The sequence below is a fragment of the Brachionichthys hirsutus genome, chromosome 2 (assembly GCF_040956055.1).
Source record: "Brachionichthys hirsutus isolate HB-005 chromosome 2, CSIRO-AGI_Bhir_v1, whole genome shotgun sequence".
NCBI classification, from domain to species: Eukaryota; Metazoa; Chordata; class Actinopteri; order Lophiiformes; family Brachionichthyidae; genus Brachionichthys; species Brachionichthys hirsutus.
The window spans coordinates 10933750-11077928 of record NC_090898.1 but is presented as its reverse complement, the minus strand read 5'-3'; the positions used below and the strand labels follow the sequence as shown (position 1 = coordinate 11077928).

Below are 144179 nucleotides of genomic sequence, written 5' to 3'. Positions count from 1 at the left end.
AGTGAAGCAGCCAGTCACTCACTACCCCCCCACGCCGATAAACAACCAGCTGTGCTAATAAAAGTGTAGCCATGGCTCCAACCTGTGCATGCTGACCTGCTTGAGCTCAGTGTGACATGGGCCAAACTCAAAGTTAAATCAAACAAGAAACGTTACACTGGGTTAATTTGGCTTACAGCAGAGTGCCGGTTTGAGTTAGGCTAAAATGTTGGTGATGACGGTGATCGGTATCAATATTTGGAAGCAGGATTCTTTGCCATTGCAGGACAGATGAAATTACTTCATGGGTAATAAGACATGGATCTAGAAGAGAAGAATACTTTATCTTGGTGCAGACAGTCCAATGGTTGAATACAGCCTGCTATGCACAGGTTTATCGTTTCATCACAGGAAGGTCAGCCATTCCTGTCATAGTAACCGATGATGAATTGGTGCTCAACAAAGATAAGTTTTGTTGCCCTTATATCTGAATCCATGTCGCTGTTGCCCTGAAACACGGCACAACAATGAGACACACCCCTCACCCTGATACAGAGGCCGGCCAGATGTTTGACCAATATTTTTCTAACAACCTTGCCAATTTACTCTCACCCTCCTCTGCGACACAAGATTGATTGTGTTATTGCACTCTGTGAGACCTCTGCTGCGCTACTCTACACCGAAGACTCTTCACTTACTCACAAGCACAGCTTCACTCGTTCTCTCTCTGCTCTTTCTAATGGCACCGAGAGATCTTGGGAATACCTGCCCAGATAATTGCAAATTCTACTTGGCAAAAGGCCACACGGAGGCAGGAACACTAGATCACTGTTTCATCTCGTCTGCGACCCTGTCTTGATGGATCATCTTAAGCCTGTGTTGACCCAGGTGGTCACTGTTACACCATGGCCGCTGAGGAAGCTGTGCATGGAGATCACAATCGATTAGTAGCACTCAAGTCTTTGCTAATGATGTTATTACAACGCGGGCGAAATGCAGTGTGAAGATGATTTAACGTTGCAAATGAATAGAAAATGTCTTTTTGGACTCAGGATTAAGACATAATTTGAGAACAGATGAGAGAAAAAGGCAGTGGGGTCAAAGGTCAAATTAACAACAGCAACAATGGTGGTCCAAAATACAGATCTGGTGTCTAAAGAGGTCAAGAGGGGGGGGGGAATAAGCTGTTTCGATTAGCATTGGTGAATGATTAGAAAAATTAACTTCACATCTTTATGCTTGCATTGATGAAGAGAGAAGCGACGGGGGGGGGGGGCTGCTTGGGTCATGAGTTGTTTGTGAGGCAGTGAACTGTGTGACAGTGAGTCTAGCAGCTCCTCAGCAGGACAGGTCTCCACCTGTGACTTTGATATTAGACCAGTGCTGAACAGGACCGGTTCAAAGACATTTCTGACCTGTACTGCACAGAAGGAAGGGCATTAAGAAAACAACCAAGTGGAGATATTTCTTGGTGAGAATGGGAACCAATATGAAATTCTGGAATTCCAGGATTCCTCGGCTTCCCGCAGCGGCTTCCGAGCTGCAGGAATCAGATTGTATTCGAGCAGCAGGATGGTGTAGAGTTGGCTTCCTGAGAGGATGTGCATCAACGAAAAGGGGGGTGGGGGGTGGGGGGGGGACATGATTTGTCTCGTATGTCTGAGCTGCTTTCCTCTCACAGTTAATCCTCACTGGCCACATCAGATTCAGCCTGAAACCTGAATTCTCCTTACCTTTTATATATACTAAAACAAATAATGGGACATTGACTCAGTGGGTTGGGAACCGGAGAGTCACTGGTTCAAGTTCTGGCCCAGATGTAATATTGAGTGCGCTGGTGGCTGGAGAGGGGCCATTCTGCCTCCAGAGCACTGCTGAGGTACCCTTGAGCAAGGCACCCACCCCCCCAAATCGCTCCAGTTGTGCCAATCATGGTGGCGCCTTCTCCCTATGCCCTCTCTGCATGCTATCGGGCCCCTATGAAGATATGCATGTGTGTGATTGTTTTGAGGAGCCCTTTGTACGGTATAAATCAAATCGTGTTGATCTGATTGTTGTGTCCAACATTCAATAAAAATAAAGCTTTACCTTCATGTTTTCAGAATTTCTTTTTCCATACATACATTTTCTTGACTGCCTAATCTGTCATCGAGCATCCTACCCCAGCTTTCTACGGGCGAGAAGCAGGGTAAACCCTGGGACAAGCCGCCTGTTCATCACCGGGCCGCACACAGACAGACAATCACTCACACACACGGACAATTTAGTGTAATCAATTCACCTAAACTGCATATTTTTGGTGGTGGGAGGAAGCTGGAGAACCAGGAGAGAGCCCACATCAACACAGGGATAACTCCCCACAGAAAGGTCCCAAGTTGGAATTGAACCTGCGACTTTCTTGCTGTGAGGGATCAACGTTAACACTGTGCCACAGTACTGCTCATGAAGAAGCCTCCTCAAAATAAAGAGTTTGCACCAAAAGCCACCCATTCCTGGACTCTCGTTGCTCAAAGAACCTCTAGCAGGGATGAATCTGATTGTTGCCAGTTTAACTCTGTTACGCCACTTAAATTTCTCAGTAATACTGATACTGTGTTGATTTGGCTTGTTATGCCACTTACGCATACAAGAACCCACTCTGATAGAACTATAAACATGTTAAAGGATTGAATTGCATTTATTATTTGGTGCCGTTTAAACTTGAAAACAGTGAGTCGTTGTGTTGGACAGCATTTTTCATGAATGATTTCTGATTATTTGCACAAGCATGGTGAAACAAAAATTCAAGGATAATTTAACACTTTAATGTGATAACCAGGGGAACTAGTAAACTGGAAGAGGAGCCGGAAGCACAGAGGAAGCAGCCTGGGAATCGTTCCAGAGCTACACGGGGTAACCCCGCAAAAAAAGGACACAGACACAACTATTTCCTGTCCTCTGGGAAAAAGGTGCTGGTGTGCTACACATTATAAGTATGTGCTCTCACGCAATAGAAAATATTAGGAAACTGCTATATCGGTAGTCTTGAACAAATTGCGTATTACAATTTGCACTTAAAATTACAATTTACAGTAGCCCGCAGTGCAAACAGAATGCAGTTGCTTCTTTATTTTAGCCCACGTTCAATTGCTCTGGGCAATTGTCAAACATATGGAAGCAGTATGTGCATAAAAGGGGCTTTTGAGATTGTTGGCCAGACATGAGAGACTCCACAGCGCAAGAAATAAAATCTAAAACACTAATCTAGCTGTAAATTCAGAATGCAGATCGTGGCTGTGCCTTTAGCCGCTGTATAGCATTTCACACTTGACTCTGGCATAAATGCCAGATTTGTGAAGATGTGTGGTATTTTTATACATCAGAATAAAAGTGATGCTGAGTTCACCTTTGTGTGTTTGCTTGGATCAAAAATCCTACTTAAGTAGGACAGCATGTACGTCAACAACCATTGTGCTTTGCTGCAGAAACCACTGATATCTGGCAGTGGTGGTGAATATTGTTCTCTTAAATTAACTTTTCTGCACACACCACAATTTCTGACTACTCGCAATCAAAGCCCATAAGGATTGTGTGCCGCCCATAAAAATTCCAGCTGATAGTTTCCTCTGATTTTCACAGTGGGACACAATGAGTCTCAAAAGGATCTCACTATGTCCAGAAACAGTAATCAGATTATAGCCACAGCTGGCATAATTTGAAATTACTCTAATGCTCATTGACCTGTCTTTCCAGATGACTAATACCATTTGGTGTCAAGCTGAGGCCTCAACTCGTGCAGGGGCCTAAAGGAAGGCAGATTTGGATTTTCATGGCAAAATGTCAGAGGGAAGATAATCAAGATGCTCGTTAGGGTGATTTTCTGACACATTTTACATTCTTTTAACTTCTTAAATGAAAGAGCCAACTGTAAAGGGATTACAAGATACAGGTATGTCTAAATATCCTCATCGACAATGTAGGCTCCAAGTGTTAGGCTGTGTTAGTACCAGTGTCCTTCCAATAATCATATCTGTCTCCTTGAATTAAGCTCTCACTCTGCTCCTGGCCTCAGGACAGTCCACATGTGGTCTAACATGGTAGGCAACCTAAGACACGCGTGTCGTGCCTGGAACGTGAGGGTATTCACGTTGACACACGGAGAAGCAGAAATATTGTGTTTTATTGCATTTACTGCCTCACAAGAAACGGAGCGCACGCGTGGAAGTCATCGTCCTTGTCTTTGCGTCACTGCGATTCAGCGTGTCACACGAGGCTCTGTCTCAGAGTGACTATCTAGCGGCGTGATTTTGTTAATAAAGTTTTTTTTAAAGACTATCTGGCAGCATTGTCACCATGGCAAATAAAAAAAAAAACAAGCAGGGCAGGTACACACGAACCAGAATCAGAATTCGTGCTGGAGAGGAGGAACAAGTCGCTGATAATCTGGAAGCGAGCAGGGGACTGAGCCGACTATAAATGCAGTGGGGCTGATGAGGAGATGAGCAGCAGGTGTCCAGAGCAGCACAGGTGATGTGATGAGCTGATGATGGGTGTGGCAGGCAGTGTAGTGAGAGTAGAGCAGGAGGGTGGAGCTACGTGGAGCAGGAAGCTCTGGATGGGTTCCTTCCTGACAAGTATCTTGTAAAGTGGGGACCGACCCAAGGGATCACTACCCAGGCTACCTCTGAGGCTGCATTAGAGAAGGGACGCTGGTTGTGCACCAAAAAGAGAGATAACATCAAAGCAGATCTACATCAAATGACAGAATGCCTAGAAATCAAAAGTCAGTAACATCAAAGTAGATCTGCTTCTGCTTTGATGTTATCAAATATATATATTCCCTTTGATAACATGGAATATTGCTTTTGTTCACAATTTCCATCTACATCTACATCTACTCTCAATGCTATTACTAAAATGGGACTTTTTGGAGATAAATTCAAACCCAAAAAAATTCCGCCAAGATTTGTATCTTGGAGTTTTTGTAGCGAGGCTAAAAGAATATTTAGGTCTATATTCTTCCAAAATCAGTTCAAACCAAAGAAGGTTCCACCTCGGACATTTGCCCCGCCCACCTGTTTGTCTGATCGCTCGGCCAGAGAAGTCGAGATGGCCCTTTGGTTTGACCGTCCGAATGTCAACAATGGTGGTCAAACCTTACCCACAAAAATCGAGCTAGGTCTTTGGTTTGACTGTCCGTATGTCAACCTTGGTGGTCAAACCTCAACCACAGAAATCAAGCAGGACCATGACAGGTTTAGCCCACCAAATTTAAACTTTGGTGATCATACCTCGATATTTGAAGGAGGACAGTGGGTCCATTACCACCAGAACGACAGCAAACCACACAAACGTCACGCGAAAGTAAAAAAAAAAAAAATGAAAGTAGAGTGAAAAAATGAGGGGGTGGGGGGGACATGATTTGTCTCGTATGTCTGAGCTGCTTTCCTCTCACAGTTAATCCCTCAATGGCCACGTCAGATTCAGCCTGAAACCTGAATCCTCCTTACCTTTCATATATTTATTCATTTTCTAACCGCTCATTCCAGGGTGGCTCGGTGGCGCAGTGGTAAGCACTGTTGCCTCACAGCAAGATGGTCGCAGGTTCGTCTCCGACTTGTGGCCGTTCTGTGAGGAGTTTGCATGTTCTCCCCGTGCCTGCGTGGGTTCTCTCCGGGTTCTCCGGCTTTCTCCCACCACCAAAGACATGCAGCCTAGGCTGATTGGTGACGCTAAATTGCCCGTAGGTGTAGGTGTGAGTGTGTGTGTGGCTGATTGTCTGTCTCTGTGTTGCCCTGCGATGAACTGGCGGCTTGTCCAGGGTGTCCCCCGCCTCTCGCCCATTGACTGCTGGGATTGGCTCCAGCTTGGCCCGTGACCCGATAACGGATTAAGCGGTTAGAAAATGAAAAAAAAAATGAACCGCTTATTCCGTGCAGTGGTAATCCCAGCAGTCAATGGGCGAGAGGCAGGGTACACCCTGGATAACAGAATGGCCCACAAGTCGGAGACGAACCTGCAACCATCTCGCTGTGAGGCAACGGTGCTTACCACTGCACCACCGGCCCGCCTCCCTTCATATATACTAAAACAAATAATGGGACATTGACTCAGTGGGTTGGGAACCGGAGAGTCACTGGTTCAAGTCTTGGCCCAGATGTAATAATATTGAGTGCAGACTGGCCCCTTTCCAGTCACCAGCGCACTCAATATTATTACATCTGGGCCAAGACTTGAACCAGTGACTCTCCGGTTCCCAACCCACTGAGTCAATGTCCCATTATTTGTTTTAGTATATATGTAGCTGGAGACGGGCCAGTCTGCCTCCAGAGCACTGCTGAGGTACCCTTGAGCAAGCCCCCCCAAATGGCTCCAGTTGTGCCAATCATGGTTGCGCCTTCTCCCTATGCCCTCTCCGCATGCTATGGGGCCCCTATGAAGATATGCATGTGTGTGATTGTTTTGAGGAGCCCTTTGTACGGTATAAATCAAATCGTGTTGATCTGATTGTTGTGTCCAACATTCAATAAAAATAAAGCTTTACCTTCATGTTTTCAGAATTTCTTTTTCCATACATACATTTTCTTGACTGCTTAATCTGTCATCGAGCATCCTTGTGTAATATGTACAGTATTGTTTCTGTTACGCTGAGAGTGCCCCCTGCAGGTTTGGAGCACTTCAGTGTGGTCAGTCAGTGTTTTTCATTTGCAGATTGTTTTTTGTTTTTTTTGCAACACTTTTTTTCATTTGCAATACATTCCTCTTTTTGTACCTCGTTTAGACTTGTGTTTGAGTTTTTTAATTTGTATCTTTTTTGTAATTGAAGCCATTTTCTTTATGAAATGCGTCTGTAATTGAAGTGGGGTGGAATAGAGCTGAGGGCAACTGCCAAACCTGATAGCTTTGGTGGTCGACGTCGATGTCAGACTGAAGTCTTTATCTTATAGCTCCAGCGTGTACTTTGTGTTTATTTGACTCCAGTGTCTTTCGAGATAACAACCCATCCATACATTCGAGAACACAGGTAAGGTACGCTTGTTCTGCTGGAAGGAACAATGCGAAAATAAACTTTTCTTAGTTCTTCTGCCCATCACACATGCAGCAGCATTTCTTTCATGTCTGAAATAGACTCTGCTAATACAGAACGCAAAGGAAATGGTGCTTTAAACCTTGCTCTCTTTGTGCATGGGAAAACATGCATTGCTGCCGCAGTGTCAGCAATGCAAAATGCTTCAGAGTCCTGTCACACTGACACTCCCTCCCATAAAAGGCATGCATTTGCTGCACAATCTGCAAGCATGCACTTACACAGGCAGTCAGCTCTCAGACAGCCTTTGTCCCAAGTGCTTTTGTCTGGAACAATTGTGGAACACACCTTTAAAGCAGGCCCAGGGTTTGATACCTAATATGTATTTCATTAAACGTTTTGACATGCAGTTTTTATTTATTTATTACAGCAGGTTTAAACCTACTGGCTAACAGAATCACAGTATTCAAGCTTTTTCCAAGATGGCGGTTGCTCATGTGCATGTACAGCATTAGTGTGTAGTGCATTAGGTAGGAGGGTCTACGTAGTGTCAAAACTAAAGTATCTGTGTATATTTTCTTTAGACTCATTTCACAAGCACTTAAATATGCTCAGAGATTTAGAGCCACACAAAAGAAGAAGTATAATGTGTTGGAGCTCAGTGTTTAGTAAACTTTGTCAATCCAGTAAATTTCAAGTGTTTTGCAACTGAAAAAGGAAAAGTCGTGAACCAACAACACAGCAATGGTTCAACCTTTATATCGAGCATTGCTTCGGAAAATGGACAAATCAGGTCGCTTACACAAGGTTTTTCACACGGCAAATTTGAAGTTTCCTTTGAGGTTTTCCGATCCGTTCTATTTTACAACAATGCATTCTCCATTCATTGAATCACATGTTTGGGCTTTGACAAGGTGCTGGAATTCACGTGCGTGACCATCGGCTCTCCCTGGGATTTCTTGTGGTATTTTAACTGCAGATATTCACATCGAGGCCCTTTGAAAACAGATGGTCCTTCCATTACGCCATTTTTCAAAATCAGCTTCAGGGACAAGCGATGGCAGCACGTGGCGCCGCGAAAGACATGTTGATGTAAAAGTAATGAGGAGGAATGCATTTCTGCTGCCTCCATGTCATATCTAAAACAGATTTGTTTATTGCCAGATTCTCAAACATTTAGAAAACTCTTTGGTGACTTTCAGACGCATGAATACAAGTAATTCACTTTTTCCATATTGTCATTGTACTTTTTTTCCCCAGTTCCACAGCAATAAAGGATGACTTCAAAAGTGGCATTTGTCACTTTAAGTCAAATTATTGGCATCTAATAACAATAAGCTAAACATGTTTCTATGTTATAACATCCGTGCCAATAATAGCACAAATGAAGAGGCACTTTGTCAGCTGCAATTAGCTTCCCAGTTGAGTGTTTCTTCACTCAAGCCAAACCAGCATAGCAGGCAAGACAAGCTTTCCTCCCACTGTAGAAAGCATAAGCCAAAATGTTCTTTACAAAAGCATCGCCACGTTGCAATGGTGCCATCATTCAGTCAGAGACTTGTGTTAATGCAGACGACAATCTTCACTGAGGGCAAACCCAAGTTGTATGTGATAACCTTACGACATGGCTGTGCATGAAAATATTAAAAGAATGCATCCTTGAACAGTGTTTGTAGTTTTCAACTCATTCCACTTGTGATACAATTCAGAATAAAAAATAGCGAAGACAAGACATAATTTCTGTTAGTGTTCTTTGCAGTGGTAAGACGAGGAAAACACGAAGGATCAGAGTAGTAGCTGTGATTCTGGTGCTGGATACATAGAAATCAGGATTTCTCAGCCACTGATTGAAAAGGTCACCAACTGTTATGGAAATGTCAGGTAGGTAAGAACCCAAAATGCCCGACACTAGAGTATTTATCTCTGCAAAAGTCAAGGTCAATCTGGTGGGAGGGTTGGGTATCAAATTTTGCAAACGTATTCATGATTTAAAATATCCTATTATAACAGTGAGCTAGAGTTTAATTTAATTTTTTTTATCTTTTCCACAGAGACCACTCGATTTCCAGTAAGACTTGTAGGAAGAGGGATGCATGAGCCGGAGAAGGAACAACTAAATGTTGGACACACTTTTTTATTTTTTTACCGATAGACTTCTTTAACACTGTAACACAACTGCAAAACCTTTAGATATGGTGTACACATCTCGGGCTTGCAGGTCCCTGGCAGAAATATACAGTTTGTGAGCCATGTTTCTGTGGCCCATCATTCATCGGGAGGGCTGGGAAGAAAAATATCAACAATTAACAGTTACACATCAAGTTAGACACTGTTCAGTCCATAGAGAGAAACACAAATGGCAAAAAAACATTAACCAAGAACTGATGGGTGGTAGTATGGAGAAGGCTGCTTTGTGATGTAGATTCCTAACATCATTTGTGGCCGCATGTGTGAAAGAGCTCTTTGTTTGCAGGCCAGGTTATTGGGTTCAGCTAATCAAATGGATTAGAAACGGCTTTGAATGTCAGCCCATCCACACAAAAACAAACACAGTGTCGTGGCTCCAGCCGTTCACGTTCACCACGGTGCCTGTTTGCGTTTGTGCATAAGGGGATGCATGCGCCAGCATACCAGCACACTGGACTGTTAGTGTTCCTGTCTGTGTGTGTGAGCTACAAGAGAGAATGCGTTTAAATGAAACAAGCATGTTCTCTGAGTACCATTTAGAAGCTGTATAATTCATTTTCACGCAGGAGGAGGATGGTGTGGATTTAATATTACATTATGCTGTTCCTCATTTCAAACTGACATAGCAGCGCTACAGTCCAATGTCTCGTCAGTATATGGCAATTTAATAAGACCCAGATCTCATTATTCTCCACCCCTTTCTATGCTTTCATTACGCAGCATCTGTTTGCATTGTGCCGTCAAACTTAATCAATAGTAATGATGCACAAGCAATTGATTGATTAAAATGTTTCAGGATGTTTTCCGAAAAGCTTTTGCTTTAACAATAAAACATTTGAGGCTTTCGGATCATCACCAAATGAGTCCGTCATTAAATGCCTTGTATCTAGCACAGGGTCATTCTCCCCTCAGCTATGCTTTGTGTTTGTAGGAAAGACTATTTTCCTTTTAAAAGCTGATCAAAAAGGATCATCGACGCTGTTTGTGATTCCAGAGGTCCGATCACGCCCTGAGAAGGGCTCAGTTTATTGGTGAGGACGCTGATTCCCAAAACTACTCTAGATCCTACAGCTTGATTACTCAACGCTTCCAAACTGGGAACACAATGACTTTCCACTAGATAGTCCATGTGCCTGATTATGTGTATTTGTATTTTCTTTCCACTGTGTTCATGAGTTTCCACTGAACGTTTGCTTAAGAGAGGAAAAGGTCAGGTTGTCCACGACTCAACTCACTCTTCTGCTTTAGACACGGAATCTCATGGAGTCTTCTCTTTTCTACAGCTGTTAACTTCTGCTGTATTTTTAAAAGCTGGGCACTGAAAAATGTGTACATGGATGAAGAAGGTTTCACACACAAACAACTATCAAGACACAGAACTCCCAGGTTATCAGCGAACTGGAAGGGATAACGTTGGGCAGCCCATCGAGACATCGGGAAGAGGAAGAACGAGCTTTTCCATAAGAGGACTGATATAGCGCACACAAAAGTGACTAGAAAAGCACTCTGAGAGCGCAGAGCTCCGCCGAGCAGCTCATTCCCCTCCTAATTGAATCTACACTATCCACATGGTGATCTGGATCATCATCAAAAGGTTCTGAATTGTTCTTGGTATCTTTATACACCAACCAAATACATGGAGCTAAACATGAAAGTCCATGTGATTTAGAATTTCCCTCTGGGATTAATAAAGTATTCCGATTCTGATTTAATAACCCAGACGTAAACTATTAGCTCCTTACCTTTGACACCAGTGAGTTTCAAAGTCCTGCCTTTGAGATGAATTGTTTTATTTTATTCCATGATGGGGTTGAATATTCTAATCTGATCTGCAGAGTATCAATTCAACTACCGATCACAAAACCTTCTTAGAAGTTCCACTGAAGCTGTTTGTTCCCAACTCTACATTGAATGTGCTGACAAGGCAACATAAGAAATTAATTGTATGAAAGCGATTCTGAACATCAACGCTGAGCAAGGCCCCTCAGTGACTCATTCTCGCCATAGCAACTGCGACACAGCTGCCCCCCCCCCCGCTACCTCTCTGAACCTACTGACACTTAGAACTATCACAAGGTGTTAGCTATGATGCTTGTTGCTCCAGGCTGCACACAGGCATAGCCTTTATGTGTTTATGGACATCTTGCTATTGATATGGGGACAATGAAACGGCCTGTCTTGTTGTTAAACAGACTGTCAAATCACATTTCCTCTCCACAGAAAGGGTCTTTTAAACAGGCTTGGGTCATAGGCTTCGGATGTTGCGAGCATAACGTTGTCTTTCTGGCTCAATGTTACGCCAAAAGGGTGTCAAGAGTGCAGTAGACATATTCATTGTTGCCAAGTAGGATAAGGTTCCTCCTATTCAGTGAATTAGTTGATTCTATTGCACAGGAACTTTATGGGATGGTAATATAATTACATCAGACTATTACTCATGCCTTCAGGTGTGACCAGAGAATGGATCATGAAGATTGTTCTATTTAGATTGCATAATGCATGTGTGTGTGTGTGTGTGTCTCCTCCTCAACTACATTGCACGGTTTTGGTTGTGGAAGTACCGAGATGTGTCCAGTTGGAACTCGCACATGTCCAGGTCCTCTTGACGTGAGACAAAAGGAAAGTAACATGAAAGTTTTACCTGATGAAAGTTATCTGACCACTGTGGCAGTCACTGATCAACTATTTATGTAGTATGTGGGCAAAAAAAACACATGTTCCACACTTGCTACGGCAAAAACAACAGCAGCAAGTTGCTTTAAACTAAATTAATCTAGGTCGCACTGTTAGCAGTCGCAACATCCTCAAAAAGTTAAGTTAAGTTAGCAATGCACTGGCTCCATAACAGGCTGCAGAGTGTGATTTCCGAGTGAGGCTTCCCACCCAGTCAGAGGTAGAAATTGTAGTGGTATATTCTATACTGTATTTTCAATTGGCTGAACAAATAAAAACTATTTCCTTCACTTTTGATTGGGTGGGAAAGAAGGAAAAATGAGTGTGCTGAGCCCAACCCTGGCCAAAGCTGCCAAATCCCTAACCTTATGGTAAGTGGCTACTCTGCTGCTGAGCCACAGCCACCGCCATAATGTTTGAATAAACCGACATACTGCCATTACTTCAGCTTTAGTGAGAGGGGACATACGTCACGTTTTGCCTTTGTCTCCGATGAATTAAAAACAACAAACACACAAATAAAAAACTGGTGCTGATCCTCCAGCCTTTTGAAGAGAAGCAGGATTTAGTTTTTTTGTTATGTATACCGTACTGCCTATTTAAGACAAAGAATTGTCATGGTGAAATTCTGCAGCCACCACAAGATTCAATTTTCATATGTTCTCACTTTCTTTCTTTCGATATAATAACATGTAAACACGTCACTGCCTTTCTTCCTGGTATTTGTTTCTGCGCTCACTTGAATATACAGTATCTCTGGTCTGCAGATGCCAGTATTTGTTTGTGGTAATTCATCTACACAGCTTTTTGATGTCTGTCTCTGTATGCACAGCGCTAAGGCAGGGCTAATCAGATTTAAAAAAAAAAAAGTATCTTGGCTTTATGTCTTCTTGTGATCATGACGACCGTTCATGTAAGCCCTCCGGATGCATACTGCAATGAATTATCATGGATTTTGTGTCAAGGGGAGCAGAAGGCTTGAAATATGATGATGAAATACGGAGATAACAAGTGAATATATCAGCCAAGGTACTCAAATTTGGAAAATATGTCTCCCTCCCTCCAGATGTTTGTAATTATGAATAAGCCAAATGTAAAAATAAGGACTTTGCCTCTGGGATCTCCTGAACCAGTTATTTTGTCTTTGCGGTGGTGTAATTGCTGATTAATGAAAATTATTTTCTTGGCTTTAATTGACAATAATATAGCATGGATAAAGAGAGCACCGGTACTACAATTATGGTAATAACTACATGTTTGGAAATGTATTCAGGCACATGTCAGCATTTTGAGGACAGAAAACAGTAGGCGAGCCGTGTCAAACAGCGAGACAACACTCATTATGTGTGCAAACCCTGACAGACGAGCGTATGGAAGAATTCACCTCCACCAATGTGGGAGTCGTGACTATCATGAAGCCGGTCACTCAGCAAGCATTCCCCTCGAGTTTCCATTGAGCTTCATATCCTTTTCTCATTCTTCTCACTCTGCATTGTCTCCCTTTGTTTTTCTTCCACATGAAAGCAGTGCCAGAGTCTTCACTTTCCACCGGATTTATCTCCAGTCGTCGCTATCTAATCCTGTGGATATTCTGAACTTTGCCTCTTCTGCTACCAATTATACCAGAATATCTGTTCCCAGTTCCTTTGGATTGTGTCCCTGCCGTCTCCCAGGGCCCAGGGCCTTGCTGCGTCCAGCTGGCACGGCTGAGGGAACTGGGACAGCTGGGATCTTTGACCACCCGGATTACAGCAACCTACTCCATCATCAACAGCCCATCAAGACGAGGAGTTTTCCACCTCAGACCCTGCGGAAATCTCTCCAAGTTCCCAGTCATCACTCCAACTGTTGTTTCATACTTGGACATAAAACAGAGCTTTTCTCAAAGCCACGACTTTATATAAACTCAACCACTTCCTCCAGTAAGTGAGTGTTTTGGATACATCAGTGATTTCATTGTTAAATCTCATACCTGGCCATTAAGAGTTGAGCGAGAAGTCCTCCTCAATATCCAGCATGAGGATGCGTTGGAATGAGAACAGATTTTGACATCCTCTGTGGATGTTTCCTCAAATGAGTGTGATCAGAACATTGATACAGAATATGTGAATCAAGAACAGGAAAAGGCTTTCAGCGGCAACACCCCGCTCCAAAATCTAGCTTCATTGATCTACTCGAGTTTTTGAAACGTAGTTTCTGTAAATGACAGGCTTGACATGGCTGTTACGGATGCAGCTGCATTGCTCATGCGTTCCCAGTGCTCTAATATGTTAAATAAAGCAATAGATTTGATATTTCAGGCAAATCACTGGTCATTATGAAAACAAGGGATACTCATAACCAGTGCATGTTCTTATTCATTTCATGATTACATCCATTCTATAGCATTTCCAATACATTTTCTCCACGTGAGTTGTGCTCAATAAGACTTTAAACCCTCTGTGATTCCTGTTGGCTCACATCTTGCATGGGTAAGCGGCTAAAGATTTAGTGGACTCGTGATTATATATACATTTTCTGAGCATTATTTCCTCTTGTGTCCCGCACGTTAACTGACAAAAATCATATTTGATCAACTAAAGGCGAGAGATTCATTTACTGGGTTTTCACGGTTTTGTTTCGTGCTGCTGTCTCACAAAGAGAAGGTCCTGGGTTCAGATCTTTTTGAGGAGTGGCTTTTATGTGTAGCCATTCTGTCCTGGTTTCTGTATGGGTTCTCTCCAAGATCTCTGGACTTCCTCCCCGCCACCAAAAACATGCAGTATAGGTGAATTAGTATAGGTGAACCCCAGACCCCTGTTTGGCATGGCGAGGGGCCTCTCGGTGCAGACTAGCAGACTCCTGCTTTTGTTGAGTACGGCCCCGTGAGGAAGCCTAACAGCCGGGGTCTGAATGTGGACCCCATGCGCTAATGGTAAACAGCAGCCAAATGCCAAACAAACAAAAGGAAAGCAAGTAAAGAGTTCCTGTCTGATCTCTGTAATGGGCACTTCTCTATCTTTGCCATTCTATCTTGTGTTCCCTGGAAAGCCTCAGCCGTTAGTGTGCTAAATTAACATTGGAACGCAAAGTGAGAGGCCAGCATCGGCGGCAGCCTGGAGTTCATTCAGATGTCTGATGGATATCCAACTCAACTTTGCTTACATATTCATTCCGGATCCTTTGTCTCCCAACCATTGGATGCTCTCGTCCATGTTGGGCTCTGTTCACCCTTTCATCTTCATTTACCATATTTCTGAGAGCCTTCGGAAGTGATTTTGTAACTGAACAAACACAACTTTACTTTTTGTCTGTTTATATACCCCTCCCATGCACATATTTACACACAAATTTGCAAGATACAATTTCGGGAAATTCACATGGTGATGATCAGGCGATTCCACAAGCGCCACTGCAATACTGAGACTCGTTCATGACTTTCGCTCTCGTGCACAGACACTAATCCAATGCCAGTGTCACAAAGCCAAATCCATGTTAGGAGGTAGTCTGTGGCAGGGATCCATTGGTTCTGGCCTAAACGGAGGCACTGTGTTCCAGCCTTGACCAAGCAGCACTGGTTCACTAACCTCTACCATTTAGCAGCCTTGTGGGTTTGCAGTGATCGACAAGCGCAACCACACTTTGCGTTCCAGCGTTTGCCCGTAATGGAGAACAATCCTGTAAAGCCCTATTAGATATTATCACTTCACTCTATAAACCACACATCATTTAATCAACCTTGCCGCTCATTTAGGGGTGTGTTTTAGGACCAGTATTACTCAGCTTCCCACATTTTCCTGGTGTTTTCAATTATAGAACAACCAAGTACAAAGAATATGTGTTGCTCTTCCGCTTGCTGCGTCCGTGTCTCTCCGGTTGTTGTTGTCCATTCAGAACTTTGGACTGTCTCTTCTTTTTTTTCCTTCCTCCCAGTGTTTTCCTTCAGATGACTACGCCTTCTGTTTTAGAGCTCTGCTTTTCATTGGCTTTATGAGACCAACTGTAAATTCCTGAGTGCGCTGTGTGTCACTGTGGGCTCGATCCAGTTTTTCCTTCACCCCACTATTCTGCCCCTTCAACTTAAACGTCTGCCAACCACTAACACTTGAGAACCTTTTTTTGCATTCTGTTTGGCACATGAACACGTGGATTGCTAATTATGGAGTGATAATTATTTATTACAGCTATTAAAGTGTGCACTGGTTGTGGTTTTAGAATCAGGGCTCTCCTCGTCATTATTTCCCCAACAATGAGCGCAATGGTCCATGAAAGACATATTTCAGAGATACGGCGGAAAGACAACAAGGAAACTTTTGTCATCTTTTTTGTCTTTTATTGCGATGCAGAAAATTGGTTATAGACAAAGTGATACACGAAGAAAGAAAGGTCCTGTGGGCTTGTGACAACATCAGTGTGTAATACGGCTTCATTATTGATGCTGCAATAAAGCATAGGTCACTTTATCACAAATAACAATGCATGAGAATGGGGTGCATGCCTGGGGATCGTGATGTGTTGGAGTGAAGTCCGAGCTCGGAGGCGAGCATGTGTGAGTTACTAAGATTCATGTTCTAGTCTAGAATGTTTGCATGTGGCCTGAGTGCATCAGTAAGTGAGTAGAGAGGATAGAATTGAGTAAATGCAAAGTAATGGAGCCAGACATGGCAACTGGAAAAATTGAATAATATGGTGAGGTAGCACAGTGTGGTATTTGTGATACGCCAGTCGAAGGAGGCTCCTTAGACATCTGTAAATCATTTTGAAAACACATGTGTTAGGGACAAAGTGGGGTGAATTTCAATTTCACAACAGAAGCTGCATTGTGCTTTGTCTAATTTAAGTGCATTATGTTCTATTTTGTGAGCCAGGACCGCCAAGTGTTGGCTCGCAAGTGTTCACTGAGTGGTTACCATCATGGTGAGTAGCATGCCAGTATACTAATTCCAGCATGCAAGGCAGTGTGCATCTGTGCATTACAATTGCACAGGCGCACACATGCAAACAAAAAGTAATATAGTAGTAATGCCATTAATGCCTCAGGTATGTCCGGTAGCCCTTTGAACAATCAGCCACAGCTTCTGTCTAATAGAAAAAGAACAAAGGTCAGCGCTGAAGTCTCTTAACAGGAGGATATGAGTTTTGAACTCAGAGCTTTGACCATGATATTTGCTGCAAACAAGAGACACATTTGATTTTTAAAAAGGTCTAAACCTTTGCTGAAAGTAGAGAGTAAAATAATCTATCAACGCTGCCCTTTTCTGAGTGCAGGAACGCTACTATACCCCGTCCTTAAACCAAGAAGAGGCTGATCCTGGTCCACTATCGGTCCTTATATACTCGTCCCCCCCACTCTTACTTTGTAAGTCAGAAGCACTTTCCCACTGGGAAGGTCAAAGCTCCAGTCAGAGCCCATTTTGTTGTGAGGATAGTGAGTGGAAGGGCAGTTTGGAAATTTTTTTCTGCACCCCCTTTGTCCACTACGTCAGACTATATTCTTAGTTTGGTTGTCACTGTCACTGGGCTAAAAAAGGACCCATCGGTTACAGCCTGTTGTCTCCTTGAGTTTGTGCCTCAGCTTGCATGAATAAAGTGTGTGCCAGTCAAAGGTTCGGACATGGGTCAAGGACTGCTGCGTATGTGCTGGCATGCACGTATAAGCACTGATGTTATGCCTTAATGTTTATTGGCACAGGTGCTTTCAGCAGCTTGGTGCACCACTTTGAAGATACCAGGAAGTCTTTAGGAAAAAAAGGGGGTTTGATGAAAGAAGTGGAGAACCAGTGAAAGGTGGTGTGTATTTTACTTACACCAGATGGACACTGCAGGTGTTTTTTGGTATCAATGGTTGATTCATATATCAGTCTTATTCTTGCAGTGACTATTTAGACATTGGTGTATCCCTGTAGATAGACGATCAGCATTTATGGAGAATAGTTCTTCTCCAGCTCTCAGTTCTGCAGGCCTGGCTCGTGTTCTGTTCTGTGCATAGCCATTAGTGTGTCTTATAGTGTTTCTGTTCAGATTGCAGCTTCGCTGTCCGACCCCCAAGCTGTGAAACCACCTAATTGTGATTCAATTGTGAAGGGAAACAGATGCAGGAATTAGACTCCGCTTGAGTGTAGGTATAGAGGGAGAGCAGGGGAGGCTTTGAAACCAGAGAGGGAATTTTTGTCCTGAACATTCAGGTCTTCTTAAATCTTAGTAGACCAAAAACTAAATTCTGGGTAGGTAATTGGATGTGACACATGAAGGCGTTTTCTAATTTCTTTTGGTTAGTATTAAACTGGGGGAAATACACCCATATCGAAGAGACACAGTCAGTAAATGATGTGTAGTGACTCCTCTTCATCAGTGTCAAAAAGGTATCGTGTTTTCCAAATGTCACCAGGATATCTCACACTTTTGCCAACTTTAAAAGTCTTTGATTTGGGGTGTCTGTGGTTTGCCTGCACCATTTGTGTGTACAGAGGTTTATATACAGTACACAGTATCTGTCTGTTTGAAGCGGAGCACTAAGGTTAATATTCCCAAATGATGAGTTTAGGTTTTTGATTGCACACATAAACAAGAATACTGTAATTTAAGCCATATTATTAACTGGAAAACAGTGATGTCATTTCCCAGACCCATTGGTTTGTAGTCATTTTTCACATTCTCTCAAACCTCACTAGAGTATCTGGCTCACGGCTTTGTGGTAAAGTTTAACATAGCAATGGCCGCTGGCAGGAGTCCGTGCGGCCGCTGTTGGGTTTCCTGGTTTTCTTTTATACCTAATAATTGCTCACCACATACTGTATGCGACAAATGACGCCAGATTCCACGGTGGAGAGAAATCAAGGCTTCTAGGATTTAATGGCCAAAAAAAAAAACTGTTGGCCTTATTTATAGAAGCCATTTTTATGAGACCTGGCCCAAAGGAGTGGAGAGTGACTGGACTCAGCACCAATACAGTCTGTGGCACGTGTGTTCCATTAATTATATTCAGTCGGGTCTGTGGAGCATCAGGTTGTGTCTTTGCGATTGTTTATTTGCATGAATGAAGAAGAAAATGATGAAGATGAAGAGAACAGACGACAAGATGAATAGACCCATTCATTTAAAAAGAAAATGTTATTTAAGGGTTCATTACGTTAACCCCTAATTGAAATTCCAACAAGAAATGGTTGCCCTCAGCTGTCTGTTAAATTAATGAAAAACAAAACCACATGTTGGAACATCCTATTCAAAATCCTTTGTTCAATGTGGACATGTTAAGTAGTTTATGTTTATGCTTTAAGATGAAAAAGTGCCTACCTGGAAAAATTGAATGGCATGGAATAAAAGGTAATTGATCTATCCCTTTTACTGGATGTATTTCAAAACTGATAATAATAATTATTATTATTAATTGAATGTGTCCCACCTTCCCGCTCAGTTTCATTGTAATCCATCAAATTGCATTTGGAGTGTGAGGAAAATGTTCCAGGAAGTCACAATAGTCAAAACAAAAGCCCCCAAAAACATTTTCCTGAATCTCTACATCCCAATCCAGATCAACAGCAACATGTAAAGGGTTCTTCCTCACTCTGTGCCGAACCAAACTACCAACATTTACCAAGAACATAATGGTGACATAGTTCCATCTCTCATTGTCAGAGAAAGGGCATGTGCACCAGAAGAAATCACATCACATTTCAGAACTAGATTCTGAAGAAAGCAGCTGTAAGGAAAATAATAGTAATACCAGGTCAATTTTTAAGCATAGGATTTTATTATCACGGAGTCGCATACTGAAGGCCAGGCTACTGTGGATTGTTGCTTTATGGTGCAATGACATAATGGGGAAACTGAATTGTGTTGGCAGATGTTTGCACTAGCTGAGTGTTGACTAGCTGGTCCGTGTGTCTGTTGATCTTCCTGTTTCACTCCTTCTTTTCAGCATTGAGGTGGACATATGCCTTTAGTTCACATAGACAACACAAGGCTGAGTGGTGAGGAGCCTTTGATGCTTCTCCCTTGTCTCCTCTATCCAGTCTCAGCTCCTCTCGGTATGCAGGCCAGGGGTTTCTTTTGGCATTTACAGCTGAAGAATGCAGCCCAGATGAGCCCTGCTTTACTATATGTTTGCCTTGCTCCACTCACAGGAAATTAGGGAGGATGAAAGCAGGGCTTAAACTGAGAGGCATGATTTGAACCATTTTAGTTTAAAGTTTACTGTATGTGAACTCTCTTCACAGGGTTTTTCCATGAATCAACAACGGACAGGTGAGGAAGGGTTGCAGTTTGAGCACTCGGTTTAAACTGAGCCGACTTGACGGAGACAATGACTTCTCTGCGTCACATTTGATCTGGGAATGCTTAGGAAGTCATTTAAGTGGCTGATAAATGTAATGAAGAGCAGGCTGCCGTATTTTCTGTCAAAAAAATGCCAGCATCTGTCTCCCAGGAGAGTTGTTTGGAGATGAAGGTCAAAAAGGAGAAGCAGATTGTATGGCAATTTCACCCGAATGATAAAAGTCGTCATCGCTGTTGCTCGTCCCTCTTGTCCTCCATCTGCTGCAAAATGCTCCTCTTTTCTTTCTCCTTCTCTGTGGTGTTTGTTATAATCACCACACAGGCAGAGGAGCATTTTCTATGCTTTGTGTCTGCATGGGGAGCACGTGCAGTTTTACAAAGTTTAGAAAGATTTAGTGAAAGTTAGGAGTTCAAATTCAATCTCGAATCAAACTTGCTGCTTTACACATTTTCTCACTCCTCCTAACTCTAGTTGAACATGCATTACAAATTGCAGTTATGTTGTCTTCCCGGTTTGCTACCTGTTGGTTCTTAAGTCACTTTAATTTGGCTTTGAATAATCGGTTCTAACTCATTTCCTCCTGATGCATCGGAACAGTGACTGAATCCCATCAGCCGCTTTTAAATGTTGTGTTTAACACGGCAAACTCACAATGTGGACTTAAAGCCATACCTGCTGAGCATCTATATGTTATTGTGAGTATATTATTATAAAATGTGTTCACATTTAGCCAAAGTGCAACCAATATGCCATTTCCTGAAGAAGACACAGCTCTGACTGACCTCTGTTCTGTTTAAGACTGAGAACTCTGTGGCTTCCCACATTTCTACTGCACAGATCCTGGATCTGAGTCTGGAAGAGCAGCTGTCCTCTTATATTTTGACTACTGCAACCCCCTCCTGGCTGGTGTTCCTGCTTGTGTTACCCAGCCAGCCAGGCCACTGCATTCACGATGCAGCAAGTTATCCTACAGTACTTCTCCACACTCTGTACTAGCTTCCAGTGACTGCACCAAATCAGGTTTGCCTCCCGCAATGTAAATATTTCAGGCTGATTCTACACCCAGCACATGGTCAAAACATACAACCTAGCCTGCATACAACACTCCTGCTGCTACCCATTAGTTTGCATGTTCCAGTCGGGGGGAGCTTCTGCTCAACAAAATCGTGATTGTTTGTTTTCTCGGAAATACAAGCAAGCTACCCATGGACATCCAAACGGCAGACATTACTAATTATTTGTTCCAGACTGCAAAGTAATTTCTTCGGAATGCAGACAGGCCCATAAGACATTAGAAGAGGCTGATGTTCTTTCAAGTTTTGGGCTGTCTTCACGTGGGTGAATGCGTGCATTTGTACCAAAGTAGTGAAACACAATTCGGTCTGCTTTAGTATCAGGTATTTCTGACTTGTTTCACTTTCTCCCACCATGACACGGTGTATCAAGTCCTGGCGCTCAGTTACATTGTAAAGGGTGAGTTTGGACAGTATCCGATTGTTTCTTGGGATGGTGACACTGAACCCAGTGCAGTTAACGCACTGTAGGCTATGGAATTAGATAGCTGCAGCTGGAGAGCTAAACCGGCTTGCCTCAAAAATTAAACTCCTCCGTTATGATGGAGTGATGGAGGGAAAGATGGGGGAGTAGGTAGGTATAACAGAATGGAATGCACCATTGGAGGAAGTGGGGTGGAGGTGGAGAAGCAAAGAAGGACGCACAACAAGTATTTCAAACAAATGAGTGATATTTGAGGATATGGGCAAGGAAAGGCAATGATGGCTTTACTATCGGGTGTTTATGACCCTTTAAAGAGCTGACCTCAAGTGAACCCTTAACAACACCACAGTATGCATGGGGAACACACACACACACACTCGCACTCGCACTCACTTAAACTCAAACAAATTGTCACAGCTTGAGGCGGGCCTGTGCTTTTCCCTTCTCCTGTCTTCCAAATCCTCCTCCTGCAATCAGCTCATTCCGGTCACCTGGGCGCCCAGGCTCACCTGCAGCTAATCCGTAATCAGCCCGGACACACACTCAGCTCAGACAACACACCCTTGCCAGATTGTCATGATACACTAATTTCCAGCACTGTAACCTGAACCTGATTCCTGTGTACCTGCCCTGCCTGTTTTTGATGTCGCCTGTTTGCCTGCCCCTTCCAATCTGTCTGCCTGCCTGTCTTGGTTACCCGGTTTTTTACCCTTACCTGATTTCTGGAACTCTCCTTTTGCTTGCCGCTCTTCTGATTTGTCTGCTGGTTTGGACTGACGACCCGGTTTTTGACAATAAAGCGCCGTTTCTGGATTTCCCCCTCTACTGTTGTGTATTTGGGTTCTCACCTGCTTTTGTCCGTGACACAAATGGAATTACCAACACCTTTACACACACTACAACTACACAAAGCTGTAAGAGCGAATGGCTTGTTGCTGTTGTTTTCACTACGAGTCACAGGAAGGAGCTGTTATTGTGTGCCTCAAACTCCACTGCAGATAACAGAAGAAAAGGGGAGCAACTAGAAACTAAAGCTTATTTAAGAAGAAAAATGTAATTAAAAATTCATACCATAGCATAAACTAGTGCAGTACACTACATCATATACCAAAGTATGAAAATATATATAAAAAAATGTGTGGCTAAAACATATTTCTCCTCTTCATCCAGCTAATCCACAGCAAAAATCTAGAATTTGCCAACCCTCAGTCGGCCAAATACTATGAAATTTTGTTTCAAGTCTCTCCAGGCAGCCGACAGAACTAATAATATTATCCTCACAAAATACTGATGCTCAAAGATTTACTTTTGTTGGATTAAATCTATGCGAATCAGAATACTTTTATTGATCACAGAGAGAAATCAATTAGCATTACTGAGGACATGAGCTTGGCAACCACTCAACAAAACTTAGAAATAAGAATAGAATGAATGCACCAGACTGACTTCATGGGAAGGCTTTGGTTATTTATCTGGGTTTATTGTTCTGCAGGATCGGTAAAGTAAGAGCATCATGCAGCAAACAGGGGACCTCTTGTGATCCAATAGCATAGCGTTTTACTTCCTCTCCACGTGTATTTAGGCCTCCCTCTGCATGCGTGTGCACGTGAGGCTGTTTTCGTGCTGGCCAGTGTGTCTGCATGTCCCTCTCTTTGCCTTCAGCTGGGCAAACCTGGAGGATTACGTCACAGTAAAGAGAAAAGTGCAGTCCTAGTCTTGAATTGCTTTGACCTGAGAGCCTGCTGCTGGGGTATGAGGGGCTCATTGTGAGTGCATGTTCATCTCAAGACACCTCATCATTTCTGCAGACCCCTGACCAGCTTTACAATAAAACACAAAGCAAGCAATTAACATGCTAAATGTTTGCAAGTACACCTGCATGCAGGCACTCTTAGCACGCGTGTCTGCTAATCTATTCCAAAACCATGTTAAGAGGCTGTACATTTAAGCACTGAGGATTAATGTGAAGTCACTTTGCTTACTGTGCTTCTGTTTTTCAGAATGAGCTGCGCATGATGAGTTAAAATGAGTGGGACTGTGTGTGTGTGTGTGTTTCTCATGATAAATCTGGGTTGGGTGATGGTGGTCTGGCTATAACGTAAACCAGATGTGGACTCAACTATTGTACCAACTGGAGGGAGAATGAAGCATGTGTGTGTGTGTACTGGTACATGCAGAGCCAACACTGATTACAAATCTAATGTAATTTTGCATTGCACCAACCACAGTTGGCACAGGGTGGATACTGAGCTGGTTGGAATGAGCTCATTGTTCATAGGACTGACCAATAAATCATATTGACTGCTTATAGCCAGTGTTGTCGCGGGGGCCAGCTTTTGGAGAGTATGGATATTGTTCTGGCGATTTAAAAGCCCAATTAGATAAAAAATATGCCAATATGTAATGAGTCTGTTTATCAATTATACCTAAAAGGTTTCATTCAGTACAATGGCTTTTATCAGGGAACCAGGCTTGAAATCTATTGATATATGCAATGCTGCATTTGTATCAGAAACCATCCAGATGCCAATCTCTTCAAGTTGTGGTATCCTGTCCTATCATATTTTCAGCAGCATCGTTGAGGGAGGAAGAATGGAAAGGCAGATGTTTTCCATCAAGAAGCAAGGATGGTATGAATGAATGGGGATAGTTGGGGAGTAAAGGAGAGGTCATTGCATTCACTCCTGTGAAATGTATTGAAACCGTCTGTATAGTATATAAATGTTTGGTGTCTATGCTGCAACCTCAGTCTCCACAGATCCAGGCTTCTCTGTGTGGGGGGGAAATGCAGTTGTTATGTGGCTGTTCTTCAACCAGGCTCCTCCAACCACTGTGGAAAATATCCTTAACAGAGAGTTTAGAGGGTTAAATTCAACAATCCCATATGCCAAACTAAGATGTAGCAAACTGTGCAGCATTTAATGCTTATCACACACAGAACGGAGCAGCCTCTTTTAAAATCTCAAGTGGCATGAATAACAAGCAGATACCCATCGGCGTGTAGATTTAGGTTTAAGTTTAGTGGTTTGTGCAGCTGTGTTGTTGTAACAGCAGCAACATGTGTGAAACAGGAACAATGGTAGTTTAGATTCAATCATTTAAAGCAATCTTAATTATCTGTAGGTGTGAATGGTTGTTTGCCCCACTTCCTACCCCAAGGTCAGCTGGGATAGGCTCCAACAGCCCACCCCATGACCCCATACAGAATAAGCAGTTCTGAAAATGCAGCTACATTTTCCATAAAAGATCATATTGCAAAATATGCAAAACAAAGTAAAATAAAATACATCCACATGCATAAATATTAACACTCATATTTCATCACTGTATGTTTGAGGGCACCTGTCAGGCAATAATGGGGAGAAAAATGACCCCAGCTACTACCAGGGGCACGTTAATGAAAAGTGCTTTAGACTTCTGGCTCAGCTCAGCATCTCAATCAACGTGATTTTATTTTTCCCCCTCTAACATTTTCACAATTTAGAAAAGGCACCTTTAAAATTGAAGCAAATCTGTGGGAGAGCAAAGGAGCAGCTTTACAACCTCATCTTGTATTCCTGATAAGAGATCTACTTCAAGTCACGAGTCGGCAGGAATCGTTTTCTCCATATTTGTGGTGAGGAATGAATGGCTTTGTTCGTCAACTCTCTCTCTCTCTCTCTCTCTCCTACTGTGTCAGTGAGCATGCTCTATTGGGGTAAAAGACAGGATGTTGTGAACCATAAATTAGGATAGAATTGTGCAAAGGAATATGCATCTTTCACAGTAACCTTATTGCATCAACGCCATTGCTAGTTGCCTGTTTTGTAACCAGACCTGCACTGTCTAATTCTGCCTCTAACGATCTAATACTGACATTCTGGTACTACAGTTGGCGCAAGAACTCGCCCAATAGTTCAGATGAACAAGAAGCATGCTGTCTTTCATTGCAGTGCATCTGCATCCTGTTGCAGATCACTACCCAGCGTCAGAAACTAAAACCCAAGTGTTAGAACAAAGAGGTACAATACTGGAGGAGAGCGATGAGCTTTGTCATCTCTCCGATGAAACGGCCAGGAGGCTTACAGGTCATCTCTCGCTCACACTCAGACCTCTGTTTCAGCAACAGTCGCCACATTATGGCAGCCATGGCTGCTGCTGCCACCACGGATCCACTGAGGTGCCTCTCTGTGTCAAACACACACGGTCCGTCTTCTGTTTCTGTAACCCGTTCCTTTCTCCGTTGGTTTCATTCTAGGATATGGTCAGACAATAAACGGTTGCATACCTGACGTGGAGTGGCATAGAGAAGGGCTTTGTTGCTTCATTTAAACACTGTAAGATGCCATTGCATTCTCACAGCTACACGTTTTATGTTCTCCTGGTTGTTACAGGAAAGGGCCCCTTTGACCCCTGTGAAATTCCTGTGTTTGCCCGTTTATGTTTATCCACAAAAGCTCCTCTTTGGCATATTGTTAAGAATAGAAAAAAAAAAAAACTGTCAAACGCTAGAAAACGCTTTTGGGAAAATAATCCAGTTCTAGTAAGAAAACGATCTAGTTTTTATTGTATCAGTCAGAATAAGTGAATAAGATGAACTCAAGCTTTGTGAAATCTCACCGTTGCCGAGCCAGTGCAGACCACTTACTCTGTCACTGGCTGGAACCCACCAGTGGGCCTTTAATGCATGCACAGCAGAAAGTGAGTAATTTATTACAACCCATTTCGTAGATGGAGGCCCAATTTTACTGCTGGTGTCACATGGTGCGAGTAGATTTTATTACGTAGGTGATAGAGGGTTAAACCACCTTGAAATGAACACACTTAGTGGCTCCACTGAATTTTACATTAATTTTGTAGGAGGTCCCCCCCCCCGAGTGGTTTTCAATTAAAAGTGCAAAAGAAATCATTGCTTTTCATTTTTGGCTAGTTTTGAGGCAAAGGCATGAGGAAAATATTTTTTTTATACCTTCCAGCTGTGTTTTAGCTCTGTAGCTTCAAAATATCTTTATTGACTGATTTTTATTATTATTTATTTATTAATTTGTAATTGTGCGCCCACTGAAAAAACAGCTATTCTCCCAGTATTCACGTCTTTATGAAGATTGGTTCAAATCCCAGGTCACCATTGTAAGAAAGGATCAAGTGTCCTTCTCACTGCGAGGTAGCTGATGTCACCAAATTGGAATCCATGCATATTTGTTTTTCCTCCTTCACTACATCCTGTAAAATCCTAAATTCACAAATCTTTCAGAAAGTTCCTATCAGGCGCAGGGGAGAAGGAAAAATTGGACACAGGTTGAATATAATAAAGTATTCTGATTCTGATATATCACTTTGAATAGGATAGGATATCCTGTGTCCAACAAGCGGATAAAGATTATGATATTTGTATAATATTTGATATTGCTTTCTATTGACTACAAAGGCCATATTATTATTGTGTATCAGCCAAACCCCACAGAGTTTTAAAATATTGCATAGATTTCATCTCAGATCTCCATTCAGAATGTATAAGTATGGAATCTGATGGGAGCAGATAAGGATACTTGAAACTACTTACAGATGTAGCCCAGACATTAAGTCCAGCATTGGCAGAATGACCAAGTATTCGACACACAAGACAAGAAAATGAGATAAAATAATAATGATGAACAAACACAGACTCACGACACTTAGAGCCAACATAAACCATTAAAATTCACTAATTACACCAATACTTCAAGCAGGGAATTAGATGTTTGGCTGACAGCAAATGTTCCCTTATAACTAAATGATGATTCTTTTCATTTGCTATTTAAATATGATGTATTATCTTTGGACTTTTATTTCATTCTCAAGGCCAGATATTTCATATGCTATATTTTTGTTAGATTGTTTGCTCTTTCAAGGCCAATATGATTCTACTTAGTGTTCTACGTTATTATAAACTCATAAGCTAACACTGAAGGTTTTAGAGATATTATTCCTCAACATCTGGACAGTGCTGTGGAGACATCTGCTTCAAACCGTCAGTCATTCCTGTGAAAAACAGCCTTCATTGCGGGACCGCCTGCCAGAATAGACATAGATTTTCCTTTTCACTGTCTCCTTGTTTGTGTGTGTGTGTGTGTGTGATATAGAGTGATTAAATTAATCTTAAACGGGAGGCTTAACACTGCAGCCGCATCACACACTGATTTAAAAAAGAAGCATTTCAGGTTTCAAACTTGGTTATTAATAGGTAAAAGCTATTATAGTGTTATTTTCTATTTTTTTTAGTAAACTACAACGCCCTTCATTGGATCGATCTCCGTGACTGTTTGAGTTGCGTGTCTTTTTCCACAGTGTGAAGCAGTGTGTTTTTCTTTCACACCACCCTGTAAATGAAGTGTAAATAAAGCCGAGTAAATGGCGCGTAGTCCACACGCAGGTGAGAAGGGCACCGTGAACCATCAGTCCAAACAAAGAGGCCATTTAACCCACAGGTCTCAAGTCCTCCCGCTCATGTTCGTCACTCTAATCAGCAAACTCTGATCAATTATGCTCGGCTTAGCCGTGCAGTCGTTGTCAGTTTACTGATGACTTTGGTACGAGAAACTTCTGATCCAGCCAGTGATTTATTTCAAGACTTACATTTTCAACTACAAATGTGTGAATAATGCCCTCAGAAACACTGTGAGCTGCGCAGACAAAGAAAAAATGGCACTTTGTTGATGTAGAATTTCAAACCATTCTGTGAGTTCTTTTCAGGCTTTCTTTACACCCATGTGGGAAGCTTTGAGACTAGCTATGTTGCCAGAACCTTAGTTACAAGAAAATAGAAAAATACCACCCAATTATAGCAAAGGGAGGCTCAATGTAGGGATAAGCAATATTTATTTAGACACTGAAATTTTCTTATTAAATAAACGTGATTAATTTGTGCAATTCCAAACACGAACCTTCTGAGTTCTGTGTTTGCATGCATGCAGTTCAGTTCTGCATGCATTGAGCTACATATATGTGCAACAAGGCATAATCAGGGGGGCTGAGGCGAGGAGGTTGTCCATTGTGTCCAGATCTGCAGCTGCAGCCACTATGGTGCAGCATGCTGGGGCAAAGGCTTTGATGTGCAGCTAATCCCAGAGCAGATGGCGTCAGAAAAGGAAAAAGCGACAGGAAATAAAACCATTAAGGGATTAAAGAGACGGAAATTAAGATAGGTGCCGGGAGATCATAGAGATGGCAATGAACGGAGCTAAATAAAATAATGATTGTTCTGTGGATCCGATATTAAATATGTGTGCTTTCTCTCTTTGGATGTGATGCAGGATTGAGGAAGAGGAAAAGAAAGTATGATAAGAGTGGCCAGATCACCCTTTTGCAGTGCAGTCAGCGTGGAGTTGGGGTGGGATATGCAAATATAGGCTGTCTCTGCCTGCCCCTCCGGAGGCAGCGGAGCAGCACGCTGCTTTGTGCACACACACACCCTCACTCATGCAGAGTGCAGGGGACTCGGAGGGTCGAGTCTAGTCTGCAGGTCTCACACGCAAATGCATGCATGTGTGTGCGGATCTGTAACTTTCCGAGAGACACGCGCACACAGTCCTCCCTCCTCTCCTCTGTCCTGCTCCCCTCTTTCTCCTTTCCCCTCCTTCAGCACACCTTTGTGTTGTTTTTTTCTCACTCCTCTTCCTCTCCCCTCCCTCTCCAGCCTCACTATTTTTCTTTCTGCTCTGTCCTTTGCGCTCAGACTGCCGGTGTGCAGACTGAAAGTGGACTGGACGAGATGCTGCTGCTGCTACAGCTGTTTGTGCTCCACGTCTCCTTCAGGGCCCACTGAGGAAGACGAGACTGCACGCGAGCCGGAGGACCTCAACACACCACTCCGAAAAAGCCTTCAACTAGTCTTCTTCATCAGCCAGCTGCACACTGGAATGAATTGAACATTTAGAGACTTCAAGCAAAATAGAACTAACAATGAGGAGCAAGTTGTGTCAACTGTTTGCACAGTTCTGGATCTTGGGAGTGTTGCTATCTGTGGTGAACAGCAAAGGAACTTTCTACGGAGGTCATGCCAATTCTTTCTATGGAAACAGATTTAACCTGTACAAGGCTGGACTCAACCCTCACCCTTCACCAAACAAGCCAATGACCCGCCACAAGTAAGTATATGGCATTTTGACAAGTCACAGGCTTCGATGCTCGTTTTATTTCCCTTCTCATGCCGGTAAATATCGACTTTTAAATTCATTCCTCACACTTCAAGTGCTCGCGAGCACGACCCGAGTCGCTCCGTGGTCCCCTGAGAATGAAATATCAACAGGAAGTTGCAAAAAATATGGTTTTACTTAGGACATGGGCTTGGTAAGAGACTCTTGAATTGACTCTCAGTTTCTCTCTTGCTCAGCATCATCCCCCTTTTTCTGTGGTTCACACCTAAAAGCATCGGCAGCTGGAGATAAACCATATATATATAGAACAACAACCTGATGTGAAAGCAAAGGCATCTTTATTATCGTAGCAAAGGAGTTGCAGAGCTGGTGAGCGGTCTTGATCCTTTGCAGCCACTGTGTTCGTTCATGTGTGCATGTGATGGGAGGGGCGCTACCAAACGGGAATGCTTCAACAACAGTCAGCACTAAGCCAACGCCACAGCCCGCTAAACCAGGTTCACACTGAAGTAGCTAATGAGAGTTGATTTCCTCTATCTGGAAGAAGATTTGGCTTTGCCTTTTTTTTCATCAGGGACGTGTGTAAATACTGGAATGACATCATCAGGACCTCAGAGAACTAGAGCACTCTGCATGCTGGTCATTTGAAAGCCACAACGCTTTGAGGTGGATGATACGGCCTCCCTTTGGGTTTTCCTTCCTTTCCCCATCTCATTTGCTTGGCTTCCTCTCAGAGTTATGTTTTTGGACACTTCCACAGCTGCCTGCTGCCTCGATTAAACTGCAACCCAACTCAGCTGATCGGACAGCCAGCCTCCTCCAACGTGCACCTCCGCCTCCAGGGAACGGGCTCCTTCACACACATTCAGTCTCCAGTTTTATCTCCTAAGAATATAAACGCCATCCATTCCTCTCCTGCATTCCAAATCAGCACTTTGCCACGTGGTTCCGTTCATTTATGGTGTGGTAATTACTGGAAGGCACAAACAATATGTGCGTTTATTAATGCCATACAGCGCAGCTCTCAAAGGTACCTTCAACAATTACTCACTCACATATTAACCACATGACTTATTTATCTATGCCCTTCATTTGCATACAACTCAGACGCCGGATTAGCCCAGACATTCCTTTGGATTATAAAGTGTTGATAAAAAAAAAGGTGAAAACAACTAGATACTGTCTGAATTTAGAGAAGACACCGAATGAATTGAGATCTTAATGCATTTCAACTTGGTCTTAATGACAGATGGCCATTAGTTATGTGTTGCTGGTAATATTCCCACACATGTCTGGTTCCAGCTACATTGTTAATGCCTGAACTGCTGACCCACCTTGGCCGCAGGGGGCCCAGGGGGTGTGTCTGTTTCGGACCACCGCCACAGATATATGAGCTGAGTTGTTGTCGGCCTGTCAGACCGCTCAGTGGAAATAGAGACTTGAAAATAACACACGTCTGTGTGTGTAGGTGTGTGTGTGTGTGTGTGTGTGAAGGATGTTTGTCATGTGCTTTCACTTTCATCTAAACGTCATCTCCAAGAGCAAATAATAGAAAAGTTGTATTATCTTTCTCACGTGCAACGTTTGAAACACAAAGCGGAAAAACAAAAAAAAACTAAAATAAGATTAGCACCCATCAAGCATCGCTAGCCGGGTGGGTTATTACATGCTGCTATGATGTAATAAATCAGACGGGAACACAGTAGCAGCCACGTGCCTCCAATGATCAGACTGGAAACGTATCAGATGATATGTGAGACAGGAATCAGAGGGTAAAGGTCGGTGTTTTTGGTATAGGTTAAAGGTTATGGGTTGCGTGTCCAGGAGGACAAGAGTGAAGCCCGTCTCCTGCAATGGGTCACAGATCCTGGTTAGTGAATTCCCGAGCACCCTAGGAACAGATATTAATCTCATTTACTGCACAACCAATGTGGACTGGTCATCTTTCATCCACAAAACAATGAGTTCTTATAGACAGTAGCTCCAAACATATAGGTGGCAGTACGACTGTCTATAGCTGGAGTTACAGACACTGTTTGTGAACATCTGGATTCTGATTTGGCAACTCACTGAAGGCAACCCGCCTCTGCTCAGCTGGGCCCAGTAGCAGCTGTCCAATATGTAAAGTGAAAAATAAACATTTTTGTCTCATGCAGGGTGGAGGTGGTACCTCTGGGTTTCAAGTCAGCCTTCTTTTGTGGAGTCTCAATGTTCTCCGCATGTCTGTGTCCGTTCCCTCTGCGGTTTCCTCCCACAACTCGAAAAAATAGACCATAGGGGTCAAACATCCGAATCCGACTTGTCTGTTGGGGTGAATGTCAGTGTGAATCCTGTTTTGTCTTCATATGCGTCGGCCCTATGATGAACTACGACCTGCCACAGGTCCCACCTCTCGCTTAATGCCAGCTGTGATAGGCCACAGCCTCTCTGTGACCTTACAAAGCATGAGGAAGTGACAATGGATGCATGCCGAATTTAACATGACCTAAATCAGACATCAGCTCTCACGTCATTGCAATTCAAGTTTTACGCTCAGGTCCTGCTGCTAGTTTATATAGTGAGACCGGGCTGATGTTGCATCATCAGAAATGGCTGAGCCAAAGTCTGTAGAGCTGAAGCAGAGTAAAAACTACAGGACTGTCTCCTTAAAAATGTGGATCATTTATTTTAATAGCATACAAGTAACCCTCAAACAAATTCTGAATACCAAAAGTGTTTCATTCATTCTTGAAGATACTCTATCGAGTGTCTTTAGCGTTTCTTCTTGGTGTTGGCGAGGTACCGTCTCCCAGAAATCATTGCTCTTAATTGCATTTTCAAGGGCAGACAGAATAGTAAGCCTAAGAAATCTAAAAAAATTCATTTTAAATTCCATTTTCATCCGAAGAAACAGAGAGTCGTTGTTACTGCAAGAAGATTAAGTGCTTTGGGAAATGCCTGACTCAAAGTGTTTTTTCCACTACTGTGTGTATAAACCTCTTACTGAGAGCATTACAGCAGAGCAAAACAACATAAAGAAGGTATGACCTATTGGCAGACGGAGCTGTCAGATTTTGAGAGTGCGAATGTAAAAGTTATGAACACTTCCCACATCTACATGGTTTTATTGCTGTAGTACAAATCACGGCACATGTGGTAAAGTAGCATGTGTAAAACTAATGTCCTGTCTTTGGGCTATGATAACTGAAGCTGGCGGTGAACGATGACAGTATTTCTATTTGGTCCTGGAGCTGGGAGCATCACAACTTTCCTTCAGCCCCAATCAGAAGCCACCAGAGTAGCATCAATCAGCCCCACACCAGTGGGCCTTCAAGACCTGCCAGTTGGATAGAAATAAGTTTCATTTCAAGTGTAAAGCAAAAAGCGATGGGCCCTGAAGGAGAGCTGGAAGCCCAAAGACAGTCGTTAAAGGCCCTATTAAGATTGCTGGGTTTTCTATCTGGCATGCACCAGTCGTAAATCTGTCAGAGGCTATATAGCAGTGGTCTGGGTTCAACAAGTCAGGAACTCTGCAGGTGAGAGAGTGGCCAGCAATGTGGAAGGGGAGCCCCTTTAATGCCACAGTGTCAAAACAACAGAGGCACTGGAAGGAAAAGTGGGTCGTTAGCAAGTCAGAGATGTCAGAGAGATGATGAGCCAACGCAGAGGGGCTGCAAGGAAAACCTAAATAGAGAGGGGAAAACTAAATCCGAACAGAGGCTGGAGCAGGGCTGGCATGCTTAGATAAGTAAGCAGAATTACTTACAGTTTGTAGGTTTTGCAGGGGGGAAAAGGGGGGGCAGGAACATTGTGAGAAAAAGGAGAATTGAAAGTTTAGTTGTTCTGGGCCCAGCAGAGGGTGGAGGCCTGGCAGCAATAATATTTGCCAAAAACGTTCCACAAGATAATCTGAGATGGGAAATCTGCTATCCCCCCTGGGAGGCTGTGAAGTGATTTAGGAATTGTAATACTATACTGGAAATATTTACAGTGGGACCAGACTAGAAGTCAAAAATGGTACCACGCAAGTGACAATATTTTGGACTTATAAGTATAGGATGAGTGTTAGGAGAGAGAAAGAGAAGAACAAATCTGGCACTTTGCAATCATAGTGAAAGGAGGAGAAGAATTGATATCATTTAGGGATGGAGAAATTGATTGGGTTGGGCAGTTCATTGCCGGGTCATATCAATTCTAAATTTTGCCGTTTTCTTGCTGTTTACAAAGTGATTTAACAGATTCCAATGCTAACGCAGTGCACATGGAAAATATACTTTCTACACATTTAATGTCATCATGAGAATGTTAGCATTATCTCTCACGACCTCGTCGAGCTAGCTAACGGAATAAAACACGGTTCGCTGGTAATTAACCCCCCCGTTGTCACATTCTCACATTTACGAATGGAGGTGAAGCAAAGTCAAACAGGAAATGCCCCTGATGGATCCTTGACGCTTGGGGTGGGGGGGGATAGTAATGATGAGCTGAGATCAGCAACAGATTTGTCAGTGATGAAGAGTAAACAGCTCTGACCGGATGAACTCCAGGTGTCATTTTCACGCTGAAACGACAGCTGGTGGAAGTAACGTAAAGTGAGTGAGTTCTGTTTGATGTGTCCTAATGCTATCTTTATTTGTGTATATATAAAGTTGTTTTGATCTGAATGACTTCTACTCTCTGGCACGTCATAGGGTCACTGTCCAACTGAACCCTTCCCATCTGTCAGTGTGCTAAAAGAAACACCACAAAGCATTTGTATCTTTTGAATCCAGTCACCTTGTGCCACATTGGCTGAGCGATGAGGTGCCAAAATAGCCCACAGAGCCCCTCGCTCTGCGTCTCCTCTGATCATACTGATTAAAAATCCGTCCTTCTTTCAAGATTAGTGCTTTCTCCTCTGGAGTGCTCTTCCTCCAAACACAGACAAAAGTGTGAAATGAACGTGGTCACCAACAGCTACCAGCTGGACGAAGCCTAAAAGACGACTCCAAACACTGAAAGACTTCACACATACGTCCACTGAAGCACCGCAGGCTCATGTTTCTGGTTTATATAGCCCTTCTTCTGCAGAGCTGTGTGCTATGAAGAGTTTTAATATGTGCATAAAACACACACATGCATGGCTCTCTCTCTCTCACACACACACACACACACACACACACGCACACACACGCACGTACACTATCTCTAAAGTTAATATTCATCCTTCCACGTCTGCTTTTACACGGTGGTAACCTGCGGTGTGTAATCTAGTCGACACTGCAGCCCCCCCCCCCCCCCCCCCAGTATTTTAAAGAGTAAGGCTAAAATATCACTCACAGACCCAACAGCCAAAGAGCGGCAGAAAGAGGGATTCCAAGAGAAAGTTGTTGAGGTTTTTTTTTTTTTTTTAACACCACATTGTGCATCTGGATCCTGTATTTCTCAGTCGCCGTGTCAGAGTGTGAAGGTCATTGACTCCCCCCAGATGTGCGCTTGACAAGCAAATCAGAGAACATTGCCACTTTACTCACCACTGATCACCCCTGGGTGCAACGTGAGAGGGGTCGCACTCTCGCTGTACCGTATAAAACACAGATTTATGCACATTGCTTTACGTCTGCTTTCAAAAAAAAAAAAAAAAATCCTGAAGTGGTTTTAGTTTTCCAAATACACAAAAAAGTCACCAAGCTGAATGACACAGTTAATAAATACGAAGAAACCACTTACTACTAAAAAAGTTAACAGTGTAATTCATCATTCCTCATGCTGGAAACCATCAGCATGTGAATATGACTCTATGTGAAAATGCTCATGTTCAAGAAACATCAGGAAATCCATTATTTCTTTGGCCTTTCTGTATCTTCTGAGGCGTACAGTGTGACCAACGTTATCACCAGCTGTTAGAGTCTTGATTTCATAAGCCTCAAATCAATCTGATACATTGTCGGTTCAGGTCACAACCACCACGTCCTTAACAACACTTGATTTGACAGCATGCTGTCAGGCTGGTATGAATGAAGCTCCGTCATTCCCACTCTTGTCCCCCCCAAAAAACATTTTTTGAACATGTGTCATGCGGACACACACACACACACACACACACAAACGCTGCCAACACAGTCAGTATTTTGGAGACCGCAGCACCACTGCAGTAGTTTCTCATAGATTCTGACAGACTGTAACGCCTGTTGACTCTCTTAACCCGTTAACTGGTCATGCAGTCCCTTCACGGCCCCCGGGTCCCGCCCTGGCCCTGCAAACACTTCTATTTGTCCTGAAACAGCTGCGGAGCAACATTAAGTGCAGCATGTGTTGCTAAATGCTCCCCTCTGAATGTAAGAAATGCCTCTCATGTGAGCCCAAAGAGCACAGATCATCATTTCCTGTGTTGCACAGGGGCCAGGGAAACATTTAGGAGTTGCTGTAGTTGCAATGGCAATGCAGCAAAAGGAGAGTGAGGGTCCAGCTCCAGTATGATGCAACATCTGTTCAAAATAGAAAAATGAACTTACAACCTGTGGGTCCAGACATACTGGATCTGACCACTTTCAGAAGTGGAAACAGCCTCGACACCATTTCATGGCAAAACAAAATGTGCTTTGAGTGGGGAGAGAAGTTACCAAATTATAATTTTTTAAAGAAAAAGGAAACAGGTATCCATAAATCTGTGGTTAATAAAGTTAAACATGGAAACATCGCTCACAATAATTAATCAAAATTCAATATAAAGCTCTTCGACAAAATCCGTTTCGAAGCTTGTAACATCTGGTGAAAGGATTCCGCACAAAGATGCAAAATGGAAATGATTAAATATCATCTTATACGCAGCTTAAGAGCAAACAAAGCAGACGCACTCCAGACATAAGTGTTACGGTGATTAACGTTAGAATCATTGAAGTTTGCAACCAGTTATTTTAATCGTGGTGTTGATATATTTGTTTAACACTAATGCCACCCTGCTGTCCACACAGAAACCACTGTGCCTATGTGGTCCAGAAGAACGTCACGTGCACCATGCAAGACGGAGTGTCGACCTTTGTGAAGGCCGAGTACACCACCAAGTGCATCTGGGGTCAGAAGTGTCCTGTTGTCATGTAAGTGATGTGAAAGTGGAATAAATTAATGTTAGAAAACTTCAATCTCAAATGCATCATTCAGCAAAATAGAGTGTGAGAATGCTGCCCTCTTGTGTTCTATTTAGGCAAGGCTTCAGCCCAGCCAGCCGTCTGCAGCCAATGCTTGAAAGCAAAAGTGTTTATTCAGTCCTGTGTTTGTGTGTGTGTGTGGGGGGGGGGGGGGGGTGCATGTGTGTTACAGGTGTGTATGCATGGCTAGATAGACAACTAACTTTATGGAATTATAAATGTAATACAATAATAATCAATGTAAAACAATGCAAATTCAAGTCTAAATTTAAGACCCTGCAGATTAGAGGCTGCATATCTGCATGTCCACAATACTCAGGATACAATGTGATATTTTTTATATATATATATAAGCACAGGACAATAATTCAGCTGACAAGAGTTTACTGTCATGTTTCCTTCAGGTACCGGACATTTTACAAGCCAAAGTATAAAGTGGGCTACAAGACGGTGACTGAGCTGGAGTGGAGATGTTGCCCCGGTTACTCTGGAGAAAACTGCTATGATGTACCCACGATCCTCCCTGATGCCATGATACCTTTCAAGGGTGCAGGTTTACCCCATCGCCCGGGGGTAAAGGGTTTCCCCCATGGCCCTAGACACCCTGTGGAACAGAGACCAGGAGAAGGTCAGCTGCAGCCTGGCAAACCTCCCCCTGGCGTGCCTGACCACAGAATAATACCCACGGGACAGCTGCCTGCCGGGAATGGAAGACCAAACTATGGTTAGTACATATACATACATACATACATTTTCTATATCTCCTTTCAAACTTCCCTAATGTTGCAGAATTCGCCAACAAAATTATTAATGCAAAATGTTAATAAATATCTCTTATTCTGTTTCATCCTTGGAAATACTGGAATCAGGGATTTCAGGAGTGACTGGAGAACGTTTGGATCGTATGGAAGAGGGCCTGCGTCATCTCACCCAGGGCCTGGACGCGCTAAATGGCGTGGTGGCTGGCCTCGAGGAGCGACTGCGCACATCCCTCCGAGAAGACACCAGCAAAATCCTGGTGTCCATGATGTCTAACCCTCCTCGTGTGTCCGACTCGGTGGGATTTGAGGTGATCCCAGACGGGACTCCTGGTGGACTGGAAGTCGAAGGAGGCTTTGCTGGTTTTGGAGACTTGTCAGGGAGAGTGACAGAAGTGAGGGATGAGCTACGTGCCAAAGCTCACATGATAGAGGAAATACAGGCAAGAGCCACGAGCATTGTACAAAACTCAGTTGTTACATCACCAGTACCAGACGGATTGGTAATCTTGTTCTTATTCCCACCGATGTGTAACCTCAGGGGATGGTGTTGGGCCATGACGGACAGCTGAGGAAGCTGCTGGAAGGAGCTCGAGGCAGGCCCGTCCCTGGTCCCAGTTCCACCGCTTATCTGGACGAGATCCTGGACGTGAAGCTGGCTGGAGTGAGAGCCGAGATCCTGGACGGCTTTGAGCGCCGTGCGACCACTCTGGAGAGCCACTGTGACACAAAGATTGGAGCGGTGCAGAGGCAGTGCCACAGGGATCACGTTGATGGTCAGGAGCAGATGCAGCAGTCCCTGGATGGAAAAGAGACTGGGATCAGGCAGGAATTGGGCACTTTGCAGGCTCAGCTCCAGGGCCTTACGCTCACCGAGAGCTGCTGCGGACAGGTATGACATGGATGTGGTTGGAATATGATTGGCACGCTCATCAAATACTTCTGTTTTTTTTAAATAGGAGTTATAAAAGACACTGTATTCCCCAGGTAAAGCAATGCACCTAATATGTATTTATTGCAGGTGAACAGTCTTTCTCGGCGTGTGCTGCTGCTGGAGGAGTCCGTTAAAGGTTTAACAGAATCTCAGCGACAGCTCCAGACCGCCCTGACTGACCAGAGCTTCCACGTGGAAACACTTATTGAGACCCGCCTGCTGGATATCGAAAGCCGCCTCAATGCCACAGAGGGCGGGCATGACGGGGTAGCAGCGCTCCCTGGTGGTCTGGATGGCTTCAAGACAATGCTGGAGGACAAGCTGAAGACCTTGGAGGAGAGAGTGTTTGTGGCTGTGGAGGAGCTGAGTAACGCCACTGCCCCGGCTCTCCTGGAAGGTCAGGTGGTCCCGGCACTGGAGACAGAGATTGATTCTGTGAGGAGGAGAGTGGAAGGAGACCTGGATGGTATTCAAAAACAGTTAATAGATCTGGAGCTTCTCTGCACCTCCTCCTGCTCTCCCTCAACCCCATCGGCATCAGGCGTCCGCGTCGCTGAAGAAGATGAACACTGTGAGGGGATGCAGAGGAAAATGTCCAACCGCCTGGACTCCCATTCTGACCAGTTGCACCACCTAAACAGCACCCTGCAGAGCATGCTCTTCCATATTGCCCAAGAGGACATGGAAGGCAACGTCCAAGGAGAAATCACTCTGCTAAAGATCAACATCAACTCCGTTAACCGCACCCTAAAAGGTTTGAAAGAGTCTATCAACTTTATTGCCAGTGAAGTGGGTCATTCTAATGACACTTGGCAGCAGAGAGAGCACCAACTGGTGAACCAGGTACATGGAATCACTAAACTGGTGGGCCATCAAACCTCCCTCCTAGGGGCTGGGGAGAGGCGGTTGGCCCTGCTGAAGGAGGAGCTAGTGGCCTTGAAGAGACGGCTGTCCGGGGAGCTGCAGGGCTGCAGGAGCACAGCAATGGAAGTGCAGAAGGAGGTGAAGGATGTTGATAGCAGGGTGAGCCGCGTAGAGGGCCAGTGCAGCAGCCTGGGGGAGCTGGCAGAGCAACTGGAGAGGATCCGGGCAGAGCTGGAGAGACACTCGGACTCATATCTGGCTCAGTTGAATGGCTCCCTGGCCACCCATCTGAAAGGAGAGGCTAAGAACTCTACGGGCAAGGAAGGCGTGAATCAAAAAGGAGACCAGTAGCATTTGAGCTACAGAGTGAAAACAGACTTTTCATATAGCTGAAGGGGCTTCCTCAGCTTCTTTACTATGTTTTGCTGCAGATGACCTAAACCAGTCATTTCTCATAAGCTCCCTTCGCCGATGCCTCTAGTGAAGTGAGGCACAGGATACAGAGATTATGATTGTTTAGTGGGGCAATATTTTCCCTTGAGATTTTATTCTACATGGCATTTTTTTTCTGATCATGATTGTTTTGGTTTCACATTTTACCTTAATTTTCTTTTTAACTTAAAGTGACTGCATTGCTCTGATGTTAAACTGTTTTTATTAGAGACACTATAACGAAACAAAGTGGATTATATGGGACTAATAATACGCTGCTACGGGTTTCCACTGACAAGCACACTTGACATCCTTTGTGTGGACACTTGTCTGTTTGATTTTTTTTTTTTATGTTGTTTGAATAAAAAAATACTGTAAGTCATCTTGGTGCTATTTACATTTGTTGTAAACTTCTGTTTTTCACATGTTTGAGAATTATGTGCGTTTGAGTTTTGACACCTGTTTTTATTATTTCCTACTGCATTGCTACATGTTGGAGGGAAGTTCTGAAAGTCATCATCAGAGGGCAGTGACAACGCTTCTCTTGGCGTGGTCGATGGAAAGAAATAAAATCTCAAACATTCAGGGTGGCAGTGGGTGTTTTTTTTATAAATAAAATGTAGACAGTATGTATGCGTATGTGTAAAAAAATAAATAATAATAATACACTTTTTTTTAAACTACATTCTAACAAATTCACTACAACCTAAGTTAAATCAACCTTGTAAGGAGATATGTGAGCAATCTCACAATGTTGCATCTAAACTCTCTTACCATTTCTTTCTTTCTTTTTTGACAAATACAAACAACAAATGTGAAGGGAAAAAAAAGGCAATCGCATTGTTAATTTCAAGCTAAATCAATCAAAGGCTTCAAGTTGGAAAGAGAAGTCATTTGTTTGCATTCACAAGAACGGCTGTGTTAAACTTCAAGGGCAGAGCAAGGGGTGCAGCAAAAAAAAAGGAATGCATTATCCCATTGAGATAAAGTGCTCTCAGGCAGCTTGCGTCCTGTTACAGCTGCGGTGTGGACATCCCATCCCTGCTCCTCTTAAAGAACTGGACACATCAGTAGATTACAACAACTAAATAAAATAAACATATCTTTACTGGATATGCTGCTTAATTTCCAAATAATTTGTTGATGACCCACAAAACAAACACAAAAACGAACACATTGCTGCTTGGACTGTTTCTGTTTGGAAGAAACATATGAATAGAAATGAAATTCTTCACTGGTCAACTGCAGCAAGAAGACAATTAAGTTGATTTTTAATACAGTGACTTATAAATATGAGAAGTAGTGCTTGAGAAGAAAACTGGAAATGAAACAGCGTGAATTCCTCCTGACTGATCAGATTCATCCCACAGCAGCTCACAAGACTGTGGTCATATGAGGCAGTCAGATGATAAGGGGGGGGGGGGGGGGACTCAGCAATAAAGAATAGAGCAGAGTGAAGTGAACCGTGAAAATTAGTCGATGCCCATTCAGCGGATCTCTTATATGGCATCAGGAAATAGTTTATTGCGTCTCTTGGTGGGAAGCAAAGAAAGGATGGACGTTGAGACAAAACAGCACAGCCGTGTCGGGGGGGGGGATGTCGGTATATGAAACAGGCTTTTCCATGCACTATCTGGCCTCTCTCATCTGCTTTTAGCTGCATCAGAGCAAGCAGGACAAGCCCGGACCCCAAACACACGAAAGCAGCTGGATGCTCCGTCATCGGTTGGGAAGCAGCTCTCCTGTTGGTGACCGTAGCATACATAGCAGAAGGAAGCACAGGGCTATAGTTAATGCTAATACCTTAGCTTAGAACATGGAAAAACTGTTGCATAATACCAAGGCGACACTCTGAAGTCATGTGACATCCACACGAGGGAACAGTGGCTTCTTTGTTCCTCTGAATGCTTCTTGTTTTTTGTGCATTTAGGAGACACTACAGAAATATGTACAGCATGTTCAACTTCCCATGAAGCATTTCTATTCCCAGAGTCAAACATCTGGTTTAATCAGATGCAAGACCAAAGGCTCTTTGATTCTCATCAGCATAGTTTAACATTAATATAAGCCAGTTTTGAATGGTGTGACTGGTTCTTTCGCAGTGCCGTGTGTTTCTACATGCAGCCACAAGCTTAAAAAAAAACAAGCATAGAGCAAGTGCAAATAAAGATTATGAGATATAACTGCACCACTGAAAGTCACACATTTAGCGGTAGTTATTTCCTGATGCAGCTTGTACTTGCAGATGTGCATTGGGCATGGGCACAGACATACAAGCAGCATATGAAGGCCAACGGGCCTCTGGTGTATTGGGCCACTTAAAGGCTCAGAGTGTGACAGTGGTCCAGGGCGTAGGTGTGGATGGATTAATGACAGATGCGTGTGTGTGTGTTGGCATGTGTTCTACACACTTGCCGGAACAGCTCTTCAGATCTCAAGAGCTGCCCTTGTAGCTGTGTTTGGGAGCTTAGCGGACAGCAGGGCCTCTTGTTTCCCAGACTCCATTAAGATGCGGCGACTCCAGCCAGGGTCTGTTCCGCTGCCAAGCCTCCAACACACACGTCCACCGCTGTTACGCAGAAGGACGGCTTTTTCCAAGGAGATTGAATTGATGGGGTTTTCCCCCCATACTCTCAATGGCAGTGCATAACTTACTGTCTTCATCTTGTTCATTTCCCCAAGGAAATAAGTGCTGGATATTGTGTAGATATTTCATCCCCGCCACTTAACATTTCCTTTTTTAGAGAGCATAATTAAATGATCAACCGTCACTTCTGTTAACAAGCAGAGATGTGCAGTTAATGTGCTAAATGCCACAGGGCTGGGAGCTGCTCTGATTCAATGAATCTTAAAGTGACCTCTCCCCAAAGCATCTCATTCTATTCTGGTCGTTCTGCTATGGGTGGCAGGGCTACGGAATCCCAACAGGCATCATCTTTGTCTGAGGCTTTTGATGTGACACACACTAAAAGAAATGTAGGCCTACATGAGCATGGGCGTCTGTCACAAAGATTTCTTTTTTTGTAACTGCAAATCACAAGACAATAATCCTCTGTGTGGGCGAGGAAAAGTTTGATGCGATTCCATCTCTACATTCTTGCTCGCCGGTGCAGAGCTCAAGCAGGAATTTGGTTTTCAATCTAGACGTAAATATAGCTAAGGAGTTTCAAATCGTGGAATATTTAAAAGTGTCACACAATATTTGGTGAATAAATATTGGCTTTTATAATAGCCTCAATCCCAATCAACATCTGTGAGTATTGCGAGTATCTGTGAGTACAGTTGCCATAGATCATCGCCTCTTACAGGATAAATGAAACCACAATATTGCCAGTAGGACTCTCTCACTGTGACTGCATTCTAACTAGTCTGTGCTCTGATTCTGGTTTAATGAAGCATAAACTGTTTACCCTCGCCGAAGGGGAGGCGAGGGTATTGCAATTGGGTCTTTTTGTCTGTCTACGCGCACAACTCAAAAACGAGTAACCCAATCGATTTGAAATTTTTACATAAGAAAGGTTCTGTCCGTGGCTAGGTCCTCCCCGAGAATGGCATTGATCCGGATCTGAATCCAGATTCTATATTTTTTTAAAGGATTCTTTAACATTGCGAGATAGGGCACTATGACATTTTTCTTAATTTCTTCAAAACATATGGCGGTATGGATCTGAAAAAGATCCCACATAAGTACTCCTTAAAGGTCTATGACCATGACTAATTTCGGCCGGATCCGGATCACAATCCGGATCTGAGAGCTAATTTTTTCTAAAATCTGCATTTTTCAGGAGTCCATCCTGACCTCAATTTTGGAGCTAGAGACTTCAAATTTGGCGTGCACACTCATAGTTCATTCTAGTTTCATATATGTTACAGTTGTAGTTGTATCTTTTCCTGTTCCGGAGCAGCAAGCTAGCGCAGGTTTGGCCCCTCCGATCCAGAAGCCCTGTTTACCGTCTCACAAGATCAAATAGTATATTGGAGGCGAGGGTCTGCAATCTCTGATGGTCTCTTGTTCGCTTTTCTTTTTTTTTTACAGGCTCCGTGCATATGTTCATTATCTGTACAGTTACCATAGTATCCAATAGAACCCCACTATTTAGAACAATGTAGACAGAGCCACAGACCAGTTTGAGAAAATGGTTACGCAGAGGTAGCGGCTTTCTGGCGCTGAAAGTCAATGGACTACAGAAAACAGCTGGACCGCTTAGAGACGAAACAAAACCATAACACAGTCCAGTGAGGAGGAAATATGGATTTACACATTGTAGTTTATTGGTGTACGTTAACAATAACAATGATGGTATAAAACAAAATCTCCATCATACAAATTTCAATAATCCAAAAAGATAATATGCTGATACACAAACAGATCCATGTTAGGCTGACATCAGGCAAGTTTTGACAAATGGCTTCAATTCGAGGATGTTTTCTCTCCTAACAATCAGAGTAATTATTTTAAATTGCGCTGTATACTTTCTCTTTTTTTCATAAAAGTTGTGTTGCTGGTTTGGGTGTCTGTTTCATTGCATTGTAAGCTTTTTTTTTCTTCTTCTTCTGACACATCATTACTCCAACTGTCAAGGAGACACCACATGCACCATCCGCCATGCAAGTTTCTTCAGCGGCTGCAGCTGCTTAAGTAGAGTGAAGTCTTGTATTTTTATTCGTGGGACAGGTGTATTTCCATTTTTTTTTAAAGGCTATGCCAGGAAGCAGTGAAAAAACAACACAAAAAACTAAACGGAGAGTTGCGTGAGCGTCGCTCGCACTCAGATGGCACTGAATGAACCCTCAGCCGGATCCCACCCAAGCCTCGTTCTTTCATGTAGCATCGGTAGTGATTTAAGACCTTATAGAGTTTCTAAAACACTACACACAATATTTACAATGATAGTTTTCTTAATACACACTTTAAATGTCAATAGTTTTGCTTACAAAAACAAATCTTAAGTGAAAAAACAACAACACTGCAATAAATTAAGCATTAAGGCTGCCAGTGTCATCAGGCTCCAGAGGACGGTCCCTTCATTGAAACTGGCATCAAGTGGATCGGAGCAGGCGACGGTACATTATGATGAAGCCTCGTGAATTATATAGAAGGAAATAGCCAGCATGCTCTTATCACCAACTGAAAAAAATAGATTTCCTGTGTTTAAATTAAATTCAGCAGAGCTCTGTCTGATCTGCCCCCCCCATTTCTGCATAACTGTCCCAGAAAACCCACATTATTGATTCTGGTCCTGCTCATTCTAGTGGGTTTCTAGACTCCAAGAAAAACTAAGTCATCCAGAATCAGATGGCCTCATCAGAAACGGCCCATAATGAAGTCGTTTGGCTTTTGCTAAACCTCCATCTATAGTTGTCAATTCAAAAAAAATAATTGAACTTTAATATACAGTATAACATTTGAGTGTCAAGAACTAGAAATGAACCTGCAAGTTGTTCAAAGCCAGTAAAGTTGAAGTGTATATATATATATATATATATATATATATACACACACATATATATATACATTTGTTTACTCAGTGCTGGAAAACAATGAAAAACGAAAGCCTAGAAATCCAAATCGGGAATGTTCAGACCTCTGAAGGGATTCAGCCATTTCACTCAAACACACACGGAAAAGAAAACGTTAAACAAATCTGGCCACTGCCCACGACTTTAACTGTGCACCTCCTGAGTGACTGGCCATGAGGCAAACAAGTGCTTCGGTTTGTGGCAATTAACCAGAACGTACAATTTAGCTTGACCCCAGTATAATGTAAAGGGCTACAAATACACAAGTGTAAAAAACCAAACAAAAACAAAAAAACGAAGTGTCTATGCCTCATATATGCAGGTTGGAAACCAAAACTAGAGGGATAATCCACCTGCTTGCTTTTGTTATCAGGACGGGCACGTCGAGAGGCGCCCTTAAAAAGGAGCTCTGGAAGTTTAGCACCATTGATGATCAATTAGTATAAAGGAGGTGCTCAGTCAAAGAAAGTAACCACTTGCTTTTTCTCATTGGCGTCTTTCTCTTCCTGTGGTTGTCACACAAAATGGCCTCCTGCAACATGTCCGTTCATCGGAATAATACACATGGGCGACGGGGGCCCCTGTTCCATTTCCTGAAAGCTATCAGTGTCTCAATGAAAGGAAAGAGCTCCCCCCGGCTTACACAGACCTGAACCTCACAATCTCACACGAATACACATCGACTTCAGTGCATCTATCAGTCACGTCACCTACTAAATCATAGCAACCTTAAAACAAAAACAAAAAAGGAAAAATAATCCTACACACGATCAAATAAATAAAACGAGGTCCAGCCTCTTCTTATTTCTTTGTTGGAATACAACAGTTTGTCAACCACTCACATTTGCCATCCATACAATAATCTTAAACACACACAAAGGGAATGAAGCGGAGACTGGTGGACAGACGGCGAGAAGAAAGCGTCTGTATTTTTGTAAACTGAACTATGCTTACAGTATTGGAATATTTTTCTGAAAAATAGAAACTGTCAAACACACGAAACAAGGCTTAGGACATTTTAGAGACTGCCATCTGTGTCACTGCACAGCGCTGGGCTGTACGCCACCCAAATAAACCTCAGTTAATATGGATGGTTTACACAGAGAGTGACGGGCTAAAGCGTGGTCACAAACAAACAAAACTAGTCAGTGGTGTATCACCTGATGTTGATCGACATAAAGAGGTGTCAGTCAAAAATAAAATAAAGGCAGCTATACATCGGTTGATACTGTTTTAACAGCATTTACAATGGAGGAGGACGCTACACAATCTGAAAAATAAAGCAAAAGCTTCTGTAAACACCAGTGACAGCAACAGTGATCAAGTATTTTCTAACTTCAATTCTCTCCAGTAACCTCACCCCCCCAGAAAAAACAAAACAAAAAGGTGCGAGTAAACATTAAGCATTTGGGATGGACAAATAAAACAGCAACTGTTTCACTCTCCCTCTCTCTCTCTCTCTGGCCTGGACTCTCCTAACCTTGCGCACCCACTGAGGTCTTAAGTCTGTCTGTCACAGTTTCACACCGAGTTCACTGTGAAGACCTTGCGTTCAGGATAAATACAGGATAGCATACGGCCCGTTTGCATAGCTCTCCCTCCACAATACACACAGACGCACGCAGACTCTGACAAAAGGTGGCATGTTTGCTTTAGGCAAAGGGTGTGTCGAATGTGAAGTTTGCATACGCAGTCGCTCCCTCTGTAATTCAATAAGGGTATGCTAGCACCCATGCTATTACAACTGTATAGCGTGGAAGTCGGGTCGGAGTTCTGCTGTCTGATATTACAGCTTATTGCTAATAACATACGGCCGCTCGAAGGCATCCAGAATATCCAATGTAACTATATGCAAACACAAACATTACAGTCTTTAAATGGTATGTTCACAGGACAAAATATAGTTGGTGAGAGATGACTAAGATTTAAATACTATTTCACATATACACGACTGAAAGCACGCACTCTAATGTATTTTTTTTTTAGATCATTTTCTCTTGTTCTCTACACTTGTAGATTTGGCATACATTCTGCAGAACCAGCTGCAGGATTCCACTTGAAGCTAAAATTGCTGTGTGGCCCTGTGTGCATGCAAATGTTTTCACAGGTTTACTGCATTTATTAAAAATAATAAGTGCAAGAGCAGTGTCAAAATCAAAGCCTCAGAAACCATGCCACAATAAGTGTGTGTGTGTATATCTCGGCCTGTTTGAATAAGCAAGCACAATAGTGTTGGACTAAGCTGATCATTGACTAAATAACACCACGAGTGTGTGAATGGATGCTGAAGGCCAAAATGGTGCAGAAAGCATGTGGAGACTGACACAAGATAAGCCCAGATGAGAGGAGTGACGGTCTGTGGCAACAAGCATTGCAGCATTTATCCTTATTTTCTTTGTTGATTTATCCAACCTGCTTTATCTGAGTCATTTGTTTTTTTTTTGCATAAAAAAAAAAAGAAAATCACCAAATAAAATGTCCTAAGCAGCGCTGCAACTGGTGAGATATGGCTGATGTCCCAGAGGACTTTGATTCCCAGCTGTTTTGCAGTCCAGCTGAGCCGATGTCAGTAGTCGGCTACCGGCGCTAGCTTTCTGCTCAAGCTGACGGTGACGTTGGTGTAGAGAGGCCTCCTGGACACTAGGGGGGAGTAGTTGAGGTTGATGAGGCCATCTACTTTTTGTCTCTCCTTTGAATGCCGTAGTAGACTATACCTGTTAGAGCACATGATTAGTCAGGAGAGGAGAGAGGAGTGGGGAGATTTAGGCCATGCACACATCTCAAAGAACAAAGATCTTTTTCTGCGGTTTTGCCTATCCATCCACACAAAACTGCAGATTTCTGTCATTAAAAACAATGGTTTCTAAAAACTGGCCAAAGTGAAGATGTGTGTGGACGTCAATAACCGGGGTTTTAGGTTTTAAACATCTTAGAAGAAATTCTACCTCCTTGTCGGCCCGCACGAACAAGCCTGGCACAGTTTCGTGTTTTCATTTTGTGTTTCTACCTATTATCAACTCCTCAATGGTTCTTACTGGCAAATAAAAGAAACATTTTGGCACTTGGTCGTTTTAAGCAATTTAGAATTTGATCAGACAGAATGACTGGAATTCAGCCCTGAAGCACGCAAGAATGTCACATGCAAAGTCTTTATAAGAGGTGGAATTCTCTCAAACTCTCGGCGTTGGCTGTTCATGTGACTGGCTTACGCCACATGAGCATGAGTCGCATTCCAATTATCAGCTTCGAACTTGTAGCCAAATGGTGTGTGTGTAGGTATGCGTTTGCGTCTGGGTGTGCGTTTGTGGGTTTAGAAACGAGCTTTGTGTAAACACCGACCTTCCCAGGAACTGGGCTTCTCCACGGTGGTGATGAGGAATCGACATGTAGCGTCCCCGCTCTCCGCGAGGTCTACTTACTGTGTAGTTCGCAAATCTCACCCTGCAAAAAATATTTAACACCCATTACTTCATAATGTACGATGGGAGGCCAAGCAAAACATAGACATAGTATACAAACGGATCAATTGGAGCTGCTGGTGTATTTTTGAGAGACCAGAGTGTGTACAGCGGCCTGTGAGCTGTGTAGATGAAGGGAGGGGCAACAAAACAATGCGTCAAAGGAAATGGAAAGACAGAAACTTGCGAAAGCCTGCTGTGAGTCAGCTTTCCCAACACACTGTGTTTGACCTTCCTAATGTTGACCATGCTTTCTGTGATGCATGTTTGCAAAGATTGGCATTCATCCCGGTCACGGTAATCCTTTCAACTTTTAAAATGTCTTGTTTTTAAATAAAATATTCTGTGTATTCTGTATACGTGTGTGTGTCTGTCTGTCTGCATGTCCTCACCTGTTCCAGAGGTCATCATCCTCTCCTCCCCAGCCCCAGAACGCATTCGGAAATCCATTAATCTTTTGGAACTGCTTCACTGTCAGGCCACTGACACCACCGAAGAATTCATTATACGGCAGCCTTGGATAAAGAATTATACGTATTAAAATTACATTAAGTAAGAAATACATATGTTGCACGCTCCCACAGAGACGGAATCAGGACCCACATGTAGGAGTACTTGTCTAGTTTGACTGCAAAGTGTCGGGGCATGTCTGTGCAGCCGTAGTAGTTTCTGTCGTTCTCCATGAGGTGGTCCACATCATGAAAGATCAGGCAGTCCCAGTCCAAGTCCTTTATTGCCTCTTTGAAGCCCACGTTGAACAACATTGCTCGGTTAAACGGTTCAGTGCCCACCTGTACAACATGAAAGAAGCACTTTTGTATTTGGACAGTTTTCATTTTTGGAATTTGTATCCGCTTGTTACGGCACTCAATTTAAGTACTACTAAATCGTGTGAAACACAGACATCACTATCATTTGAGAAGAAATTCAGTTTAATATTTATTGCAGAAAGCTGTCAATTCCTGCCAGTGACTGAACGGGCGGCTGCATACCTGCTCTATGAGATAAAATGCAAACTGGAGTCTCTGTTTCTGTAGCACCGGCACCAGGTGTCTCAGGAGAATGGGTAAGTGTTCATGTCGGTTTCTGAATGGGACTAGGATGGCCACCTAAGGGACAAAAATTGGATAATGGTAGAATAGATATGAAATGACATGCATATAAATGTGAGTGGGAATACAGGGGCACCTGCGCTCCCAAAAAATGAACTTAAACTATTTTCACCAAGTAGCATTGTAACCTCTCAGCGGCGGCTAAAATGGGAACGCGGGGAAAGAGACAAGACCAAATGAAGACCGACGGCAGTTGAAGGAAATTTTAATCTCATTTATGCAATGGAGGGGACAAAGCATTTGTGAAAGTTGGTCACCTTTCCACACACACAGCGGTCTCTTACGACAGTCGCTATTTCAGATCTAGTTTCATTGTTTAAAAATAAAACAAAATGCTAATCGTCACAGGAAGAAGTGAAAATGAGCAAAATGGAAAAGACTGTGAGAGAGAGAGAGGGATAGAGAGTTGGTTGTCAAACCATAGACGGTCCCCTCCAGGCAGATGAATGAGAGAGACAGACTGACGGATGGCAGGATCGCTAGCTTGGGCGAAATACAGCAATGAAACAGAACACAATCACAGAAAGTAGAAAGCATAGCGACAACGATTGCAAGGCAGGGATTCATCTTTCGCCTGCTTCCTGTACACTCTGACCTATGACTACATGTGTAAATTCCCTGTATTTGAATGTCACGCGAGAACCAAGACGACATCCGGATTTGCACAATGAGCAATGGCGTAAAATGAGCACCCAAGTGGAGTAAATGCATGTTTAAGACATACACAGTACACGAGACGATGCTAGTCACACTGCTAATATGCTGCAGTGCAGGACTGTGAATGCTGTGATCTTCCAGTAAAGGGCAATGATTGTTCTCTGCTCCATAACCTTTCAAGTTTTGAATCTCAGAAAACATGTTTTTTTTCTGACTTCCTTTTATCTCTGTGGGTTGAATGTGAACTTCTGAAGGCTGGAGGCAGCACGAAAGCTCGAAGCAGTAACTATGTGTTTGAAATACAAGAATGACAGTCTCAAAATGATCAGATGGTTTTTTTTGCCTTCTATTTTGGTTAAAGTTGTTTCCAATGTAACTCTTCAGAGGTGAGTAATGGTGAACTCTTCTAAAATGGGTTGTTTTTCTGGGGGGGGGGGGGGGGGGGGGTTGCTTTGAGCACAACCAGCCAAATGCAATTTGGTGCTATACATGATTATACTCACTACAGTGTGTGTTTACATACAAAGTCAATGCTAAGCCATCAAAAGTTCTAACGCTGAGCGACAGCAACAGTGATAGACCGAGATGAGAAATCCCAACTCCAGCAACATCCTGCTGGCTCCAGCTGATTGGCTGCCAAAACCCCATAAGTCGTAGTTACTGTGGGTGTGGAAGTGGGGGGGGGGGGGGGGGGGGGCTATTGTAGACAACAAAACAGACGTTGGCCGAGTTTGTATCCAGCCTCCGCTCATCCTAGCAAACAGCTCATCAAATTGGGTTGTAGTCAGCCGCTTGCACCGCTGAAAGGGGTCGGCATCCAGGTGCAGCTGCGGGGTCAGCCGGTGGTGTTCAACGGGGCATCTGGAGGATGCTGTGCCCCCAAACCCAATGGTTTGGGTTTGGGCGACCTTCCACAACAGATACAAGCTGGGACATCCCGTTCACACTCACCTTCCAGCGGGGTAAACAGTCTTTGGGTTTCCAGTAGCCTCCTGGAGCAATGCTGGGTCGACTCGCCAGAAAGGATCTCTCCACCTCCTCCAGAGAAACCTCACTCATATTCACCTCCAACCTCCCCTCTGCATGTGTGGAAGGGAATAAAAGAGGGAGATAAAACAGATTGCATGAGATAGGATAAACACATGAATTATACATAAATGATGAGGGGAATAAAGGCATGAAGCGTGGTACGAACAATGGAGAGGGTTAGGGAAATTATGGTAGGAGGGGGGGGGAAACCGTAAAGAGACTGCTTGTCAAAAAGTGTAACAGTGGAGAAATCCAGTACTTAATTTGCTTGGTTAAGCTATTCAATGCTACTAAAACACATTTTCACGCGCCATCAATCGAAGCTGAAATGACAACACGAACCCACGACTGCTCTTTAGAGCGAATATAGAAGAGCCATAAAAAGTCACTTCAGGGAACATTTTAGAGGAAAGAGAGGCAAACGTTTTTTTTCTCATACAAGGTTAATCAAAGAGAACCGGTGACTGTTCATGTATTGCATAATCGTCCGCGAGAATCAAGTCAAACACACACTTTAGCGGTTCACTTACTCATGGAGAGCAGCTTCTCCGGGCAGACGCCGGAGGGGAGGTAGGTGAAACCCTCTGGCAGGTACGTGGAGGGGGGGGCTTCACTCTCGCTCACGTTGAAGTCATATGAATAATCTGGGGGCCCAAACACATGCAAGCATCAACATCACCAGCAGAGGTAGCTTATTATTAACGCGTTCATTTTAATGTTATTAACTATTTTAGCTGCTAAATGAAGTGCCCTTTGCTAACTAAAAGACGCACAGCCTCATAAACTCATCAGCGTCTGCGTTGCGAAGCGTTTACCTGTGCCGTTGCTGTAGGCGCCCCTCACCACCTGCTCCAGAACCTGAGCCCCGATGTTCTTCACATTCTCTCTGATCTGGATCCCTCTGGCCTGGACCATGAACACATATTCATTGACTGTGTGGGGAAAAGGCAGAGCGTCGCCGTGTTATGATTGGACACGGGACAGCCAACCACATTTCATCGTTTCCTTCATCTCCCTCCTTGTCATTCTCCGGTTTAAGCACACTGGATATGAACCAAAGTCATTACGGGCCTCGTTGACAGAGGAAAAGGAGTTTTCCCAAACCAAACACCAAAGCACTTTTATTGCAAATAAGTTAACTGTTAAAATGCGACTGCGAGGGTCAGCATGGGTCGACCTAAATAATACCACAGCAGAGGTGACCCTGAGACGCGGTGCACTACTACAGGGGGCGCTGTGGTAAACCTGGGAGATGCCTTAGTTTCAGAACCGGCATCGTTCACACACGTTTCATCCTAGCTAGGATACACAACTGAATTAGAATACACAGTGAGCAGCTGTGTGTTGCTTATTCAACATCGCTGTAACACACACATAAGCTCCTAATGTCAACAGACTACAAAGGGACAAAATGGATCATCCTAAATTCCAGGATCCTTGACTTCTAGTCTTGCGTCTGTATTTGAAGCAGCATGCCAGCGCTGTCCTTAAACTGTATCCAGCCGCACAATCTCTGGCCATTAATCCAATCGGTATTCATCTTAAAAGCAATTCCAATGGGATCCACACCCCTCTGTGAATGCACGCAGACATGCGTACGTACTTGTGCTGGGAAGTGCGCGCATTAATGCTGCTGACTCAGAGCTAGAAATCTACGGGATGAGATTTGCCATACGGAATTGTGTTACAGCTTCCATGACATTCATCTTGTTTTGCACAAACGTCCAGGCCTGCAGGGCGGAAGACTAGTGGCAGTACCTGAAATCAATGTTTTCATTTCATTCCCGCAAACACACAATTGCAACGTGGCCGAAGCAAATGTGCACGGGATAAGAATAATAGTGACAAAAAAAAAGAAAAGAGGAGGAAATGGTACACAGTCAAGACTTTCACTGTAACACGTTTAGATTTTAACAGAGTCTGTGCATCCACTGATGCCTTTGTGAGGCACCATATGATGGAAAAACGCTTTGAGGCTTCTGGCGTGTGATCCAGTTCACCCCTGGCATCAGCGTATTTGCAGAATGCCCTCCCTCATATTTGCCTGCCGAACATATTGAGGTATATTAATTTTGTATATCAATGCAATAACAATTCAGGACACAAATGTGGTTTTACATACACAAAAAACAAACAAACTAGGAACCTTTCACGCCGAGAGAGCATCGCAAACTGGAGCATCAGTCTCGTCTTTTCTTTATACATCTCCCTTTTGAAAATCCATCCGTTTGGTTTTTCAAGGTCAAGCACGGAGATGAAGAATGAACACGTGATGTGCTGTGTACAAAGCAATGGGCATAGAATTCTCCCTCTCATTAAATGGGAACTCTGGAGGCTGCAGTAAGGGTTAGTGCTGAGGTATTCAAGCCTACAAACTGTGACAAATGCAATTAAACACGAGAGACCTGGACCTTGAGTGTGGTCGGCGACAACACGAGGCCATTAGCACGACATCCACGTAAACACGCTGCTGCATCACCGGCGTCAAACCAACGACCACGCGCTCCTCATCCCATCCGAAACCCATCAAGCATGACAGGAGTCCTTGAGCAACCTTGCCCTCTATAGCTCTCAAAGAGCACGCCCGTCTGTTTGCCAAGCCCAGCCCACCTCCATTTCTCTACAGCCCTCCTCCTTTCCACTTATCTGACCATCCCTCCATTTCCCCTCTTCATCTCTGCATAACGTGGTTTGTATCCGTTTGTCTCAAGTCCCTTTGTTCCTATCATTTAAGCACATCACCGGGATGATGGATCGCAGGCTCACGGGGACATTTTGCAAGCATAGGCCCTGCATCTAGAAAAGTAAGCCAACAATAAAAAATAAAAAAAAGACTAAAGCAAAGACACACACATGTACACACACACAACCCCCCACCCTGCGTTTCCCCTAAAAGGCAATTAACTGAACAGTGATAGTCCTGCAGTGGGAGGTGACCCGTTCTGGTAGCTCCCTGATAACAGCTGAAATGCCGTTTTCACTCCCAGCAGAAATGGCTTCTGCATTCAAACACATGCGACACACACACCATGCATTCGTCTCATAGCTTTCAGGGTTGAAAGCCGCCCCTCACAGAAAGGGTCATTTTAACAGCCACCGTATCAGTGACACCCACGGTGTAAAATCATCCCGGAAGGAGGGAACAGCAGGAGCCAAGCCGTCGTCCCTCAGTGGACGTCTGTCTGATATTTCAGTATTTCTAAGTGTAACTTTAACAATCCCATAATGACAGGTGGACAGGTGTTAAAAATGTGCATTTTGCTATAAATAACCAACTGAAATAAACCAAACTAAATGTTTTGCATGGGCCAAGAAATCTCCCATTAAATTTGAAAAGAAACCCAGTAAAATGTGCGGCTCAGTAGACCCACCTGGGTCTCATGCCTAACAGGCCCACTGCCGCTACATGCTACAATAGGCTGCCAAGATGTGCTGCTCTGTCCATCCATATGATATGGCGAGCAAAGGGAAACACAGATGGCAGATGGCGTGAGCAAAAGATGACGGTGAAAACAGTCTTCCAACATGTCTGGACAGAAGGTTGGATTTATTCTTCCTGCAACAAGCTCTATTCTAGGTCTGTAGTGGCTGTCAAATTGGAAATATTAAATGCCATTATGAAGCCAGACAAGGATACTTGGAAGACATATACCATCGTAAGTCCAAGGGAATTAAGTCGGGGGGGGGGGGGGGGGGGGGCATTGATAAAAGCATATATGTTTGCAAGTTTGTGATCAACGTGGGCGGCTCATTCCCTCCAAGCATTTGCTGAGAATACAATTGACCTGAAGACATTTGAGCACTTTACAGACGGAGAAATGGAAAATGAGTGTGTGGATGCGATGTCTGAAACGCTTTCTGATGCAAAAGTGGGACTTTAACTCAAGAAAAATGTTAAACAACTGGCTCTTGACACTCAAATGAATGAAGGTGTTTATCCGAGTAAAGTAAACATCTTATCTTGTTTACAGCCAGTTCACTTCCTGATGTGCAGACTTGAACTTCAGGTTTGCATTCAAATAAGAATGATCTGTAATAATGGCAATCGCAGGCCAAGGAAAAGCTCATCTGACAAAACGGGCAAAAATACGATTCGAGGGTTCATCTTAAACGCTCTACGGGTCTCGCCCTCTCTTCCTCGCCATTTGTCGTATGATGCTAATTAATGAATGGGAAGACGACCCTCCCTCTCGTTCTGTTCATCCGCGCGCCGTTACAGTCGGGAATCGGTTTGACACACCGCGTTATTGATTGCCAAAAAGGAGGCGTGTGCCACTTCATGCACAACGCCAGCAGCAGCTACGAAAGAAGGTTGCAGAGACGCAATGCGTGTGACAAAAAGGAAAACACGCACTCTGTAATAAAATAGTGAATTTAAGTAGTAAACAAACTGCGTTGATCGTCTAAAAATATACATATAAACCACGACTAACCACTGTGTTCATCCGACACGTCGAGACCACAGGCTATCATTCTAGGAGGCAGGTGCAATTTTGAACAAGCCAGCAGTTTAAGCTTTGCCTCAGTAATGAATGAGCAGTGGAAGGTAATGTTACTTGGTGCTGGTATTAATTACAACCACTAATCCGTAATGTGCAGACACACACACAGTGACAGAACAAGACATACCAGTAAAGTGAAGAAAGAAAAAAACTCATAACAGAACTGGGATTATATTTTTGGAGGATTAATCCTAATACCCAGATATTACCCAATAGGCGCCAAATTGCCAAGAAAAATAATAATAGTCTTCATAAAACGCTATCCAAGTAAAAGAAGACTCAATCTGATATGAATTTCAAGAAATCTCTGAACATGGTAGGAAATGATGACGATAGAGGATCGATGTGGTTTTGTACAAATGCTGACCAAAATATAAAAGGAAAAAAAGAAGAAGATTCTTCCCTGTCAACATTTTCCCTTTTATGGTTTTCTATCTTGCAGAAGCAACTCGACTCAGGTAGTCAAAAATGAGGATGTATTAGTCTAGTCCTACTTAAGATCACATGCTATTCAGTCATAAGTAGATCACAAGACTTCCTCCACTACGCAATCCCCCCCCACACACACACAGTGTGTATGGAACTACAGTGACAGGCAAATGCATCAGCAACATTCCCCCTCATTAGCTCAGGAGTTTAGTTCCTCCATCAGCCTGACAGACCAGCAGCTTGGTTCCGATGATAGAAAGGGCAGATAAAGCAAGGGTCCGTGACGCAACAAAAACCAACAGGATACGCCTCTCAGAGCAGATGTCTCTCTCTTACAGGCTGGATGCTCATTTCTCAGGGTGCCACAAATGACGTCTGTGGCACCGTGCCTTCTTCCGGAGAACATCCAAACCACTCGAGCTGCCATTCCTCGCTCTGCGTCGGGCAATTTCATTCATTCAAACCGTTATCTTTTTCATAAATTTGCCCTTCTTTGCCTTCACCACACTCCGTGGGATGTTTAATGCCCGTGTTCGCGACCTATAGCCCATCTCCCTTTGATTTCTTTATTTTATCTATCCTGAATTTTCCCAGAAACACATCGGCTGTTGCTCTTTGCAGCAACATTTAAGATTTATTTTTAAATCGGCTGTGACGTGACATTTCGCCACAGCCCCTGTATGTCAAAAAGCCAGTGTTGAGAAATACTGGGTATGTTGTGTGTCATTGCGCAAACAAACAAATAGTGCATAGGGAAACACAGACAGACAGTAAAATGTCCTGACACATGGTACTACGTTACAGACGAGATACCACATTTATACAGAGATACTTCAGTTGAATTTACTACATTTTTACTACCAACACGACTTCAATCTTCAACTGTAGCAGCGTAAAGTGGTCAGTAAAGTCAAGAAATATCTTTCCAAAATGAATTAACATATTCTCTCACAATTTAACAAGGTTATTATTACTTAACTCCAACACTGGACACAAAAACTGGCAGCCAGAGGCTCTGTGGGTGCATCAGAATCACTTTATTGCCGTCGTCATCGAGGGTTCACAGGTCTAGGAATTTGTTTTGGTATAATCGTGCAACGTGTAACACGAGGTAACGACAATAATAAATGCAAGCTCCAGCGCTATGCTGTAGTAGGGCATGCCGTAAAACACACCAAGTTAAATAAAAAGCAGCATCTGGAGTGGAGCCACAGATGTGTATCAGCAGCAGTAAAAACTAACACAATCACGCAGTGCAAACAGAAAAGTGCACGTTACAGGTTATAAAGTGTTCGTGAGTCCGACACAGAATTATTAAGCGTTCATGAGTCTTATGGCAGAGGGGGAGAAGCTGTTCTCGTGGTGGGAGATTCTGGCAAGCGAGTGAGCGAGTTGGATTAATCAAGACAGGCCTTACTCAATGTCGAAAAGCAACAACTGCACAGCAAATAGAGGACAGACTGGACCTTTAGATCTTAACAACTTTCTTATTTGCTATTACTAAGAACTCAAAAAAAAGGGAAATGTATTATGATATCCAGATACTTTAAACACTATGAGCTTAAGAAGCAATTGTTGCTCCGTACAAAAAAATGGGACCAACAGAAATAAGCCCAAGTGGACTTCTTCGTATAATTGATGAGCTTAAAGCAATCGATTAAAGGAGAAAAAAAAATAGCCTCTCTCAAATAACCGATCAGACGTGGCATTCATGCACACACGACAGCAGGGACAGCGTTGGGTCCAGTCAGAGTTCATTTTTGGCCTTGAACTCAGAATTCTGCCTTTCCATCTGCTCTACTGTTCCAAGAGAGTGTGTGTGTGTGTGTGTGCGTGCATCTGCCAATTCGTGTGCATGCGGGACCCTCCCCTGAGTCGCTAACATGGCAGATAAACACAGGAACCAGACGCGGCGGGGAGATTTACATAAATGACAGCGACGTCAGGACCTCTCGTTGTCGTTTCACTGCTAGCAAATACTTGAAACAGATCTGAAGCAAGGAACGGAAAGTGAGACTGAAAGACGCACAGACTGTGTGCGTGCGTCAGTATGAGTAAAGACACCTTCAGTACAAAAAACACACTACCTCTTTTTCTGTCTGTTCTATTTCTGCCTGTTGAAGAGACGCTTGAAGGCGGCATTAAGAGTAGCATTTTCTTTCATCCCGACAGAGACGACAAGAAATATTGCACAAAAGGTTAAAGTTTAAAGTCATCAGTTTGGCTAAAAACAAACAAACCCCAGAACTTATATATAGCTGAGATGCTATCTGGCTAACATCAGTATCATCCTTTGCAGGAAATCTTTTTTTGTTTGAAATGCCTCCGCTTGTAAATGATTGATGCCGAAGTTAAAATGAAGACATTTCCAAGCTAAGAGCAGGTTGTAATGGTTGATACTGAGTGGACACCCAGTAAGGACACATTTTTGAAATGTGTCCTTATGCAAGAATAAAATCTCCCAACATGACTGATTTAATACTCGGCAGCTCTTGTTTTTTCATTCCTCTCTCCCAACCAATGTTTTTTTTTTTTTTAACACAAATTGCAGTAAATAGTTTCCCTCTAGTCTCGCTGCATGCCTCTCTGCCTGCAAACCTTTTTTGGGTTTCCTGAAATAAAAATCAATAAAAACCTATACTTTCATTTAAAGCTGTAGCGTGCGGACAGACTCGGGGCGTATATAACATTTTGATGATGACCCATGAGGATAGGATCGGTTTAGCTTCTTGAGTGGTTGGTTTTCCTGCAGCTCTGTCGCAGTGTAAACTCTCAACAACCTTCCACCTACCCATCCACCGCATCTCTGTGCCCATAATGCTCACATTTTATTTGGTGTGCAGAGAAGCCCTGGGACTCCAGGTGTGATGATCCCTAAATTTAGGCCAACTACACTGCAGGTCATTAAATCAACTCATGATTCCTTTCAGTCTTCCTTCCTTCCTCTCTCCGCCTCCTTTTCAGTCGTTCTGTACTCGCACCCGGGCCCGCTCTTTCTGCAGTCTGCCATTTCAAAGCATAGCATTTATTCCTAGACAAACACACACGTGTATAATCTTGCTGAAACCAGTTAATGGCCCAGTACACTCCCAATCAATGAGTTCTAGTGGTGAGAGAGCTGTGGCCTGCTGAGCAGTGATTCATTCCTGCGGTACCATGCTGCTGCCATGTGCACAGCCCATTTCCTCTGCCCCCCCCCCCCCCCCCCCCTCCTTTCTATATTTGGCAGTTGTCCAGAACATTCTTTCGCTATTGGAGTGCCTCAGTGTACAAGGGTACACAGAAATAGGAGGACAGGCACTCGTATGCAGAATGGCATACTGTACTAGTAGCCAGTACCTCCCCTCGTCTCTGCCATTCTGCACGATTCCTACTGCTCGCTCTACCGCCTCCGGACCCCCGCTTACCACAGAGATGAGGGCTCCTCACAGATGCAGGATACTCCTGTTGGCTGCACAAATGGGCCAACGCCTGCCTGCCACAGTAGCTGCAAACAGTTGAGCGAGCCCACATGCCCATCCCTATGGATCTCTACATTTTATAGTCTGTGAGGAACTGCACAAGCCGATGTATTTTCATGCTCGTCCTGCTCAGCAATAATACAATTGTCCAGGGTGTTGCGGTTCAGGCACACACCCAAAGTCACTGTGAAACTCAAGGAAATCTGGCTGATCAATATATATCTGGCAAAATCAATATATATATCAGTATACTCCACTTGAGAACACTGCATGAATTTATTGGATGATTTTTTAAGTAGGAAGAACAGTAGCTAGGACATTGGTCTATGTTAATTATATTTGTGACAAGCTGTTAAACATGCATTTGTGTTTTTTTTTTAGCGTTCAATCACAGGTAAATCCTGTTACAGGAATATTTCTGTCCATGGGTATCCATGCAGCAACAGAGCCACCACCTGATTAGGTGCAACTTGCAAAAGGATGCGCACAATTTCTTCAACTTTGATCTTTTTTGTGGCTGGAAGAATATGGATAGACTATTCCATTTTATGCATGTCCATAACATGTAACGTCATTAAGGGTAATATAAGATACGAGTAACCTTATATGCCCCCTTTATCAGGGGCATAAAGACAGAATTCTTGAAGATTCAATTCAGACGTGTCTCACCTGAACGTTTAACCATTTAACCTCTGATCTTAGCGGTCCCACCAAAGCGTAATACAAAAAGATGGTAATAAGCATCAAGTGAATTTGCTCTATTATTTTTTGCAGTGCATGCAAATCAGCTCTGACCTCCTCTGTGCTTTGTTAAATCAACTAAGCCACCCTCCTGGGGTATTATTAGTGGAGCCTTCTAATGAAGCTCTTAGGTTTCGAGTAGATTGTTTGTATGTGCTGCCATGGCCAACCTAAAGTGTTGATCTGGATACCTGAGAACGCTCCAGATCTTACTTTGGTGGTTGGTTATAAACATGTAATACTGTAATGTTACACGTTGCGTCACAATGACTGCTCTCAGGATTCTGTTAAACTTTAACAGTTATCGTACGTGGTTTGGAGGGAGCGATCAATGATCCCCCTCTTTACCCAGCCAGGGGCGACTCGAGGATCGGACGTTTACTAGATAAGAATTACACACAAAATACATTTCAACAAGTGATACTTTCATTTGAACAATAATATACTTCTATTGAATGAATAGTAGGTGACTTTGACAATTCAGGTAAATACAATTAGTTTGGCGGTCAACAGTAGAGTAGAATAATGAGGGATGGGTCATTCCATGAAGAACCAATCGATGCTTCTCACCAGCTGCTCAGAACTACAAGATTGGCACGAACATGTCTGGATATCCTCGCCGGCATCATCTCTGCTTGCGACAGTTTTATCACAGGTTACAGCTCGACTGCCCACAAATACACGACCAAAGTAACCATGGAGACAATCTCAAGAACAAAGAGAGGCCCAGATCGGGTCAACAAAGACTGGGGGGGGGTTCTCCTCTGGATGATTAGGTTACGTAAATGATTAGTGTCTCAACATGAGACCTCCAGCCCACTCCCGAAACGACACTCAAGTCTCCATCTAAAATTTGGCACGCGTCCACTCCCTTCATCTCCACTGCACTCGGCCCCACCGTCTGTCACTGGTCAAATATCCAAGGAGCGACACGGGACAGCTTCCACACAGCAGTCTAATCCATGAGGCGAGACGTGCGGACATGGATCCCCTCTGGCGGCTTCACTGTCCTACAGTTAGGCCGCATAGACTTCAACTGCAGTTACACATCAATGATGGGAACAGGAATAATGGCTGAGAGACAACAGGTTTAAAAGTATTCTACACAGCGCAGAAAATCATCAACTACCACTGTTTATTTTACTATTCTTCATTCCAGCGTGACATTTATTCATCATATATTGCTAAATATTCCCGTTCCTTTGCAACACAATAAAGAATGACTGTGTGTGTGAGAGAGATTGGTGGATTAAACATTTGAAACTTTTTCAAGCCGTTCCAGTTTCGCTTGTCACTTAAGGTTGAGAAATAAAGTGCACAGATTGTTTTAGCAAATTTGAAGTTGTACAATCTGTAGATAAAGAGACTTTCCACTTTTAACTATCCAAACAGTAACACGCCTATTAACTGGAATGATTGTGTACACACAATTCTGAAAATGTCCCTGAAATGAACGACTGATTAATCAATGGAATGTTAAATGTTTAGCAAACATTAAGCCGAGCTTTTAGCCATGGATCTAAACAAAGGCAGCAGTAAGACGCCTGGCAAAGGAAAGCGGAAAGCAGCGAGAGCAACTGTTGAAATATGAAAATGGCGTCCGTGTCTGAGATCTTGCTGCGCGGTACGGTATGGAGAACTCCACGATTTAGACTTTTCTGAAGAAAACTGAGCCAAGGAGAAGGAAAAAAAAAACCCCAGGAGGACAGTTACCCAGTCATTTTATGGAGGAGGACTCCCTTTCAAAAGGAATAACACTTCCTTCTGTCCTCCACCTCCCTGCCGACACCACAGCCGAAACGGTATTCGTAATATTTACACATTTATGTGTTATCTGTTGTTTAGATACACGTAGTTACATTAATGTAACTGTAGGGCATTTACCTGCCGCTTAGGAACGGATTCATCGAGTTTCCATTATTTCTTATTGGAAATATAGTTTTGTTTTTTGAACAGTACTTCGGAACAAATTATTCTTGAGAACCATGGTTCCACTGTATATATATATATATATATATACACACACACTGGGAAAAGAATGTTTGATATTCCAGTGACACTGTAAACAGTGACGTCATCAAATTCTTTTGAAGGAGCCGCTCACGGCTCCCACATATCGTAGCAAGCCGTATTTGGAATGTGTGGAATGGGTGTGTATGTGTGTGCATGCGTGTGTGTTGAATGACTGCAAGTTCTGTATCGCGAGGTCAACGCATTTAGGAGCATTTGCACATACCTCAGATCGACCTACATGATGCAATGCGCCGCCACGTCAATGATGTTTAGCTCCAATTAGTCACAAAGGTTTAGTCACAAATTTGCACGTGCAACATTTAGACCGAAGCAGCAAAAACTATTTTGCTGCGTTCGCTCAAGTATTGTTCTGGCATTGCTCAATCAGCACTCTAAACGGTTTCGTACGAGTTGCAATAACTTTTACAGCAGGTTCTTCGGTGAGTACACGTCGTGCACAAAGAGACTGTCTGTCCAACATTACCAAAGATTCTGGACTCGTTGTCACTCCGATCATTATGGGAACCAGGAAGGCATGCTTCTGCCGTTACCGTGTGCTGGATTGGAACATGCTCTCTAGGAACCATGGCAACTACAGTTAAAGCACCAAATGCCAGACCGCAAGCACAACAGCCAGAGGAATTTCAGTGACTACGGTAAAATGCTGTGTATCCTGCTTTCCGTGTTTTCCTTTCATTCTGATTTCATACAATTGACCGCAAATGTTCCATTTTTGCTGACAAGGTGAAAAGAATAAATAGAGAGGCTGCATAATGCATCACTTGTTTATTCATAAGCTTGCTCATTCACAAGGGAATCTATGCGAGGCAGCTTGGCACCGAGTTAATATTTCACCCTGGCTATTCCTAGCTTCTGGAAATTAGCCTTAAGAGGCTGGCTGGGTAGAGCTAAATGGATGGATCCATTAAGATGTAGTAGGAGGGTTGGAGGTAGGGGGGGGGGGTGTCACATTACAGGGGGCCTCGAGGACAATAGATGGATGGCTTTAATAGTGCCAGAAAAACTGTACTACATTAATACAAGCAGCGCATCAGCATAGAAGCAAAATTATCACTAAGCACAAATGGACACAACTCCTGCCCCCCCCCCCCCCCCCCACAACGCCTTGCATGAAAGCAGACCCAACTATTACCACAAACAGAGGAATAGTGTCTCAATGAGCACCATGGTTACCTCCAATAACGCCATAAATTATCAAGTCCATAAACCTTGAAGGGAAAGCAAGAGTTACGAGAAACACTCAAACGGCAGCAAGTGGCGATTTTGGGTTCATGTCCCCCGTTTCCTCAACGGTGTGAATAATATTCTTGACCTGAAGTCATATCAAACAGCGCAGCTTTAGCTTCTCATGCTGCGGCATGAAGAAAGGCTCTAGGATTAAGAGGTTGAGTTGTACTCCTTCCATAGCAACAACCTTAATGGATTACTCACATAAACCTAGCTTGAGTAACAAGAGGCATCTAACAAATACCGGCACAAAAACACGACAAACTAGATCCAATCTCGTAACATCTTCCTCCTTCTGATGCAAAGCAAAAACCAAAAATCACAAAGCTCTGAGATAATTTTCTTTTTTAACAAAAGAAATGTTTTACCCAAATTAGAATGCAAATGATTCAGAGGGAGAGGCGCATAGTGTGTTGGAAAAATCAGGCCCGCAGGAAGTGGCTGCAAAAACAAAGAGACATGTGGATGGACAATCACATTTGTGCACGCTCACACATAGTTTCATGGGTGTGAGCACAGGAAATGGAAAAACAGCTTTCTCTGAACACTTTGGAGACCAGCATGCTCAACAGCGGTGAAGAAAGAGCCATGCATTTAAGGCCCAAAGTGCATGGAGTGATAGCATATAAAGGGCCTACGATATTTCAGACAGTAAAGTGATGACAAGGCAAACATAAATCATGATTCTTGCACAGATTAATCACTGTAGGTTGATGAGGAGTGAGAACATCCAACATCAAAATGTATACTGAAATCAAAAGTATTGCTCACAATAACATCATCACTGTTGAAATACAGCAGCTGCTTGCAACCGTACTTGGGCTTGTTTATCTTTTGACGTTTACTACAAAGCTTATCTTACATTATCTTAAATCAAAAGCCCGCCGTGGAGTAAACGGAGCAAATGGCAGCTGTAAACGCCGAGTGCGGACACATTGGAACGGTTCCGTCTCGCAGCACGAGGCTGAGGCACACATGGATTTCTGGGTATCCCTTGTACTTCTTTATCAAAGTATTGAAGAATTATTATTTGTCGTAGGCATTTTAACTACGACAGAATTTCATTGTGATGAAATCGGCATATAATGCCGTGTTGACGATGCAGACAAATGTTGACTGGGCAGCACAGACGCTCGTGATTCGTTATGATCAACAGAATACCTGCGTCTGAACTCATTTGCTGGCTGCGCTAGCAGGAGGCGCCCCCCGTGTCACAAGGCTTTGGCAATAATTTGCTTCTGGGATTTGTGCTTGCTTGCAGATTACACGCTCAAAACTATTCTGGTGGAATCAACACAGGTAGATGAGGCATTCCCTGCATGTCAAACGATCGTACAAAAAGGCAATAACACAACCATGAGATTGCTTCAAAGCCAAATGTGCAATCCCCCCAAACACACAACAACAACCAAGGCAGCATTACCGTTACGCAACGGCTTTGTTGTTCCCTGCCGAGTAAACGGCGGTGGCGCCGTAAACATGTTGATTTCAAATGAACAATGCGTCAAAGTAACACGCCCATTCGCAACCTCCTTTCCGCACTGATTCTGCTTTGCTTCTTGATGTTAAGCGACGTGAAACTTGTTGTTTGAGATTCACTACTGGCTGTGTGACCAAGCCGCACCTACAAAAAAACCCAAAATCTGGTACACATTAAGACACGAGGCTCACACCCACACACACATAAATGCACAGTCGATCCGATGGGAGGATGAGCACGGTTGCTGAAGAGAGAGGGGAACCACCTGTCTCCTTCGATCTCCCAGGATGCAGAGATGTACGTGCATCTGTGTTCAAGCCTATAAATAGAGCCTGTGTCTTCTCGAGCTCGCGCTCCGGTGGGATCCTCTCGTGTTTCAATTAAATAAGCGGCTGCGATCGTGCCCAGCTGTGGCCTGCACCCCCCCCCCAGCTTGCATCAGTCTGCAACCATGCATGATGGGGGGACAATACGAAGGAGCGCATGAGACAGTAGGGCCGAAAGAGAGGCAGATGAAGATGAGAATTATGAGAATTAGCTAGGCCGGGAAACTGGGGCATTCCGCAGTGAAGCCGGTTGAGTACGAAGCCGCGCGGTCAGGTGTTCACGATGGGTCCCCCCCCCCGATGTGAAAACCAGCCGAACAAAAGGAGCCTGGCTCATCATTTTCAGACCGCCTTCTTCAGTTCCCACCTCCTCCTCTTGGCTTCCCCCCCATCTATGTGTGGTTTTTTTTTTGGCTCAGAATTATTCTGCTGATTCTTTGCGGCGTTCCCTCCATACGATCCCCGTTCACATTTAGTGTGTCTCCACCCGATGATAAATGGAGGCCGTTTGCAGAGAGAACTCCCCATTCGGAGGCTACAGCAGGATTAAACAGGGAAACTGTTTGATTCAAATATTGCCACTCGGAAAGGGGCTAGCAGAGAATGAGCACATACACACATGGCTACCCGGAGAGTGTATTTGACTGCAGTACATTACTGTCATGAATACAGCATTAATGTAAACGGACACCCTCTCTGACAACTCGTCATTCACATGCTCATAAAGAGTTGGGCCTATGTTCAGACAATGTCAGCTGCTGAATGCTACTTATTGGCGGTAATATTGATTTAGAGACATTGACAATGACGAGATGGAAAAGGCTCCCAGCAGATCGGGTACTGTCAAATCAAATAACATCAATACTGCGCTCGTTTTTTTTTTTTTTTTTAAACATCCACAACACAAAACAGAATCTTGCAAGTTTGATATCGATTCATCCCTTGAATCTCTCTGCACAATAAACCATAGGCTTTGGTTAATAAACGGTGATGCACAGAGGTCTAATGGAAGATTCTACGCCGCAGTTCATGTCGTCTGTTGGGGATCGTTAAATCGACTGCTAATGTTGTGCTGTGGCTTTAAATGCTGCCTTGCTAGCTGGCGTTTTATCTCCGTCTACAGACTCCAAAGCCTCAGCTGACGAACGGGCATCGATATTACTGCTAGCAGCGAGTGAGACGGAGCAGCTTCGGGTTTGTTTTTTCTACACTGGGTAACCAGAACTCTTCAGCCTCTTACTTTCAGTTTGCGCCCTCTTGTCAAATAGCTGATTGTGCCTTTTAATGCCATACACGATGCTATCTATGCAATCTTCTTCAAAATCACCTTTGCAGTAAGGAAATATCCACGCAATGTTAGTAAACAATATCTCTGCTCAATACAAATAGGATAACCGCTTCAAAAATGAAATAGCCATGACCGAGAGAGACCATCAGACTTCGAGCGCTTTGATTCTCGCATTGCTTCAATGTCTCGTCGCTCCTTGGCACTGCAACGCCATCTTGTTTACGTGCCAGGCGTTCTGCCGAGATTTCATAAATGTCATGTGCAGGATTCCGCTGACGTAAAAAAAATGAGATTCCCACCTTCACGCAGCGCAAAGCAAAAGAAAGCCAACAGCCACGGGGGCAAAGGAAGGATGCTAGGAGGCTCCATTTGCACCGCGTCCGGAGCTACGCGCCACGCACTCGGACAAGCTTCCCTCAAATCTCTCTGCAGTCTCAGAAATTCTGACCGCCATTTAAGCACTACCCCCCCCCCCCCCACACACCGGTCCTGGGGGGGTAGTAATGGACCGGCCCTTGTTATGTTTCTGAACAAACCACAAGTAAACCACGTGGCCATTACGAGCCCTACAGTACAGGCGGCACTCAAGACGATGGTCAGATACCATCATCAAAAAAAGTGAATAAAAAAACAACCTCTGGGTTATTTATCCGTTTACTCGTTTCACATCCAAGGACGTCATTCCTCTCGGTTATTTTGACTCATACCGGCTATTCCCGTCAGTAATGCGTTTCCTATACAAGAATTGATCCAATTATCAATCGAGTTGTCCACGGCAGGTAGAAAGTGTGAATGGATCAATGTACATTTCGATGAGTACAAAAAGGCCAGCCCTCACGCTAATGTTTTAGACTAATTCACACACGCCTGCAAATGTCCCTTTCTGGACATTCTCCAAATGCTATAATTTGTCTATTGGTGTATTCCGACTGAGATAGGTCATGGGTGTGTTACAGCTGATACCATCGTAGGAATGTCTCAAGCAAAGCATCGTCTCCCATGCCTGCCTAGCAAGTACGACAGGATATCTGAGTCATGCTGGCTTCTACTAGCACATTGCACAAAGTACTAACCACCAGTGTTAAAGTACTCCTTCTGTTCCCCTGAATATTTTCTCTGCTCATTTGCACAATCCTAATCAACGCGAGTGGAAAGTTGTAACTGATCGATTTTGCCACATATTCCAGGGACGCAAATAAAAGTTTACATTTCACACAATGCAAGCGGGATATGCTTCATCTGTTCAGCTGCAATAAAAAAAACATTGATGTCTGAGCACGATCAAAACAGCGAGCATGCTTGACCCCATCTGGACTGACAAGATAAGAGCCCCCCCCCCCCCCCCCCCCCACTGTAAGCTGCAAAGCCTTGGAGAAAATAGAGGTGAGTTTATATACGGGAAAGGACCGAATACACGTGCAGAAAGACTGCAGGGATGATTAGATACATAAATTAGTTAAAGACAGGAGGGATCCCATTACATGTGGGATAAGGGGACCATGTGACTTCCGCGCAGCTGATGATCTCATGAGTGATTCGTCCGCTCGGGTTAAAAATCACCACATTCATCTTAAGCCTTTGGAAACATGAATTGAAACTTGCTTCGCCCATGAGCTAAAAAACAAAACAAAAAAAAAAGGAAATCATAAAGACAGAATGGCAGACATGGGCTAGAAGTATGTGGGCCTATATCCGTGGATGTCATGCCAAGAAATAATCCCCCCCCATAAAATCAACGCTGGAAGATCAACCCCCCCCCCCCCCTGTAACATTTATAATCATATATATGTCACGTCTTCGAGCACGAGCATAATTACGGTCGCCATGATGCTCATCAGCGTGTTCGGGCCTGGTTCCAGCATCAGCATCGATTTGGAGAGATGCGGAGCTTCAGCAGAGGCTCGTCTGCACCCCCGCCTGAACAAACCCACCCCACCGCCTGACGAGTAGCAAGCACGGCGTCGGGTTGATGTTCACTCACCTATTCCAGGGGCGGAGTAGATGAAATACAATGCAGAGGTGGACAGCGAGAAGAGGAATAAGAGCCCAAGGAATGACCTTCTCCGGAACCGCAAATGCGTCGGCATTATACAGGCAGCCGAAGCACCGAAGCACCGAAGCACGTTCAGGTAGACCCGTTCCAAATGTGCCCAGACGCCCAGAACCAGCGGGTCGGCAACCGGATAAATTGGGCTAAAGCGGAGGGCGGCCGGTCTGCGGCAGCCGTGATGAGCCAGGCAACGAGGAAGTGTTGCCCCGTTTCCGCGGCAGGTTCGAGCACCGGAACGGTCCTAATGAAGAAAAAAAAAATAATCAAAAATCCATTCCGTTGAGACGTTCTGAGTCGTAGTTGTCGAAAAAAAAAAAAAAAGCTAACGATGGTAACGCACCCTAACCTGGCGTCATATCTCTCAGTGACTGAGCAACATTTCGTTCATGCGCCTGTGCCGCGGGGGACGTTCGGCCGCTGCCCTCCTCCCTGCCTGCCCGTCCGATGAGTGAGGTTTCCCCACTCAGCAAAGTGAGCAATTCCCAAGTGGGCGTTAACAGGACCCGAGCACGCGCTCGCGTGAAAGGGACGTAACCCGGCGACGAAGTTCGCAGCAATGCAGCCCGTCTGAGCTACGTCACGCGACGTCGTCTCAACGCTGACATGCTACGTCATGAGTAGCTAGCGCTAGCGCTCGATACTGTATTACAATATTATATATTACAATATTACTCGTGTGTCTGCAGGTATTTTTTACTCTTGTTTATTTTTTGTTTGTTAGAGATTCGAGAGCCCGTACGTTCTAATAAACCATTGGAATGTACAATTCTAATTTTGCTGTTTTTGAAAGTTCTTTTAAAAAAAGTAAAAAGCCGCCAGTTCATCACAGGGCCAAACAATCATTCCCATTATTATTATTATTATTATTATTATTATTATGTTTTTTTTTGTCTTTGTTACATATATATTCACCGATCTTACATACACAATACCCTGTGTTTTATGTGGAATAGGCTCAACGTCGTTCACGGGAAGTAGAAGTGTGGAGACTACATTTCCCTACGACGCCTTGACCAGGAAGTGAAGTTGATGTCAACACTTACACGTAGACGTCGACATGGAACGTCCACTCTTTCTTATTATAACGCGTTGCTTTTGGTTTTAAAAGCACCTGTTTGAGAATGAGAGGCGCTTTTCATGCGGTGTTATCGCTGTCCCTTTTGCTGCTAAGCTTAAATCCGTGCCTGCCGGAGCGAGATGAGAAGGAGAACTCTCCGGACCTCCATGACGGAGACGACGGAGGGGATGTCAGCCATAAAGACGATGACAGTCCGTCGATAAAGCAAGTGAAACAGAATGAACTTGATTTAAACGAAAGAACCAAACAGAAGAACGTGCCGCCGATCAGGTGTGAGCCAACAAATATTGATTTTGTTTTTAAAATCATTTCTCAGGAGTTAAGTATTCTGATGCAGCTAGCAAGCTAGCCGAGTGTAAAAAAAACGTTAATATTATGTTCAAAGTAATTACTTTAGCTTTTCAGTAGTATTACTTGTTTCTGAGTCAACACAAAAGCAAAGCTTTAAACAAACGCCTCTTGCGTTAATTTGATTAAATCTCGGTTGTTATAACTTCTTAATTACATGTAATAGAAACGTAAGTAGAGTTTCCATTGCCACTTTTCAGTCTGAAAGGTTTTTGGAGGGGCCTTGACTAAGAATGCAGGGCTATTTCCACACAAATTACACAATTTCTTGGATCAACAGTTTTACGAGCAACATGAATTCAAACTCTGTGATGAACTGTGTAAATTTAAATCAGAGCTTGATATTTTCATTTCTTGATTTTGAGGATTGTCTGTTTAATTTCATGCTTTACAGCAATGAAAATGTTTGTTCTGACTGTGTCCATGCAGCAAGTCCAATGTCACTGACAGCTATGGCAACGAAACCCTCCACCCTCCAGCTACTGCTGTAAAACCGATCCCGGCGCTCCCAACCCCAAAGCCCATTCTTCCTGTGCAGACGGGGGTCAAGGCCCAGGAAGAGGAGCAGTCCAGCGGGTTGACCATCTTCTTCAGCCTGCTGGTTATCGGTCAGCTGCGTCTCTTTTGCTCCATTGCTGAATATCTGATTTGTCTCGAAAGAGAGAAGGAAATGAATCAGTGATTGAAAATATCCTAATTGGGATTCATCCAATGTACAATGTAGTGGTTAATTAGAGCCGATGTGTGCTTGATGATTTGTATGTGAATGCAAGGACATGAAGTTCATGAGACAAACGTCCCATTATGTCTCAAATACGGGTTAAGTAAGGAAATCGTCTGACTCGTGCATCAGGTTACCAATTAAACCGTTAAGATGATTTTGTGTTGAAACAAAGAATGCCAGTGTGGACGTTCAAGTCTGCGTATTAAGCTAAACCTCATCCTCAGTGGTTTGACAGATGCTTCAGAAGATGTTAATAAATGGAGGATCACTTCAGACTCTTTTCTGAGGACCACGTGGTCGCCTCAAATTAATCCTTAACAGCAATTCCCAGAAACGTTATTATCTTTATGTGATATTTCCTGCAGATCTGTATTTACCATATCCTATTACAAATGTCTGAGTTTGATTAATTAACCCCTGAGTGCTTAAGAGTTGCACACACTGTGAGTTATGAATATCTAATTTTCTGCAGATGCACGGATTGCTGTGTTTATGTCATTGTTGCCTTGTGTTTTATAATGAAATTATGCTAGTATATATATATATATATATATATATATGTCCAGACTTATAACATGGGGCTGAGGTCAGTTATCTTTTATTACATGATTAGAAATGTTAAGCAGCTGCTTTGTAGTCATTTTTATGACAAGCAATTTGTTTTACCTAATTGGCATAAAACACAGCAATAGTGAGACTAATTGTCTCCAAATTAGAGGTCATTTTTAAAAATAACTATCCATTCAAACATTAGGTTATGATGAGCAAAACATCCAGAATTATGATCTTAATCTTTAACATGAGCCTTATTTTCTGGAAAATTTTAGTTGGTGTGACAAGATGATCTGGACATTTTCGTATTTGTCCTGAATCATTCCGTCTTTGCTCTTCCCATTCACCCCAGGTATTTGCATCATATTGGTGCACCTGCTTATCAAGTTCAAGCTGCATTTTCTTCCAGAGAGTGTGGCTGTCGTGTCTCTCGGTGAGTTCTTACGTAATGTGCTTTCCTCAGGGGGCGCTAGTTTCTCTTTTTGTTCTACTTAGGTAACTTTTTTCCCCATGTTTTTTTTAAATTATTTTACTTAAAGACCAGAACTGTTTAAGTGCACAAGGAATGCTCAGAGTTACAGGGAAGTTTATCAGAATAGCCCATTACTGAACTCTGAACTCTATGCCTGTTTGGTGCAGTGAATTCAGAACAGTAAACCTACAAGGCATCAAGAATAAAATCAGTTTTATGGAAGTCATCTATATCTTTTAAGTGGCTAATGGCTAATCTGATCGCATGATCTTTATCATGTTCTTTGTTGTAAAGTGGTCCCAAGAAGCTACACTGGTGTCGCTGTGTGTTTCTGTTTCCCGTTCTCTGTACATGCTCATACGGTTACACTCACTCAAACTCACTGACACACTTCTCTCTCAACCCTGAAGGACGTTTCCTCTGGCATGTTCTGCATGTCCTGCATGCTGCATACGAGACTGAAGTGGTTTCAGTGTTTTGAGCAGGGGACTCTGTTGAGGAGTGATAACGTTGCTTACAAATCAGGAAGGACCACTTTTCCTTTCGCATCACTTCCTCTCTGTCGTGTTCTCTGCCATATGTCTCCTTCCTGATTTTGTTCGCTCTGCCTCGTTAAATCTGGGACTTTCACAGTGCTTTATCTCTCACCCTCTTCCTTAGTCTTTTACATGGAATTGGGCTTTCCTCCTCCTTTTAAGTTGTTTTCTGTTGGCCGGTGAAATAGGAGAGCTGAGGGCCCAAGGGGACTTTCTGCAAGACAAAACAAAGACAATAGCTCTTTTAAATAGGGGTGCACCGATTGGAAATTTCTGGCCGATCACCGATCTTTAAATAGCCTACTACTACTATACTTTTGGCTTGTCCCTTGAGGGGTCGCCACAAAAAATCTCCACTTCACCCTGTCCTTTGCATTGTCCTCCCCAACACCAGCCACTCTCATGTCCTCCATCACTACGTCCTATAGGTCGACCTCTAGCCCTGTTCCCTGGCAGTTCCACCCTCAGCATCCTTCTACCGATATAGTCCCTGTCTCTCCTCTGGACATGTCCAAACCATCGAAGTCTGGTCTCTCTCTGACCTTTTCTCCAAAACGTCCAACCTTCACTGTCCCTCTTATTGTCTCATTTCTAATCCTATCCAACCTGGTCAGTCCCATGGAGAACCTCAGCATCTTCATCTCCGCCACTTCTAGCTCCGCCTCCTGTCTTTTTCTCAGAGCCGGTCGATCGATCTTACTTTTAAACCATCTATATGTAAATCATCCCTGATCTATGGTGAACGTATGCCAGGCACTCAATTGTCTTACCACTCAAATAGCTATGCCTTTGGTCTGCATTCATTCTGTCCTCGAGTTCTATTGAAGTTTTCATATTGTCATATATTCAAGTGTTCAAACATTTGACTGGTTGTTTTGTTTTTCTTGTCTCCTTCCTTTTTTTCCAGGAATTTTAATGGGAGGCTTTATTAAAATCATTGAATTTCAGGACCTGGCCAATTGGAAGGTATAGTTCCATTCCTTATTCTCACCCTGCTGCACTGCTCCATGCTTCCTCACAAGAAGCAATACATGTTCCTCACTCTGGGAGAATTCATGCTGCATGAAGCAAACACTACAAGCATATATGCAATGCAACAGCATGTTGCACATGGAAATTTCATTTCAGTATTGCAGCTTATGTATCGTAACCTCTTACAGATTGGCATCAAATCTATAAATTAAAGAACTTTGCACACTGCATTCTATATATTTGTTGTAATTTATAAGCCAGAGACAAACGTCAGCATTTCTGGGGCACTGCATAATTACAAAAATAAGAGTTTTTAAACAGGCTTCCATGTAATAGTATGAAGAAAAAATTATTTGGAATCTCCCACGGCCACCAAAACCCAATCCAATAACCATCTATTTCCTTTTTGCTGTGGTTTTTTCATCTCTTCTTCTATAACAGCCTCTTTGATAAGCCCTTCATTTCCTGAACACAGTTTCTAGTCTCACATCTCATCTCTCCATCTCGTCCACAGAGGCACACACAACTCTCGGCCTGCTATCTTTCCCTTTGTGTCCTTGAGTTCTCTCTTTTTTGCTCCTGGTTCTCACAGCCTTTAATTAACATTCCTTGTTTTCTGCCAGTGTTTGAGAGAACGTATGAACAAGAGGTAGAGACAGACATGCTCGGTGCGGGGGGATGGGAGGAAAATAGGACAGGTTGTGTCAATGTTTCTTGCACACTAGGGCCATTGTTTACAGACTGGGTCCACCGGGATGCTGCTGAGTCATCCCCTATAGTAACCAGAGCCCCCTTCCCCCCCCTCGGTGCCTTTCTTGTGAATCTCTGGACTTTTATCTATGTATTTGTGCTTATCTTACTCCAAGTTGACAGAGTCAGTTGTCCATACTCAGTCCAGTACGTTGCAAAATTGTGAAATTATTTCTTCATAACACCTCAGGGCTTTTCCACAGCGCACAGAATGTTATATTGGGCTAGCTGCTAGCGCATTCATTGATTTTCTGCACCTCTCCCCCAACCGATGTAGGGGTGGGGGGGGAGAGGTGGGTTTGAACCCAGGACCTTCTTGCTGTGAAGCATGGCTGCTGTTCACTGTGCCACCGTGCTGTCAGTACTAACCCACTCAATATTAAATTAATTAAAAAATTTCACAATATGTATTTGTTCTTGTTTTAACAATATTAAACCTTATTAAAATTATTTAACATACTGAAATAAATGTTTGGTTTTATAATGCAGTACCTGGTTTCAGTGCAGCACACCTCATCAAGGTAATCTGTAATTAGCAGATAAGAACATTCACTGTCAAAGGTACCGGTACTGTATGTTGAAATGTTAAAACAGGAAACTTTTGTGTCATGAAGGAACCACGAGACGACAAGCCATTAGCATTTGACGGGTTTAACTGACACCAGAGAAGAGGGAGGGGAAAGACTATCTCAAACCAGCAACATGAACATTTCTGCAGAGTCAACGTGTATCAAATGAAGTTTTGTGAGCATAAAAACATCAACAAGTTTGAGCAGCAAATGTGACACATTCAGAATAGTTAAATTAAAGAAGTCAAGTCTTCAATTAACATTATATGTAAAGTTAGAACTCTCAATATTGTATAACAAAAAGAGGTTTGATCACAAAATGTGAAAGAAAACACTTGTATAAGGTCTTGTATTTAGGCCTGGATCACTGCACAATCCAACAAGTGATCTGATGAAATGTTAAAAAAAAAAAAACCGGTCTTGGTCGGGTTTCGGTATTTCAGTTTGTGGTCAGGTTCCAGGAAATTGTCAGCCTCCAGTGCACGTTTGCGTGCGCTGCCTGCGTGTTGGTTTGATCTGCCATCGTTTATATATGATGATTTGTATATATAGTTACATCATCATTTAAAATGAGAAGTAATTGTTGAAAATGTGTTCTTTGTGTTATTTTAAAAATAAATTCCTGTTTAATCATGGCTGCTAATATTTCAAAAGCACAAAACAAAGGTTATCTGTTCCCGCTGACATTTTAAAGCTAGTTTCTTTTCAAATGAGGCAGCACATTGCTATTTCTATTTATTTATTCTCAGGAAATTTGTCTTAAATACCAATAAAAGAAAATAAATCTCAATATTTTGCTCTGCATTCCAATAAATATGGTGCAGCTTAAGTTTTTTTGGAGCACTAAAAACTTCAAAATACCCAGGCTTTGATGCAGATCCATTATGTCTGACCTATTTGTTGTTGAGAGAGCCCCCCCCCCCCCAGAGCGTAAACTGCTCCATGAGTAACACAGCCAATGGCTAAACTGTGATTCTGTCAGCATGGCTTTTTCAACGACGAGTCTTGAAACTGTGCATGCAGCGCTTTGACTCACAGGTCCATCTGTTGTCATCGCTGTCAGTTGAATGCATCTGTCTTTATTGCACTCTCACTCGCTCATTGGGCAGGTATAAATTAGATGCAACTTCACGCTTGCAGCTACAATTAAGTTTGATGTCATCCCCTCCAACTAGCACATTTCTAAAGACGGCCCATTTGCCTCAGGGAATGACCACAAATGAAGGTTATAGAAACCCCCTCAGGCATCACCATCCTGTCGTCGCTGGCTTTGAACTCGCCTTTCACTGACAAGCTGCCATCTTTGCTGTTTCCTACTGACAGTTTAATCTCCATCCGTCTCCCTGCATTCAAACAAGTAAAAACCTTTTCTTTTTATTTTGTTTTGTACCTTTCTGCTACTGTTCCCTTTGTCTCATCTGGCCGACTCTCCCCTGTGCTCTGACACAGATTGAAGAAGCAATAGCGTAATTCGTAAGAAGGAACACGTTAGCAACGGTTTGTCTCTCAGGTCTGAAATCAGTACGTTTCCGACCCCAAATCGGGAGTCACTGAATAAACAGAAAATCAATCACACATTTTTTCAAGTTAAAATCAACCTTTTAATAACACACTTTTGCAGTTCAGCTTTTTAAATGTCAATATTAACTGCTTTTCTTTTTTATATATATATATATATATTTGTGAATTTTGGAACATTGCATGGGGAACTTTTTTTAATACATCAAAAATCGTATTGGGAAATTATAAATCAATGTAAACCCTTACATGTTCAAAGGTGTCAAAATTCTACATTTGCTCACTGGATTGAAATCTGCATATATGAGGTCTGTGCTGGTCGGCGACTCCATATGTGGGATTACAACGTGGATACTTCGGTGCATGCAGATAAAAAGCTGCAGATATTTCCTTCTGCCACGAGTTTTTATTCATTCTTGACCTTTCACATGCTATGAAGGGCAGAATGATCAAATATTAAAATGGCAGGGTTAAATGCCAAGAAAGAGTCGTAACCCGAAGCGTTTTGCCAAGTCCTTCTGAAATTTGAATGCATAATTAGACGAGCTAAAAAGGAGCGTAACCTTTTACTCCAGCATTCTTTAGAGGCTCTCTGCCACACCTGACCTATTTTATCAGCTTTTAGTCGGAATAGCAAACGTGTTTGCGTAGAGTAGACTAATGTGTAAATAGAATGGAGTTGCTATCTTGGTAGTTTATGTGCAGTCTTTAAGCAATGTGTTCTGTTATTGTGTCGTCTCATCTACCAAACGCATTCTCCGTATGGTTTTGAAAAGCAAATGTGATTTAGAAGGAATCGTCTTCCTCATTAATCTGCTTTACTGTTGCTGCATTATTTTAAAAGACCACGTGAGGCTAAATTAAGAAGACACAATGTGACAGAATGTGTAACAGTTCACTAAGAAATGCTTTTCTTGTTGTAAACCCTCTGGTTTCGTTTGTTTTCTGAAAGGAGGAAGAAACATTCCGACCCAACATGTTCTTCCTTTTGCTCCTGCCACCCATCATCTTTGAATCTGGATATTCTTTACACAAGGTACAAAAATACAACACGTAAAACAGCAACCACTTACATGCACTGTCGTCATAAAGGTTAAAGGCTAACTAACAACTGCACAAATTGCTCATCAGCTTCGTTCCATTTCTTTTGAAACAGCGTTTGGATATTTCACACGGGGTTAACTAGGCACCGAAGGTTAACCTGTTGCTTCCTTAACTTCGAGGCCGACTAAATCCGTGTCTGTCATGTAACTGTGTAAAATCCAACATCCCATGCTTCTTAGAAACGTTAACGTTTGTGTATGCTGTGTGTTCAGGGTAACTTCTTCCAGAACATTGGCTCCATTTCACTCTTCGCCGTGATCGGGACAGCGATCTCCGCCTTCATAGTTGGAGGAGGTATCTATTTCCTCGGGCAGGTGAGGGCTCTAATGATATCTACCAACAACAGTACATAAGTGTTTGCAGAGAGCATGTGTAGCAAACAGCTGCCACCACGCCATGTTGTTTGCCCTTTGACTGTCGACATGACGACATTTGTTTGTTGCACATCTAAGTCGTCTGTGTGTTGGTGTGATTTTATTTTTTTTTAGGCTGATGTGATCTATAAGATGACCATGACTGATAGGTGAGTGTTAGTTTCCCACTCAAAGTAGCATTTAAGAGTTTTTGCATCGCTGTATCATTTCAGACCCGAGTGAATTCAATTAAACGGAGCGTTTTGTAGTAGGATGTAAATGTAGTTAGGCGGTTTGCTGCTTTACAGGATGTTGGGGTTGTCAGAAATGTTCAAGCAGGTTTTCCTTCCTCAGGATATGAGTCTCCAAAAAAAATAATAAGATTCCCAAACAAACCAAAAAGAACATCTTCAATTTAAGTTGATCAAAATTCTTGATTTGTCAGCAGGACTATTAAACGACTGGACACAAAACATTTGTAGAAACAAGGAGTATAGACCAGCAAAGAATATGTTAAATTTAGGGAAGTATCCAGAAGTATTTCTCCAATTTGTTTGTTGAACTTTTCCCCATATTTTGCAAGAATGAGCTGAGCTGAGCGCTAAGCTACGTGAGATGGGTCATGCAAGCTAAACAGACGAGTGTAGGACTGTTCAGGTTTGCGCTCTACAGAAGGTCATCCTAGTTTAGATTTTTTTTTAAATAAAGTTCTAGGAAGTAGGTGCATGATGCATCCCTTTCAACGTTGTACATACACAAAGGACATGGTTTTGGTCGAGTTATGCCCCTTTATTACCGTACAGTGGTACCTCTACTTACGAATTTAATCCGTTCTGGGAGTAGCTTCGTAACGTGACAACTTCGTAAGTAGAGACGCATTTTGAATGTAAATGCACTAATCCGTTCCAAGCCCCGCAAAAGTATGATATTTTTTTTAAATATTAATCTACCTGTTAGCTGTTACTTTTTGTCCTCTTTGTTTACTGGTCCTTTGCGGTGTTTTCTGCCTCGCGTTTCTTGAAAAACTGATCCAATGACGTCTGCTTTTGCCGGTTTTTGACAATCCGTCGGAAATGTGCGAGGCAGACGTCATCATAATGAGCAATAGCCCGACTTGTCAACACTTTTTCCGGGTGACACGAGGGGGACACGAATAGCATGCTGGGATACACGCATACGCAACGGGTTGCCAGGCAGATTTTAGGCGATAGCCAATGGCAGAGCAGCTACGAGCAGCTATTTTTTGACTTCGTATCCTGAAACGCCTTCGTAACGAGAGGCAATATTTTCCCATTCAGATACTTTGTAACCTGAAACTTTCGGATGTAGAGACATTCGTAAGCTGAGGTACTACTGTATTTGTTCCCTTTTTCTTTGTTTGACCGTAACATTTATTACTGATTAATTCCTTTCTTATTGTAGCTTCGCTTTCGGCTCACTGATATCGGCTGTGGACCCCGTCGCCACCATCGCCATCTTCAACGCCCTCAACGTGGACCCAGTGCTCAACATGTTGGTTTTTGGTGAGAGCATCCTCAACGACGCCGTCGCCATTGTCCTTACAAAGTAAGAGTCTTTGCAGAGAGTGTTTTATAATTATTTTATTGCACGCCTTTACGAGGAATTATACGATCCTCAAGGTTTACACAGCATTATAAACTGGAGTCTAGACGGGCGTGAAATTACACGCTGACAGCAAGCAAGAAGAACAGGAGAATCTGCGATCTAATTTATTGCCTGACGTACATTTTGTGACCAAACTACGATAATATCACCACATCACATGTAGAAGATGTGGCTGAAAGTCTGCTAAATCCTCTTCATCACTTTTTTAATGGCGATCTGATGAAGGTGGGTGCCCTTTTTCCTTTTTCTTTTCTTTTTTTTACACTCGACAGCAGAATTATTGATAATATTTTTTCGAGTCTTGTGAAATGTATTGGGGACCATTTATTGCTGTTTTTCCGAGCTTTAGCTGCATCAGTAGACTCGTCATACTTGGACTAATCTCGACAGACACGTTGGGCAGAATAAAGGAGTTGATGGTATTGAGTTTGAGTTTGAGTTTATTTAAACAGGGACAATACATATTGATGAACGTTTACACGTAAATATGTAAGATTATAGCCAATGGCTAATCTCCATCTTTACATCAACAACATAAAACAACAAAATCAATAAAACAACAGTCATAACAAATACAACAGTTCTACTAAATAGTACAAATTAATATTGAGGAAGATGACAATCAGAAAATCTGCGGATGGTACCCCAACAATTAGCCAACGGTAAACAAATATATCAGTTTATGGATGGGTGTGGCTACAATGTTGCTCTTCCAATAGCCATGCTTTAAATTGTTCGGAAATTGTTTATACGCGTCGTCCCATTTGCTCTCGCTGTGCTCACTTTAATGCCGTCTTATCTCTCCTGCTTACAGCCATCTAAATGTGCAAAGCGATGTCAAGTGTCTGCATGACCTTGGAGAGTTAATGAAGGCATAAATAATAGACAGGCCGAACAGGCTGGCAGTTTGCACAGACCGGCTTTCTCAGAAAGCCAGTTTGTTTGTTTGCAGCCACACAGATAATGCCTTTACTCAGGGGTGCATTAAAAAGCATTACAAAGTCTGATTAGCAGTTGCATTGTGCTGCCTGTTCGGTTTAATATTGATATAACAAGAAGGGTTTAAATTTCACAATCAGACGTCTCTGTTTCTACCGCATCAGTATCCTTTGTCTGGCTCACGTTTGTTTTAAATTCTAATTATTGGGGTGACGCAATGCGACCGGACAAACTGGATTTTAAACTTAAAGAGAATTACACACTCTGTATGCATACATTTCAAACGACAAATAAACACATTGCGACACACACACGCTCACACATACACACACATATTGGAGATCTTCTGCCCTCTCGTGTCTATTAAAGGTATTACAAGACCCTCTGAGGCTTTGTTTTGTATTTTTTTCTATTTCAGCACAGCTGAGGGATTTTCCCGCTCGGAGAACTCCATGGTAACAGGCTGGGAGACCTTCTTGCAAGCATTGGGCTATTTCCTGTCAATGTTTTTCGGCTCTGCTGCCCTGGGAACCCTCACTGGACTCATCTCAGCTGTTGTATCCAGACATATTGTTTTCTTCTTTCGGCTTGTCCTGTCAGGGGTCGCCACAGCAAATCAACGTTCTCCACTTCACCCTGTCCTTTGCATCGTCCTCCCCAACACCAGCCACTCTCATGTCCTCCCTCACCACGTTCGTGTATCTTCTCCTGAGTCGACCTCTAGCCCTGTTCTCTAGCAGTTCCATCCTCAGCATCCTTCTACCGATATAGTCCCTGTCTCTCCTCTGGACATGTCCAAACCGTCAAAGTCTTGTCTCTGTCCTTATCTCCAAAACGTCTAACCTTCACTGTCCCTCTTATTGCCTCATTTCTAATCTTATCCAACCTGGTCACTCCCAAGGAGAACCTCAGCATCTTCATCTCCTCCACTTCTAGCTCCGCCTCCTGTCTTTTCCTCAGAGAAGCCTTCCATCATGTCTGTCCTCACCACTGTCTTGTAGACCTTTCCCTTCATCCTCTCTGACACTCTCCTGTCACAGAGCACACCTGATACTTTCCTCCACCCGTTCCAGCCTGCCTGCACACGATTCTTCACTTCCTTCCCACATTCTCTCCATCCCTGCACTGTTGGCCCTAAAGGTACCTGAAGTCCTCCCTTCTTTACGTCTCTGGGATCTTTACACACATGAACTCTGTTTAACTATTTCTCACCTTCATTCCTCTCTTTTCTTGAGCAGACCTCCACTTCTCTAAATTCTCCTCTACCTGCTCTCACTGCAGATCACAATGTCATCTGCATACATCATATTCCAAGGAGCTTCCTGTCTCACCTCATCTGTTATGCGTGACAGTAATTCAGAAATCTACCTCTGTGCGCACGCACACACACACACACACACACACACATCATTTAAATTCCTTAACACGTTAATTAGTTTTTAAAACACTTTGACCTGAGGAAAACACCGTCGCTGGAGTTTGGCATGATGATAATCTTTGCATACCTTCCCTACGGCCTGGCCGAGGGCATCAAACTGTCCGGTAGGTGCTCACATGATCAGTCACATGAACGTTTGACTTTGTAGGGTTTTTGTTAATGCATTGGCTTCTCTGGCCCTACAGGTATAATGTCCATCCTGTTTGCTGGGATTGTGATGTCGCACTACACCCATCACAATTTGTCTCCGGTCACCCAGATCCTCATGCAGCAGACACTACGCACAGTGGCATTCATGTGTGGTGAGTCAAATCGCAATTCATTTGTTGTATTCATTTTACATTTTGTTCTAAAGAATATTTGTTCTTTTTTTTCCCCTCCAGAGACATGTGTGTTTGCTTTCCTTGGTCTCTCTATCTTCAGCTTCCCTCATAACTTTGAAATATCCTTCGTCATCTGGTGCATAGTAAGCGCTCAGGATTTTTTGATGCCACCTTATTTTTAAATGTCCCCGAATTCATTGTTTACGTTGCTTTCGTAGGTCCTGGTTCTTCTGGGCCGAGCGGTGAACATCTTCCCTCTCTCATTCCTGCTGAACTTTTTCAGAGACCACAAGATCACCCCCAAAATGATGTTTATAATGTGGTTCAGTGGTGAGATGATTCAGTCCTAGGGTCTTAAAAACCTCCAATATTATTATAACATATGTTTATTTTGTTACACAATACTATTAATATAATAATACATTATTATTGTGTAGTCAGTAAAGTTTATAGTGTAACTTATAGCCCAAGTTATTCTATTCTAGTATAGTATTATGTGTATTTTCTCCTTTTTTATTATCTTTTATCTTATTTTAACTTTTTTTTTTCTTTACTCTTGTACTTTGCACGGTTTGGAGGACTTTGCTATTTTGTTGTGCTTGATGAAAAGACAATAAAGACCTATTCTTTGCTACATCAGTGTGTTTCTGCCCCGGTAGGTCTGCGAGGGGCTATCCCCTACGCGCTGAGCCTCCATCTGGGCCTGGAGCCTTTTGAGAAGCGGCAGCTGATCGGCACCACCACCATCGTCATCGTGCTGTTTACCATACTCCTCCTGGGGGGCGGGACCATGCCACTCATTCGCATCATGGACATTGAGGAGAGCCAGTCGCGGCGTAAGAACAAGAAAGACATCAATCTCAGCAAGACGCAGAAGATGGTAAAGGACGAAGCGTTGTGATCTGACTGCAGCCTAGACTACAAATGGGAAAACATCAAAGGATTCTTTGTTGGTGACGAATTTGTAAAGTGTTCGAGGTCTTCCAGAGCTTCGTGTGGATACCTCAGAGTAGAGCAACCACATCTAGCGGTCCTCCCATTATTTCCGCTTTGCCCTCTTTGATGCTCCCTCTGCTCTTGACCGTCTTGTCCTCAGTCTGCTTCGTTTTTTTGGTCTCCTTCCCTTTCATTTTTCTTTCTTTCTATTTATCTGAAGGACCCCTCTTGTTCTTCTCCTTTCCTCTCCAGGGTAATACCATTGAGGCAGAGCACTTATCGGAACTGACAGAGGAGGAGTACGAGGCTCAGATCTACCAGAGACGGGATCTAAAGGGCTTCATGTGGCTTGATGCTAAATACCTTAACCCCTTCTTCACTCGCAGGCTCACCCAAGAGGTAAGAAACGGAGACAAACGCATATGACCCCAGGTTCAAATGTAAAATGTCCAATCCCATGGAGGTTGTGTGGGTGCACAGTAATCATGTCACATACATCCCTTTATGATTAACAGTTTGTAAAGATTGTACAAAGGGCAGCGTAATTAGGGAGGACATTTCAAGTTTCTCCACCTCCATGCAGCTTTAAATGCACTTCTATTTATTATTGCACGTGCTGATGTGTAGATGTGTGCTTTCAGGACCTATTACATGGCCGAATTCAAATGAAGACCCTGACCAACAAGTGGTACGAAGAAGTTCGCCAGGGGCCTTCTGGCTCTGAGAATGACGAGGAAGAAACAGAACTGCTGTGAACTGAAAGCATTATAAAAGCAAAGACTGGACATTGATTCTCCTGGGTGGAAGGAATGTGTGTGTGTGTGTGTGCGTGCATGCGTACGTACGGCGTGTGTGATCGCATGAAGGCGGGCACTCTTTTTCAGTGTTTGCCTGTTTCCAACTTCAGGCAGAGGCATCTGAATCACATTGTGGTGGACTATGCGGTCGAATGTGTCAGTTCAAGAAGTTCCGGGAGACCCGGGTTTGAAAATGGCAGCACTGGATGGAGAAAGTAGTCTGTGAAAAACGCTCGTGCTACTTAGAAAATGATCTGTTATTAGGCCCGAGCGCCTATCTAGTTCCTTCTTGCTTTTGTATGTCTGAAGGGAAGTTGAGAGGGAATTCTTCGAGGTAAAGCAATACTAGCCTCATGCTAACTCGTCCTTCCACTTTTTTCTCTTGACTTATTGCAGCATGGCTCTAGTTTGGTCAAAGGTTAATCTGAGAACTAAAACTCAGTATTTAGCCCTGTGGCACTGGATGCCTACATATAAATGAACATTGTTTTGTTCACTGGGAGATACATTGTGCTGTGTTTCACATTTCTACTGTGAAATATTTTTCCACTGATGACAGCTTAGAGGAGCCTCCTGCTGAACTTTATTAAATCACCTCTGGGTCTGCACATTTGTATGAATTAATGATATATATATATATAAAACACACAAGTTTATGTATTTATACATGTAGATATGTATATGTGTGTATACTGTATATATATATATTGGAAGAAATATGAAATACACAAGGCCAAATGTTAATATAAATTATTGGGTAAAATTGATTGTTTTCAGAACTTTTAAAGCCAAAAGAAAATTTAAAATAATCCTGTTTGGTTTCACTAAATTAGATTCAGTACTTATTTGCATTCTTTTGCCAGAATATTGTGAATTAAGGTCAACCTTAAATGTTGCTTCTGTGATATTTTTACTATGAATTTCTAATGAGCACCAATGAATGTGAGGGTGTCTGGGAATGTCTTGTCAATTATGTATTTTTGTTATTTATGTCTGAAATTATTTCCTGTTTGTAGGATGATGGCTTTTATACAGGCTCTATGGATGCTGCAAAATTAAAGAATACATCTCTTTTCTCTATTTGCCTTATATCATCATTATCACGATCATTTACAATATTACAATTACACTTCTGTTTGTCGTTTGTTTAGGCTTTTTCTCTCCTAACTTAATTTCCACTTTCCACTGGAGGTCCCCGTGAACTAAACACACACATGCATTACCTATAACAATTTAGCGAACATACATGCTACGTAATTCATAGAGGTTTTCCTTTATTACTTCACAGTTTGTCCTTTTTAAAATTTGTTCGTGGATTATAGTCACAAGTCGTTTATATGTCATTTCCTTTAGTTTTCTGTACTGTGTATCTGCTTATTGATCCCTGGAGGGATTGTCCTTTTTGCAGCACCCCCCCCCCCCCCCTCTGTGGAAGATCTTCTGAATATACTTACTTCAGTATATATACTACTACTCCAGTAGTCTATGAAGCCCCGGTCTATTTGTGAGTGTTTATCTCCATCTGCTGGTCACATAGAAAGGCAGCATGCTGGAGTGTCAGTACTGAACGCAGCCGCTTCCGTTACCCAAACACTCAACGCAGAGACAACCTTTTTCACAATTTTATTCTTTTAATTATTTTATAAAATTTCATTTACATTTCAATATATTTATATATTCTCTCAACAATTAACAATTTGTATATTTTCCCTTCACATATTTCCCCACATCTTGTTCATGAGGTCCATACTCCCTCACACAGATATTGTGCAATGATCCTCAGTGCCAAAGTATAAGGGGGGGGGGGGGGGGGGGGGTATGGATTTGGGCCAGCATGCTAGAGAGGGCGAGGGAAACGGGGGCTGCCTAACGACACCATAACTGTTAACATCAGAAAGAACGCAAAGAGGTAAAGGGAGTATAACCTTCCACATGGACTGGAGCGCGTCTGGGTTAAACCAATCACGTTCAAAATGGCTCAATGTATTCCATGACAAACAAAATAAAATAGCTCTTTTTTTCCCACAGCATTAATACCCACTGATGAATGTTGGGTAAGCGCCACATCAGACAAGCCAGTTGCTCACTCAAAGATTACAACAGCAGTCCCGGAGACTGTTTAGCCCTTCGTAGTGACTTACACAAACGATCCGTCAGATCCACAACCCACGGTGTGCAAGGTGCGATGCCCCTCTGATGAGTTTCTGAGCATCTTAAATATGCCAAATATCTACAAACACAACAAAAATCACAGCTTTATGTTACATTAACTGTACATCAGGGCAAAAAGGATTTTGTTTTCTGCTCCAATAACATATTTGTTCTTCATTTGGCAAATTGGTGGCTCAGTCACATCTGAAAGTTTCTTTCGCTGCTGGTGGGATTTGTGATGAACACTGTTATTATGCAATTAAAACATTTCTATGAGAAATAGGCAGGATTCGTGAAATGAAAACAAATTGCACATCAACCCTAGGCTCACCCAACTTTTGTGATACGCATGAGAGCTAATGTTGACAGAAGACGTCTTGAATGCCCCTTAAGCTGCATCCAAACGGAATCAGAATGTCCCTTCCTTCTATTGGAGGAGTTTAAAAATCAGATCCGCCCACTAAACATAATAATAATATCTGTTAGGACAAACAGATTACAGACTCAATTTAAACAAGAGTTCATTACTATGCATCACCCAGTGAGGGGAACCCAGACTCCGTGTCTTCGACTAAATAGACTGGGGGCTGGGGGGGGGGGGGCATGTTAATTTATAGGAACACAAGATAATGTAAATGATGATCATGAACAGAAAATGAATATATAAATCGATATGACACGTTGAACGAGCGGAAGCCATTTGGAGGTTAATCCTGACGGAGCATTCAGGCTAATCTCACCGAAACAGCCCGTCGGAATAACCCAATCTCAATCTGCTTCAGATTTGAAACTAGCCCTTAATTAATGACCACCACCTGCTATATACTGCAATCATCATCATCATCATCAATCACAGCTAATCAATGGCTGCCAAAACAAGGGACCCCCCCAAAATTGTTTTAACTGGATTTACACAATAGCAGTTTACTTATTTGTGAATTATCGGTTAAAGGCCTTCATTGATCGCCACAGTAAAGAGAGGCTTGATTCACAAACGTCAAACGATACAACATTTGAAACATCATGACAACTTAAAAAATTGAATTTAATGGCAGCTCATTGGTGGACATTGCATCGATCCCGGTCCTGAATGGTGCAGTAACCATGTGAACAATGCTGCCCGTGTGAAGCTGACCCGAGTCCGACAGCCCAGTGCTGAGCAGCAATTTATCATGTCTCTGTTCCGTCAGTTGGGTAAAGAAATAGATTCATCACAGGTTAAAAAAAAAACAAGACCTTAAAACTAAACCAGCACGAATCTGACAGGATTACCGAATCGTAATTTACAAGTGTAAACAGTTTTTGAGAGACGAGTCTAAGTCTGTGAACTTTAACAGCGATTGAATCGGCTGTAAGGTGAGAGCTTTTCCGCTCAGCTAGAACACGAGTGACAAACTAGAGGAGAATAAGATTAAACAGTGCAATCCTGAAGACCATCGCGCTAGTCTGACGCAGAACGTTGAACGGAGTGTGTAAGCCGATGCCATTTGAGGTAGACAGAAACCACGTCAGACCATAAGCTTTCAAACTGTCTGAAAACCAATCAAAAGCGTCAAAGACCTGCGATCCACTCGTGCACGAGACTCGTGATTCCACCTGAGACTGACCGCGAGCCACTGAACCACGCTGGACCGGAGGTTTACGGAATGGAGGAGGACGGGAGGTTTGGAACGGTCACCACGTAAAAAGGGCATTTTAACGAGTAGTCGATGTTTCACGCCAACATGAGTCATAAAAGCAGAAACGACGAAGGAGCATTTAAATATCTGCCATCTGATATAACCGTCTCAGGAACTTCCAGCCCACTTTCACACGTTTCCATCCAAACAGAAATCCCCAATTCCAGATCTCAAGCCCCGTTTAACAGTCTCACATTGTTCTAGAGAATAGATTACAAATATATATATATACTATTGATTTAGTGAATTCCAGTGTATGTATTCTCTGTTTTTTTTCCCCAAGTTTAAAAAGATCTTGTTCATCACAATGCAAGCTCTGAGGTCTATTCGCTCACTCACTCTCACAGACACACGGATATATATATATTTATATTTATATACTAGAGGAATAGTTAAATGAGAAGTTAGGTAAAGGGTAGAATTTAATCTGAATGGAATTCACTCAAAATGAGAAGGAATTCATCCGTTTCCTCCCGTTTCCCTTTTGAGGACACTATTTGAGAGATTTGGGAAGCGCTACAACATCACACGACTACTCAGAAGCAGGTAGCAAGTTTAAAGGAAGAGGCGGATTAAAAACAAAAAGGCCTGAACCTGTACAAGGTAGAGATGGGCAGACGATGGGCAGACGATGGGCAGACGATATACGATATGAGAAATGCACAAAGTCCAAGAGGGTTAGAGAGAGAGAGCCGAAAGACCACCAGATAAAAGGGAAGATCCCGAACGAGTCATTTAAAAAGGGGATCAGCGCTAAAGCAAGACGACACAGCGGGTCACTGGGGGGGGGAGGGGGGGGGGGTAGCTGGGGAGAAAGAAACACCATTTGGTCTGGCTCGATTCATCGGTACACGAGGTGAGATATGGTGCCGGATTTGAAGTTGAGCTGATGGTTTGGCACGAAGCTGTGCTGCGGATTCTTCCGTGTGCAAACGTCCTTCGCGTACAAGCCGACGCACGAGTCACACGACACCTTGGAGCAGTTCACGCAGGTGTGAGAGGCGCCCGGCTTGTTGCAAAACCCGCACCGCGATCCACCCAGGCTCATCCGCTCGCCGCTGCTGCTGCCGCCGCCTCCCTTCGGCGTTGTCAAGGCGACGGACTTGCTTGGGTATAGCTTGGCAGACAGGAGGGGCTTCTCTCCCATCTGGGGCTGAGGGTGGGGGTGCGAGTGTGAATGGGTGAGAGTGAGAGGGTGCGGATGGAGATGGGAGTGAGCATTGGAGTAGACGGAGAGCTTCTCCTTGACGGGAATGTATCCGTCAAGTCGTGGGGATTTCGGGTGGAAGTCCTGGAGGCCGCAGCAAGGGGAGGGGTCCACGTCGTGGCAGGCGGGACACAGGACCACGTCGCACCGCTGGCAGGACGCCATCGAGGTGCAGCCCAGTCCGCAGCCCTGACACTTCACGCCGCCGTGGCTCTTCAGCAGCCACCCGTCCCTCACCTCCCGTGGCTCCCTGGACGGCGGTCGGGAGGGGGTCTGCCTCCCTCCGATCCCGACTCCGCCCCGCTCCGTGTACAAGTCAATCTCATCCAAGGAGGACAAGTGGTAGGACGTGTACGCGTCCGCCGGGGGAGGCGACTGGATGGGAAAGAAATCGGCGACCGGGCTGTAGGACGGCGGCGCTGCCACCGACAGGAGCGACGCCGAGGTGCTGGGCCGGATGATCTCGTCTTTCATGTCCTCCTCCGCGTCGACGAACAGAGGCTCCTTCCTGAGACTCAGCGAGGCCTTCAGCACGGGCTTGCTCGCCGCCGCGTGCCAGTGACCGGCGCCGTCCGTAACATCCACGGACTTCGAGGGCCGGCTGCCTCGCCTCAGGTGGTGGGCGTGCGGCCGCTCTATATCCAGCGGCCGCACGGAGAGCCGAGCCATATCTGCCCCGAGGCTGTCGCGTCTGCGCAGCGCCTCGGCGCAGCCGGCCGCGTCGTCCCGGCAACCTCGGCGGAGGTCCAGGGCCTCGAGCTCTGAAGCCGACCCGCGGGCCAGAGAGACCACCTCTCCCAGGAGACGGCACTCCGCCTGGGCGAGGAAGAGCTCGAACGCCATCTGTCGGAGGTGATTGGCGCCGCCCGGGTGCTCCTGCAGACGGAACTGCGAGTCGTGGTCGCAGGCGTAGCCGATGGCGCGCAGTAGAGATCGCAGCTCGGCGTCAGAAATGGCGGCCTGCAGGTGGTACACATACGGTCCAGTGAAGGTCTAAAAGAAAAACGGGTTCATCTTCATTAGTGTCAAATACAATGCAGTGAGCAGAAACACAAACACTGATTTATTCCCCTTCATGGTTATGCTCATGATGACGTAACGCCGCCACCGGCTTATAGGTCAGAAAAAAACCACGCTAATAAAAGAAAGCAGCCACAAAACGCTCCGGGGTCTTTCAAAAGGTGAATTCTCTGCTTTTTGAGCGTAGACAGACCATATCCTGTTATCTACAGATGGATAAAGTAACCTTAACATGCTTGTTGTTGCAATGGCACAAAATAAATAAAATGGCATGGACACGAAAACGATACATCAACATCTTAAAGGCAACCGAACATTTGCTTTAGGCCGTGAGAATAACTCAGCTCACCTTTATACATCTGAACTCCTTCTTCCAGGGGAACAGCAGGAGGTTGGTGCAGATGCTTTCCAGTGTGTGGAAGGCTCTCTCCAGGCTCTTGAGGTTGCCTCCTCTCTGGCAGTGGAGTGAATTATCCACCACTTCGTAGAAGCGGACCATCCGGAAGCGCTGGCCCGGGTCCGGCTGATAGGCTCCGAGCAGGGCCGTCGCCGTGGAGAGTAAAGCCTCGCTGTTTCTGCGTCTCCCTTTGTCCCCCTCCGGTGCTTTATCGATCGACGCGTTTTCCCCCTCCAGACGTTTCTCCAGCGCCGTCACATACCGCCGGAACAGGTCCTCTTTTAGCTTGGCATCCATTATAAACGGCAGTCAGCTGCTACGCTTCTCTGAAAGAGCCTCACCTCTTTGAGCATATCCGGCATCAGGATGCCATTTTGGGGCGACATCACTTACTGCCACACACTCGACGTTAATAACACTCCGGAGAGGCGGAAGAGGAATGAGACTATGTTTCTACTCGGCAACACATCCTTTAGACGAGGAATGCTGTTGTCCGGGGTTTCCGTTGGCATGGCTTCGGACAGAGTCGACGTGGACGCCTCCTCCCAGACGTCTCTAGTAGATGAAGCCGGACGTATTTGGAGGTACGCAGGCCGCGTCATGCAAAGCGAGGTCAGGGTGAGCTTCTCTGTTATTGCAGATTCATATCTATTCCATTTCTTCTGTTTCGACAAGCGCAGGGTTCAAGGTCACTCGTCTTGGAGAGAATCGTGGTACTGCAGTTCTCCTCAGCCTTGTCCTCGCTGTAACGACAGAAAAATAAAAATATATATATGTAAAATGGAATGTATTAAATAAACAATCGGGGCGGGTTTCTGATTCAGTGCTACAGAAAATGCATTGGTAATGATTATTAAGAGCATTTTAATGCTATGTTTATCATAAGAGAGGACTATTTTTACACTTTGGTCTGAGCGGGGATTCAATTGTACCATAATGACCATTTGCCAAAATCGTCCTGCGCAAGTGAATATGTTAGCCAGCGGCACAGCATGCATGCAGATCAGAGCAGCCCGCATGCAGCTCAGAGCAGCCTGCATGCAGATCAGAGCAGCCTGCATGTAGATCAGAGCAGCCTGCATGCAGATCAGAGCAGCCTGCATGTAGATCAGAGCAGCCTGCATGCAGATCAGAGGAGCCTGCATGCAGATCAGAGCAGCCCGCATGCAGATCAGAGCAGCCCGCATGCAGATCAGAGCAGCCCGCATGCAGATCAGAGCAGCCCGCATGCAGATCAGAGCAGCCTGCATGTAGATCAGAGCAGCCCGCATGCAGATCAGAGCAGCCCGCATGCAGATCAGAGCAGCCCGCATGCAGATCAGAGGAGCCCGCATGCAGATCAGAGCAGCCCGCATGCAGATCAGAGCAGCCCGCATGCAGATCAGAGCAGCCTGCATGTAGATCAGAGCAGCCCGCATGCAGATCAGAGCAGCCCGCATGCAGATCAGAGCAGCCCGCATGCAGATCAGAGCAGCCTGCATGTAGATCAGAGCAGCCCGCATGCAGATCAGAGCAGCCCGCATGCAGATCAGAGCAGCCCGCATGCAGATCAGAGCAGCCCGCATGCAGATCAGAGGAGCCTGCATGCAGATCAGAGCAGCCTGCATGCAGATCAGAGCAGCCTGCATGTAGATCAGAGCAGCCTGCATGCAGATCAGAGCAGCCTGCATGTAGATCAGAGCAGCCTGCATGCAGATCAGAGGAGCCTGCATGCAGATCAGAGCAGCCCGCATGCAGATCAGAGCAGCCCGCATGCAGATCAGAGCAGCCCGCATGCAGATCAGAGCAGCCCGCATGCAGATCAGAGCAGCCCGCATGCAGATCAGAGCAGCCCGCATGCAGATCAGAGGAGCCTGCATGCAGATCAGAGCAGCCTGCATGCAGATCAGAGCAGCCCGCATGCAGATCAGAGGAGCCCGCATGCAGATCAGAGCAGCCCGCATGCAGATCAGAGGAGCCCGCATGCAGATCAGAGGAGCCTGCATGTAGATCAGAGCAGCCTGCGCTGATTTCAGTCAGATCATTAGACATACAGTAAATGGATCTGAAATATGTTACTGCCGCAGATAAGGGATCCAACTCATCGTTGAGTCGCGCTGCCAAAAATTGTATCCATCACCTCAAACATCCGTTTAGCAAGCTAGCGTGGAGACACGTAGCTCACATCACAATGCGTTATTATTGCGCATCAACCGCAACTGAATCAGTCGGTTCACAATAAGAGAGAAAGAGGCTTTAAAGACAGTACGTAGGGTCGTTCCTCGTGAATGTGAAGCCAGAAAAAACCCGATACTGTCACTGGCGTAACCCCAACCGAGGAAAAAGCTAACCAGTGAACGCCCATTTCAGCGCAGCTGCGCTAACTAGCTAACAATGCTGTAGCTCGCTAGGGCGGTCCAAACACTACATATGAATATTTGGTCGATAATAAAATAATTTATCGTAATATATCCTGCCATTGTTGACATACTTTTAGACAGCCAAACTAAGTTCACCTTCGGTCAAAAAGTAATATAGCTTCCTAACCAAAGAACACCGCCACCTGCATATCTTACCTTTAACAAGTGCTAGCATTGGCTAGCTAGCTAGCTACGCCTCCTCCTCAGTTGTTGGAAACGCCCATATTTTCAACACGCATGCGCGTATTTCTGACAGCTCATCAACATCTGGGACCCACGTGCCGTTTGAAAGGAGTCCGGGCAGGGAACACCCCGGACGCGTCGCCAGCGCATCGCCGAACCACATTTGAAATCTACTCCAGCGCTCTGTCGTATCATCGTGCCGGAACTACATATCGGTCGTACCGCAGCGCCGGAACAACATTTCCGTCGTACCGCAGGACCGGAACTACATGTCTGTCGTACCGCAGGACCGGAACTACATGTTTGACGTACCAGAGGACCGGAACTACGTGCCCCATGAGCCCAACTACAATGACAGATACTTGTAAATAGTCCACTAGGCATACGCCATTTTTTGCCCTCGCACCGAGTTACTTATGGAGATGGCTCGTTCTGTCTCTTAACACAGCGGCGGAACGCCCCGTTCATTCGACAGGCTGTAAAAAAAAAAAAAAAAAAAAAAAAAAAAAAGGAACGACGCTTCTTCGCCATTAAACGCAGACCTGGTGACGTCTTGCAGAAGCGGGTTGGGGGAGAACTAGCACGGTAAAGAAAAGAAATGGCGATGCTCGGAGGATGTAACTCTACACAGCACCAGAAACACGTCTCCGCGGGGAGCAGCGACGTGTCAGAATTCGTCTGTCCAGTCTGTCTCGAAATTTTCGAGAGCCCCGTAACTACACAATGCGGCCATACGTGAGTTGTATTTCTTTTTTTTCGTCGTCATTTCCTCAACCGTGTCTGTCGGTAGCAAGTCATTTGTACGAAGACAAACATGTCGGAGGAACGCTTGCTTGTAAAACAAACCACTTGCATGTGTCTGCACTTGTTAAGGCCTTTTGGTTTTTCTTTTTTCTATAAATGAATATGTGGCAGGAGCGTTACCAGCTTGTGAAATCAGTTTCAGTTTTGTTTACATGAAAACGGAGGCCTCTACTGGGAGTTGTAGTTTGGGTAGGTATTGTCTAGCGCCGTGGAGTCATTTAAAAAGACTACAACTCCCGACTCCCTGTATATGCAGGAATTTTTCATTGATTTTTCGGGCCAGAGAGTTTCTCTTCTTGTGAATAAAAACACGTTGTTGTTTTTTTTTTTTTTAATGCTAGCCTATAAATAGCACAGGCTCTATTTTTTTGTCCTTGAAATTAAAACTAACACGCGTCATTGTCTTGTTTCTCATACGCTGACATTATATTTCTTGTCAGGTTCTGCCACAGTTGCTTGCAGGAGTGTTTGCGTCCGCAGAAGCCTGTTTGTGCTGTATGCCGGGCTGGACTTGGCCACTGGACTAAGGCTGCTGACCTTGAGGCCCTCATCCTGACATCTGTAGCATCTTGCAAGGGGTGTGGAGTTCAGGTGAGTCTCCTGAGTGCAAGTCTGGCATGAATATCCAAATGACTTGTGAGCAGCATGTGGATCACAACCACCAGGGCCGAGGAGATGACTCGCATACAATGTGATCACCGTAGAAGAGTTCAAAATGCTAATATTAACAAGTCCCCACTATTCAGGTTGGCCTTTCTCAGATGAGGATCCACACAGCTGCCTGTTCAAAATTTCAGGAGTACATTGAAGAAGGCGTGAGGACCACCGCCCAGACTCAGCCTGCCATCATCAGGTCTTTGTTCACTCTGTAGAGAAAATGTAGTTGTGAGTTGAAAGTCAAGGTCGCGAAGACAGTTCTGATCCTTAACCTCCTTAACATGCTGTTAAATAACTATTTATTTATCTAACTCTTTAGCCGCCACAGTAATGACAATAATATATTCAGTTTTGATATCACTTTAAAAGGTTGTAACTTTAAAATCGTTAGAGATAAAAAGTATGAGCCAAAGTTTGTGATGGGAATAAATTAACACATCTAATAATGTGGAAAAGTTATCACGCAGGAACAAAGATAATCGATACAAAATCAAAGCAAAACCAAAAAACCACCACCTTGTCTTGTCATGGACATGCACAAACCAAAAAAAACAACCGAAGTGGACAAGATAAAGAACATTCCCCGAGTCAATGCCGCGGGAAAGACGTCACTTTCTGGATCAGCACTGGACAGCTCCATGTATTGCCTATGCAGCTGTCCAGTGCTGATCCTGACCACTAACGTGATCAAGGTGACTCTAAATTGACCATAAGTGTGATTGTGAGTGATTTCTTTTTTTTTTTTTGTGGCCCTGTGATGAACTTGAAACTTTTCCAGCATATATTCCAAAGTCAGCATGTATAGGCTCCCCCTCCCCCCATCCCCATGACAACCTCAGTATTTGTGTTTCTTTCCCACAGTCCAGTGCCAAATCGCTACACCTTCACCTGCCCATACTGCAACTGCCAGAACCTCGACCAGGACAGCCTGATTGAACATTGCACCTCTCATCATGCTCGAGATGCACGCCAAGTGGTAGGAAATTCACCACAAGCTCCTGCTCATCGTCCAGATCGAGCTACAGTTAAGTTGTTGATGGATGTTTTATTATTTTTGACTCTGTTTCTGTCCAGGTGTGCCCCATCTGCGTCTCAATGCCTTGGGGGGACCCCAATTACAGGAGTGCTGACTTTTTCCAGCACCTGAAAATCAGACACACATTCTCCTACGATACGTTTGTTGTAAGTTTAGGCTCGAAACATTATCTGAAGATGCCTGTTTTCTACGTTAACTTACTGGACCCGTTTCTCTCTCTCTCTCTCTCTCTCTTTACACACATGCATTTGCAGGATTACTCCACAGATGAGCACACAATGATCCAGGAGGCTCTACAGCGTTCCCTTTTGGACAACTGAAGTGTGAGAAATCCGCTAGGCAAGGAATCCAGCGATGTGAAGTCTCGGGAAGACCAAACACACTGTACCATCTGACGTGAGGAGGGGTGGTACTGTGTCACTAAAAGTAGTCCCTTTCTCGTGGACTGAATCTTGTTGCTATCGATCTGTAGGTTTAATATTGGAACAATAAGTCACACAATATGGTTTGAAAAAAAAGCATGTTGTACTCAGATTTAGAGCGATACTGTGTTTTTGGTGTGAAACTCTTATCCTCCACCCCCAGTTGAGTCTGTAGACTTGATAGTTTGTTGAATATCTATTAAACTATGTTAAAGGGATCTGTTCATCGAGGACATAGCGTCATTTAGCGAAGAACATCCAAAGTTGTAATTTAATTATACTTGATGTTATAAGAGGGGTTGACCACTAGGTGGCTAACTATTGTCGGCAGATAACAAACTTCACGCTGTGAAGACTTCAACTCATGTTAACAGTATATAAAAGTACATTCAAGGGGAATTTTGCATGTTTTCTCTCAGAAGGGTTGAGGTAATAATTTTCTTTTTAATACTTTTTGGTTTATCAGATGCTGGGAGCTCTTGTCTCTTTACGTGTTTGTTTCTGGATGAGGCGTGTATGTGTGTTCATTCTATGTAGAGAGATCTACTCTAAATAAATAATATGAGGGGCAAACAAAGCCAGATAGGGCTGTTTACTTTATTGTAATGTTTATCCCTTATGTCTTTGTGCCTGCTGGTAGATCTCGTTTCTGACTTCCAAAACTCATAGGGCTAATAGTTCACCTGGTGAACCGAGGGAGGCGAGGAGGAGCTGGTCAGCGTGTCATAGATCGGTCTCTTCTGTGATTTACATTTTTGCTGAGAATTTAATTGCATGTTTATGGCCATAGGGGGGCAGTAGAGTTCCACCGCCCTCACACACGAGAGCAGCTGCCCCCCACAAGCCTCCTGGCTCCATCGCAAGACGTAATTCAACACAGATTTCATTCTATAAATCTGCTTTACTCAAGCTAAGCTTTTTAACTGGATTGTGTTCAAATGCAGCATACAAAAATGCCAGTGATTAGAAACCCCTGTTTTTGTGAGGTTATTTGTTCTATTTCTAGCAGAAAACCCACAACTTTGCTCTTAGATGGCTGATGAGGTGACCTGACTTAATGTGGTGAACTTCATAAATCGTGTCCTTGATGCTTCATCTCAGAAACTCTGTTTGTTTCTCAGGCTTTCACAATTCCTTCCATCACTGCCAACAGTTCAGAAAACAAATAAATCGACATAATTATTGTTCGTATGCTTTTAAATTTGATAGCATGTGGCGTAACAAGCATGCGGTTTACTTGCTTGACTTTTCTTTCCTTCTTTTTTTTTTCTGGATGTTTCAAAATGTTATTGTTACATCGTTGTTTTTCGCTGGATGATTGTCACAAGTCAAACATTGTAATGCAAACCTTCACAGTTAGGTTGCATTTGTCCTCTACCGATGGGTAAATTATACATTTGTAGCCTTTGGTGCCACTTAGCCCTAGTTCTTCATTTAACACTCTAAAAAAATGTATTTGTATAAAGCTCTTAAGTATAATGATCAATTCTTTTTCTACATATCGCATTATTTTTTTCTTTGGTCAGACCGACTGTTAGCTGGTGCTAAATCCTGATAAATTAAAGCTCTTTAATTATTTAAACCTTTTGCCCAGGAAATGAGGCGTAGTGATTTATACATGTGTGTGAGATGTGTTGGGGGGGGGAAGGAACAACATTTACTCATCTGATGGATCACCATGGTGAGTGTGTGTGTGTGTGTGTGTGTAAAACAGAGAGCAATTAAAAGGAAAGTAATGTGTCGGGGGCGTCAATCAAAAGTCAGGATTTGTTCAGTTATGATCAGGTTAGGTACAAAAATGTGTGCAAAGGTATAGATCTGACGAGACTGATTGGATTTTAGAACAATGTTATAATAGCAATGTTTTTTTCATGTTTGTCTAAGTTTATGATGAAATCCAGACCCTTCGATGTGCACCGTCCACAGGGAAAGGAACCGTATCATCTTCATTCTGTCCTTTGTGGTGTTCTAAATGATATTACACTTTCTCACCTCGCCTAACGGAGAACTTCTTAATTTATTGTGCATCCCCTTTATTCCCTCCACCCCTCAATCAGGTTTTTGCTCCTGGCGGATCGAGGAGAGACGCTAGCTGTGAGAGAACTAACGAGATACTTGAGCGCTTCTGGGCAGGAAGGAAGTGGAACTGGAAAAAAAAAAAAACATGGCAGGGAGAAGTCTTTCTTGTCTGTTTGGTGGCAGAGCTAAAATAAAATGAGGGGGGGGCAAGGTGGGGAATAGGAAAAGGAAGAGAGGAAAAGAAGTGAAAACAGTGAATAAAAATTTCATAAAGTTCAGGCTGTGGTTTCTTTGATGCGAGCGATGGTGTGTGTGTGTGTGTGTGTGTGTGTTCAGTCTGGAGGCTCTGTGGAGGCAGCAATTAATGCTACATGTGCCCACAAGCACACTGAGACGTTTTAGAAGTGTGTCGCACCATCATCCTACCCCAGACACCCTCCCACCAGTCTTTTGTTTTTCCCAGTGTGTTGTAAACCTTTTGCTTTCACCTAATGTAAGCCTTTTGAAATGTGGCATCCATCAGGACCCGACCTCGAGAAACATCTCTGTCGCTCTCACTCGTTTTTGGTTGCAGTCTGTTGGCTAATTGGTTGGCAGACGTGCATAAAGAAATGGATTTCTTCCTTGTTAAGGACATTTCAAAAACATCACAAAGCATATTCTAGCTGGATGAGAGGAAGAGGGTGTACGTTCAAGTCATGCATTTGTCATTGACTGTGTTCCATCTCCTCGTGCTTGCAGTGGAAGAACATCTAAAATACTAACACATAGAAGTTGAGCTACCAACACAAAATGCAATGACATTTGCATGTTCTTGGTCGTGGGAGGAAGTCGGAGAACCCGGAGAGAACCCACACACACACGGGGAGAACATGCAAACTCCTCACAGAAAGGCTGCACGTCAGATTCGAACCTGTGACCTCCTTGATGTGAAGCAATCCAGATCGCTACCAGTGTGAGCATCTATAAACACGCATTAATGCTGACTGGTAGGTCCAGGGTTTTCCTTTTTACACAGCATCCCTTTCATTTTGGGACGCAAACCCAAATCACGTTTGTTGTGTTTGCATAAAGAGAGAGGCTATCGGTGATGTGCAGTACAAACATGTTGTGTGATGCACAGGAAGGGTGACAAGTGATAGGAGCTCCTCAAAAGCTTTGAAAGGGGGGGGGGATGTCAGAGGAGCGCTGGGAGTTTGTTCACTGTGAAATTCCTCAAAGTCAGGAGAAACAGGAAGAGCGGGAATCCTGCCACCCGAGCACTGCAGCTCAGGCAGACCGGTCCTCAAATGTTTGAACACAAGGTGCCAGTGGGCATCCCTGGGATCAATACTTACCAAATGCTCTTCCGCTTTTAAATTCTCAACAACCGACCCCCTACCTCATCCACACACACACACACACGCTCTCTCCTAATGTTGCTCGCCCAAGAGCGAGACGGCTTAACTTTGATTTAATTATGCCTGCAACCAACTTGGCCCTGCATCGGCTGAAGTGAAAGTTACACACCTTGTGTGGGCGCATCTATTTTGGTGAAGCTCTTAAACCTGACTCCGAGGAGCATCATTCGCAGGATACGCACTAGTTATCTTTACTCTTCAACAGTATAATGCATCAATTAAATGCAATGTGTGTGTGTGTGTGTGTGTGTGTGGGGGAAGGGGGGGGGGGGTAGTAGTGAAGTAACTCGCTGTTCCTGCAGAAATATTCTCCTGGTAGTGGAGATGAATATGAAGCGCACTGATACGACTATCTGGAGTATTGCTAATCATTGCTTCCTTATTCTTTTATTTATTTATTATTTGACAACCTGTGCTAATATTTGAAAGTTAAGCCCTCTAAGGTGTAAACAAAAAAAAAAGGTGTGTGTGGGAGTCCCTGGTGTGAGTCTGTGTTACAATGGAACAGCAATGGATCTAAATTTTACACCCCCTCCATGCGCCCCTGTAGACCACCTATCGTGTGTGTGTGTGTGTGTGTGCGTGCGTGTGTGTGGAAGAGAACAAGGCCTCAGGCTATTTTTCTCCCATTAATTTTTCCATTTGAAATCATTCCTCAGTGGGTGTGCATGAGGGAATCCGAGGATGAGGAGGAGGACTCGAGTGTGGATAACCTCACGGGTTGTGAGGGACAAATGTTTGTAGCAATATTAATGTCCAATAGGGGAGGCAATTTCACTTTCACATGGATCCTCATGTTCTTCCTGACTTTTACCTGAACTTCCTGCACACTGTTGTTTTATAACAGTTACGAGAACCGATGATGACAGTCACATGTTCTGCTTTGACCCTGCCTATCTACAGATACAGATTGTATAGTTGGAAGGTCCATGCATGAACTCCAAGTTGAAAGAAAAGTTGCTTCTAGTACTCTAAAAACGTTCTAGATAAGCCGCTGATGTTTAGCAATGCTCTTCAGTGGAGAGATGAAGTGAAAACGTAACTTTTCTGGTGGAGGAATAAAGAAGCACGTATCACACCCTACCTACAGTAAGACGTGCCGACGGCTTGGAGGTTCTATGGAGCTGCTTTGCGTCCTTAGCCAATGGAAACCGGCATGTGGAGCATAAGAAGGATTCTATCAAGCATCAGAAAATCAGAGGAGAAAAGCTCTCGCCATCTGCGAGGAAGTCGAGGCTTGGTCGTCGCTGGACAGTCATGATGGGCCTCAGAGGAAGTTGTCTGGCTTTAATCCGATAGAAAATCTCTTTTCAGGATTTGAAGAAGGTAGTTGCAGCATTCAAACCTGGGAATATTACAGAAGCTGAGGCCTTTTCCCAATGAGGAATGGGCTAAGATTCCTTAGGAACGTGACTGGAAGCATGCACACAATTGAGAAGACCTGTTGACCTCCATTCCGCCATCCTACCCCCCCCCCCCCCCCCCCCCCATACATACATAAACACGCACCTCCTCTAACTTCGCCTGTCCTCTTCGAGGCGCCTTCAATTTCAATCACTCCTCTCCAGCCCGCTTTCCACGCCATCGTTGTTTGAAAAAGTGCCGGCGCTTGCTAATCTGTCAATCAGACGTTGTCCTGTTGTGGCGATGATGGGGGGGGGGGGGGTCCGTGACGGTGGGCTATGCACCTCCAGCGGCCCGCGGCTCTGAGCGGCTCGATGATTAACCAGGCAGGTAGTGAGTCAAACTGCTGACAGCAGAAACACACTGACAGCTGATTTGGAAGACAATGGTCCTGCTCCCTCTACTTAACTTGTCACAACAGTCAAAGCGCCTTCTCCATTAACTTCTGACGCCCGTGGAGGAGATGAATGGAAACACTTGTTTACCGCATTTCCCCTCACTGATTTATGATCTTGGTATTTGATTCGAGGTGCATCAGATCAGATTCAGCAAGCAAATGGTGTCAATAAAGTCGAGTAATATTACCGTGAATTCCTTCTCAAGGTAGATCCTCTAACCGTGGACGCAGAAGGAGACACCAGACAGCGTCTCCTTGTCTCTCAGATTAATTGTCCAACATTTCCCAATTATTAACCACCCCTGCAGTGTACCATTCATATTCAAGTCTGTTTACTTCCCTTCACTTCCTGTGCTTTGTGTCTTGTGTCTTTACAGGTCGGAATGGATGACGCAGGCAGATCTGTCAATCAGAAAGCAGCCCCCCCCCCCCCCCAAACACCGGTGTCTGTCCGGTACCCCCCCCCCCCCCCCCCCTCAGCTCAATGAGTAACTAACCTGCAGGTATTGAATCAAACTGCTGACAAGCACATGGAGGGGAGTGGTGGGGGGGGGAGGTGGCAGTTGTGTAGGTGGATGGATAGAAAGACAGAAGAGGAGGGGAGGATGGAGATGACAATGGCATCATTTTAAAGCCCACCTTCGTGACGTAACCTTTAACTTTGCAAAGAAAGATGGGTCTCTTCCCCGTCCATCCAGCTCCGTGTGTTCCTTTTTTTTCTTCTCCGGCCCATTTCTCCTTCTGACTCTCTAAGTGGCGTCCTTTGATGGGCTGTCCCGCTCTCATCATTTCTCCTTAGACAGATGAGTCCTGTCAGCGCCGCCGTCACTGTCCAGCTAAACATTAATGACTCTCTCGCCTGACGAGTGTTAGCGGGGCAGAGGAGAGGTGAAAGGGGGGGGGGGGGGCTCTGGACAAAACTAGGGATGAAAAGGAAAACTGATGGCTTTATCTGCCTGACAGATTCTCCGTTGTCTAGCTGAACTTGTGTATATGTGTGTACCATCAGCAGATTTTCTGCCTCAGCATGATGGCTTTATTGCCTGTTTTTCCTCCCCATCTGAGGAGATGGACCTCTTTGTATTCCCATTGCCCCTCATCCTTCCTACTTTCATTTCTGACATTCCGCCAAGCATCCGTGTGTGTGTGTGTGTGTGTGTGTGTGTGTGTCTTTGTGGCTTGTGTGTTTATCTCTGCTGCTACTTATTTAACAGATTCACGTGTGTTTCCTTTATATCCTCATGTGCATATCTTGGCCAGGGCATCCTGGACTTTGATGCTGGCAGGTCACAGGGAAGAGTCATCCCAGAGGATGGAGAGGGGGGGGGGGGGGCTGCTAGTGCAGTCTGCGGTTCAGCCATGTTTAGTTTCCTCCACGAAGCCAGCATCTGGAATATTTTTTGACTCCATCATTTTTCCGTGGTTCCTCTCCTTGCGTCCTCGCCTCTGTGGTCTTGTTTTCCATACTCTTGTCTCCATCTCCTTCTTGCGCTCCATGTTGTCACTCAACTCAGGCCCATGGCCTCTTTCTTCATCTCTCTTTTGAATTATTAACTGATCGGCTCGGGGGAGTAAATGAGTACTGCTGAGTAGACACAGCATAAGCCTGGCATCACATTGCCCACACTTTAGAAGTCCGTCCATTTAGGGGCGATTGCAGCGCTGGTCTAGCCAGCTCCCATCCCGTACGTACTCACACACACACACACACACACACACAGCTAAGCAAATACACATGTTTGTCATGTTTATGAGCGGCTAATAGTCCAGCAGCGAGACAAACGGTCGAGCTGTTATGGATTCCGGCCAGCATTCCTCTACTGCAGAACTGCAAGCCCCATGTGGAGAAGCCGCCCACTCTTCTGGATTACTTCTCCCCAGGCCGCCTCTGTCTCCTCTGGGTTCCCGGTGCAATGATTAACCCCAGTTCTGATCAATGCTTCTGCTGAGTCTGATACATCACTGGAGCCTTGCAGCTGCCATGTAAAGGAAACGTCAACTCTGTGCTGCTCATGACAGAGCATACCCACTCCATCACTTCAATCAGGCCATGCACACTCACGCACAACACAACACAACACACAGACACAGAGACACACACGAAGATTATAGAAATGTTAGAAAATAACACGCAACTGCACGCTAATGCTGCACGTTTTATTTTCACTTTTAGATTGACATTGTTAGCGATCTTGCTCATGTAACTTTACTTTTGATATATTCCTTCTTTATGAGTGTATTGCAAAAGAACGAGTCTACATCGAATAATCTTGACCATAGCTGATCATCTGAAGCTCACAATTTAATGAATTTCATTGAGGAGCACAGAGTGGGAAATATGTTACGAGAATGAGCCATACATAGAAACAGGACAAAAAAATAAAGGATGAAACCTTGGCATCGCTCATCACCCGGCGCCGCTTTACCTCGACAGCAGGGGGAAGCCCCGATTTCCTGAAGATGACAGGAAGCACAATGGCAGAGTGTTCTGTCAGCACATCCTCCTCACAGAGCCAGGTTAATGATTCTGTAGCTGCAGAGAGGGATGAGCGGAGGGAAGAACAGAAAGGAAAAAGAGGTGGAGGGGTTGGCATTCAGCTATACTTAGGCCATCATTACGGCTGCATTAGGAATGATGGTGTGTTTTTGTCATTTTAATTACCCTTAATCTGATCTCTTCATACACGGGCCATTCGTTAATGAGGCTGAACAAAATCTACATGTCAAACATGTTGAGCGTGCATCCGTGCTATCCGTCATACAGCTAACACGGTACAGCATGTCGTGTGAGGAGACCGTGCATCTCAGCTGAGCAGCATGTGAACACTAAATGGAATAAAGAGGATTATGTTTACCTCCGCCGAGGCGCCGGTTATGTAACCGCCGCCGTGTGGTTGTTTGTCTGTCCGTCCGTCCGTCTGTTAGCGCGATAACTCAGAAAGTTCTGGAAGGATCTTGACATTTTCAGGAAATGTCAGGAATGTTACCAGGAACAGATTATGACATTTTGGTGATACTCCAGAAGAGATCCTGGATTATGGATCAGTTTGAAATATTTGGTAACAGTGCAGTCAAGTGCACTTCAAAATGTTTTCCTCTTGGTTGATCATTGACCAATGTTTATGGAATTTTACACACTCATGTAGGGTGGGGGCTGCTATCTCATCACCGAATTTCAACTGGATCGGATCCAGATCAGCATGTGGACGGTGTAAATCTAATTATGAGGGGAATGAGCTGCTCGTTTATGTACTTTTCTAGTTTATGTACTGTAACAAAAATATACTGTATTTTAAAAGCAGTGATTTACCTCACTGTGACTCATTACAATGGGAGAATTGGTAATAATAAATACACGCCCTGGATTACTTAAACCTGGATGGCTTACAATAAACAGAAAGAGGAAATCCTGTTGATATGAGGAATGCTGGAGCAGAGAAAGGGAGGTGCCGGGCGAACACCCCCCCCCACTGTCTCAGGACTCAGTTAAAGTATTACCCGACTGCTGCTTAACAATATTGCTGAGTGGTGTGTGGAAACAGAAGGGATCAAAGTTATCATGTAGAGGACAAAGACAGCTTTCACTGGGCCCATACATCCCATCCACTCCATCTTACGCTCCCATTCAGAGCAGCACTCAAGTCGCCCCCATCCTCCCACTCCTCACCTACCTCATCCTCCTCTCATTTGTTATTCCTCACCCTTTACTTTAACATTTCTTCCTCTGCTTTTTTATACCCCTCATATCGTAACTAGAAATGCATCTGCATTTCCACCTTGCTCTCCATCCCTTGCTCCACATCTGTCCATCCATCTCTCCATCTGTCACCTGGCAAAACGATCACATCCACGTTTGATAAGGCCGGTTGGACGGGTCATAAAAAGTTTATGCTTGTGATGCCAAGGTCTCATTTATTATCCCACTAATGCAGCAGTTGGGCGTGGAAGGAGGAGGGAATGACACCGAAAGAGTGGGAGAGGTTGAGAGTGAAAGAGGCCACCACATTTGGGCTCATTACTCGTCTGTAGGCTCTGTCCCCGGCTTCCATTGCTAGATAAGTCCTCTTTATGCATTATGGCTTCCATGAAGCCGGTGCTCTCTGTATTTAAGTGTTCCAGAGCCACTAAGAGTTCAAGATGCATATAGCACAGGAGGTAGTTACCGTTCTCCAACCACAGAACCACTGGCTTAAGCCCTAATGCATGCATCTTTGCCCCCTACATGCACTGTAGTGGCAAATGTGTGCCGACTGTACATCGGCCTACTTTAGTGCTGTTTGCATGTATTTATCTTAAATAATATTCAAATAACTTAAAACAGCAGTGTTGTGTGCAAAAAGATTTTATAAAGAGTTGTAATATCACAAGTGTACATGTGAACTCTATTTCCTTGCATGGCGTGTATTAGATTTGATATTCCATTTTACATGCCCTCTTGAAATTCTGAAACTTACAATGAACTGATCTCGCTGAGACAGGTGTGGCAGAGACTTTTAGAAAGCATTTTCTCTCCTGGTACTAAAAATGCTCATTAATGCAATAAATTGGTCATGAAAAATAAAGCTCAACAAATGCATTTGGCTTGAGTGACATTCAAACCTACAGCTAAAAATGAATTGAATGAATTGCTTCTGAATGGTACGACATTGAAACAAGAGACGTATAAATGCGGGGTTTTGTAAAAACCTTGCAGATGGGACGGCGAGGGAATATGGGCCTGTACGACTGCGTTAGCATTGGGGGAGGCTACCCAGAGGCATAGATAGTGATAGATTGGCCTGGGAAAACTGTGATGCAGATCCACTCATCAAGATTGATGTTCTGCCATTCGGCTTTAAGTGCAATTAAATTGGCCCCTGTGTTAAAAAGCCCAGCCGATAACGTGGCGCAGGCTGAGATTATGCTACATTTCCCTAGCACTCTCGTCCACCGGTATTCCTGCCACAGCCACTCAGAGATTTACTTTACATTCTCGGCCTTCATCGGAGAGGAACTTTCCTGGCATCGCGACCTTTTCATCATCCCTGATTTATAACTTTATGTACAGCTTGTGTGTGTGTTTTTTTCTCCCTTTTTTCCATACAACCCACAAAGTAGTTTTTAAATCAATGCCCCCCTAGAAGTTTTGAATCACTTTCTGGTTGTTGTCCTCCCACAGAATTGATGACTTGTACATTAGTGCATGTTTAATGTGTAATAGTGCACAGTAATTATTGAGAGGAAAGGAGTTTAATGTCTTCATGAACAACTACAACATAACTTATCTCTTGACGAGCTTGTCTATGCGTTCCTAAAACAACATGGTAAAGTAAGGACAAGGTCACGAGGAGACACGTCCGTCTTGTTTGTGCTCCTGGTGCCTGAATGCAGCTTGTTTGCAAACTGTTTTGTTCAAAAACCGTCGTCTGAGAATCAGACTCACTTCTCCCATTTGTATATTTTTAATGTGCTCAATTTTCTGCTAGATGGAAATATTTACAATAATTCAAATTGAATGTCGCTCACAGTCCAGCCCATCTCGTTCTCTGTCACAGTCTCTATTCTGCCGCGGGCCGTGCCCACCTCTGTCAGTGTCAAGTTGTTAACCCCATGTCAACAGTGGCGCAGGCCGTATTTGGGCCCGGTTGATGGATGGGTCTTGGTGGACTTGTCCCACGCAAACATATTCTCAGAGTCAGCTGAGAGAGGTGCCGCGTGTGTGTGTCAACACCTCCACCCACACAGGCACACACACACACACGTCCATCTGTGACTTGGGCGATGCAGCGCCCCTCTTCTTCACTTAGTGACACCCAGCGTCTCGAGTTCGGTCTCATATGGGTGGAGCTCTGACCCCACTGTCACAGGATTAAAAACAAAAGGTGTTTTTTTTCCCGGCAAATGGCAAACTTGACCCATGTCATTACATTTTCCTTGTAAGGCCTTGACATTGTGTTTCCCTAACAAACCAGTAAAATCAGCTTTGCCACTTCACCCCAAGGGAAGCATAATAATCAGGGGGCGGACCGATAAACATTAGCATGACTTTCTGTTCTTTTTCTTTTGACGTTGTCTGAGCAATCTTTGAAATCCTTCAGTAATAAAAATCATTATATGTTTTTTTAATTTAGGTCTTCATGTCTGAAACTTAAATTTCTTGGTGGCTTTGTAAAGTTTTTGATGCCAACAAGAAAAGAAAAAAGAAAAAAAACCATATCTTCTCTTCTAATTTATGCGTTTCATTTAGCTTTTTTTAATTGGAAAAGCTTATTTATTTGTCAAAATTAAATAAAATAAATAAATGTGAAATTCTTCAAACCAGTGTGGTTAAACTTGATGATTATTACTTATTACATTATTTACATTTGATTCCTTTTTCCTTGATCTTTTTCTTGCAAACACGACAGAAGAAAACAGCCGCAACATTAGAAATCAATGTGCATGTGAACACATTGTTTGGGGCAGAGACGGCATCAGTGCATGACTGATCACTTGTCAATAGCGCGGCTCTCTCCGACACCATTAGTCATCTGCACTGCGTCTTGTCACTCCACACAGCTGCGCTCCGTTTCTCTCTCTCTGCCTACTTTCTCCCTTCTTAGAATGCATCCAGCTTCTGAGGCATTCCTGCTCAGGCTTGTGATGAAAATAGGCTGAACAAAAAGAAAAAGAGCCGTAGCTCATATGTAGGTGGGTAACTTCAGCTTTGTGCGGTGTGTGTGTGTGTGTGTGTGTGGGGGGGGGGGGGGGGGGGGGGTTGTCATAATGTGTTGCGTTGTCCACTCTGGCTCAAAGGGTCAGATTAGCAAGGAGCCTGGATTCTTCTTTGCATTGGTCCCATCAGAGAGCACATTGACAGGGGCGATCCATCACTTCTGTCCCTAACAGGGTGGGGGTCAGTGGGGGGTGGAGGCTGCGGGGCTCAGACCAGCTTTGGCTGGCCGATGGAGAGCTGTGGAAAACAGGATGGGGCTGGTTAAACTTTAACCAGCTCTCTTCCTACACACCGGAGACCACATTCAGCCGCCGTCCTCTGGTGTGGGAGACGCCAATGTTTCATCAACCCAGGATCCATGACCCAACGCCCATTCGGACCCCCCCCACTCGCCCACCCGTGGTCCCGCGCCCACTTGCTTCCATATGGATCGCTGTGGCAGAGCGCCAAACCTTTGGTTGAAGCGTGGGAAGAAAATAACTCAGGTGTCCCTTCCATCTGTGCTCGGAGAAAGTGGCTGTATTAACCCAGCCCCCCCTGCACGCGCCACACCGACCCCTGGCATAGTAATAATGACTTCACAGCTAAAACTGTCTGGCCTCTGCTGGTCTGCGCCGTTGTCACCGCCGGCCTTGACACATTTTCAAAGGAGATAATAGAAGCAATAGCCTTCTTCCAGATTGTAGGAGGGGAAATCACGGGGCACGCCATGCTTAGAGCATGAAAAATGATGGCTGGTCTTTTGACAGTCATTTTATACGCAGTTGCACACTTTGATAGAATTTGGCCAAAGCTTCTCCCTGGTGAGTTAACAATGCGTACTGGAAATCTTATTTCCACGTCGGCCCATTCAATCTTATCCCCCCCTGTTTCAAGAAAAACTGCAGTGACAAATGGGACGTGAGCACAATCTGGGTGGCTGTGGGTCAAATCAGGTGCAGACCAGGTTGGAGGTGTTAGCCCAATGCGTTCCTGTTCACTGGTCCAATCATCTTCATTGATCTAGATGATGATTGATTGGGCCTTACCTTTCTTTCACCATAAACCAAAGGTGGGACAATGACAACTACAGAAAAGCACTCAGAGAGCGCAGGCCTCCACCAAGCAGCTCATTCCCCTCGTAATTGGATTTACACCGTCCACATGGTGATCTGGATCATCATCAAAAGGTTCTAAATTGTTTTTGGGATCTTCATACACCAACCATGAAAAGTAAAAGTGAATCGGAGTTAATTTGTGTTTTTAATCCATAAATTGATTTTTGTTAAATGTTACACTGTAATATTATTTCCTGACCTCATTCTGGATCAGATCCAGAACTTCTTGAGTTAGCTTGCTAACAGACAAACAGTCCGCCCTCCCCCCCCGCCCAAAAAAAGAACAAACATAACATCCCAATATAAGCAATATGTGCTCCCTCTGTACTTTATCACACACATCTGTACTACAGTACAGATGTGTGTGATAATGTTGCGGCTGTACTACAGTACAGATGTGTAGCTATAGAATGGCGGTATTCAACAGTCTCCGTCACGACCCAAAGCAGGTAAGAACCCAACTGCGAGGCGGTCGAGTGGGAATACCAAAACAACTTTTATTGTCGCTTTGGACGGTCAGGCAGACAGAGCCGAGGGGGCAGGCGAAGAGGCAGAGTCCGGGAAGCAGGCGGGGTCGCCACACGGGAGCTCAGTTCGGAGCGCTGGAGAGTCGTAACATCACTGACAATCTGGCGGGGGTGCAGTGTGTGAGTAGAGTATAAGTAGTGTCCGGGCTGATTGCTGATGTGGTGCAGGTGATGACGGGAACACAGGTGAGGGGAATGAACTGATTGCAGGAGCACCGGGAGGTGAAGACAGGGCGAGTTAGTGGGGGAATGACGCCGGCCCGCCTCGAGGTGTGACAGTCTCAGTCATTTGAGGCTCTATCTTTGTGCATTAAGCGTGAGGCTCATGTGACAGACTGATTTCATTAGCGTTGATGAGACGCGGCCCTCAACACACCATTAATAATGCAGTAATTTCTTCCCATTTGACACGGGAAGAGTGAGGGAGTGACATTCGGGAGGGGGGGAGGGGGCGAGGCGTGGAGAGTGGTTGAGCAAGGAGGGGGTGTGGATGGTTTTCAGTAGGGGCCGAGGGGGGTAAAGTCGAGAGGTAAGAGGTCTGAAGTGGAGAGGAGGGGAGCTGCTCCGTTTGTACAAACCTAAGAATCTGTCATGTGTCGGGTCGCGTTTTCTTCGCCGCAACGGCGAGGTGCTTTTGACAGCCAGGACTTTCTCTCCTTCATCCACGCTGCAAATGACATTACGGAAATTGTGTTTGTGGCATTGCCTATAGGTTAGGGACTCCAGGGAGGGCGAGAGGGTCAAGGGGGGTCAGGTGGAAATAGAGAAAGATTGAGAGGGAGAAACTGATACAGAATAAACAACGGACTGGTCTAAAGCCTCACCGAAGCTTAAAATGGAACATAAAGTCAAAAATATCAAATGAATGAAACCATCGTTATTGTCTATCAAGACAAATCCACTATGTGACAATATTTACAATCAGCCATGCAGGCTGTAAATCGTTTTAAGTTTACCTGACCTGGGGCCAGCAGGGATTCCTCCTTCCAGCAGGCTTTCATCTAAGGTCTTGCTGTACTTCTAGTCTCTTAGGAGATGCTCAGACGTTTAAATATTTCAGCAGTAGAAACGAACTGCTCTCTCAGGGGGGCAATCCTGTGCCCGATTGCCCTTGCCTGGTGTTTATAGGTTGGGTAGTTCTGGGTCGATCTGAACCAAGCCGTGCCTCCACCATTGCAGGGTTGAGGCAGGACCAAAGCTCCTCAGGAAGGATGCTGTGCTCCTCTCTGTGCATGATCTCCTTTTTACAGCTCACAATCAATCTTTAATGAGCCGTTGAATATTAACTTGATTTGTGAGAGCTGAGTGTCAACTCCCATGAGTGTAAACTGGAGGCCCAAGGTTTAACAGACAGAGAAGATTAAGTAAAGAGAGGACAGGAGGACCATTTGCAATGTGGGGGGGGGGGGGGCTGTTTTACATGGGGCTGATATGTAAAAAAAAGAAAGAAAAGAAGTGGTTATAGTCAATTACAATTACAATCATTCAGCATGCGAAGGACAACCAGAGTAGTTGTGTTCTCCCCCCCCCCCCCAAGACACTCAAGTAACAGAATAGCAATGAGTAATCACGGGTGGAAGAAGGACAAAACTAAGTGGATCACGGATGTAGAGATCGCAGAACTCTGACAGATTTGTAAAAACAGTCACGGCAGCTGTTGATTAATTACATCGCCCACAGCAGGACCCCCATGTACGGTCCGTCATGCAGATCTCCACCGGCCTGGAGCGCAGCCTGGACCCCGCAGCAGAACCACAGCGGCTCCCGGGACTCTAACCCCCCTGCCGGGCATTCTCTTTGTGGGTGCGCTGCCTGCTACTGATTAATGGGCGTAGACATGTGATCAGAAGGCTCGGACGTGGACCAGGTCCCGGTCGCTCTTGTGTCTGAGAGCTACAGATGTATCAAGTAGAATGAGACAGATTAGGCCTTGATGCTGACCCCTGTGGAGGGATCTCCGGTGCGGGGGGGTAAGCCAGCACCCCTCCCCCTTAGATAATGGGACCTCTCTCCCACCTTTTAAAAGAGAACATGTTTATGGCTACTTAGAGGAAATTGATTTGATTGTGCCAGCAATGCGTACCCCTGGCACTTTTATTGCCTATTTGTCTTTTAAGTCACAGCTTGAGATATTTATGCCCGTGCTGTGGTTAGAAGAGTAGATGCAGGGGTGTGTGTGTGTGTGTTTGTGTGTTTAAAAGAGTAAATATTAATATGGGTGTGTGCATAAAGGCATGTGGACATCCTGTGTGATGGAGGGGAGCAGGTCATGATAGACGTTGCACTGGAGGTGCACTTTTACTGGGTGTCAATCATTAAGAACCAGCCTTAATGACTCAAATGTATAAATGGAGACACAGTGGGCAATAAAACAACAAGATTTGTTGGGGACACATTAACCCCCCCCCCCCCAACGTGCGCTTTGTTGCTCATGCTCCTACTCTGACAAATGGCAAATGTTTTAACATGAAATTCACCTCATGATTTCATTGAAACATCGATTTAAAAAAAAAAGTGTTTTCCTTTTCCTTCATACCAATATCCAGAGTACTTTTACAAGAAGGTATGGCTTTGAAATCATCTCAGCATAAGTTTTCTCTTCTACCGATCAGTTATCTCGTTACGACCCTTAAGAATGTCACCCAAAGTCAAGTCCCACCTTGGATGGAGGCCATAAGAGGACAAACTATCCAGCCCCCACCCCCCGTACAGCTCATCCAGTCGTGTGAAGATGAAGGTGAAGATCCAACCGGCTCTGTCTATACCAGCAGCCTCGCTGCTCAGAAACATGTGATTTATGCTAATTGGACTTATCGATCGATAATTGCCGTTCTCTGCTATTGAGACAAATCAAATTCATCCATTCATCCTTTCTGTGTCTGCTGCCATCCATCAGCCTCAATGCATCACTTCTGACACATCAGCGTGTGTGTGTGCGTGTGCATGTGCGTGTGCGTGTGCGTGATGGCAAACAGGAGAACGACCTGAATGTAAGATTCTGCAGGAGACGAGCACAGATAGCAGCGAAGCAGACAGACCAATCAAAAGTCGAGGTAAGAAGGTTAGTCACTACGTCTTTGGGATTTAATGTGTTTTCAGCAACTTCATTATGGGTCTGTTTAGTTGCCATTTATTTGCATGCAGTATTGATTTTATTATCCTGCTGGTAGAAACGGTTTGGATAAGTATACGTGTGTTCATCTCAATGATAGAGTATATTTGTGTCTGTGTGTCTGTGTGCTGAAGCTCAAATCTATTTAAGCCATGTAGCGTATGGTAATGTTAGTGTGTGTATAGGGGGGGGGGGGGGGGGGTGAGTTATTTGTCCGTCCCCAGGGGGGACGAGGCTTCTGCTCCTCTCTCTTAGGTAATGGAAGCAACGTGTCCATAATCCCAGTGAATGACTAATAAAAGAGAGTAGCGCCTTGGGCCTGCTCCTTTAGCTATATTATGGTTGGGTATTAAACGGAGTGCCTGAGTGTAATACTGTCAAGTCACTGTTTTCTCAAGCGCATTCCACACACACACACTATTTATTTAGTTTTCTTGCATATCTCATTTTCACAAATGAACACGGCCGCACACTTTTACGAGGGAAGATTGTCCTCATCGGATTGAGAGCCGCTTCTAAAGTCCTAAATGTGTGAATCATCACATCACCAGCATTTGGATCCATTGAGACACCTGAGGCTTCTGCAAACGGCGCTTTAATGGAAACCAAACGCTGCTTGAATACTAATAAGCCATGACATCATAACCCGCAGGCCTCCACCCGATACTCTTGTCTTCTCTTTAAACGCTCTTTAATGGCCATATTAGTGTTATACAAGACGCTCATTAGACACTTTAATTGGTTTGGCCGATGTTGACAGCGGTGCTGATTGGCTGAGCCGGACGAGGTGGTTTTGCATGGGTCAGTCGGGTGCTGTGGATGACTAATGTAGTCATAGTGGGCCGAGTCCGGGCTGAGGAGTTGATTAGGATGGGTAGGGAGCGCCCTCCTTACGACAACATGAGGTCATGCTGTCCGTGTTCTACCTCGTGAGGTCTGTGAAAATCATGAGCAGAGGGGGGTGGGGCCGTGTCCCTGCCGCTGATTAGAGGACAGTTTTATAAGGAGCGCCTCTCGGTTAAACGTGATCGTGCCAGTTCTGTGGATCTGATGTCGTGGTTGATCAGGTGATGGGAGAGCAATGCCATTTTGCTGTTTTCTGTCTCTTTAGTTTTGCAGTTTATATAATCAAAGGGCATCTCCACTGGTTTTACACATGAGGATTTGTGAACGGGTGCTGGACTGCACTGTGGAATTTCTTATTGTTAAATAAAAAAATATATAAATGTAATTTATAGAATTAAATGATTTCTTTTTAATGCATTATTTTTTTTTATGATGCGAGTCTGACGATCTTAAACAAGTGCAAATCTGGGAAGGAACAATCTCACGGCTGTCATCCCGAGTGTTTTTGCTTAAATATATGTCTTTATAAAACCTGGCCATTTGTTCTACTCACCATAACCTTCTTTATGATCTATGAAACACACGGACTTTCAGCTATAGAGCAGCATCAGTGTGGGCAGGGGACTGTTCTTGCTTTTCTTGCTATGACAAGTCGAAATGGCCTGGCCTGTAATCATCCTGAGTACATAAGTATAGTGCAGATGCTGTTTTGTTCATCAGTGGGAATCTCACATTCTTCGGACCAAACTATAAAAGCAGTGAATGAAGTCTGGCCATTCGTCTGTCCTCTTCCTGCTCTGTCGTATAAAGGATTGATTTTAGTGGGAGACTCATATTTCTTGGTGGCCTTATTTTGACTGTACTTTATTACCAGGCATGGCTAAATGCTTTAAAAGCATTGATTTGCCTGAATTACAACATGACATCAAACCTCTCACCTGTCTGTGTCTCTCTGTGTGTGTGTGTGTGTGTGTGTGTCTGAATTAATGAATGTATGAGGGAGAGCGAGTGAAGACAGATCTCACCTCAACATATCTCAAGACTCTCCTCTCCTCTCCCTTTATCACTCCCACCCTATTACCCCCCCACCCCCCATCCGCCATCATCATCTCTGTCCCATTGATTTGCCCCATAAATGGTGTTTAATTCAATCAAGAGGAAAGTGAGTGCCTGTTTTTCTGGGTCCCTGTCGATAGCAGTATAATCAATTAGAGTGGGACTAGACCTCCTTTACACACACACACACACACACACACGCACACACACACAGTGTCTAAAAAGTCACCGTTTACCATTTCTTCTTCTTTTTTCTCACGCATACAATAACACATCTCGAGATCCTCGAGGATAGAAGGTATAATTTGAGGTTTTAATAAAACATTTGTGACCGCACCAGGTGAAATGGTTTAAACGAGGGCATCTTCAAATCAATGTTTCTCTGGTGTATGAATCGGACTTCCCTCACACGTTACTCGTCAATGAGCAATGTGGGAGGAACTAAAACCCTTTTTGGGGAAGGTCACTCAAAAGAACTCTTGTGTAGTCTTAGCATTCTGTATGGCTGAACATGAGGAGAGCATGAAGAAGCATCCTGTCCATCATCACAAACTGGGAATACATGGCTTTTTGCTCTTCTCTGTGTATTTATGGCTGTTCAAGTATCCAGCAAAGGCAAATATAATCCAAGGACAATCCCAACAAGTTACTCTGGTTTAATGTGGCCCAGATTAAAAATTATGCCAAGCAGTGTTTGGTAACATGAACATGTCTCAGACAGAGTTTGGGACACGAGGGAGCGAGAGGTGCTGAGTGTAATGTGAGTTTAAGTGCACAATCATGACAATATGTCATAATAACATGAATTATGACAAGGAAAACCAGTGTATTGTCAAGGTGGCAACGGCGTCACCCACACTCCTGTTCCACAGTGTATTACGTTTGTTATAAACTTAGTTCTGTCAGTGTGGCGTTGGTTATGGTGCCTCTTTACTGAGATTCCATTCGAGTATTTGTACGCACAAAACACACATTTCTGTGAGTGTGCTTGTAACACTGTATGCTGTAGTTCTATTCACGTGGGTGCCAGCACTCAACACACCGGAGCCCATAAAAATACGACACCTACCCACCAGACAATAAAGGGAATGAAGAAATAAAAGGTCCGATTCATCAAAATCACAGCAGACTCCACCACCCAGTAAATTAAACAATATTTCATAATCACTCTGACAATGAGACAAGAGACAGCAATTTGGGCTAAGAGCTCTTTCTCAGCAGCAGAGAGCACACACACACACACACACACACACACACACACTCACGCTCACAGAAACACGTAATTATCAGAGCGGACATGCTCTGGAGACCCTAGACACTCCCCTAGTACCTGCCCAATCAACTGTCCAACAGCAGACACCCACAAAACCTTCATTTATCTTGTCCGTGTGTGCGTGTGGGTGTGTGTGTGTGTGTGTGTGTGTGCGTGTGTGCGTGCGTGCGTGCATCAAGCTAATTACCACCATGAACCATCCCACACACAGATCTAACCTAGACATTGTGGCATTGTCCAGGGACAAGGGAGGTGTGTAATTAGCCTTCTATTATTACAACACACACACACACACACACACACACCCACACCTAAGATTCAGTGGAGGGCTGGGAGGTTGTGTTCTGGACCTGTTTTGGGTCTAAGGACACCGTAGGAGGTCAAACTAAATGATCTGTGTTTAATACTGGTCGCCGTGTGACACAGCACCTGATTGGGTTACAATCTGTGTGCGTCGTTTGAGAGCCGAGAGCGTCGTCAGCAGTGGGACCAAGGACTTTTTGGATTGGCTTGTAATTGAGATTTTATTACATTTATGGCTTACCAGACACTCCAAACCAATAATAAAGCTGCTTAAAGAAACTAATGAATATTTACCAGTGTGTTTACGTATTATCATTTGTGTTTATTTACCTGCTTTATTGTCATATACTACAGTTGCCCACAGAGCGATTTGAATTGACTGAGTTCACTTATTTTATGTGTCTGTTTCTGTTTCTTTTGTCACTTGTTGTTCCACAGATCGCTGTGGAACAAAAGAAAAGTCTAGACTTCATTTGAATATGATGTTTACTTCTTATCTAATGCTCCGAGGGTCTGAATCTCACCCAGCTTAAATTTGTGTTTTGTTATTTTGTATCATGTTCTGTAAACAAGCCATTGTGAAATGGATAACTCATTATGTCATTAAATCAGTGGTGCACTTACTCAATAATGTTATGCTTGTCACACAGTGTTAGCCGTGGATTGCTGGTGGCAGTAATTGTGTTTGGTGTAATTGTTTATTTTCCTTCCCTGAATGCAGAGAAAACGGAGGAGGATGTGGAGAACGACTCAATAATCATCTGGGGCAGCCAATGAAAATACAAACACAACTCATCTGCTCTCAAAGGGATCTCCACTTTACCGAAAGGGACTCCGGCTCGGGGTCATGTGCAGTGCGCAGGAGAAAAAGATGCAGGTGGGTTGAAAGTGAGAAAGAAAAAACCTCTGATAACCTGCCGGCCCAAAAAGTACTCCGCTCCACCGCTGGCCCAGCTGTTGTCTGGGGTGTGTAATTGCGTCAAAACCTTCCAAAAGCGCCCCCCTAAAGCAGTTAGATGCCTTCTCCGCACATGGTCTTGGGCATCATCATTTTCCAGCAACCATCCATCTTCAGCCTGCGATTAATTCTCTTCATTTCCAAGGGCAGGCCATAAATCCTGGCACACTTAATTAATTTCATGGCCAGCGCGGGGCTCCCGTAAAGCGGGGATTGTTCTTGCAAAAGCCCATATTAATTATGCTATTTTACAGCCGTCTCATTGAAGGCTGTGTTTCATCTTTCATAATTACATTTTCAACAACAACAGGGGCAACAAAAGGAGTCTAATTATGGATTTTGGCGGCATGCTTCCTCGTAATAAGTCAATGCTAGCATCGAGCCCGCGATGCGGAGCTAAATTGCTCACGCGGCGTAGCGCAGCTCGCCTGAACCACGGAGAGCTTCCGTGCTTTATCGCCGTTTACTGCGGCTGTGAGTTCCTAACATTGAACATATTTGGTGGCCTGCTGGCGTGAAAGGCATTGATGAAGTTAGAGGAGATTATTGTCACAATCAGGCTCCGGCGGTCATTACTCTTGCGATGGAGCTCGTCAGCTGCTCTCCTGATGTTCAGCCGGCGGCAAATCCCTCCTGTCAACAACTCGACCCGCAATGCAGCACACATCTTTTAGGCATCGTAAAAGCGCTTATAGAACCTCGTAGAACCCGCAGCACATTGAGCAGACGAGCTAAAATAAGCCCTGCTTGTAATGTGCAGCATCGGGTTCCTCGCTGCTGCGCCATTCCGCCGGACTGGGCCACAGGTCACAACCCAGTCATGATGGGTGACGCCGCCTGTGTTAACAGACGCCCACACACTCCGCCCAGTGTCCAGCCTTCCACCCACACACTCCTGGAGCTGAGCAGTAATAGTACACTCTCTCACACACACATGCTCACACAACACAGAGCTGACATAAGTACACCGTGATGCATGAGCTGTCATGGCTGCCCGGTTGGTGGCAAAGTTGAGGCAGAAAGCCTGCACTTGTTAAGTCATGATCACGGGGTGTCATCTCTGACAGGAGGGTGTGTTTGATAATTGACATGGTCAAAACCATTAATCACTTAATCAATCTGTCAATTGACGAGAAAGTAGTTTTCACAGTGATTTAATCACCGATCGGCTGTTTACTGCATCGTTCCGTTTCCTTAGTTTTTTTGGACTCATGGAGTATTTGATGTTGTCCTTCACGTGTTTGTAAGTTAAAACTAGAATCTCATGGAGCGTCAGCCGTCATAGCTCCGACAAGTCGAGGGAATACCGTGAATAGTCAAAACTTTACTTTGAGAAACTAAAAGAGGTGCAATAAATAAATAAAAAAAATACTTGGCAGGACAAGCGCTGAATTCTGAGTTCATTTTCAAGGGTGTAGATTTCACCCATAATAATAATCAAAACATTATTGCAAGAGAATTTAATGGCTCGGGGCCACTCGTCTGAACATGAAATAGATACGGCATGCAAGAGCTTTTAAAATGTTCCTGTTTAGACACGATGAAAAATCCTGTTTCACTACCTCTGTCTTTTTCACTGTTTTCATGCATTAAACCCTAAAATATGAGTCAAAAAAAGAAGAAATGGATCAATAACAAAAAAATATGTTAGTGTCAGACCTTCATGACAATTAAATATAGTATAACATATAGATGACTAATAACTTAAACGGCCACCACAACCGTTCATTGGAGCTTTGTTCGTTCTGTCCCCCTCTTGTTCTAGGAACGAGATGAAACAAAGTGCAAAGATCGCCGGTTATATATTGAACACCAGCCTATGATTTGTTCACATTATCAGAAAGAAGACAATAGCCTTAAAATGGAATCTGTGATGGGGACAATGGTATTAATGGCCGACTGGCTGCCCTGAGAGTGCAGCGATGTCACCTCTGATCAGTGGCGTTACAGTCCGCTGCCGGATAGTCCTTTCACTTCCTATTAGGTTCCTCACACTGAGTTTATGCGCAGTGGCAAGGGCTATAAGTCCTTTGACAGCAACCTTGAATAGGTGTGTGTGGGTGTGTGTAGGTGTGTGTGTGTGTGTGTTCATCCATGTGCAGCAACCACCAGCATCTCTACCCTTGTTTTTGTGCTTGTGAATGTGCGGCACTTCCACTCCTTCCTCGTCAAGGCCGTCGGTGATCAGTGGAGGCTAAAAGTTACAAATCACCCTTCCGCCCCTCGCCGCCCTCCATCCCACCCCCGCATAGCCCTCCATCTCCATCTCCATTCCCTTCCCACAACACCTGCCCTTACGCTCGTGCCCATGTGAGGGCCTCCAGAGGCACGGGTCTCATTCGTATTTGGGGCCACGGCTCCTGTTGGGGGTCTGCGGGGGGGGCGATCAGAGGCAGCAGAGGGCAATTACTCCTCTGCTTTAATTGGCGTTATCATTTTAGCAGGCTGACAGAGATGGATCACCTGGCAGGAACATGCTACCGTCGGTACAGGGCGGGGGGGTGGAGGCAAGGGGAGAGGGGAGAGGGGAGAGGGGAGAGGGGAGAAGGCGTTAGTTTGGTGGGCAGAGAGAAAGAAGTAGGACTGAAGGAGGTGCAGGTGGAAGAGAGGAGCACAGAAAGATAGAAACAAGGAAACAAATGTGACACCAACAGCGGCGCAGCAGAAACAAATAACTCCCATTATACAAGGAGCCGTGTGGAGAGGTTGTGTGGGCCAGAGTGAGCATTTTCTAGTCCCCATGACTGTGTGTATGGCTGGTTTTATATCCATGTGTGTGTTCAGGGGAAAATGGCAAGGGAAGGAGGTGCGTTAGTGTAACCCAGTCTTAACTCTGGTGAGGACCTAGCGAGGAACACGGCCATGCATCCAGCGCCTGTAAAGCTGTCACCGGAATTAAGAGGCGCACGTTATAGGTGCCCGTATGAGAGCCTCAATGCAAATCACAAGTCTTCTCCCCGGGGCCAGCAGAGCGTAAAGAATCGTCTTCAAAGACCGAGCAAGAGCTTTTTTTGAGCTCCTACTGTAAACTTACGCATTCATATATTCCTCTCAGCAGCTTCATTTGCACTATTTGTGTTAAAGTTAGCACTCTTTCCTTTTGCACCTTTTATCACACGCACCCAGGTCTCCCATCGGAGAATACCCAAAGGTCTCCAGAGGTTGAACCAAACAGCAACAAGAGAAGAGCAGGAGCAGCAGAGTGATGGATGGAAGAAGAATTATTATGAAGCTGTCCAACCTGAATTATTGCGCTGTCTGTTGATAATCCCTTATTTGTCTCTTTCTGGCATCCAACAAAATCTGTCAATCTGGTTTAAAAAAAAAACAGAAGAAGAAGAAGATGAAGAAGAAGAAGAAGGGGGCAGTTGATGGAAGATGATGAAGTAAGTGAAAAGGGGGGTGAGGAATGGGGGCCTCACTTCCCACCTCTTTGGAAAGAACACACTTGAAGGGAATGATAGGCTCTCTCTCTCTCTCTCTCTCATATGAAAAATGAAAACTATAAGGAAGACAATAATAAAAATAGCAGAATGAGTGGACAGGCCAGAGCAGTCCATTACTCACAGCTGCTTTGGGCTGCGTGGTAAAAATGTGCTGCTTGCTGCAAAAGCATGCATCACTGCCGGCACAAAACAAATGGGCTGTCTCCATCGTATTTACCTCCAATTGTTCAAGCATTTGTGGGGGAGAGCTACGGCCTGTCCAGACAACTCAGGCCTGTCCATCTGAGGGACATAAGAGTGGGTTAATGGGAGACATGATGAGAGGCATGGTGGATGCGCTGGGTGAAAACAGCAGACAAGGAAGGGAGGAAGGAGGAAAGAAGGAGGCTAGGAAAATCTGTGAGAATCTAAAATAAGGAGAGACGAATTGAATTGTTTAATTGTTTCAGGGGAAATTAATTCACAACATTGTTTATAACAGACTCTGTTTTACCAACCACTTACTGCTTACTGTTACATCACATTTTAGATTGATCATCTTAAACTGGTGTTATTATATACGGACATTATTATTATACAATCAAGTAAAACAAATTCATGGTTTCAAAAAGTCCATTGCAGGCTTTATCATTTAAGATGTGAGACATTTTATATTGAAAGGTTTTTTTTTAAGATTTGGAATGCAACATATCATCTAAAGCATGGGAGAACAGGATATAACCAGTAAAAATAAAATGATTAAAACCTTCCTTTTTCCAGCATTAAGATAATACTCTGCACAAATATTTGTCAAGATGGCAAGTTAAATGACCCGGAAAGACAAGCAAATACTCCTTAAAGTTTTTTATTTGTATTTTTGTGTTACACAGGAGTATCATTCTCATGACCAGAGGTCTGTTGGTTTTCAGCTGATGGCTTTGCAAAAGAGAGATGAGCTAAAAAGGGAGGGTTCCGCATAAACAAAGTGGAAGAGGCCCACATGGCTCAGGAGTAGGATGGATTCATTTAAACTCAAATCTCAACTCATCTCACCAGGTTGCATCTAGAGACCTTCAGGAGTGGGTGATAATTCAGCTCGGCTGAATGTTTCAGACATTTATCTTTCTATTCTTGATCATTATGAATTTGATGAGAACAACACAGAGTCCCCGCAGAGCCCCCGGGCGGGGGCTGGGACCGGCTTCCCAGTGCAGCTTTACAGCTCAACGTCGCCCATATCCTGGTGTGATGCAGCTGTGCGCAATGAAGAGCCCCACTCTTAAACGGCCCTCCTGATTAAGATGGCTCTCCACATCGCCCTGTTTATCTCCAGTGAAGTCGTTAGCCGGGATGGGCCCGCTAATGATGAGTAGTTTACAATATGGCGCTCTGGTATAATCGGCCTCCTGTCATCATCTTGTGACAGAGAGGAACCCACCCTGCTTCAGCCTGTAGCTCTTTACCCAGCGTCCATCTGAAAAGCGGCAGATTTAGCGAGCATCAGTAATAAACAGGCGTGACAACACATATTTTTTAGTGGTGATGATTCCTCCTTAAGTACGTCAAATGTCGCCGGATGATGAGTTCATCAAATAAAATGCCGGCGGCAAAGTAGTAATCAGGGAAACGCACCTTTATTGTCTCCATCACATTAGAGGAGAATTTGTGATTGAGACGTATGTAACAACTGCATTATTACCCCGACTGTGGGTTTGATGCGTGTTTGTGGAATGAGGTGCCCCATTTAAAATGTAAAAGGCACAATCAAACAAATAAAGCTTAAAGGAGTGATGGAAGGCAAGCCAGGGAGCATGGAGGAACAGATGAGAGAAAATGTGAGGAGGAGAGGAGAAGGAACGAGAGAGAGATATTTAATTTATGTGGAGAGAGGGGGAGAGTGGCAGTGATACATGGGTTTGTTATTCAATTGATAAAGGAGAGGAAATTTCTAAAAAACATTCAGCACTGAGAGATATGGCCACCATACATCACCTATTTGCAAACAACAAGGGCTAATATTTATCCCTGGGAGGGACAGCATGACCCTCACACACACACACACACACAAATGTGATCCACAGCTCACCATGACCTAATTAGGCGAAGAGAATGAACCTTAATTGAAAAAAAGAAAAAAGAAAACATCTCTGAACCTTTATGCTGTTGTTTTGTGGTTATGTTTAAAATCCAGACACATTTTGTCCCACATGAGCTTTTAGTTCTTTAATGGAGGTGTCAGGGAGGAGAAACCCAAATAAGAAAAGGGAAGAGAAACCGAGTGGACCTCCATGGTTAATGGAATATAGTCTGGACTCTGTGTCAGGAATAGACAGGAGAGAGAGAGAGTGTGTGTGTTTGTGTGTATAAGTGCAAGCACCTAATCTAAAAACAGTACAGCTCTATGCAGACACACACAGCAAGACATGCTTCCTCCCTGTAACGTTGGATGTTGACTCATTCTGATGCATGGCGTCGGTCGGATTCTCTCAACCCGCCCTCTTTCCTCATTCTACATGTGGGGAGACTTTTAAATTGTCAAGGCTGAAATATAATTATTAAATCCCTCGTGATCGATCATTTGTTAAAATAGCCAATTCCCACGCTTTGTACCCCCCACATGCACGCACGCACATGCACACGCGCGCGCACACGCACACGCACGCGCACACGCACACGCACACGCACACACACACACACATTCAAACCCCTTCAAACCACCCATACAAAGGAAAAGTGTGTGTGTGTGTGTTATTTAAAATATTAAATAGGCTGCATTCCATCCCCCACAAGTATTTTTTGATTCAACCAACAAACAAACATAAATGAGTAAATAAACATGGCTCCTGTGTGGGATGCGGTCGAACAGACGTGTGTGTGTGTGTGTGTTGGGGTATGTTCAGGATGTATTGGGGGCATCTTTGTTGCGACTCATTGTCCAGATGGATGACTTGTACAGGGGAGTGTATTTATTTTGCGCAAGGTGACATCAGGAGATTTGTTATTCCCTACCGTTGCCGGGTTTTTCACATTGCTCCACATCCCCGGGATCATATTTCATCCCCACACCCCCAATCCCCAAACAGATTTATTTACGGGCTCTCTTCCTGTACACAGAAACCCCCTTCCAGCACATGCATGCACACCGCTACGACGTACAGGCGCATATGCATTATCAACAAGAGACGTATTCAAGTGCAGAGGACCACAAACACACATTTTCCCTGAAATCAACTGTGTGAACACACACGATACAAAAAGGCTTCTCTCTGCTGAAGTGTTGTCGATGATAATATTCAACAATAACACCATTATACCATTCGGTCCGGGCCCACTGTCTCTTCATGATGGGGTTTTAATCGCTCTCATATATTCAACAAAGCGAGGTGAGACAAAATAAGGAGCCAAAGGAAGGTGCAACTACACGATTTGCTAATAACACCAAAGGTTTATTATAAACATGGCAGGGAAGCAGCACCCCTGTTTTCTTTGAACATTTTAAAATTTCTAAATGGATTCCAGTGAACAAGGAAAGCAGGTTAGCATTGATTTTTGATGGGGGGGGGGGGGATGTTGAACCAGCCTGCTCTGCCTATTCTTATTAATTGTGTCTATTAGAAAGCACTGAAGCTCCAAAGTCTTTTTTCAGGCTAACTGATTTTTCCAGAAACTCCATATCTGTTATCACTGTGAATTATGCCGTTCGACTATCTTCCACATTTGTAGGGGCTAACAGCTGATGCTTATCAATTTTGAGAGATAAAGTGCACGAACGGACAAATGCTGTCAGTTAGCAGTTGGTGCTATTTACTTTATACTGGACGGACAGGCAGAAAAACAGAGAACAAGACAAAGGGGGGGGGGGGGAGATGGAGAAGAAAGATTAACGGAAATAACGGGAGAACAGGCAAGGAGGAAGGGTGCAAACAAAGAGTATAAGGCCCAATCGAAAACTATTCCTCACTCCGCTTTTCCAAGAGGAAACCCAGAGCTTCAGTCTCTTAATAAAGGGGGTGGGGGGGATGTGGTGAAGTGCCAGGCACTCTGCTTAGAAATGAATAACCTGGGGATACGTGTGTGTGTGTGGGTGTTGCACAGGAAGGAGGAGGATGTTAGGGGTTCCTCAGCCCAGGGTCGCTCCCTATCTGAGGGAGTAATAATTCAGAGTGCCAGTGTGGTGCTGTCGCCCCATTTATAACCATTTACGCAAGGGTGCACACGAAAAATACACGGACATGCACACAAGCATGTATGTACACACACACACACACACCAAGACAAATATAAGATTAATCAGACAGGAAAAAGAGCAGGAGGATGGACGTGGCAGGAGGTTGAGTTTATCCATTCAGCCTTAAAACAGACACACATGGGGAGTCGACTGACCGACAATCTCACTGACAGCTTCACCAACACAGAGGGTAGAGGAATAAAATGTTTTCATACACACGAGCACACTTTAAATGAACACACACGCTTCCCCCCCCAACTCCCATCCCCCCAATGAAACAGACCCTGTAATCATTCAACAGCAATATTGACAGACTATGAATATAAGGCATTAATTAAAAAATCATTAAAAAAAGTTAAAACATATTTTTACGAAATGAAATGAAGTGAAAATGCACATACCCTTTAAAAATCACCAACTGCACATAAATTCAACATAAATATTCATTTAATTTTTACGATAAAACGAATCTGAATGTTTAGGAAAAGCAGCAACATTGCAGAGCAAATTGTTTTTTTTTATATATATATATATTTGCAGACTTCAAACAGTTAAATGTGTCTGGGTGAGTCTGTGCACCAGAAAGAAGAAGAAGAATAAAAAGCTCCAGCCAGTAAATAAAACAACCATTACATTACGTGATGAGAGTGAACAAGAGTCCTGCGTAAACAGTGTTTGCCCTGTGGCTTTAGAGTAGGTCTGGGTGTGGTCCAGTGGTCAGAGAAATGGCCGGATGACCTGAACTCTGCTGAGTCATATCCCAGGTGAGGGATAGAGCTGCCTCCACTGGGCTCCGGGACGTGCACTTAACCTACAGTAATTACTGGAAACAACACCGAGAACACGGCAACATGGAAGTCATGGAAGTGGCTCAAAGATTTCAAATTGCTCCTGAGCCTCTTGAGGCACACTATATGAGGAAGCCTGCCAGGAGTCTAATGTGGATGCTTGACTTGATTTCTTCACATCCTGTGGATTTATCGGGCAGAACCCGATCACTCTGAAACAAACAAGTGAAACATAATGTTTCGCAAATACATTGTAAACCGTGCAATCTAAAGGAAGGTCATTGTTATACAACTGAGGGAATGCAATTGGGGGAAATCCCTGTTTTTTATGGATGATGAATTTATAAAACGAAGACACAATTACCTAACACTGACAGGAGAAAAAAGGGGAGGGCCAAAGCAGAGAGCACAAATAAGAAATTAAAAGTACAGTAGTGGATATAACAATGAAAAAAAAATGAGAATATAATAAATGGAGAACACAGGAAGAGGCGAGGGAAAGAGAATGGGAGTATTCTGTGAATGAGACTGAAATGGCTGCTAAGAATCATTAATCTTTTGGGGATCTGTGTCAGCGAACGGCAGCGACACAAAGAGCTCTCGGAGCAGCACAGAGAGCAGCTCAGTGACCCAAACCCAATTGGCTGAGAAAGGCCCACCAGGCTTTAATAGACTTTTGCTGATCCAACACTTGTTTGCTGGGAGCCACAAAGAGGCGATTGCAGGAGCTGACAGGGGCCTGCAGGCCCAGGGGCGCCACCCCTGGCCCATGATAAATGACCCGGGGTGGGCAGGGCCAGGGCCAGAGGAGAGAGGTGAGAGAGCCAAGAGGCGAGTGGGTCACCCAGCAGCGAGGGAGGGTGGACAGAGGTGGAGAAAGTAACAATCAGAGGGGCATATGGACGGCTGGCAAGTAGAGATGTTTGATAGGAGAGGAGAGGAGAGAAGAGGAGAGGAGAGGAGAGGAGAGGAGAGGAATGTGTTTTGAATGTCAACATTTTAAATAAAAAGCTTTATTACACAGAGCCATTCAGGGCCCATTAAAAGCCTTTCTTTACTCTTCGCCTAAAAACGCGCCACCGCTCAACTGGAGATGATTCATATTTTCCATAACATTATATGAACTGGAAATGTAATGTAAGAGAGAAATCCAGTCTGACAACGCCATGTAGATAATCAGAGAAGGCCATGGATAACAAAGGACGCTCGTCTGCACTGACATGACTCAAGACTCACAGAGACCGCAAATATTAAGCAAAGACACTTTTGTACAGGAAGCGTATATCAGGTCTCACAAAGACACACACAGGTGCATGGTCATCATCCGCAGTATATATTGTAAGTATATTTTTAGTATAACAATAAGAATTAGAAGTTAGCTGCGTGTTTCGTTACTTTTTCAGTAGCCTCTTATTGTCTTGGAAAATACAGATGGAATTTGTGGTTATGACCAGAGAATAAGGGCTTTAATTATGCCTTGCCTCGACTCTGATACTGGTTCCTGTGGTGTTGCCCACATTCTATGGTTACACGGTCCCAGTTTATGATGGGACCAAATGTTCTGCACAAGCCTCAGACAAAGAAACAACTGGAGGGAAGCCAAACTATTGTAAGTAAATAGCATTGCAATTTACATGAATGAAATGACCACAGCAAAAGGCGAGATTTGCTATTCCTTTTCTTCTGGGAACAAGCTGGTATACGGACATTTATTTGTTGTTGCATTTACAGGGTCAATCAGAGACAGTCAGAAAAGACACTCTGTTATTCACTGGTCTCGCATCATATCGTTATATTCTGCTTCTCTCTCATTTCAAAGACGGCCAAAGCTCTGGAGTTGGATCTGTCTTTATGGGGTTGGCACCAGAGAAAAAGACTGCGCGTCACTGATGATCCACGTCAAACTGGAGCAATGAGTAAAATGCGCCACCAGGGGCGCCCTGTCACAAGGAATAAGATCTAATTTTATACTGGGTAAATGGTGAGTTTAACTGCTGTGATAACACTGAAGAATTATGACTGTCAAGGTAAGGCCTAAGCATGCAGAGGGGGGTCTTTAAAAAAAGATAAACTATTGATGTTCCCTGTTAAATCGATTTTATTCTTCTCATATTAATGATATTGCCATAATTTGCACTTATCTCACCTCTTTATTTCCTGAAGATATATATATATATATATACGACGGTCATTTATCCCTGATGGGGATGTTAGCCTTCTTCAGAGACTGTGCGTCCGCCTGTTTACCCAGACGACACGTCTTAATAATACATGTTTTCACAGAGATAATCGATCAGTCTGAGTAAACAAGGACGCCTGCGTTGTAAACGGAGCGTTAAATTAAGTGATGTAAAATGTTTAATCTGAAAATGTTAAAGATAAGTGCAGGCTAAGGAAAACATGTCCACCCTCTAATTGTATTGCGCTACTGGCTTTATTTGTAATCCATGCAAAGCGCATCAGATTAATGAACGGAAACGCGCGTTTTCAGAGTGACCATGGCGCCGGCTTCTATACGCAAGTAGAAGGAAAAAGGTTTCTGAACGGGTTCTAGAAAATCTTAGGAGACTACATCTTGAAACGCAAAGATAAATCAGCAGCGATGGCTCTCTGGAAAAAAAGCGGCTGGAAGTTGAATTTGATATTTGCATGTGTCAGTCCTCCACATAACAGCTTGTTATACCAGCGCCATTCATGGATCACAGCTTATGGAACACTTCGGGCTTTGCGCGTCTCTTTTCTCCGTGACGCTCGTCCAGGGCAGCATCCGGGAGAAGCCGCTCCATCGTCTCTCCGTCCGCCGCTCGCTGCGTAAAAGGCCTCGCAACGCGCCCGCCGTCCGTTTCGTTCTGCAGCATTTGCAGGAACCGTCTGCGGGACCATTAGAGTTAATCATTACGCACGCCAAACGGTGAAAATAGAAGCAGCTGTTTACCTCAGAGTGAGACACAGAGTCTGTTTCTGACTGTGAAATGGGAGGAAAGTATATTCCTTATAGGTATCCTCATGGCGAAGTTCGCCCACATCCACGCGGTCTTGGCAAAGCAACAGGGGCCATGCGGGACGGCAGCTGGACGTGCGTCGATGGGTCCTGGCGCGCAATAGAAATCCATATTTGAGAGGCGCCCTCTTCTTCTAGCCGCTCCGTGGGCCTCCCGCGTGGAACCAGTTGGGCCTGTGAGAGATGCGAGCTGTGGGGAAGCTCTGCTGCCACTGCGAGCCTCCATGCCTCAATGTTAAAGGCAACATTTGGAGGTGATTTTATTTCTGTTATTCATTCCCAAAATCAGTAGGATGGGACTCTCATTAGGGGAGAACGAGCAAGCATCGACACTTTTTCCGCTGTCCAGAAGCACACGGATCACTTAATAGATCATTAACCACCGATATGCTGCTGACATGGACGCTTTTACATCTCGTCTCTCCATTACAGCCCGTTATTACCGCGGGGGGAGAGCCGCTGGCAGCCCTGCCTGGATCTATTAGACGGTGGACTCGGGCTATATTAGAGAGCATTACACAGCCCAATGGGGCCGCCGTCGGGCCGGCCTCGCCGGGAAGGGGGGCTGCAGCCCGGCACGCCACGCCACGGCACGCCACGGCTCGCTCGGGGCTGTTTCGAAGTTGGATCTGAGGATTGAAATGCGTCGGTGCTTCAGGGAATAGAGAGAAGACGACAGTAACTAGAACTACCTGCATGCGTTTGATTGCGCTCTAGTTGAATTAACCTTGGGTTGGTGCGCGGGGAGTGTGCGCGCCATGAGGCGATCTGAGGATGAAATAGGTCTAAAAGAAAGTCGGGATGTGGGAGATGTTCCGGATTAAATGACTGTCCTTGCTCAGATAAGATAAATAGTATATGGTGGATAAATAGGTTCGCAACAAATAGCAGTTTAATTGAATTAAAATGAAAACGGCATTTTAAAATGTAATTTCGATCAAAAGCAATGACGCAGGCGAATAAAGCTGTTATTATTATTATTATTATTATTATTATCATCATCAAATGTCTCTGCATCTTTCTAATTAATTCACGCTACCGGTAATTTAAAATGTATAATTCTTTGCTTTCATTAATTCTATTTTGGAACTTTATTTTGCCTCATATGTGATTGGTCGTGACACTTTTAGAAGCCAGCTGAAAAAAATATAGTGAAATCGGCCAAACTTTAACATGATTTGCATTTTAAAATTCTAAACCACGAAGATTCATGACGTCCTGGATCCGGAGTGAATCAGAGCTGCACACCTCAAACTGATTCAGAATTTAAACCGGACAAATAAGCCCTTCATTATCGGCTCTCATCTTTGGCAGCCTCATCCTACATCCAGCTTGATCAATAAGTTCTGGTCGCAGCTTTACTCAACCGTGTATATGAGGTGGAGGAGAAATGATAATCGATCCTTCAAATTGACTCATTTACAAGCAGTTTCTTTTTGCAGGGAAGCGAGACATTTGTTCGTCCGTACTTCTTTCGGCAGGTAATTAAAATTCAGATAAAATCAAAGACGTGCGCGTAACAGACTTTGACCAGACTACCTGTTAATGTCAGATACTTTTTTTTAATTATTATTATTTTTTTGTCATGGATGCAGGATTTTATATTTAAAATGAGCAATTAGTGCGGTGATAAAAAAAAAAAAAAGCTCAATAAATTAAAATCGAAGCGCTTCACCGGTTGAATCGGTGAATCGGTTCACGCGTTGTCCACGCAGGGGCAGCCTCGAGCCTCCTTTGCGCCGTTGCCCTGCCAAACGAACGGTCCGAGCCAAAGCCACGCAGGCTTTGAACAGTCAACTGAACTTTTACCAAGAACAATAAACGTTTCTCGTAATTATTCTAACACGGGGTTAAACAAACACGTGCACGTATGGCGTTGGACCCGTTTCACAAATAAGGCATTTTCAAGAAATCGATAAAGTCCGTGGCAAGAAAGTCACTAGTCAATACTCTGGGGTCAGAAGAAATACATACATAAATGTGTCATCATTCTCAGCCCAGTTTGAATCTCAAAGTCTGACTGGAAGCCAACTGACTGCGACACGGCAGCAGAATGTGTGTCCTGTTTGGGGAGGAAGGTCAACACTGAACTTTCACCTTTTGGCTAAATATTGGTGATCAATCAGATCGACTTCGATCTGCAGAATAAATCAGATGCTTGTGATTGAGACTGTTTACCTCCAGACAGACTGAATGATCATAATAATAATGATAACTTAATCGATTGATAATGAATCACTGGGTCGTGCACTTAAACCGATGGCATGCGCGTCGTGATGGTTCCTTAGAAAACAGATGAAAGGATTTTCACCCCAAAAAAAAGTTTTCCAAGGGAGTTCTGCGAAAGAACCAATATATTAGATATAATAACCCCCTTGATTGGTTATAGCGGGATATGAAACAGTCCTCAGAGGAGAGATGTGTGTTGCGTTGCGCCGGAGGTGCGCGCAATGCCCATGAAGTGAAGGCATTTCTCCGTCTCCTCCACCGTCCTGCCTCCTCCTGCTGCTTGTAGGGAAGTCGGTCAGCTGACTGTCTGTAGCTGTCAGGACTGTATCGTGCGCCCTCCTCTCCAGCGTCCTCCTCTCCTCCTCTTTTTTCAGCGCAGAGTCCCGCTCCCATTGGAGAGCTGCGCGCCACGGATCCAGCCTTTCGCATCGACGTCACGGTGCGCTATAAGGATAAAGCGCTGGCTGGCTCCGAGCGCAGTCTGCTGGATACCACAGCGTGGGAGGGAGCGAGAGAGGCGAGACTTTGAATCTCTGCGGTGCAGAGCTGGAAAAGCTGCTTCTCAGCAAAAAAAAAAAAAAAAAAAAAAAAGAACAAAATCATTTTCCTGGAGAAAAAGGGGGACTTACAAGCAAGAGCTGCGCCGCGGACTGCGCCCGTCTCAGCGTGCCGACGCGGTATTTGTTTTATTATTATTCATGCGCATCTTTTTGTGTGTGTGTGTGACTTCACTTCTCCTGAAGGGACTGAGGTTTCTACTTCTGCGTTGCGTTCTACCTCCTGGCTGGTCTCTGCCAGATTATCAGAAGTAGGCGATGACGCAAACCGTGCGCAGCGCATTAGTCTGAAAGTTTCTCTCCACTACTTTTTTTTTTTTTTTTTTTTTTTCATTTGCCTCCCCCCCCCCCCCCCCCCCCACCACCTCCACCAATCTCACGCTGTTTCGTGCTATACAGCAAGTCCGCGCGCAGCGGTGGAGGAGCCAAAAAAAGAACTATTGCATGAAACAAGAAAGGAGAGAAGAGACGCTGATTAAAACGTCACTTTTCGCCACACTCGCAGGGACGTTTGCGCGTCTGACAACAACATGAGCTCAGAGCTGAACATGGGCCCGGAGCTGCCCAGCAGCCCGCTGGCTCTGGAATACGTCAACGATTTTGACCTGATGAAGTTTGACGTGAAGAAGGAAGGCCTGGCCGGGCTCGATCGCATCGGGGTGCGCCACTGTACCCGCCTGCAGCCCCAAGGCTCGGTGTCCTCCACCCCCATCAGCACACCCTGCAGCTCGGTGCCTTCTTCTCCAAGCGTCAGCCCCACGGAGCAGAAGAGCCACCTGGAGGAGCTGTACTGGATGCCGAACAGCGGCTACCACCAGCAGATAGACCCGCAGACGCTGAGCCTGACCCCAGAGGACGCGGTGGAGGCCCTGATCGGAGCCACCGCGCACGGGCACCCTCCGCCTGCGCACGTCCAGCAGCAGCTGCAGCAGCAGCAGCAGCAGCAGCAAGGCGCCTTCGAGGGCTACAGGGGTCCGCATCACCACCACAGCCACCACGGCCACGGCCAGCAGCACCACCACCCTTACGCGGGGGGCATCCCGCACCACGCCGAGGAGCTGTCCGGTCACCCGGGCGGGCACAGCCACGCACACAGCCAGCACCACCACCACCACAGCCAGGACCCCGACAGCCCGTCCCCGGTGTCCCCGGACTCGCACCAGCCGCTCCATCACCACCACCGCCACCACCACCACCACCACCACGCGCACGGGCACCCGGGCCAGTCCGGGGGCGCGCTCAACGTGGAGGACCGCTTCTCCGACGACCAGCTGGTGTCCATGTCGGTGAGGGAGCTCAACAGACACCTGCGAGGCTTCACCAAGGACGAGGTGATCCGCCTGAAGCAGAAGAGGCGGACCCTCAAGAACCGGGGCTACGCGCAGTCCTGCCGCTTCAAGCGGGTGCAGCAGAAACACGTGCTGGAGAACGAGAAGACGCAGCTGATCGACCAGGTGGAGCAGCTGAAGGCAGAGATCGGCCGGCTGGCGAGGGAGCGGGACGCCTACAAACTGAAATGCGAGAAACTGACCGGCTCGGGGGGCAATGGCGGCTTCCGCGAGGCTGGCTCAACCAGCGACATCCCGTCATCTCCAGAGTTTTTCATGTGAGTTGTCAGAACATTTTCTTGTGACCCCCCCCCCCCCCACCACCAACTTTCCTTTATCCACAAATGACTGATGAAGAAACGATAATATTCCACACCTGTTCATGATTATACTAGTAATGACAACAATTATATTCATATTAGACGAATAATCATCAGATAGTATTCTCGTGTGTAATCATCTCTCCATCCACGCGTCGGGCTGCGACGCAGCGTGGAGCGCCGTGGAGCGACTCTGTAGATTAGTTGCTTGTAGCGCAGAGCCTTCTTCTTTCGCCTCTAGAGGCGGCTGATGAACTTTCATTTTATTTTTTTGATTTTATACCGCTTTGAAATAATCTGTAAATCACGTGGGGAGGGGTTGTCTCTCCACGATTATACCCAAACTCTGAGATTGTTGCGTAACAACAAGAAGGCCATGCAGCCTGCAGGAGACTCACAATCGACCAGTGATCAGATAAAAATCTCCACGAACAAGACTCCACTTTATGCAAATTTAACTTCTATTATCCCGTCACGCGCGAGGGGGGTGGGCGGGGGCATTATATGCAACATCTCATTGATTTTATTGCCTGCTTCTTGGTTATATTCGAATATATATTGAAACAAAAATAAAAAAAAACCTGCATTAAATATTAATCCTGCATGCTGGACATGTACGGTAATAATTTCTATTTTGTACTTTCATCTTCTCGTGTATATTAAGAGCATGTTGTTGATCTGCGGGGGGAGGGGGGGGGGGGGCAGCGGGGACGGATCAGCAGGACTGCCGGTGCAGTCGCGATCATTCGGTGTGGGTTTCTTTAGCTTGTAAATATTATGCAACCGCAAAACTGCACAAGATTGAGGAGGCTGGTTTTATCTTCTTTCTTTCTTTGTGTTGCGTTTTTATGCCATTCGTTTTGTATGGACTTGGTTAACTTTCTGAAGGGGGGGGGGGGGCATTGATTGAGAGAGGAGTGCATTTCTTGTTTTTGTTGCATTTAAATACAACAAACTTTGCGTGGCAAGTGCACTTTTGGAAGATTTCAACGTTTTCATTTTGAAGTTTGCGCGGACCTCCCTCCAGGAAGACATACTATGATATAATATTATAAAAATATTCGACACGGGGCCTATTTTTATTTGGGTGGGGGGGGGGGGGGGGGGGGGGGTTGCTTCGCCACGTGTTGATCCTGAGGAGATTAATCATTGGACCAAGATTGCGCACAAAAATGTCATTGCGCACGAAGGGGACGCTACGCTTTTGTAGTTTAACACACACGACGTGAGTTCGTGCTCTGCTATTTTAATTCGACGCGAGTTCTGCCTCTCCATAACTCTTTAACTGCCCCCCATCAAACCCAAGCTTCTCGCCTCATTTCGAATATTGGCCACCTGTTGCATTTGATCAGCGGCTGATGTTAATTATTGATTATTATTAGATAAAAGTGCAACAACTACCTATCAGGGGATTTATGGTGAGATTGTATTTAATTAACGCTAGAATTTGAATACAAACTTTGATCATTAACGCTCTTATGTTTTCCTGATTTTTTTTCTGCCGGTCAGTGAAAAAGGGGACTCAGGTCGTGCAAATTCTCAAAATGAAAACCACGTGTATGTTATGTAATACGTTTTTTTTGTGTCTATTTTATTATTATTATGATTCTGGTTCTGCTGGCCAGATGCATAGTTTAAGTTTTTATTTTAATGATTTTTAAATTAACAAAATGTCCGATCATATCGAATAAAAGCATGGTGCTTGCATTTGAAACTATTGTTGAAAAGTCACATGCATTTAACAATCTTTGGTTTGTTACTGATTCAACTGTGTTGAAATCGATTTGAAACTGCAGCAGCGGGTTGTTGTTTTGTTTTCATCTATACCATGTACTTTGCGATGATGCGGGGATCAATTTTACAATCCTGTTTATATAATTAATAGTTAAAACACTTAAATTTGAACTGTTCCATTCAGGCTGGTTTCTGTTTTGTCTTATTTCTTGGTTGTTTTGGAAGAAATTGTTTCCTATTTTGCTTATTAAAGTCATTGAAATGGCAAGAATTACCTCTCATACCCTTTTTCTATACCGACTGAGCCGAAGTTTTAAACACCATATTTAATAACCCTATATGTGATAGTTGAAGCTGGACAGCTCTCACAAGGATGTTTCTAGCCAGAATATAGAAACACACAGAGCCTATTATTTTGTGTTTTTAGAATCTCTTAATTCCGATCTATAAATTCCATTTATTATATTTTCAGACTTAAACACGAAAGGAGAAACTTTGGGTGAAAACACGGTGCAGGCCTTTCCTCATTAGATCACCGGGTGTGCTCGTTCCTCTGGAGCTGCAGGAAGATTCCCCGTGCGTGCGTGCGTGCGTGCTGCTGGGCTGGCCTCTTGCTGGCATGCTGACTCCTGCAGAAACCCCGCTGTCACGGGAGCGCGCTGTAAAATTAGATCTTTGACCTTGCAACACGCCGGAGAAGAGATGAAAACCTCAGATTTACATAAAGTGGCGAAACAATTTATGTTTTTCAGCATGCATGGGTTTGAATAAACTGAACGGCCCAATCTGACTGGCTGTTGGGCTCACGACCCTGTCGTCTAACGCGGTGAGCCAGACCTCAGCTTCAAAATAATCCGTCGTGCGTGCCTGTGGGTGTGATGGTTTTTGTGGTTAACATTAATCTAATTTATGATTGCCATGTGTCAACACACCAAGATTCTGTCTAATCTTTCCGCGTGCGTATATGCGCGCAAAAGATCAAAACCCGGGAGGGGGAGGGGGGGGGGGGCGTTTCTACTACAGGAGTAAAAGCATTTTCATCACTTTATATACAAATAGCAGACGTCTTCCGCCCGAATGGGTGGATAGGAACACAAGAGCAGGAGAAAGGAGTTGATCTGGTCCCGGTCTCGAGTTTCTGGTGTCAGAACATTATCTGCTCTGTGTCTGCACATTCTCAAGGACAAAACCGCTGGCCAGAGAATCAACCAATGGGACCCCTGGAAGAGAAGTCGAGTCTACACTCTCTCTCTCTCTCTCTGATGCCTGGGGCCATGAGTGCAGAAAAGGGCCTGTATTTACAGTTACAGCTAGGATAATACCCCAAAACAACTGCTCATTGGAAGGAGATTTTTTTTTTTTAATTAACCTTATTCAGATTTAACTTTCAGAGCTGCTTTTGCTTCTGCTCTTCTGTGAGAAAGGGATAGAGAGAGGAAGGTAGAGAGAGTGCACAATGGATGACCCCAGATTATGTGAATATGTACAGTTCTATAATGAATTCAGTGTGCATGTGGATGCACGCTGCACTTACATAACAAAGCAAACACACGTGAACAGTCGTTCTGATTACACTTATGGGGTCTGACTGAACAAGAGAGGTTTCTCTTCTCTTCTCTCCTCTTCTCTTCTTCATGATAAATCTCTAAAATCAATCAATTAATAATGAACCATTTAGGAAAAAGCGAATCCTAATAATGTATTGGCAAGCTGATTTATAAATCAATGCCCTCACATTGATCCACTAAGGTGTATTTGTGTCGTGCTTTGCTGCAATATTGCCAACTAATCATCTTGTATTAATTTTAAAGGCACTACTGCAAAGTGACAGCTTAAAGGCCGGAATTTGACTCGTATTAGAATGTGCTTTTTTTTGTTTGTTAGTGAGGTGTGATTGTTCACAGAGGAACAGAATTGTTTGAAACTAAAAGAAAGCAAAAGAGAGGGAATGTGAGAAAAGAGGAGAAGGGGCAAGCAGAGGAAAGAATCAGGCCAACCTCAGCAGAAGAGCCAAGGACACAGTGACCAGGCGACCTGTAATGATTTTAGTCTCCAATCACGCATTCACGCCCCCCCCACGGAGATCCTATCTGCATTCAGCGTGCTCTGCCAGCCTCCACCTATAGCTCAGCTCATCACATCAGCAGCGGCAGCGGCATCGAGCAGCCCAGACCCGGCAGTCCCAGAACCGGACCTGCTCCTCTTCATCACACCGGACACCAGGGAGTCTGCTTCTGCTGAGCGGTTGGAAGCTCTCAAGCTTTTCATCTGAGCCTTGCTACGGGTAATTTAACGCACATGACACGTGTTCTTTACATTCAGACCCATTCATCCATCCGTCTTCTAACCGCTTATCCGGAGTCGGGTCGGGTCAGACCTGAAATACAAAGAAATTATTTGAATATTGAATCATTTGTTAATTTTAGTTGATTTACTTCATTTTCACTTAAAACCGGCTGCTGTGCAGTTTGAGCTCTGCATTATTCTATCAAATTCATCACATACAGTTTAAATATTTAATCTATATTGTGCACAAACACACACACACACACACACACAAGCACACAAACAATCCACCTACTGCCTCACATGCAGCCCACTGACTTTCATTGGAAGTGACTTTGCTGCTACTCTAAATAACAATGATTTCCCAAGGAATTAAAGCAGGCTTTTCCCGAGAGACACACCCACACCCACACACGCACACACACACACTCGAGAGTGCATAACCCGTTACTAAGGGGGCTTTTCCGACTGTGTTCATGCTCTCCTACAAATGTATGCAAAATAAAAATAAGGGATGAACGACAAGCTGCTTCGGTTAGTCTCCAACGATTTGCATTTGAAGTTGTGCTGCCAGATTACCTTTGTCATTGACAATGACTGCTAACATTTTTACAAGGATTATTTTTCATGTATGTATCCATGGATTTCCGTCCGTCTGTTGGAGCCTCATAGTTTTCAGCACGCTGGAGCCGAGGCCTTATTCTTCTCTTCGTCTCCATCGCTGTCGTCCGTCTGTTCCTCAATCTGTCATCAAGTGTTCTTAGAAGTTTACATTCAGAAAAGCACAGACTTACACAGGTGACATCACTCCTTACACACTCTGGAACGAACCGGAACACACAGCTGACATAGATGTGGTCTAACGTCACAAAAGGCTAACTGTCCAGAGGTTTGCAGAGGAGCAGCGGCCGACGCTTTCAACCGGCCTCGTCCACCATGAAGCATAATTTTCACCTTCATGGTCACAACCAGTCAATGGTCTGCAGACGGATACCTATGGCCGTTGGCCACGGTGAGTCGATGAAAGTGGCTCAGGTGCACATCGCTGCTTCCCGGATGTGAAATCCAATCCCGTGTGGGATTGATCCAGGTCCAGCCTCTGTGGGGAAAAGGCCAGACAGAGACAATAAGACCAGACACCGAGTGGTCAATGATACATTTGAACCACCAGCCTCTAATTCAGAAAGGAGACTACAAAGCCGCCCCGTTACACTTTAGAGAAGGTGCACAGACCGGATGTCATCAGCACACACACGACAGGTGTTTTCTGATACTGACATAAGGAAGCATCTTTCATTCGAATACAACCGCTTCATTCCAACAAACTGTTATTGTGTTAGCTGGCCAAGGCAAAGCTAATTTAATCATGCACAAGATGTTATAGGTAGTGTAATCTGTAACACTAAACAAATTGATCACTTGGTTGTGAATGTAAACTCTGGATTTAGAAGGTGACTATAAAAATCAGCTTTTAAATTGGACAGGAGTTCACATCACAGCATTTAGTGGCGAGGAAGTATAAGACAATTCAGAGTGACAAAGAAATCCATACTTTAATACTTTAATAAATGTTGGAACTAACATTCAAACTACTGTTGAAATTATTACTCAGAGGCGCTGAAATGATCAATGTGATGCATCTAACCAGCTAGAGCTCCTGATCTCTCTACATTTCATGTTTATATTCTTCCAATGTGTCACTGAATATTGAATATACACGTACTTAATTTTCTTTTTTAGTAGAAATAATGTTTTCTTCAAACTCGCAGAATCAGTATTTCCTGAAATGGAAGGAACTGACAGAAAAACGCCTTAATTGGATTAACACACAACAATTATTTGGTTGAAACATCTCTAAATAAAAAAAACATCATGGCAGTCAATTAGCTCCATAGAATTCATGGGCCGCTGTGAATGAGCGTCGTCTCCACCGTGTGCACCGTGCTCTGTTGTTGCCCTAAGATGTGAAGTAAATAATTGAATGGATCCATTAATAAATAAAGTGCAGGGGGAGGGAAGAAGGGGAGGCGGATGAGCGATGGGAGAGACAGGTCACTCATCTTAGCAATCACCGCACAGGGAGTGGCACGACTGCAAACGCGCCGTCACTCCTCTCTCCGGCTCTGCTCCTTCTCTCCCTATAGGAGGTGTCTGGACATAAAAAGCATTAGCTGAGGTGAACTCTGACCCGGAGCTCGGATCCAACGGGACAAGGCGACTTCCTACAAAACAGGCAGAGGGAGGTAACTGTCGCCACAAGCCTACCTTTAGCCCACTCAAACTGTTTTCCAGTTAATTCCACTTCAAGGGTACTTTTCCTATACGTAATACCCTGCTATTTAATATCAAATCCTGCCAGGGGAGCTGTAACGAGAAGTGAATACGAAGTTGTGGTTTCGAACCGTGTAGAATTTTATGAGGATTCATTATCAGCTATTTGAAAAGCTGCTAAAGTTTCCCGGTGCTGAAAGTGTGTGTTTCCTGCTATAATAGGAGCTTCTTCTTTTTTTTTAGGGGACAATTGTTTTTTTTTTTTTGATGAATTTATCTTATAAGAACAATAGCATTATACCAGACTTCTGAATTCATTTCTGACAATCTCTCTTTGTGAAACACGTGAACCAAACTAACTGTAACATCAGAGTTGGAACCAAAGTAAAAAAAAAAAAAAATGCCCTGAAGCTCAACCACTGCCCTTACAAATTATTTCTCCCTACTAATTCTATACTAATGTTCACTCACTCTCTTGCTTTCTCTCCCATTTACCCCATTCTCCCATTTACTCTCGTGCCTCCTCTTGTTTTCTCTTCCTCCAGGCCTTTTCAGTTTACAGCCTGATCTCTATTTAGATTTCCTCATTTGGAGTTGCCACAACGTTCCCCGCTGCCAACATCTGTGAGTGGTTTGGAACTAAAGAGACACGATGGAAAACAAAAAAAATATCACAAAATAAAAAAAGCAGCACAGCGCTCTATACTACGAGAGCTAGATCGAGCAGAGGCTGTGAAAACTGCTGTGGGATCAGGAAGCGATGAGACAGACCGGGCCGAATGACATGATAAAACTGATATTGGAAGAAGATGAATCTCTGAAGCCTCTCATGCATTCACCTCTAAATGTAATACCTGTGTGCATACTGTGGTGAAGCTCGGATGGGCGGGTGCTTGTGGTGTGGAGTTCCTGACCCCCCTGCCCCCCAGTTTGGGGTTTACTGTGGATTGACCTCAATCACGTGTCAGGTTTTAGGCAGATTGGATTTAAACTGCAGCACTTTTAAAGAGATTATATTATTGTAGCAGATTAGGGGAAGTAGTTCTATTGAAGGGAGCTAATGAGAGGGTTGTCCCCTCCCGGTCTAATTCTGTGCTCGCTGTCCTGATGATAATACACACTACAATAGCATTACTGTGGCATTAGAGGCTGTAAAGCGTTGCGGCAGTGAGAGATACTTTGTTGACAATGCAGCGGAGGTCCAAGCCATTGTGTATTGCGTTGGCTACGCCGTTGAGTGGGAGCATGTGGCTGCCTTTCATACGGCATGGGCGAGGGAGAGAGGGGGGAGACTTTGTGCATACAGTAGGGTCTCATTAGGTAATGAGGATGATTATGCTGCATTAGGTGGTGGAATAGAGGCAACAGCCACAGGGCGGGAGGGGAGAGGGGAACATGTGCGTATGATTTGTGGCATAAGCGCATACCACTTAATTGACACAAGCTCTCTCTGTCTCTTCATGGGTGTAGAGCTGTCCTTTGCATGTCTGCTTGGCCTCTCTGTCCTTGACTCGGAGGGCAAAAAGACAGATGTTGTGCGACGGGGCAGGGTCGGGGACTGGAGAGAGTGTGGAAAGGTACTGGGCTGAAAGTTGGCTGCAGTCAGACAGGGCGAGTGGAATACTGGAAGTGTTTAAAATGCTTTGTAGGTCATTCCATTCGTTGCAACTGAAAGCAGAAGGTGATGGAAAGGTTTTGTCCGGGAGCTTCCACGGCAGATTGTTGAGTAATGATATGATTCCTCCGCAGCGGCAGTGGAGATAGGAGCAGCTCACCAGCGTTGAGGAGCAGCTGGCTGGATGGGTGAAAACAAGCTTCCCTTTGCATGGAGCTACCGTCTCTACTCCCCTTCTATATGTAGGCGGGTATTTTTACCCAGGATAAAGTGCTGACCCTGTCCCAGGTAATTACACCCCTGTTGGGCTTTGGCATAGACATGTCAGGACGGTGCTGGGTGCACCTTACACCCTAGCTACGAGTAAACCACACTTATCTCGCTATTTTCAAGCCAGTGTAGAGCCTCGCTCCACATGGCAGAAAGGGAGGAGGACATACCTGGGCAAAGCCAGGAAACCTTTCCTTTGGCAAGGGCCCAGTGAATTCCCCTCCTCCATCAAAGAACAAAAAAAAGACCCAAAAGATGTGAAACTATATTCCATATTTATGCAGAGGGAGTGAGGGGAAAAAACGTGTAAAATGCTGCCAGATTGAAGGATTCTGCAAATGTAGTGCCAGTATGTGGTACATTTCCTGGTATGAATTAAATCCAATAATCCCTAAGAGGGTTACGCATGCCCTAATCACTCCTATACCATTATAATGTTGAATGATCATGAATGATGCATGTCTAACTTGGCTGTGATTTGAAAACAATTACTCTTTTCATTCACATCAGGAAGTGCTGAGGCTTGAATTATATGAGAATCATGACGCTGGCTTTGTTTTTAAGGCAGAGTTATTAAAGAAATAACAGCATAATAGCGCCATATGATCTTATCTAAATATTCAGGACATGAAGGTATTCAGGCTCAAGGCCAGCAGCGCCTGAGGGTGTTTGGGGTCAGTCTGGTTTTATTTCAGGCTCAAACATTAAAAAATGACACCACTCAAATTGTTATGTTGCTATATGAGATATGGAATTTTAACATTGACACTACAACAATAGACTAAACACAGCAAACACTGATAATTGTGTCCTTGTCTTGCCACACACACACACACACACACACTTCTTTTCTATATAAATATGATTTGATTGGACAGATAGTTACAGGGAATAAAAAAATAATCTAATGGCTAAGGCAGAACTTCAGCTCAACTGTTGTCTGCATTTGAAATTACTTTCTTCCTGTCACCGATTCTCATGTCATTGTTTCCGATTGGCTTTAATAGAGGGGAAAAGGCATTTTTCACATTAAACGACTCACTTCAAGCTCCAGGCTGAGGGTTTATAGCATACTACGGTTAGATTTTCAAGCCAATGCAATGTCTGAAATGATCTTTTTTACCGTCTTCAGAAGAAATGAAGGCTGAAATTACAATCACTTTGAGCCCTTTTGTTTAGCAATGATTACTCTTTGTGTACAGGCTGGACCGAACCCAGGACAATAAAAAACATGACCCGCCACCACAAGGCAAAGTCATCACATTGGTGTTTCATTTCTCATAACCATACCCTGTATTTTGTATTGTTGTGAAGAAAATATTAGCTCCAGTTCAGTCTCCGTTTCATGTATACTCTTCTCCTACATGACTTTACAAGGATTGTCTGCACTAAAGCCACCGAACATGTGTTTTCAGACTTTCTCTGTGACCAGAACAGGAAACCTTTGTACCCAGTTGTCTTTACAAGAGACTTTCTCTTGTATCTATATATCTTTTCTTCCATTAAAAGCATGTTCTATGGAAACTATGTGCTGTGTGTTGCTAGGCACACCAAAGGCTGAGGGAAATGGCTGTGGTCAGACCAGAGTCCTTGAAAGTCAGAGAGGAAAGCAAAAAGAAGACAGTGAGGGAGAAAAGAAAAAAAATAGCAAAGTTAAACACCCTCTGAATTTAAATCATTTACCTATGTACACAAGCAAGGACACACACACGTGTGCACACAAACGCACACCAGGACTGTTCCAGCTGAGGTGCTGTTGTAATAATACGCTGGTGGGAATGTGCCACTAAACGTTAATTCTCCCTTCACGCTTCCATTGAGGAACACAGAGCCTCTAATTGATGCTAAACAAACTGCTGACCCAGACTCAGGAGGAAGGTCTGTCATTGATGCATATGAAGAAACGCACACTGGTACACAATCTAGCAAAAATTCACAAATGTACCAAATTCTTCAGTTGCATCTGACCAAAACAAAGGTTTCCCAAATTCTAACCAAATTGTTGTGGATGATATGAAGCTTGAAAGTTATCCAAAGCATTCTCAAAGGTAGCAGGGGTAGCAGGAGCTAGTGTAGCATAACCAGTGTCTCCCTTGAGCCGGTCCCAAGGCCAGATAAGTGCAGAGGGTTGCAGCAGGAATGCCACCTGTGCCACAATGACCGCCATCAGTGCTGTTAACTCACAGGTCGCTGGTGAAAATTGGATTACTGTGGTTTGAAGACAGACAAAGAAGAGAAGGAAGACAGGTGTGTCAGCAGTGAGAGAAGAGGAAATGGAAGAGTTTAGGATTGAGAGTAGGGCCATGGGGATGATGACGAGAAAAGCTAGAAAGATGGAGGACACGATGACGTTGGTGTTGTGTGTCCAGAAAGTGGATAGCTAAGAAGAAGTAGGACATAGAGAAGACAGAAGAGAAGAAATAAGTGTACAGGGAGATGAGATGCAAAACAATGGTAGAGGTGGCAAAGGCCAAACAGAGGGCATATGATGACTTGTATGCCAGGTTAAATAGTAAAGAGGGAGCGAAAGATCTGCACAGGCTGGAAGTATGGAAATGTCTAGGAGAGGTAGCTCTAGAGTTTTTAATGGGGTTGCTTAATACAATCCTAGAGGGGAAGAAGATGCCAGAGGAATGTAGGAGGTGTGCTGGTGCCCATTTTCAAGGAGAAGGGAGGCATACAGAGTTGAGGAAATTATAGGGTGATAAAGCTAATGAGTCATACAATGAAGTTATGGGAAAAGTAGTTGAGGCTAGACTAAGGACAGAAGTAAGTATTTGTGAGCAGCAGAATGGCTCTATACTGCAGAAGAGTACCACAGATGCAATGTTTGTGTTTAGGGTATAGCAATGGAGAAGTACAGGGAAGGTCAGAAGGAACTGCATTGTGTCTTTGTAGATCGAGAGAAAGCCTATGACGGGGTGCCGAGAGAG

At 44.2% G+C, this 144179-nt stretch overlaps 6 protein-coding genes across 6 annotated transcripts; 4 read left to right on the top strand and 2 right to left on the bottom strand.

Moving 5' to 3' along the window:
- The first annotated feature begins 29516 nt into the window (after positions 1-29516).
- On the top strand, positions 29517-39723 carry LOC137908694 (EMILIN-3). Its single transcript, XM_068753118.1, has 6 exons — positions 29517-29701; positions 36643-36765; positions 37221-37540; positions 37686-38017; positions 38116-38466; positions 38596-39723. The coding sequence occupies exons 1-6, from the start codon at positions 29517-29519 to the stop codon at positions 39721-39723; spliced, it is 2439 nt and encodes an 812-aa protein (XP_068609219.1).
- Positions 39724-47890: 8167 nt separating this feature from the next.
- Positions 47891-69155, bottom strand: b4galt5 (UDP-Gal:betaGlcNAc beta 1,4- galactosyltransferase, polypeptide 5). Its single transcript, XM_068750423.1, has 9 exons — positions 69050-69155; positions 52396-52512; positions 52111-52224; positions 51503-51630; positions 49775-49891; positions 49386-49573; positions 49175-49297; positions 48664-48765; positions 47891-48038 (listed from the first exon to the last, which is right to left on the bottom strand). Exons 1-9 carry the CDS (start codon positions 69153-69155, stop codon positions 47891-47893), a joined length of 1143 nt encoding a protein of 380 aa, XP_068606524.1.
- A 992-nt stretch (positions 69156-70147) lies between these two features.
- Positions 70148-85229, top strand: slc9a8 (solute carrier family 9 member 8). Its single transcript, XM_068747352.1, is given in 17 exon segments — positions 70148-70229; positions 70232-70466; positions 70974-71152; positions 72173-72253; positions 73736-73794; positions 77590-77673; positions 77954-78055; positions 78230-78264; positions 79517-79660; positions 81078-81216; positions 82096-82201; positions 82283-82399; positions 82481-82563; positions 82639-82750; positions 83080-83300; positions 83609-83755; positions 83998-85229. Coding segments are annotated over 17 exon segments (2040 nt in total). The 3' UTR covers positions 84112-85229.
- Positions 85230-88824: 3595 nt separating this feature from the next.
- spata2 (spermatogenesis associated 2) lies at positions 88825-90904 on the bottom strand. Its single transcript, XM_068752840.1, has 2 exons — positions 90560-90904; positions 88825-90183 (listed from the first exon to the last, which is right to left on the bottom strand). The coding sequence occupies exons 1-2, from the start codon at positions 90902-90904 to the stop codon at positions 88825-88827; spliced, it is 1704 nt and encodes a 567-aa protein (XP_068608941.1).
- A 2623-nt stretch (positions 90905-93527) lies between these two features.
- On the top strand, positions 93528-96693 carry rnf114 (ring finger protein 114). The gene is made up of 6 exons (XM_068746395.1): positions 93528-93924; positions 94434-94584; positions 94740-94846; positions 95512-95626; positions 95725-95832; positions 95941-96693. The coding sequence occupies exons 1-6, from the start codon at positions 93788-93790 to the stop codon at positions 96004-96006; spliced, it is 684 nt and encodes a 227-aa protein (XP_068602496.1). The 5' UTR covers positions 93528-93787; the 3' UTR covers positions 96007-96693.
- Positions 96694-131937: 35244 nt separating this feature from the next.
- Positions 131938-133032, top strand: mafba (MAF bZIP transcription factor Ba). The gene has a single exon (XM_068747475.1). It carries the CDS (start codon positions 131953-131955, stop codon positions 133030-133032), a length of 1080 nt encoding a protein of 359 aa, XP_068603576.1. The 5' UTR covers positions 131938-131952.
- Positions 133033-144179: the final 11147 nt, after the last annotated feature.

What these genes read in the sequence shown, in the direction of transcription:
- rnf114 (XM_068746395.1), top strand. Translation starts at nt 93,788, where the DNA reads ATGGCGATGCTCGGAGGATGTAACTCTACACAGCACCAGAAACACGTC. An exon ending in GCAAGGGGTGTGGAGTTCAG is followed by an intron (nt 94,585 to 94,739) that starts GTGAGTCTCCTG and finishes CCCACTATTCAG; the next exon opens with GTTGGCCTTTCTCAGATGAG. An exon ending in ACTCAGCCTGCCATCATCAG is followed by an intron (nt 94,847 to 95,511) that starts GTCTTTGTTCAC and finishes TCTTTCCCACAG; the next exon opens with TCCAGTGCCAAATCGCTACA.
- b4galt5 (XM_068750423.1), bottom strand. Translation starts at nt 69,155, where the DNA reads ATGCCGACGCATTTGCGGTTCCGGAGAAGGTCATTCCTTGGGCTCTTA. An exon ending in CGCCTACAGCAACGGCACAG is followed by an intron (nt 52,225 to 52,395) that starts GTAAACGCTTCG and finishes TTGGGCCCCCAG; the next exon opens with ATTATTCATATGACTTCAAC. An exon ending in GGAGAAGCTGCTCTCCATGA is followed by an intron (nt 51,631 to 52,110) that starts GTAAGTGAACCG and finishes CCACACATGCAG; the next exon opens with AGGGGAGGTTGGAGGTGAAT.
- LOC137908694 (XM_068753118.1), top strand. Translation starts at nt 29,517, where the DNA reads ATGAGGAGCAAGTTGTGTCAACTGTTTGCACAGTTCTGGATCTTGGGA. An exon ending in CAGAAGTGTCCTGTTGTCAT is followed by an intron (nt 36,766 to 37,220) that starts GTAAGTGATGTG and finishes TGTTTCCTTCAG; the next exon opens with GTACCGGACATTTTACAAGC. An exon ending in ACATGATAGAGGAAATACAG is followed by an intron (nt 38,018 to 38,115) that starts GCAAGAGCCACG and finishes GTGTAACCTCAG; the next exon opens with GGGATGGTGTTGGGCCATGA.
- spata2 (XM_068752840.1), bottom strand. Translation starts at nt 90,904, where the DNA reads ATGGATGCCAAGCTAAAAGAGGACCTGTTCCGGCGGTATGTGACGGCG. An exon ending in AGGAGTTCAGATGTATAAAG is followed by an intron (nt 90,184 to 90,559) that starts GTGAGCTGAGTT and finishes TTTTTCTTTTAG; the next exon opens with ACCTTCACTGGACCGTATGT.
- mafba (XM_068747475.1), top strand. Translation starts at nt 131,953, where the DNA reads ATGAGCTCAGAGCTGAACATGGGCCCGGAGCTGCCCAGCAGCCCGCTG.